This window comes from Cajanus cajan, chromosome 2, assembly GCF_000230855.2.
Source record: "Cajanus cajan strain Asha chromosome 2, NIPB_CcT2T_4, whole genome shotgun sequence".
NCBI lineage: Eukaryota > Viridiplantae > Streptophyta > Magnoliopsida > Fabales > Fabaceae > Cajanus > Cajanus cajan.
Window position 1 is genome coordinate 70,915,083 of NC_138518.1, and position 144,179 is coordinate 71,059,261.

The 144,179-nt window shown below is 33.7% G+C and overlaps 7 protein-coding genes and 6 long non-coding RNA genes across 27 annotated transcripts; 8 read left to right on the plus strand and 5 right to left on the minus strand.

Annotated features, from left to right (window-relative positions):
- Positions 1 to 2,842: 2,842 nt before the first annotated feature.
- CHR4 (chromatin remodeling 4) lies at positions 2,843 to 22,324 on the minus strand. Of its 2 annotated transcripts, none has more exons than XM_083068906.1 (11): positions 21,761 to 22,324; positions 19,312 to 19,564; positions 16,489 to 16,590; positions 15,611 to 16,375; positions 13,934 to 14,041; positions 11,036 to 13,813; positions 10,101 to 10,258; positions 7,306 to 7,420; positions 6,455 to 6,537; positions 5,139 to 5,793; positions 2,843 to 5,032 (listed from the first exon to the last, which is right to left on the minus strand). In XM_083068906.1, the coding sequence occupies exons 2-11, from the start codon at positions 19,549 to 19,551 to the stop codon at positions 3,020 to 3,022; spliced, it is 7,017 nt and encodes a 2,338-aa protein (XP_082925032.1). In that variant the 5' UTR covers positions 19,552 to 19,564; positions 21,761 to 22,324; the 3' UTR covers positions 2,843 to 3,019. The 2 variants fall into 2 exon arrangements, with proteins under 2 accessions (XP_082925032.1, XP_082925033.1); XM_083068907.1 differs by lacking the exon at positions 21,761 to 22,324 and adding an exon at positions 21,377 to 21,743.
- A 9,494-nt stretch (positions 22,325 to 31,818) lies between these two features.
- LOC145955333 (uncharacterized) lies at positions 31,819 to 32,509 on the minus strand. Its single transcript, XR_014431951.1, has 2 exons — positions 32,300 to 32,509; positions 31,819 to 32,221 (listed from the first exon to the last, which is right to left on the minus strand). It is a non-coding gene; the product is annotated as an uncharacterized LOC145955333 (long non-coding RNA).
- A 2,167-nt stretch (positions 32,510 to 34,676) lies between these two features.
- On the minus strand, positions 34,677 to 35,875 carry LOC109812806 (uncharacterized). Its single transcript, XM_020376862.3, has one exon. It carries the CDS (start codon positions 35,753 to 35,755, stop codon positions 34,793 to 34,795), a length of 963 nt encoding a protein of 320 aa, XP_020232451.1. The 5' UTR covers positions 35,756 to 35,875; the 3' UTR covers positions 34,677 to 34,792.
- Positions 35,876 to 38,069: 2,194 nt separating this feature from the next.
- Positions 38,070 to 41,825, plus strand: MSI1 (Transducin/WD40 repeat-like superfamily protein). Of its 2 annotated transcripts, none has more exons than XM_083068908.1 (7): positions 38,070 to 38,218; positions 38,319 to 38,456; positions 38,974 to 39,785; positions 39,866 to 40,018; positions 40,529 to 40,653; positions 40,745 to 40,840; positions 41,373 to 41,825. In XM_083068908.1, the coding sequence occupies exons 3-7, from the start codon at positions 39,114 to 39,116 to the stop codon at positions 41,596 to 41,598; spliced, it is 1,272 nt and encodes a 423-aa protein (XP_082925034.1). In that variant the 5' UTR covers positions 38,070 to 38,218; positions 38,319 to 38,456; positions 38,974 to 39,113; the 3' UTR covers positions 41,599 to 41,825. The 2 variants fall into 2 exon arrangements, with proteins under 2 accessions (XP_082925034.1, XP_020232460.1); XM_020376871.3 differs by having other exon boundaries at positions 38,319 to 38,365.
- Positions 41,826 to 44,551: 2,726 nt separating this feature from the next.
- Positions 44,552 to 52,007, minus strand: LOC109812816 (glycerol-3-phosphate acyltransferase 9). 2 transcript variants are annotated; one of them, XM_020376878.3, is made up of 14 exons: positions 51,777 to 52,006; positions 51,583 to 51,690; positions 51,306 to 51,485; positions 51,018 to 51,075; positions 49,826 to 49,944; positions 48,321 to 48,420; positions 47,608 to 47,703; positions 47,413 to 47,509; positions 46,335 to 46,422; positions 46,167 to 46,263; positions 45,912 to 45,997; positions 45,689 to 45,808; positions 45,478 to 45,576; positions 44,552 to 44,826 (listed from the first exon to the last, which is right to left on the minus strand). In XM_020376878.3, exons 3-14 carry the CDS (start codon positions 51,425 to 51,427, stop codon positions 44,778 to 44,780), a joined length of 1,131 nt encoding a protein of 376 aa, XP_020232467.1. In that variant the 5' UTR covers positions 51,428 to 51,485; positions 51,583 to 51,690; positions 51,777 to 52,006; the 3' UTR covers positions 44,552 to 44,777. The 2 variants fall into 2 exon arrangements, with proteins under 2 accessions (XP_020232467.1, XP_082925035.1); XM_083068909.1 differs by lacking the exon at positions 51,583 to 51,690 and having other exon boundaries at positions 51,777 to 52,007.
- A 1,960-nt stretch (positions 52,008 to 53,967) lies between these two features.
- Positions 53,968 to 55,147, plus strand: LOC145954514 (uncharacterized). The gene is made up of 2 exons (XR_014431753.1): positions 53,968 to 54,840; positions 54,929 to 55,147. It is a non-coding gene; the product is annotated as an uncharacterized LOC145954514 (long non-coding RNA).
- Positions 55,148 to 56,100: 953 nt separating this feature from the next.
- Positions 56,101 to 62,670, minus strand: LOC109812820 (uncharacterized). Of its 2 annotated transcripts, XR_002240948.3 has the most exons (3): positions 62,365 to 62,649; positions 61,911 to 62,271; positions 56,101 to 56,115 (listed from the first exon to the last, which is right to left on the minus strand). It is a non-coding gene; the product is annotated as an uncharacterized LOC109812820 (long non-coding RNA). The 2 variants fall into 2 exon arrangements; XR_014431752.1 differs by lacking the exon at positions 56,101 to 56,115 and having other exon boundaries at positions 62,032 to 62,271; positions 62,365 to 62,670.
- A 3,362-nt stretch (positions 62,671 to 66,032) lies between these two features.
- On the plus strand, positions 66,033 to 67,389 carry LOC109812828 (uncharacterized). The gene is made up of 2 exons (XR_002240949.3): positions 66,033 to 66,965; positions 67,061 to 67,389. It is a non-coding gene; the product is annotated as an uncharacterized LOC109812828 (long non-coding RNA).
- A 23,597-nt stretch (positions 67,390 to 90,986) lies between these two features.
- On the plus strand, positions 90,987 to 107,564 carry LOC109793794 (uncharacterized). 11 transcript variants are annotated; one of them, XM_083068915.1, is made up of 14 exons: positions 91,013 to 91,275; positions 92,101 to 92,189; positions 92,345 to 92,467; positions 92,631 to 92,727; positions 92,984 to 93,203; positions 100,048 to 100,087; positions 101,051 to 101,133; positions 103,875 to 104,042; positions 104,130 to 104,214; positions 105,159 to 105,558; positions 105,650 to 105,776; positions 106,350 to 106,628; positions 106,712 to 106,816; positions 106,900 to 107,564. In XM_083068915.1, the coding sequence occupies exons 9-14, from the start codon at positions 104,199 to 104,201 to the stop codon at positions 107,422 to 107,424; spliced, it is 1,452 nt and encodes a 483-aa protein (XP_082925041.1). In that variant the 5' UTR covers positions 91,013 to 91,275; positions 92,101 to 92,189; positions 92,345 to 92,467; positions 92,631 to 92,727; positions 92,984 to 93,203; positions 100,048 to 100,087; positions 101,051 to 101,133; positions 103,875 to 104,042; positions 104,130 to 104,198; the 3' UTR covers positions 107,425 to 107,564. The 11 variants fall into 11 exon arrangements, with proteins under 11 accessions (XP_082925039.1, XP_082925040.1, XP_082925037.1 ...); XM_083068916.1 differs by lacking the exons at positions 103,875 to 104,042; positions 104,130 to 104,214 and having other exon boundaries at positions 91,014 to 91,275; XM_083068918.1 differs by lacking the exons at positions 103,875 to 104,042; positions 104,130 to 104,214 and having other exon boundaries at positions 91,014 to 91,275; positions 92,984 to 93,198.
- A 21,403-nt stretch (positions 107,565 to 128,967) lies between these two features.
- LOC114915012 (uncharacterized) lies at positions 128,968 to 129,714 on the plus strand. Its single transcript, XR_003802853.2, has 2 exons — positions 128,968 to 129,282; positions 129,396 to 129,714. It is a non-coding gene; the product is annotated as an uncharacterized LOC114915012 (long non-coding RNA).
- Positions 129,715 to 130,800: 1,086 nt separating this feature from the next.
- On the plus strand, positions 130,801 to 131,622 carry LOC109818934 (uncharacterized). The gene has a single exon (XM_020384486.1). The coding sequence runs from the start codon at positions 130,801 to 130,803 to the stop codon at positions 131,620 to 131,622; it is 822 nt and encodes a 273-aa protein (XP_020240075.1).
- Positions 131,623 to 132,377: 755 nt separating this feature from the next.
- LOC109818932 (uncharacterized) lies at positions 132,378 to 133,379 on the plus strand. The gene has a single exon (XM_020384482.2). The coding sequence runs from the start codon at positions 132,378 to 132,380 to the stop codon at positions 133,377 to 133,379; it is 1,002 nt and encodes a 333-aa protein (XP_020240071.2).
- A 7,800-nt stretch (positions 133,380 to 141,179) lies between these two features.
- Positions 141,180 to 141,776, plus strand: LOC114915010 (uncharacterized). Its single transcript, XR_003802851.2, has 2 exons — positions 141,180 to 141,377; positions 141,478 to 141,776. It is a non-coding gene; the product is annotated as an uncharacterized LOC114915010 (long non-coding RNA).
- The last annotated feature ends 2,403 nt before the right edge of the window (positions 141,777 to 144,179 follow it).

Sequence of the window (144,179 nt, forward strand, 5' to 3'; positions counted from 1 at the left end):
TACTTTGAACCGTTTGCATGTGAATTTTTGGTTGATTCTTACAGGTTTTGTGAAATTTTCGAACTTGGGGAAGCTGCTGTTGAGCATCACGCTGAGCGCGGTTCTTCGCGCCGGGCGCGAAACCACCTGGAGGCTCCTCTTTGACAAGCCCGCCGGGCACAAAGATGTGTGCGCCGGGCGAGCTTGAGAAGGTGAGCCTCTGGTTAGCCCACGCCGGGCGGGTCAGGGATCGCGCCAAGCGCGCAGGCAATATTTTGGGGGTGGTGCTGCACTAAGCGCGACCCTAGTCGCGCTGGGCGCGAGACTCCTTGGGAGTCTCTGCCAGGAGGGCGCTGGGCGCAATTCAATCTGCGTTGGGCGCGAGACCAGGGGAAAGTCTCTGCCTTTCCCACGCTGGACGCGGGCCTAGGTGCGTTGGGCATGTGAGACTCATGGAGTCTCTGCCTAGCAAGCGCTGGGCGCAATTCTAAATTGCGCCAGGCGGTGAGGGGCCACGCCGGGCGCGAACCGTCTTGCGCTGGGCGTGTTGGCCCCTGGTGCTCTCTGGTTGAGCCACGCTGGGCGCGACCATGGGTGCGCCGGACGCGTATTAGGATGTGGACTTGATGAGTTATTAGCCGTTTAACTTTGCCGAATTTGCTAAGAGAGGTTGTTTTATGATAATCTAAGCTGAATTTGATGTTATGTTGTGCTGACTAGATGTATAATGTTGTGCTGAGCCGGGCTGTTAATGATGATTTTAGATGTTGTATTCTATGATATTGCTATGCACTAGAATTATGAGCTGAGTTGTGAGTAGTAGGTTGTGTTGAATACTACTTAGCTGAGTTGTATGCTGATTAGCTGTACTGTATGTTGAACTGCTGGTTGTGCTGTGAGCTATTTTGTTGTGCTGTTTATTGTTGAGTTGTATGTTGTGTTTGGCCACATTTGTAGTGCTGTTATAACCGCTATGTCGGTGTCGTTATAGCCACTAGTGTGGTGCTGTTATAGCCGCTTTGCCGCTGCTGTTAGTCACTATTGTGGTGTTGTTATAGCCGCTATGTCGGTGTTGTTAGCCACTATTGTGGTGCTGTTATAGCCGCTGAGCGGTGCTGTTATTGCTAAATTGTTGTGGTGTAGTATAAGCTATGCGGGTGTGCTGGTAGCTGTAGATGTTTCTATTCATATAGTTATATATGTATGTTGATTTTCTTTACACTAGCTTACCCTTTGTTATCTCCATGATGTCTGGACTGCAATGATCATACTATGTATTGGAGCAGAGCAGGGATAGGTCGGTGGCTGGTAGTTGGGCTGTAGCTGGCAATCGGAGCTGAACCTCTGGGGATGTTTTGTTTTTGTTGTTTAGCTACTTGGTGTAGCAGTTGATGATGTATCTTTTTGTACACTCTAACTCTAGTCAGACTGGGACTTTGTATATCTATATATTCTAGATCCTATATTTATATACTTGTTCTATCCATCTGGTGTTTCCAGTGTGTTGTGCCGCGTGTAGTGACCAGTTGGGTCGTTACAAAATTTAATATCAAAAAAATTTCAACACACAATATTCAACCAATTAAGCTATATCTCTTAGCTCTTTCTTATTTATAAATCAAAATAACATTTTAAATTTTAATTTTAATAATTATTATTTTATCACTTGAATATAGGTAGTAACCCTGGTCAGAATATTTAGTTGTACGAGAACTAATAACAATCATTATATTAATATAAAATTATATTTTTATGATTAAAGTTTTATTATAAACACTTTTTAAGAGACCAAAAATATTGTTATGTCATTGTCACTACTATTATCATTATTGTTGTCATCACTCTAATCAACATTGTCATGTGATGACAATAACAATAATCATAATAATGATAACAATAATAATGATGATAGTAGTAATGGTAACCATGGTTATTATCATTACAATCATGGGTCTCAACATCATTAACCCAACTAGTATCCCATCATTGCCACATAGCAATTATGAAGATGGAAGTGGTGATGATAATTCTGATGGTATGGAAAGTAAGGGTGAATGTGTTGGTGGCAATAATGACATTGATTGTATCATGAAAATTATTGAAATGATACCAATATAATTTTTATCAATTATTATATTGTTCAATAATTTTATATTTAATATAAATTTTATCGATTCAATCATTGGATTATAACTTCATATTCCCGTATATGCTTATATCAAATTTTATTAAAATTCAACAATTTAAGTTTGATTCAAAGAAGGAACTTTGTAAATAAGTTGTGTATGTTCTAAAAATCCTCTTTACTAAATTAAAAACTACATTTTGGTTTTCAGAATTTGTTGTAGAAACTTTTTACGAAACCTTTCTTTTGAGTATTTGGCCTTACTTCTCTTTTGATTTAGTTTAATTGTTTTAAATAGTCTTTTTTTTTTTAACTTTTAGAAAGCTTTCGGATAAGAGAAAACAATTATTTCATAAAAATAAAACATCCTAATCGTGAGCTATGTATGTCTTTTGGACATCAGTCAAAACATTTGCGGTTCGGAAAGCCTCTTAGAGACCCATTCAATTCAATTAGATATGTCAAAACAAAATATAAGTTTTCCTATATCATTAAATACAAAGTAAATTATTTTAAAATTCTCATGAACACATGGAACTGAATTCTCGGTCGAAGATGGCTTGACCTCTAAATTCCTGTTGTTGAATACAAGAACATTTACTATGCCAATGCCACTGCATTACTAATGTTGCTTCCATCATGCTTCAGTCCATACTAATACATGTACTATGCTTTGTAATGAATTACTAGTCCAATTGCAAAGAATGCCATGCCAGACAAAGAGGGCAACAAACAATATCCAGCAAGCAACACTATATTTCATTTCAATTGGAGAAAAAAAAACTTTACATGTTCTCAACAATCCTATATTTGCTAGTTCACTCACTGTCATCTACAAAAATTCTAGCGCACTGGTGAAAAGGCTTGAGCAGCAACAAAGAATATGGTTTTCAGTTTTTATCCAAAACGCTACAGTTATGTTTCCTGATCTCTCACAGCATGATCAGATACAGTTCCCTCAGATGAGACCTCCACTTCATCCGGCCGTTCAGCCCGAGAGGGATCTGACTGAGTCTTGCTGGAATCTCCACTGTCAAGGTCTAGTACTTTTTGGTCCTGAGGTGAACACCAAATTTTTGGTGAAACCTGCCTAGGATTCTTGTTTCTGAAGGCACCTTCTGAGTCTTTGAATTTGGCTCTGCCAACAGGCCTTGGCAATGGAAGCTTGCTCTCAAGAAATTTTGAAGCACCAGGGATTGATGGAAGATGGGTGCCAGGAGCAACACAGGATGCAACCAGCTGGAGAACTTCAGGAGAAGGTGACAGTCCTGAATTAGCCTTTCTTGAAGAGTTTGAAGGGTTTGACACTTTCAAATTTAGAGGAGGCAAGTTAAGGTCAGATTCAATCTGCTGAGGTCCAGTCTGAGAAAGTAGTGGTGGACCCAAAGGAATTGAGCTCGAAGCCCCATTATCAACATGGTGACGGCTAAGCAAGTCCCTGCTGTTTCCAGCAAAATCTGGAAGGCCCCGATTGAATTTGTGTGATCTTCTCTTCTTTTTCTTCTTGACACTACTCCTGGGATCCTTAGGTAGGGAGGGAGGTGGTCCAGGAACCACAAATGGAGGAATTGTAGGCTTGTCTTCCCCGTATAACAGGCGAACTGATTGAGCAATGGCTGATACTGTGGGTGGTAGTTCAGGATCAGGAAGTTTGGCTGGGGAGCTCACCGCTTCACGTAACCAGTGAGGAAGCTTGTCTTTTGAAGTGCTGCTTCCACCCACTTCCTCTGCTTTTGAGTGCAAAATATCAGGTCTAATGGGGTTAGATAACAATCCAGAGCTAGAAGATTCACCATTTCCAATATTAATGCGATTATCACGTATATCATTGGGTGATCCATCCAGAAGTATGGGCAACTTTCCACGCTTGGAGTGTCCTTGGTCATCCTCCTTCTGCTGTGTATCAATGCTGCCTGAGCAATTCAAACCTAAAGAACCCAAGGTGGTACTGGTTCCAAAAGAATTGAGCAGAAATGGTCTTTCAGTTGGTACACTGGAAGAAGTACCTGGTCTATCAGATGTTTCAGCAGAAGCATCTTCAGAAAATTTTGCTCTATTTTTATCATAACTCCAAGATGGAAGAGGTGCAAAGTGATCATTTTGCAGACTAGGTCGATCCAATGTTCTAAAATGCGGCAGACTAGAAGCAGAATCTCCTATCCCTAATTTCATGTCAGTCAGATGGTTTTGAAATTTTGGTGGCAAAAGAAATTTGCTCCCCTGCAAGGCCCTTTCCATCATTCCATCAGAGATTGGAAAATGTGCCGATTTGGTAGACTTTGTCGTCTTGGATGATCTTTGTGCAGGAAAAGGTGGCCCCTGAAATACCTTTACTTGTTCCTCTTCCCACCTCACTGATAAATCCTCAGATGTTTTATACTTCGAAAACTTTAACTTGGGATCTCTGAGCATAGCATCCCAATTACCCCTTCCATGCCTACGAACACCAATCCAGAGGGAATCAAGTTCATCTTCAGACCACCCATCTGATTTTGACTTCTTTTTCAATAAATTACCTGATCCAGACCCAGTTCTCATCATTATGTTTTCAAGCACCTTCCTATGATTTTCTGGGAAAGATGAGAATGTGGTTGGCCTATGTCCCAAACCCAAAGGAGGGGGCATATCCCTGTCCTGCTGATTATATCTGAATAAATCCTCGGGGGGTATTTTGAAAGTAGGCAATGCTGGCATTGTTGGAAGGTCTTGCATAGATGCATTCAAAGATTCAAGTCTTCCTCCTATAGACAAATTGGGCAAGAGGTCCAGATGTGAATTTGGCATGCTCTTGGATGTAAGTGGAAATCTGGCCAGCAACCTTTCATCAAATGGCATGTTTGGCAAGGCCATCTTCTCCTGAAAATGAGAGAATCTACCACCTGAATTTTCAAATGCATCAGATTCCTTTCCTTGCATAGAGGGTGGAAACTGCATGAAAAAAAAAAGGAGAGGAAAGGATACAAATCATAAGGACAAATGCATAAAGCCAACTAAAATTGACAGTGAAATCCACATATGTATTTACAGAGCATACCGGAACAAATGGGAGACAGTTATCAGGGATGCTATTTTTGAAACTTGGTTGTAAATTTTCTGTTGATGCATCTGTCCGCTTGGCATTTGCTGCCACTTCCTTACCTCTGACCTCAGTATCCAAGGATCTCCCAGAGCAAGGGGCGAGACTGAATGGAAACTCTTGTCTGGATCCATGTCTATTTTGTCTCCAATTTAACTTTGAAATATTACTTTCTGACGATTCTATTTGGTTGGCATTAGGAGCACAAAGTCCAAGAACAGGCAACAAATTGTTGGTGGGCATAGAATTCGTCATGCTCAGCCCCCCCTTGGGATGACTTGGAAGGAAAATATCAGGGAGAGAACGGCCTGGATTACTGGCAGAAGCATCAAAGTGACTATTCATTTTATGTTTTGAAAGCTTGTCAATCCTTGATAAGAGTTCAGTGTTGCTATTACGAGCTTCTGAAAGTTGTGTGTATTTGCTATCCTCTAAGTTGATAGGAGGCCCCTCTTGAACTGAATGCATCGATCCAGCCCCTAGATCCCTACCCTTGGTAATGGCCGGAGAATGAGAGAGTAACTCATTACCTGGAAGTCCCTCGGCAGGATGTGATTCTTCAATCTGTTTCCTCCAGGCAATTCTTACCTTTTGTCGAGCACGGAGTTTAGCACTGTTAAGCAATAGCAAGTGTAAATATTCAGCATTGAGGGCCCAATTAATCATTAAGGAATACCATTGGTATACAGAATCTACCACTACCAGAGGACATGATATCTTGGTCCATGAGTTCGAAAACTACCAATTAAAACATTTGAACCACGAATAATCTTATCAATACAGATAGTACTAAAGAGGGAATACCAATATACTATGCATAGCTTAAATGTTCAAACTGCCATAACTAATTTATCAACAGCAAGTAGGACTTGCTAAGAGCTCTAGGTAAATCGTTTCCTGAAGTTAATTAATGTATCAGAGGTTTATATTTACATATGCATTAAAAAACTACTTCATAGGAAAAAGAAGGAAAATAAAAGAGGAACTCCTTGACAATTTACTAGAACACAACAAACTTTTCAATACAATAATGCACTCCAACCCCCCACATTGTCAAAAGAAACACCCTTGAAAGAAGCGCAAGTATAACACCAAAAAGAAATCATTAAGTCAAACCGACAGTACTAATGATAGATACGACCATTTTGAAAGTGCATAAGAGGAGGGGAAAGAGGAATGATGAGAAGAGATTGGAAGATGAACACCTATACATCTCCCTTAACCATATTTAATAACTGCGAAGTAATTCAGAAAGTTTGAAAAATAGATCATACAATTTTTCTTTCATGGCCCGTCCTGCTGGTGTATATTCATGCTCAGGCTCTGGTTCTGGCTCTTTTTCCTCTTCACCACCACTCTGGTTGAACAAGCACACCAATAGAAAGCATTAACAACAAATGGACCAACAGAATTGCTACAGGCATTAAAATGAAGTTAAACATGAAATACAGTAGCTGAAGTGGTAAAACAGATGAACAAATATGAAAACTTCACATAGTCAATAATAAGCAAGTGACCCTAAATTGTGAACGGAAGCCTATCCACAGTCCTCCACTCAAACCAATAACTAAACTCATACTAAGCTGGAAATAAACTGGGAAGGGAATAGCTCTATGCAAATAAAGAAGTCGTCCTAATTTATAAGATTAAAATCTCCATGTTAAACATCGCACAACCATTCAATAATGATGCATGGAGTCATATGACCACGCTATAGAAACCAATTCCACCCTACCCTAGCTAAACAATTGAGGGTGCCAGACATGCTTGAGAAAGTTGTGACAGAGCTTTTTAACTTGGAAAGCGTAAATATAGAGAAGTGTTACAGGTCCACAACTAATCTCTGATTAAAAAAATGTGATTTTATTTTACAGAGCCCAATATTTTTCCAAAGGAATTTGGTAGATGACAAAGCGGGAAATCCAAAATCCAACTAAATCAATCTTTAAATTTGATTAGCAGATTAGCTTATATATCTGATAAAAGCACATGGGAGGATATGAGAAACAAAACTGTCTTTTGTCATCGTCTCCCACCAGGAATATTCAGAACCAAATACATAACTAAAATATTTCGAGTAGATTACTAATAAGTTTTACTTATGAGCAGAGATGAAGCAAATTACCTCACTCATTGTTTCACTTGGATGTGGAGCATATACTTCCCTATAAGAAACAGCTTTCCTCTGCCGCTTCCCTCGACCAAGAGCTGCCTCCTCCTCACTTTGATATTTCTCCCACCTACAAACCAGGTAACATTAGAAATTCAAGGCAAGACATATTAGTCAGGCCACTTGATAGCTAACTATGCTGTCAAATGCATGGCCAATTTTTTTGTGCTATTATCATAAGTAGAGATAAAATTTATTACACAGGTTTTACTTAAAATGTTAAAATTTTCAAATAAGTAGTTTCTAATAACATAACTCCTTTACCATACTAAAGAGTTCATTGCTTGCTGCTTCAGTTTTCATAGATAATAATTGTGTTAATATGTTAGGATTGTAGCTAGGATTTACATGGGTGTCTAAATTTTGCAGTTAGGATCTACAATGGTATGCCATTTTTGTGTGCATGAGTGCTCTGCCACTTCACATAATCAAGACCCGAGTCTAACCACTTCATGCAAAAAAAAAATAAAAATTTAAGAGCATATAAAAAAGTGATTTAGTTAAGAGATTTTATAAAAAGCGGAAGCTATTTTTTGTTTGGTTACAATTATAAAAGGCACTTCTTATTTTAAAAAGTAGCTATACTTATAGCAAGAAGCTACTCAAACCACCTTTTTAAAAATATCAGAAATCTGATTTTTGTCAAGATTCTGTTTTTTTTCCTTTTTCTTTCAAAAGCTTAAGCAACAGAAGTGTTATCTCATTAGGTGAGGTCAACTACATGAATCACAGAATGCTATTCAGCTAGGTTAAAGGCCAAATCTGTAGAGATATTATTTACCACAAGATTCCTCTTAACAACATCCTCCAATGTCCTTCTTGGTCTCTCACCCTTTTCATAGGACTGAAAACCAAACAATATACCCTCCTATTTGGTGCTTCTAGTGGTCTTGTTTGTTGTGTCCAAACCACCGATACCAATTTTATCTCTTTTCCTCAATCGGTGTCACATCTATATTTACTCATACAATCATTTCGTATACATCCATCTAATATTCTTATTTCTGCAGCTCCCACCTTTTCTCCTACTGTCCCTTTAAAGCTCAACATTCACTACCATAGAGTATAATCATTAACGAGACATATATCAGTACAATAAAAGTTCCCTTAAACAATTTTAAAAAATTAGAAGTGATTTTTTTTTTTTCAAAATAAGTGGGTTTTTCCATGAAAAGAGCTGAAACAAATGGGCTCTAAGTAAGTCTCATCCAGCCGTCAGTCATGACAGTTACCTTGTGCCAGTTAGTCAGAAAGTTGGTTAGTGTACCAACAGTAACTCTGTGGTCAGACTGTGTAAGAGAGCAAGTTAATCTCTCAGGTGTATAAATAAATAGCTACATTTTTACTGAAATTATTCAGATCAATTATATCAAAAACACTTTAAGCTCTAAAACTCTAATATTTACCCCTTTCTTGCATTTTTCTATGTTTCTATCTAGTTTAACACTTGTATGATATTAGTGTTTTTTTTTTCTGGGCCTGATGTTGCTTCTCAATCCATTCCATTCCACTTCTAATCCACCATCACCAGGTCAATCCAGAGATTCCACGGCAAGTTGAATCGGATGGAGATCAAGAATTAGGATGAGTTAGTGAAGCATACATGCAATGATAACACCAACACCAAATGCTGTTCTCATGGTTGCCATCCTCCTCTTTCCAAATCAATGCTTACCAGAGTGGTCAGCTGAGTTTGTTCTTGGCAGGTATGGGAAGAAATCCACACCCATGTTACCATTCTTATATTTGCATCAAAGTGTGTCAACTCCAAGCCGAACTCCACAACAAAGAAGGCCACACATAGTATATAGAGTATGTCCTTCGAATCAAAGTCATCATTGATCACTAGTTTCAATCAGTGGTCTAGTGACACTGCATGATCACATAGATATTGTCCTCTAGGTATTACCTTTTGTCAACTCAGTCAACCATTTTGGAATCTTACAATGATCACGACTCTGAAGCTTTGCTTCTTGCTCATGAAGCAAAATTTGAAAAGCACAGGCAAACTGCTATACCAGATGCTCTCGCCCTCTGTGAATCTAGATCAAGACAATCCTAAGGAATCTGTTTCAAATCAACATAACCAGCACTCTGTGCACAGGACCAACGTAGTAGTCAGCTAGCATTTTGACAATTGACTTTAGACAAAAGGGATTTCGTGCGAAGGGAATCTTAAAATATAACCAATTCCTAGGTCTTCTGCCTTCATTTAAGCAGTTACAGATTCAGCAATAGCAGCTAACTGACTCCATCAGATTCTGCTAAAGTCCTAACAGACTAGAGCAGTTAGCCAGTTACAACTTACAACAGTGAATAACAGAATCTAATCAAACAGCAACTAATAGTTCTGCAACTACTTACAAACACCTCAGAAATGTACCCAGTTTCTTGGCATATCTGATGTATAAAACTCCTTAAAAAAAAAACTATCAAGTCAACACATACCAACACAACATTTAAGCCTTATCCCACTATGAGAGTTGGCTGGATTAACAGAAACAAGTAAAACATAGTTATATCATAAAATTTTTGTTTGTACTTCAGGTCATTTCAGACAAGGAGGAAGTTCTCTTCAGCAACAAAAGGAAGCTCTCACCATTGATTCAAAGTTCTTAAATGGCTCTTGAAATGATATTTTATTCTTATTAAATAAGTACTTTATACAGCCAACAATCATTCACACAAAACTTGGGCGTTTAAGTAATATATGACAAAAATGGAGAAGACAACAACCAGAAGCTGCTTACCTCACACGCAGTAGTCTGTCCCATTCATTTTCTTCATTGCCATTCACTGCATTATCCTCTTTTTTCTCAGGATTTTGTGTACACATATCATCAGTCCCTTGAGGAGGAGATTCACCCACAACATGTTCTTCAATTGGTTCGTCATTCCACTCAAGGGCCTAAGTAAGAAAATTTCAATCAAAATAAGGGGCAGAGCACATAATATCTAACCATGTGACAGAGCACAAAGATACAACTTACAAAAAATTAAAGGGGAAACCTAATCATTCAATTAACAGGATAGAACCAAAGTTAATGGGAGAAAGAAACTTGCAGTAAAAGGGCAACCCGGTGCATGAACCTCCCCCACTAGCAGAGTTTAGAGAGGGGAGGAGTATACAGCCTTACCCCCCTACCCCCAACAAGTGGTGAGACTGTTTACAGGATTTGAACATGTGACAGGTCACAAGGCAGCAACCATACCATTTCACCAAGGCTCACCCTTAGAGAAAGAAACTTGCATCATATTAAAAATAAATGAAACATTTCCAGAGAATTAAGCACAATGGGAAAAGGTCAACAAATTTTTGTTCTTTAGATTGTGTCATGTTAGTCATAGATGCAACTTCAAAGAACTACATACAGAGTCAAGTACAACCATTAATGACAGAACAGGAAAAAATCATCATATAAGCACACAACTACAAAGATGGTTTCACAAAGCAAAAACACCAAAGAAAGGGAAAAGAATAAGCTACCAAAGAGAGAAAAAGATGGGGACACAGGGATTTTGTCTATGTCTAAATGAAAACAAGCAAAACAAGATTCATGTATGTCAGAAAAACATACCATATGACTAAGTTTATTGTCTTATCAGTAATATTCTAGCTTCTAGCAAAAGTTTAAACTTTAAAGTAGTGATACTGTATCAACTATAGGTTAATCAATTACTTCACCTTCACTGAGCCCAACATATCATTCTCAGAATCCCCTTCAGCAATATCTGTTGAACCGTCTTGAAGGTTTGAGCGATCAAGCAATTTTAAAATAGCATTTTCATCCCACAGAATCTTGCTGCTGCTCTCAGTACACTTATCCTTGTATACATCTCCAAGGCCACCAGTCCTCTTCCGATGCTTATGTTCTATATCTGCTACTGCCTCATCTTTGCTACTATTGTTATTTTCATTCATGTCTTTCCCATTAAGCCCAGGGGAATCATTGAAGAGTTCCTCAGTTCCCCATTTTAAAATATCTTCTACTTCTTTTTGAGATCCAGATTTATTTACAAAAAGCTGATCAAGCATCAGTTTCTTCTTAGCAAGCTGCAAGATGCGCTCTTCAACACTAGCACGAACCACAAGCCGGTATACCAAAAGTCTATTTGATTGTCCAATTCTGTGTGCACGATTCATTGCTTGGATATCTGCATGGGGGTTGAAATCAGAATCATAGATGATGACAGTGTCAGCAGTTGCCAAATTTATCCCAAGTCCACAAGAACGAGTGGATAACAAGAAAACAAAACGACTTTTGTCTTGGTTAAAGCGTGCAATCGCTGACTGGCGATCAGTTACAGAAACAGATCCATCCACTCTCTCATATGTTTTAGGCCCAAATTCTATAGTCAAATAGTCCTCCAGGATGTCAAGAAGCTTGGTCATTTGTGAGAAAATAAGAACTCTGTGACCTTCCTTATATAGAATCTTTAGCATAGAATGAAGAAGAGTCAACTTAGCTGATGCCTTTATTCTCATTTCATGAAGGAACTCAACAGATCCAGAATCAGGCTCAGTTCCTGGTATGAGGTATGGATGATTACAGACCTTCCTCAGTTGCATCACAATGTTCAGCATAGATTGCTGGGCAACCCCTTTCCCAATATTCCGCAATATTTGATAATTCTTTGTAAGCATTGCACGATAATATTCAGCTTGGATGGATGACAACTCAACAGGAACCATTCTTTCTGTCTTAGGGGGGATATTTTGCATGGCATCCTTTTTAAGTCTACGAAGCATGTGAGGAGCAACAAGTTTTTTCAATTCATCAACTTTCTCTGCAGTCGTAAGATCATTAAATTTCTCCTCAAATGAAGATAGAGAAGGAAACGAAGCTGGCTGCAAGAAATTAAGCAAGTTGTACATCTCACCAAGGTTGTTCTGGAGAGGGGTACCTGTCAATAGTACACGGTGTTGAAAGGAGAATGTATTTAGCAAACTGAAAAGCTTACTTTCAGAATTCTTTAGTCGATGGCCTTCATCAACAACAAGAACTTCCCAAGGAACTCCACGCAAATGAGAAGAATCAGCAAGAACCATTTCATATGTAGTTAAAAGCACATTAAACTTATAGGCTTCTGTTTTCTTATTCAATCCACTTGGATCATTTGCATGCCATTCATACTGGCGAATTATGGCTCTTGCTTTAGCACAGCCATGATATTCTACAACATTCACATCTGGGGCCCATAGTGCAAATTCAGCAAGCCAATTAGGCATTGTAGAAAGCGGTACCAAGACCAAGCAAGGAAGTGAAACTTTGAATTCAAAATACAATGATGAAAGAAAAGCACAAGCAGATACTGTTTTCCCAAGCCCCATCTCATCAGCAAGTATCACATTTTTTGACTTATACCAACATTTTCGCAACCAGTTCAAAGCCTCGAGCTGATGGGGAAACAAAGAACCACCTTTTAGATCCTTAGGTTGCTCGGTAAGATTAAATATATCAATTTGATGATCATTGCTTTTTCTAGTTGAATTTTCCTTTGATGAATCCCTTTCCAGCGTGAGGGTTTCAAGCTTATTGAAAACTGTAATCAAATGAGAAGAATCTTGAAGCACTGGTTCATCTAAACTTTCCCAAGTACATTCATCATAAGGCAGTCCAGTCCATTTTACAAATGCTTCAGATGTTCCATGGTTGGAAGTTCGAAGGGCAAGCACCCGCTGAGGCTGCTTCCAACGCTCCTCACAAATATTAATTATCGCCATCCCATACTTTGCCTTGTAATTTTCTAGTTTTCTCTTTGCAAGAACTTTTAACTGGGACTCAGAAATCCAACTATTATGAATATGAGACTTTCCTACCCATTTAACTAAAAATTCATAGAAAACTTTCTCTCCATTTGGACCTGTGCATTCAATTATGTTACCATCTTGAGCTTTATTATCAATACTGTCACCCATTCCCTTCTCTGCATTCATTTCTTTTTGTTTTGTTTCAGGAGAGACATGTATTTCACAATTTTTTTGAAGCTCACTGTTATCCTCACTTCTTAAAGCAACATTAATGCTCTCTTCTGTCTCCATCTTGTCATTTGATTTTTCCAACTGTTCAGCAGATACAGCAGAATCATCCTGATCTTTACCTTCCCTGGCACAGGAACCCAAATCATCAGTGTCTTTACTTAATGAATCTACAGGATTTCCTTTCTTACTTTCTTTAGCTATAGATCTTCTGTATACATGAATCCTTTCCACTCTATTAGTGTTATCCAATGTTCTTTCTTCATCAGAACTCTTGACAACATTTTGATGATCATCAACAAGATTTTCAGTTGACTCAATATCCAGATCATTAGCAAAAGCAGAATTATCCTCTAGTACTCTGGTCTGGTTTTCTGATGTTAACAGATCACCAGAAGTTGAGTCATCTGCAGCATTCAAAGACAAGGGACGCAATGAATTTGCATTTTCATCTTGAATTCGACACCCTAGAACCCGATCAACCTGTGAGATGAATATCCAAGTACAGTAAGTCATGATAATCACATAAAAGATACCAGAGAAGGCATTTTCTAAAACAAAGAAATGTAAATCATCAGACAGAAGCTCTTTCTAGATGGTTACCTGCAGAGACTCGGCAATAGCACTGTCTTCATGCATTAATGTTTCATCCACAAGACTTCGTGCTTTATCAGGTTCATTTGATGTGTCTTTCATTACCTTAGGGAACTTCTGCATCCAGGCAAAACAAACCATGATTACATTGTAACAAAAATGCAGTAGCCTCTCAACAACAATAGTAAATATATTCTAGATCATATAGCAAAATAAATCAAGGATCAGATAGTAGGATTAATACATTCAAAAGGCAGGCTTAATATACTTTACCACACTACACTGATATGGTACCTATAAACCACACACCCAAGATTGTCAATCTCGAGAGTTTATGTAATCTCGTTGAGACTCCATAAACTTGAATCATAAACTAGAATCCTAAACTCGTGAGTTTATTTAATATAAAAAATATGTTATAATACTTATAAATAACATAATAAATCAAAATTTCAATTCCATATTAAAGTAAAATAGCAAATTACAATATTAAAGTAGCAATGTTTAGTAGAAAGTTATGCAAAATTTCACACAAGACGTAGTTCTTAAAATAAAAAATAAAAAACTAAAAAGACCAATTTTTGCTTTTAGCAATAGAGGGAGTGAGATTGCACGAGATTGCTCAAAAACGAGTTTACTACCGAGTTGTACAGGTGGGACTGAACAATCTCGTAAACTCTGTACTTATTACGAGTTATCACTCGAGATTGATAACCATGCACATAGCTACTGATCTTCCTAAATCTAACCCAATGTAGCAAAGCTTGCACACTTTGAGAAATGCTTATACCTCATTTTTCATCCTTTTTCTTCATTCTGTAATACATCTAAACTGTTCTTGTAGAACAAGTGTCTACACACAATAATATTCAAAACCTCTCTCCTAGCTAATAAAGGATATTTACACAAATCATCTAATTCAATAGCTCTTTTCTGTATCCTTAGTATTTGGCCAACAGCTAGATCACTGTAAGCCTGCACTTTATTACTTATTTTTTAATATTCATGTTTTACTTTCTCCCAACTAAAGATTACAGCAGCCTAGGAGATGGGGACAATATATAGAAATGAAATGTAGGCTGTGAATAAGCAAATGAAAGTGAATTTGAGGATTTAAGGCAAGTTATGCCATTTAAGGACATTACAATTGCAAAAGGCCACGCATAAAAGACCTCTACTGTGGATCTGAATCACTGTAATGTAGGGCTACAATAATAAGCCACTTTATCATTTAGACCTAATAAATGAATTTGCAAGAGATATATGAACTGTAAAGTTCCACTAAACCACTCTGACAATTTAAATTAGCCATGCTTTAATAAATAACAACTGCATTATTTTACATAGAATACCATGGTTCAGAATTGATGCCCACAGAGAGAAAAAAGGACAATGCCTAAACTCAACAATTTATAAGATACAGTGGAATTTTGAAATTTTAATATCAATTAAATCAAATATGATAAATTAGCAATGAATATACAAACATTTTGACTACATAAATAAAAATGTCAATATTATCATGACAGAACTAGGTCATTGTAAATATTACTAAAATATATATACATTTAAACTAACAAGTAAAATGAAGTATCTATAAGAGAATGCAATAACTACTGATCCAAAAGTAACAGGTTAAAGAAATAAGTAAAGATCAACAAAGATATTAGAGAGTAGAACAAGTACCTCATCTTTCTGCTGGGCATAAGAATTCTTGTTTCCAACATCCTTTTTTGATACAGATGCAGAAACACTATGGGTTATAGATTTCTGCTTGTGTACTTTATTATTCCCTGACTTGGACTTTATAGAAGGATTGACAATTTTTTTCCCCTTTTCAGTCCTTTGCTTCTTTTGACTAGTATTATCATTAACAACTTTATTCTTCCTTTTTCTCACTTCCTCTCCGCTAGCAGCAATAGCAAGAACAAGCGTTTTTCTTGAAGGAATTTTATTGCAAGATAAATCAGACTTCCCCTCCAGGTCTTCATTTTCTTCTAAGTTAGTAATTTTAGAGAGTGACAAAACTTCTTTAGCAGGTGAAGTTGACTTCATGTCCATAGGGGAGACTGTTGGGGACAAGCTCAATTTCTTTTCATCAGCATCTGCACATGATGAAGTTCCTTCCATAGGACTCTCAAGAGATGGGTCAATAGGTTTGTTGCTACAAGTTTCATCTACTGGAGAAGATGACAGTTTCTTCCCAAAGAAATTCATCCCCATTGCTGAAATAGATTTTCCTTTGCTTGAGGACCTTTTCTTTGAAATAAGTTTACTTCCAAAAAGTCCAGGTACTTTTTCAAGGTTAAGCGAGTTAACTTGACCTTTGGATTTTGCAGTGACAACTTTTGTCCTAGCTCGTTTAGAAATTGGATCCAGGTGGTTTATGGGCTTTAGTTGGTCATTTCCTTCAAAGCATCTTGGGCATTGCCACTTCCCATTAGGGATGCGCTTCCAGAGATAAAATCACAAATGGTTGAAAGCAAAATCAGATAAAAAAAATCCCAAGAATCAAGAGTTTGTAATTGATAGAAAGCACAGTATGTAACCAGATTTGGACATACCTTAAGAGGGGGATCAAGACATTGTAAATGATAAGTGCGAGGACAGCTATCACAGCACAATAAGTTGCCACCAACATCACAGATCACACATTCGTAGTAATACTGGATCAGAAGTTTCATTATATCGTGTTAGAGCAGCCAAATGGAAATATTAAACATATCCTAAACAGGAAGCATCCCAAAATATTCTTCTTAAGAATAAATAAATTATTACTGAAGAAAATAAGTATGAAGACAGGATAAGAAATGCAGCTAGGAAATAAAATAGAAGACAAACAAAAAAAAAAGGATCTTATAATATTGAGATGACAATGACATCCTAATCCAATTCCATTGCATATATCCCAAAAGATAATTCACTAGATGAGATTATGTTAGAATAACAGTAGAAAGACTGAAAAGAAAAAACATCCTCTAAAAGGTAACATGAAAGACTAGACAAATAAAATAACATCAGGCAAGCAAGCCCATTACAGCACTACATATTAGACAGAGACCCCTTTAAAGTAGCCATAAGCTCAACTCAACAAGAAACAAAGACAATTTTTCCCAAGATAAGAAGCAGCCGTATGTACTTATCCTTCAAATACTTTTGCATTACATTCCTAACATAAATACCAAGTAAATGCATGCATTGCATATTAACACATACTTCTTATGCCAAATCTGCCAAGCTACCAGAGAACTCAAAAAGCAGCGGCTATTTGTATCAGGACATTTGAGGAACATGATACAATCCTATACAAATTAGAGAGTAGCTGAATTCTGCATATCTAGGTTGCACGTTGATCTCAAATTTATAATATTACTAAAATCAATTAAGAAGCAATCAAGCAGATTTTTAGAATCTATTTAATAATTAATTGACAGCAATGATCACAACTACAGTTGACTATATATATACCACGCTAAATACCTAGATTAGTAAGTCTAACATTCCTTTTCAAGCTAGAGCATACATATCGTATGTGCTAATCTTGTTATGAGAAAAAATCAACCAAGGCCTGTGACTTGGTAAAGAAGTCTACTAGTTGGTTTCAGGCAGTGGCACTATTATATCCAGATCTATTTTTCTGACGTGAGACTTGACAATGGTTGGTAGTAGCTCCAGTGATCTCGTTAAATCCAATCAAAGAACATAAAAATACTCACGTCAAATGGAGACAGATAATACAGTTGCAGAGCATATGCTTGGGATGTTAATGTTGACATTGAAAGTGTTTCATCCAATGTAGAGGTAATCCAAGATCTGGGTATTGTACCACAGTGCTTACAAGGCTAGAAATGAATTTGGCATGTTTCTAAAAAAAATTGTCAACTTCAGCATTTTTGTGATGCATGATGCATCCAACCAACTTCAGAGAGTGATCTCAGCAGTGGGAAAATGGTATAGTGCGCACACTTTAAGCTAGGATCATAGCACACCCACTTTAAAAGCTGCTTGCATGGCAATGCAAGGCAAGTTGCATGATTCTTGACAAGTTTCGTAGCAGTGTGAAGAGCAGTTCTGAATTCAGCATCCCAGGTCTTTATAAGCTCTTTGATGCCTTTCAAAGTCATTATCAGAGGGGGCAGCAGTTTAAATGTGCTTCTTGCAGTACTCAGTGACCTAAAAGATGGTACTGGCCGTCATTTAGCAAGGGAATCACTATTCACGCTTGGACTGCCACTGCCTCCTGAAACTCAAAGATATCATTGCCAACAAACAAATAGAAGACAAAGTGTAGGCCAGACTGAGGTAGATCGTGTAGAGAACTAGCTGGAACAATGATTTCGGACAAGCATAAGGAGGAACCAGCTGGAAAAGAAGCCTCACATTCCCAAATACACCACTGAAGCATGATTGGTCAGATTTCAATAACTCAGCATGTGGCAACACGTCAGAGGTCCATCAAAAGCAATCTTCCAGAAGTTGATTAATTTCGGGCAAGCAAACAAAATAGTTGGGTCATTCGGAGTGAAAAAAAAACACTCGTGTGTGGGTGCAGACCTCAATTCATGAGGATAGGAGAATGTAGCCAAATACTCATGGAAGGAGAGAGATACAAGCTTAGCTACTTATGAACTGAGGAAACAGAAATTCCAAACAGCTGCATGTAGGGGTAAAATTAAGGTCTCAGTGTAGAATTAACGCACAGCTGATGGGAAACTAACAACTCAGCAGTGGAATAGTGCAAAGTAAGTCACAGAGGATGGTATGGCTTCATACCAAATAAAAATTATAGTATGCGGAATTATGTGTATCTAGGCTGAAAGCTGATCTCTTATTTAGTATAATTGCAATCAATGAATGAGCAATTTAATAGCTGTTTTGCATCCTATAAATTTGCATGGTTTTAGACATGCTAAATCTAATACATCTTTTTTCTAATTACAAGCAGCAATCATTTTCACATTGCTTACCCACTTTGGACATCCGAAAGCTCTTCGATGGCAAAGTTGACACAGCAAAAGTAAGAACAAATGTAGTAACAAATGTCTAGATTCAGACAAAATAGCAAGCACATACGGAAAAAGAAATGCTAGGAAATATTCAAATTCTCAAAATCAACACTCTATAATTAGCCCAAGGCTTATAGCCACTATTTATAGTAAAAAAGCATTTGAAACCAAATGGAAACTATAAATGAAAGGCTAACATAATCCTATGAAATCCTAAATTATAATAAAATCTAGCTCCTTAAAGGACAGAATAAAAAGCCCCCAAACATGGAAATCTAAAAGAATCTCATCCCATTTTTATTTCCCCTCTTTTTATTAAAGGGCTAATGTAAACTTGCCTTATATAATAATAATAAATTGGGCTCATAAAAGGCAACTCACCCCATCATTTCCTTTCTTCTTAGATGACATTTGATCAGTAGCTACTTCAGTCTTCAGCACACGTTTAGCTGAAGCATTTCTAGAAGATTCAGAAGTTGAATTTTCTTCTTTACCATTGGATTGCTCTTTTTTAGAGGACTGATCTAGTCCTAATCCTAAAGGAAGCTTTCTCCGCTTACGCTTTGAAAGCCAGTTCCTGTTAAGCATTTTAGGTGTTGATGATTTGTTTTCCTTCATCATTCATATATGCATCCTGCATAAGCAATCAACACTTTGACCATCAGCATGCCATGAAAACAAAAAAAAAAATTCAAAGCATCATAGGTTTTATAACAGCATTAAATATTTTGCTCATGTGTGTTCATTAACACAGCACACACAAAACAATTACGGGAAGGTAGCACAAGCAAATAATATGAAAGTAACACAGAAAATAGTATTTAACTAAATATTGAAATAGCCCTGGTAATCAACAGTATTTTCATAATATCTGAAAGCAGAGTTCAAACATTAGCAAAAAAAATATTTTAGATGTATGCCCAACTAGGAAAGCATTCTTTTAATCTATTTATTCAAAGTATAAATCATTCTTATATTTACTTTTTTTGGATAAACAAAGAATATATTGAGCAAGAAAGCATAGATACAAATGCAAGGTAAGAAATCCTCAAAAACTGAAAACTACACCCAGAAAGGGGGGGAAAAAAAAAAAAAAAACAACAACAACAAGAAGAGGCTAAGAACATGAAACATGTAGCACAATACACCAATCTCTCTAATGATCATTCAGATACATCCCCTTAAAAACCTTTTGCATAACATACAAAAAAGCTAACATGCATTCAATATTTTAAAAAGATTTATTTAGTGCTCATTATCTATTCACTACACCACAGACATTATTTTGATCAGCCTAATATAGCTCAACATGAGAAGCAGGCAGATAGGATTCAAGCGAAAATACGAAGAGGACACCACATTTCCCAATAAATCTCAGCCAGATTCAAAATATCAAATTTTCATTTCATTCTATTCTTCTTTCCACAACTGCAATCACCAAAGATTGTCTCTGATTATCCATAAGTTGGTTGGACAAAGTTCATCCTCTTTGGAAACCAAACCAGCATAAAAAGAGTTTTTTGTGTCAAAAGGGAAGGTCAATGATAGCTAAAAGGCAATCAATCCAATAGGTTAGTCTTGGGTTGAAGCTTCAGAACTCATGGTGATTCATTTGAGTTGTGACCTATTCCCAGATCTAATGTATTTGGAAAATCCATCCTACTTAAGTCTTGAGATAATTCTTAGGTAAAACTGAAGCCCAGTGCTTGAAGTGAATGACATGGTTGTTGTCAACAGAAAAGTAGTTTCTAACCAGCTACTTGTTACGTTAATGAGTCGATGGAATGCAAAATCAATTGCCTCATACAAAAAAATCGCGAGTCTGACAGGAAATCATGTTAAAATTAGTCAGCAAGGCTTGTAAAAGAATGTGGCAATCAAGAAATTCAACCAGCAGTTTCATGATGTATTAAAGCAAATGAGATATTTGCTTAAGAATGAAAATTTACAACAACAACCACACCTTTGTGCTTAAGAATGAACATTTCATGTATCAGGACCTAACAAAAACTCTCCCTCCAAAAAACAGATAAAACAAATGACATTCAACACTCAGAAATATTTCCATTTCACGCCACATCTTTGAGGATAGATTAACATGAATAACAGCACAGAAATTTAGAATCAATAGCCTAAACACGGTAGTTCCCCATTCGCAAGCATTATTCATAATAAGTGAAAAAATATTCAAGAATATTAGTCAGGTCTAAGACATGCCATTTCCCCCAAAAAATAAACATAAAAAACTACACGATGGTAATTTCCCTGAGATACTGTAGGATTCACAACGTTGCAGGTATCCACATTTATTCCTCAATCAAAGCAGGATCAGATTATTCACACAGCACAGACAGACTACTAAGAAACACTTCCACATAAAAGACACCAAACAGGCTGAATCTAAACAAGCATACACAATCTCCATCAAAAAGACAAAGCAACATACACAATGAACAGGCAATCAGTGTATGTCCTGCTCCTGCACACCCCAAGCAGAAACAACAACAAAACCCAGCAATCCACACCCAACAACCGGTGAAGCATTCTGCACAACACCACCCAACTCACACAAAAACCCTTATCCCCCTCTAGTCAGAAAGAGCTGAAAATCCAAGTCACCATCCTGCTCATTGAAACAACAAAATCTGCAAGCAGGAATCACAATCACGGGGCAAGTAGCTTGAGAATCAAGGGACTCTCTCTCTCTCACACACACACACACAAACACAAACACAAACACAAGACCCAGCTGAAATTGAAAAGAAACAACGGACAAACACAAAACCCCAGAAGCGAAATTGGAGCAAAGGTGAGAAATTGAGAAGCATACCAAAGTGGGGGGTGGATCAAACAGCAGCAGGGAGAGGGATTGCATGAGAGGGAAAGGGAAAAGGGGAAAGGGTGGTATTAGGGCATGGATGCAGGGAGATGAGAGATACGAGGAGAGAGAGAGAGAAAGAGAGAAAAAGGGCAGACAAATGAATAAATAGAGAGAGAAAAAAAAAAAAAAAAAAAAAAAAAAGGAGATAGCTGTTGATGTTGTTGTTGTTGTTGTTTGTTGATGTTGTCTTTGTAGAGAGAGAAAGAGTGGTAGATAGAGAGAGAAAGACACACACAAATACGGATTCGCCGGGGTCATAGGACGGGGTTACGCTCTGACATGGCAGGAAAGACTCTCTCTCTCTCTTGCTCTTCTTGAACCCTCAAACCACTCTTCCACTCCAACCCTGCCACGTGGCATCACCACGAGCCTTTGCCTCGTTCCTTCTCCTCTCTTTCTCAATTCCTCGCTCCCAATCAACAACTTACCATCCTTTCTCCAAACATTCACAAAACAATACCCACTCTCTCTATGCTTCCTTCTTCTCCTCATCACACCCGCCATATATTTTCCTTCATGCATGTGTCTTTCATGCCCTCTCTCCTTTTTTTTTTTTTAAATTATTAAATTCATACCCTTTTTTTTCTCCACTATGGAAAATATCCTTTACAAAGATAATTTTATTTGGATTTAATGACATTATAAAAGGTATTAAAGTTTATTTTTTATAAATAATTAATGTACTTATGTATTTAATACTTAAACTCGAAATTATTAATTATAATATTTAATGATTATGCTCTCAATAAAATCAAATTTAAACACAAGTTTGTCACTTAGTGAATGTACCTTATTTTTATAGAGACAGATTAAAAAAGTTTTACTTTTTAGATAAGTTAAAATATATTATTAATTAATATAATTTTAAAATAATATTATGAAAATCAACAAATTTATTATTTACGATAATAATTTATAACTGCCATTTAGTGTAAAACTTAGCTGATAATTTTTTTCTTCATTAAATTAGAACAAATTTGTATTGGCACATTACGTGTAAATTTATAAACCATGTGCGTGAAAACGTTGTCATAATAGGAGTTCGATGAGGAGAATAATCTATTTCAAAAACAGTGAATTAAAAGCTCAATTAAGTTACACAATCCAACCATTCGTGTTTAAATTTTTCAACATGATTTTTTGTCTCAATCCTTGTGCAGTAGCTACTATTATATTGTTGAATACTCCTATAAATCACGTTGTTACAAGTTTCCTTTTCCCGGGCTAAATTTAATATTCTAAGATAAATTTCACAAAATATAATATAATTTCTTATTCATGATGAAATACTTTAATTGATTCAAGAAAAGTTTTTAAAAAAAAATGGTACAGGTTACTAAAAGTAGCACACACAAAATCCTACAAATATAATAACTAATTTTGCCAACTAACTATATATGGGCAGAATAATGTAAGTATTTTCATTGATTGCGTTTATATTCTTCATAAAACCAATAAGCATATTTTCTTTAGGAAAAAAAAAATACTGTGAAAAGATATCATCTAATAACGAAATATAGAATTTAATCTATTAGAAATATGTTAACTATAGAATTTACAAAAATACATTCGAAATATTTTTAAGCCTTCTGAAAGATATATCTTCTTCCTTAAAAGATAAAACTAATAATTGTCAAAATTATTCGATGAAGAGTGAACAATGATGAAAACAAATTTTAAAATAGTAAAAAATTAATGATTAATTGTAATTTCCCTTAGTATCTTGATTTACTTCCTAAATGATTTAGAATATTAGATCAATAATAAGTAATGAAATTAATTATTAATTATATTTTCCATTTAATATTTATTATCAGTTCAAAAGAAATTTAGGAAAAATTAAAATAAAAATAAAAACATAAACAAATTATTATATTAAATACTTTTATTTTTATTTAGTGGATTATTTATGATAATGCCAAACAAAACAAAACCCCTTGTGAAATCGTATATATAAAATTCACAAAATATATTAGAAATGTGTTATATCTTTTCAAAAGATCCGCCTTCTCCCAAAAAGATTAAGCAAATAATTTTCAAAAGTATTTGTTGAAAAATGAATAATTGTGAAAGCAAAAATTTAAAAGTGGTAAAAATATTGAATTCATGCCTTATTACTTTATTTTCCCTACTAAATAATTTTGAATATTATTACATCAATAACAAGTAAGGAAATTAATGCTTTATTCAACAAATATATTACAAATATGTTAAATTTTTTCAAAAGTTCATGTTCCTTTTAAAAGATTAATCTAATAAATATAAAAAAAAAAAAAAAAAAAAAGTTATTGAATGAATAATAATGAAAGCAAAAATTTGAAAGTAGTACAACTATATAATTCATGTGCCTTACTAATTATCTTCATTTCCTTTCTAAATAATTTAGAATATTATTAAATCAAACTTAAGTAATGAAATTAATAATGAATTATGTTTTCATTTAATTTTTATCAACAATTAATGCAAAATAAATTAAGGAAAAGTTTTAAAAAAATAAGAAAATAATTAAATTATAACTTTTAAACTTGTGTGTTTAGGCATAATTGGAAAAATTTGTGTGGTGATACATAGTTTAAAATGACATCGAGACAATTTTTAACAATATCCAATACATATCTCTAGTAAATTTTTTAAATTATAAAATCCACATAAAACATTTTAAAACAATCACAACCACTTGAAATTCAAGGAAAGTATGTATGTTTTTATTTTTAGAAATAAAAATAAAATAAAATACAAAGTCTCAGACTTTTAATAAATCACTAGGATTAACTTAGTAGTTGAGTGAAGAAGGGTTGTGATAGTTAGAAGTATGAGGACCTAGGTTCAATTTTTATTGTGAGAATTTTCATCATATAAACTAAATTGTCACCATCTTTGAACCAAAAACAAAGTTTAAACTTGTCAAAAAAAAATCCAATAAACCATAAAAACAATAGATTTGACAATTTAAGAGAATATAAAAAAAATGGAGGATAAAAGTTAGTTCTCACTTCTCTCGCCCATGAAGATCTCAAAGTTGGTAGCTAAAAAAAGATTGAAATTTTGAAACTTTTGAACTAGCTTCTTCCAAATGCAATATATATATATATATATATATATATATATATATATATATATATATATATATATATATATCAACACAATCACTTAATTCAATAATAAGTACATATATATTTTCTTACTTAGAAAACAAAAAAAAAAACACAAAATTTAAGTCCCTAAAGGAGAGTTTTCATCATAAACTTAAACCACCAATATTTTCAAGCCAAATAACAAGGACCAAATTTGTCAAGAACACAAAATAAATCGTAAAAAAAATTGACATTTTAAAAGGATTTTAATGGATGAAAAGTGAAGAATAAAGGTAAGTTCCTTACTCTTGAAGATCTCAAAGTTAGAATTTCTAAGAGATTGGAAAATTGTGAAAAATATAAGCTTTTAGGATAGCTTCTACCATATCTAAAAATGATATCAATGAAACATATTTTAAAACACCCACATAGTTGGTTAATATTCAAGGGTAAAAGCATTTTTTTCATACTTATGAATACAAAATAGAACACATAATCACAAACTTTTAAGAAGGACTTCCATTATAAACTCAAACTACCATCATTTTCAAGGACCAAACTTGTTAAAAAAAACAAAATAAACTATATAAAAAAAATAGATCTAACATTTAGAGAGGATTTATATGGATGAAAAAATGAAGGATAGGGTAATCTTCCTTACCTTTGAAGATCTCAAAGTTGGAGTCTTGAAAAGGTTGAAAAATGGTAGAAAGTTAAAACTTTAGGGCTATTTTCTACCAAATATGAAAATCATATCAACCAGAGGAGTTTCAATGAAACATAAACAAAGAAGAAAGTTAGGATAGTGAGTAGAAAAACTGTTAGACAAAAAGGACAAGAAATTAGAATAAAACTCACCAAAGTGTTTTGAACTAAATAGGAGTGAAAAGATGAAGACTTAATTGGATGAAACACCTTATATGTTATTTATGGATGCTTTAGATGAGTAGAAGATAATAAAAAAATTAGAGAGGAGGGAGATACAACTCACAATTTTGTGCAAAGAATAAGACAAAATGACAGTTGACTTCTTTGTCACACATATGTAAGATACTTAATGTAAATTGGGTTTGGAGGGTTAGTTTTGTCATTAAAAAAAATACCTTTCCCCTAGATTTTCCAAAGATAAGTTTAATCATATAAGAGGTAAAGGTCTCTTACTTTTGAATTTTTAAACCAAATTAGGCAAAAATTGTTAATTCAAACTCATGTTGATCAAGAGAGTCTAACTTAGTTGGTTGAGCAAAGTCTGAGTTGTATTAAACTTTTTTGGTAATAAATTCAATTTTCGCAAATTTTAAAAAAAAACTTATTTTAATAATAACAAACATATTTGTAAGACAAAATTTAAGTATAATGAAATTTTGTATTATATGATGAATTTGCATTAGTATTTTAAAAGGTGCACAAAAATCTAAAAGGTAAAAATCAACTAAAAGGATTCACATTAAAAAGGTGATATAAAAAAAGTGCATATGATCAAATGGGTACATAAAAGAAGTGTACAATATCATAAAGAAGTACTTCTTATAGACTCAATTTTAAGCAAATTTAATGAATTTACACACCAATTAAGAAAAAATTTTAAATCATTTAATAAGACTAATTTTAATTAAAAAATAATATATTTTTCAAAATTTTCATTCATATTTATTGCACAAGACAAAATAAAAGTTGGTCATTCAATTAAAATTCTTAACATTAAATATTTTGGCTCAAAACTTATTGCTTTCAGTGTTTCACTAAAATCTCCAAGTATTATAAGTATAAATGAGTTTAAAAAAAAAAAATTTCATTGGCGTATCTCCTTTTCTATTATTTTTTTTTTCATTCCATTAATTTACATTAGTATTTTGATATTCAATGCCTCATTTTTTTTATATTAAATCTCTTAGTGTCATTGGCATACAATAAGCTAAACTTCTCTCTCTCTCTCTTCATTGAAGTATGAATGTATTCAATTTTTTTTCAAATGATTTACCTGCTGAACGTACGAGTATTTGATATCTCCCTTGAAATTGTCAAGTACGCCTCTCGAAGTTAATTTAAACATTTTTACGATGATTTCAATCCATTTCACATAATAGCACTAGTGATGGATTGCAACAAAACAATTCAAATTGATGAAATCCAACATGATCCAAATTATGGAGGTGATGAAAAAGGCAATGACACATTAATTGAAGGTGTTGTAACTTTAAATATGTTTTTTCTAATTAGTTTTTTTTTTCCTATCAATGTGTCACACTGAAAAAAAGCATATGCATACATTGCCACTTTTTGAATATCTCTCTTTTTTACTGTTCTGTGTTGCAAATTTTTCAAACATGCCTAAGGATATCAATTTGAATGTCACATGCAATGAGTACAATCTTGTTAAAGCATCACTGAAGGACTTCAACAAATAAACTCCAATTGTTTCTAATTTTAGTAGTATAAAAAATATGTTACCCTCTGTTGACTTAGATTCTTCTTCAAGCATCAATAATCTATTACCTATAAGCTTAAATATGTCCATCGTATGAAGATGTCTTTATAAATAAGTTTTGAACATGTTATTTTTGATGATAATGTAGATAGTAACATCGTTGATCTCTATTTAGATGAAGTTGATGCCATGTTTAAAGGTGTGCTAGTTTCACATGGTTTGAACAATTTGTAGAGGAAAAATGAGATTGGCACCTAAATTAAACTATTATATTTTAAAAGTTTTAGGAACCCAACATGATCCAAACAATGGAGATGATGGTACATTGTTTAAAGTTACTATAACTTTAAAATTTTGTTTAGATTTTTTTCGTATGAATATACCATGTTTGGAAACTACCTCATTAAAACTTAAGACACCATGATATTATGGATTTACCAAATTATTTTCATTTTTTTCTCAATGAATTGGTTTATTTATTTCTTAATATAGTAGGAACTAGGAAACATCATGCAAGATGAGACACAATACCAGATAAAGCATGTTTTCTTGGACAACAACGAATGCAAATCAATTGTTGATACATTCAAGTTTTAATGAAAAAAAAATAACCATGACACCACTAAATAGGTGGTTATTTATAGTTCAATCTCTATAGTTGTCATTTATGAAATATGGAGGCAAGTGAAACAAATAGGTCACGCTTGCCATAAGAAAGCAAAATATTACAGCAAAAAAAGAGTTCGTGATAAAATTTAAGAAAGTGCACGATGAGGTCTAACAAGTTTTTTGGGCATTAGTAGCAAACAACATTGGTAAAATATTTTAGAAAAAAAAGGTTTGCATCGACATTCAAATGGACTAAAGCCATATACAGAAGATGATAATATGAAAGCTTACCATTGATATTGATTGTTTATGTTTTAGGAAAGTAGCCATTCTCATGGGAGTGCTTCTAACACGAAGTACTTTGGTACATGCCTCATCCATGAGGTATAAAATTTATTGGCAATAACAAGTTTTCTAACTTGTTTATATTTACAAAATAGTCTTTATATTATATGCGGAGGCATGGCGGAGGCGTGGTGGTGGCGGAGATGTCGTGACAACGGAGGAGTGACCTCTTTCACGTGGTGACATAAAAGGCGCGGGCTCTTTCGAGTGGTGACAGCGAAAGCGCGACCTCGTTTGCGCGGTGACAACAGAAGCAGAACTTCGTTCACGCGGTGGCAGCGGAGGTGTCGTCTCCTTCCACAGTGGTGGCACCGGAGGCGTGACCTTCTTCGCGCTTGGCTCGCCCTCGATGGCCTCGTCGTCGTACTCGTCATTGTCGTCTTCCTCGTCCTCACCACCGGCGCCGTCTTCACTCCTCTCTACAACATCGCCATCGGCCTCCTCTTCGGCCTCCCCATGCCCGTCCAATCCATGAAGTCCATCGCCGCCGTCGCCATCTCCGCCTCCCCGCCCTTCACCATCCCCCAAATCTCCATCGCAGGCCTCTCCGTCGTCGCCGTCCTCCTCCTCCTCGGCGCCACCGACCTCACCTCTACCTCCCCCTCCTTGTCGTTTGCGGCGTTCAACTCTCCTAGGGCCTCTCCTTCGCCTTCTCCACCGTCAACTACATCCGCTACGACCAAAACCTCGCCACCTCCAAATCTGACCCTCCCCGCCCTTGGCTCGCCCTCGACGGCCTCGCCTCGCACTCGCCGCCATTGTCTTCCTCGTTCTCACCATCGGCGCCGACGACCACCCCCCACCTTCACCACCACAAGAAAACCAAAACAACAACCCTCTCAAATTCTATATTTTTACACATGTACCACATTTTTTGCTACTTCATGTTAGAATTTTCCTTCTCATGGTCCAAAGTTTAAGTCCATGTATAAAGTTGTGCACAGCGATGAAGAATTATTTTAAATGTCCAAAAGAACCATGAACTATTACCTTAATACAAATAAATAGGAGTAATATTGTAACATGCTAATTTTTTATAATTATTTATCTACATAATTTTTTGTAAATTATTATATTTTATTATAATAAATATTATCTAAGTTTATAATGAATGAAATATTATCTTAGTAACGTACATTTTATTATTAAATTTGACTATTTTTTAGACAACTTCATAAACACACTATAAAATATGAGAAATTTTATTTAAGAAAATTTAAACAATATATAACCTAAATGGTAGTTTATTTATAATAGATTAAGAATGTACATAGTTAGGCAGAAAAATCTCTAAAATAAATTTTATAAAAATTTTCTAAGGATTAATTTAAGAAATTTATTATGCTAATATATTAAGTTAGAAAATTATAGAAAAATGTTCAATAGGACATATAGGATTTTTTGTTCATTATAGTATATTTAAGATAACTAATAAAATTGTCTAACTAAAAAAAGTAAAATATAGGTTTCAACCAATCAAAATGTGACATGAGTAATTATCAAATAATTAAATTAAAATTAATTAAAATAATTTGGAGATTATTAAGGTGTCTAATTATATGTTTTTGAGGGTGAGAAATTCAATGGTGAATTTAATTTCTCTGAATCTTGTTTGGATTGTGATACATAAAAAGGATTGTATAATGTTGGGACACATCTGGAGGCTATTTGGTCGGATTCTCAATCACAAAGTGAGTAAAGAAGAAGAAGAATAAGAGAAATTAAGAAAAATTGGAAGAAAACTAGCAAAATATTGGAGAATTATGCATGTGTTTGATATTTAATTTCATTCATGCTTTTGTGTTTTGGATAGTTGTAGAGAAAATTTTGATTATTATTTTTAAGTTTAGTTGCTTGAAGCCATCCATAGATTGGAAGACTTGGATTATGCGATGAATTTGTTGTTTTTAAAGTGATTTTAGTATGTTGTTGTTGGATTGATAACTACACTTGGATTTGATGATTTAGTGTTAGAATTTTGAAGAATGAATGGTGTGTATGATGGTGGAGGATTCAGCCCTAAGGTTGAAAAAAGGGACAAAATGAAAATTTTCAAAAAAGTCCAAGGGCAAAATGGTTATTTTCATTCCTCAGGGGCATAATATAATTTTTTTTAAAAGATTAAGGAGATAATATAATGAAAATTTTTCAAAAAAGTCCAAGGGAAAAATGGTTATTTTCATTCCTCAGGGACATAATATAAATTTTTTTAAAGATTAAGGATATAATGATAATTTAATAATGTTTAGGGACATAAATGGAATAATAGGAAATGTTAGGAGTATAATTGGAATTTTAAAAAATAAATAGAGGTATAATTCAAAATTTTGAAAATAAGTAGGGATAAAACTAGAAATTTAAGAAAAATTTTAAGGTAAATTTAGAATATTAATTAATGAGAGTCATAAAATGTTAGGAAATGATCAATGACAAAAATGGAATATTAGAAATTAATCAAAGGTAATATTGGAAATAGTAATTAAAATTACAAGTATAATTAAATTTTTAGAAATAAAATCACATATCTAACTAAAAATTTGGGATAACATTAGAAGTATATTAGGAAATAAATTTAAAATAAAAGTAGTTTTATTTAACTAATTAGTTGAAAGTAAGTTATTTAATTTGCTAAATGTAGGTAAAGTTTATTGATTTGATTTATTATTGAAATGATGAATTGATATAAATACATATGACATACTACATGGATATGGTGCATAGTGTGATCTTTTAATAATAAAAAGTTGGAGGAAAAAGAAAATAACTTGTGAACAAATTTAATAATATTTATATTTTATTGTCAATAACGGTTGATGGTAAAATAAGTGAGAAATAAGGTTTTGATAAAAGTCTCTAATAAAATTATTTTCTTTAAATTTATTATCGAGACATTTGATAGTATGAGGTAACAGTGACATTGATGAATGATAATGAAAAATAGAACGAGCTATTATGTGAAATATGGAATCATAATTTGAGCTATCGATTTAGTCACAATAAATGTGGTTAAGTATAATATGTAAGACATGACCTAAACTTAGGAGATTGGATATTTGGTATAGGAAGTGTTTGGACATGAGCAATCCCACAAACAATCAATTTTTATTTGATTTTGAGTTAAAAAAAAATATAAATTTCAACAATACACATAAACATTTATTAATTATAACAAGTTTGCATTTAAATTTAAAATAAAAACTGACAATTACTTTAAGATATTATGCATTTTCCAAGAATAAATAAAAAGGATGTTGAATTTAGAACTTTTCATTGACCGATTGTGCACCATTTTTCTAATGCCAAATTTATTGTTTTTTTAGTCAATTTTTCTCTAGATCAGTTATGTAATTTATCTAAACCAATCATTTGACTGATTCACCAATTTTCCAGTTCAACCATGGATTCAATTCAATTTTCAAAACATTACTTTTTACCCACCCGTTTAACCGATGGGTTCGATTCAACTCTCAAAACATTACTTTATATACCCGAGATACGTAAGAGTATTATAACAACAAAATTATCTTTTCAATATTTATTACAATTGTATATCCTTTGAACTCAAAAATATTAATTAATATAAATCATTCCCTTATAAATTAATTCGCATTTGGTCAATTGGTTTAGGGTAATACAGTCCCAAATTGGTTGACTTGCTCATTTTTATGATACAGGATGGTCCATAATCAATCATATTGTCTTGCTAGTTGGGGTCTTGCATCCACTTGAGGCCAGGCCAAGTATGGCTGTAACTGGGCCGAGCTCTAGCCATGGATGAGCCCAACATATATAGGCTCAAGGACATGTCACTGCGACATTTTCCGAAAAGGATTAATAACCGTCACAATGACCAACAACAGTTAGACAAGGGGGCAAGGAGTAAAGATGGAAGCATATCACCCTTTTGTATCCTCTGGCACGAATGAGACCTCCATCACAAGACAGGCACACTTCCTAATAAGAACACATGACATAGATTGAACATCTTTTATTGAGAAGGATTCAAAAGACACCAAACATGTAATGGCTTACCAAGCATTTAGAGGTGAACTTCAGTACATATCCTAAATGGCTTACCAAGCATTTAGAGGTGTGATGACGGATTCACGTGGATGAGTCAATCAAGTCTGAATCGGACTGGGTCAGGAAAAAAAAAAAAAAAACACCATTTAAACTAAATTTTAATCCAATTCACTTAACTCGTGAATCAAATAAATTCAAACCAAAATAAATCAAATTGACTTGTTTAATCTACTACAATTAATATATATATATATATATATATATATATATATATATATATTTATATATGTAGTTTATATAATTATTATTTAAAATTTTGATTAATATTCTTTTTATGTATTTACATTTGAATCAATAATAGACTTTATTGTTAATAAAAAAAATTATAACTTTATTTTATTTATTAAAAATAAAAACATGTAATTTTTTTAATTATTTATTGAATTAACTTGTTTAAATAAACAAATCGTGTTATGCCAATCCGTGTGAGCAGAGTGAATCACTTTGGCACCTCTAAAAGCATCGCAAGATCGCTTGTAGATACATTTCTTGACTATTAATTAAGCTAAATAAAAAGTTCATCAACTTTAATCGAAGATTAATTAATAGTTAAGCAATCATGTCTAAAACTCTACTGAACTAGTTGTGACTTGAGAGGGAGAAATTTAATCAGGAGAACACTGATAACCCTGGAACTTTCTTAAATTCTTGCATATTTTTGCCTTACCGAGCTAAATTATATGTTCTGATATATCTCTTAAGATAAATAATTCAGGTTTATTTTATATAACCACTTATCACAATATAATCTTGCACATTGTACATAAAGTATGAAGTTATCACAAAATAATTTTCATATTGTACATAAAATATGAAGTTATTGACATACAATGAGAGGAAAATGCGAGACGAGTGATAGCAAAGAGTGGTTTAACTTAACTTCAGATACAGAACTAACAAAAACATTAAAATCTGTGATTAGTGAGTGAACCTTGAAAAGGCCATTAAATCAAAATCAATAAAGCAGCACAGCAGGGACTATGCCAGTGTGAAATTCCCAGTGACAGTCCGCAAAATGTTTGAAACATATCTAATCTGTCAAACATGGAAGAACCTACTACTACTACCATCTATATCATTCCCAAAAAATGGTGCAATTTTCTTGCTAGAGTTCTTCACTGAGAAGAGAACACAATTTAGGAAACGACAACAGTTTCATTCATCTAATGTCATGTCTAGATACAGCTTCCATCATAAATCTCATTCCCGGCTATGTGCTAAATACTTCAATATTCACACTTTATAACTCATTCAGCAGAGACCAGACAGATAAAATCATGTTTTGTCTTCACTCTTCATTACTTACCAATAGCCCAACCGAAATGCTCCAAACTCCTATGCAAATTGTTGTGCTTTGAAACCACAATTGTATTATTTAGAAATAACACGGGTCGGCTAATAAGTATCAATGTTACGTCACACTCCCAGACATTCAAGTACTAATCGCACTATGGTAGTTACCCAGTGATGTAGCTCGAGGCATAAAAAGTCAGTATAACCCACAATCAACATCAACAGTTTTGACGAGTTTCCATTTACACTTATGTGATAATGGTGGGCTAAGAATTAAGATTGTAGAGTAGCACAAGCAGGCAATCAAAATTAAAATGACTTTGCAGTTTATTAAGGAAGATCAAAGACATTATAAAAAAGTGAAGATAGAAAAATGGGAAACCAAGGACCAGTAGTTTTATCTGAATTCTAACGACAGCTTCTCCCCTACCTCTCCTAATAGAGTTGCCTTTCAACAAAGTCAAGAAATAGCACCTCATTTAAGAATCTTTGCTTTAAATAAAGGCTAGATAAACTCTTGCGTGCCTCCTCCCCATTAAGGATGTCAGTGAACTAGTTGACTTTCAAAGCATCACACAAACCGAAATTTTAATTATAAACGTCTTCTAGTGACCAATCCCACCACTTAAACTGCTACTCCATTATACAATCAATCGGCTTGATACACAACTCAAAGAACAAACATTAAAACATAGATTCAAACTCTATTCAGGTAAACTTGTCCATAAGTACTTTTAAAAGAGAAAAATAGAAAGAAATAATGAATCAAGCTTCTCCATAAGTTAATGGATAAACTAATTTGTAGAATAAATTTCTTCTCCAAAATCTTACTTTTTAACTATTATGGAGAAACTTATTTCCACTTTTCTTCTAGAAGTTTACCCAAACGGAGCCTCAATCAGAATCATTATAAAAAAGTAAAGAGGCTACAAAGGCAAATCGTGTTTTTTTTTTTTTTTTTTAATTGAATTGAATACTACCCTAAACATGCAAAGGAGCTAGTGAAATGAGGTACTATGAAACAAGGACTAGATTGATTAAACTTGAGATATGAAAGCAATCTATGATTAATTAGTCTCCGTGTTTTACAGAATAGAGCATAGAAAGAAAAAAAAAAAAAAAAAAGCATAGAAAGAAACGTGAAAAGTGTCATACATCCAAATTCTCCATCTGAATGCTGCTCTTGAGCGGGACGTACTCGCCAAGGTAGCCACCAAGATGGTCATGCAACGCAGTCTTATCAATCCCCTGGTGATGGAAACTCTTACAAACATAATAAAAGACGCTCTGCACCAACAACCCAACGAGGTTGACAATGACCAAAAGCCCCACGAGGAAGCCGCCAACGACAATCCTGGTGAAGACCCCGTAGGAGTCCCCACCGTGCACGACGACGACGCTGAAGAGAGCGGAGATGAGGGCGCAGACGAGGAGGTAGGCGGCGACGAGGGCGGCGGCGTACTTGGTCCTCCCCTTGAGAAGGTGGTAGCTCTTCTTCATGGCGGCGAGGCCGTAGATGGGCTCGAGGACGGAGACGACGCTGGCGAGGTGCCAGAGCGCGGTGATGTAGACGTGGGCGAGGAGGAAGAGGGAGAGGAGGGTGAGGAGGGCGAGGAGGAGGAGGAGGGAGTTGTTGGTGTCGAGGGCGAGGAGGAGGAGGAGGAGGGAGAGGAAGATGAGGGAGTTGTAGAGGAGCATGAGGAGCGTGACCCAGAGGAAGGTGAGGAAGAGGCGGTTGAAGACGCGGGGGATGGCGGAGAGCGTGGCGGAGAAGGAGACGGGCTTGGCGGTGTAGAGGGAGGCGACGGTGAAGACGACGGCGGCCGTGGAGAGGAGGGAGAAGGCGAAGAGGAAGATGAGGTACGAGAATTGGATGAGGAGGAGGAGGGTCCACTCGTGGGAGGCTTGCGAGGGGGCTATGAAAGGGGACTGCAGCTGGGAAATCAGAGGGTGCGTGAAGAGCGTGTGTGCCAGGATTGCGAAGGAGAGAGGGAAGACCAGGGTTAGGGTTATGAGGTAGAATGTCTTTGGTGAACGCTTCGGGATTGAGATCGATTCCCTCACGATCTCTGGGATCGTTAGGAATTGCAGCTCCTCCGCTGCCAGATCCATTTTCGCTTCTTCTTTCTTCCTAATTGCCTCCGATCATCTTCATCTCTTCTTTTCTTTCTTTTCACTCCACACCTTTTATGTTTCGCACCCTCGCCCCACCGCCTATATACTATCTAAAATTCATAAACCAACTTTGCTTCTCTATCTTATCTTATTATTTCTTTTTTATTCAACCGACATCTCTTTTTTATTTATAAATAAGATAAAATTGTTTACTTATCTTATATTTTCATTTTTTCTTTATTAAATACGTTTATTTTAGGCTAACTACGTTATTGTACCCCTATTTTTACGCAATACGTATGTTCTTGTTCGTAAATAATTTATTTATGACAGATTTTATGGTGGAAGGTTCAATGTGTGTCTGTTTTAATATCAACACACTTTTTAAAGTCCGTTCAACTTAATCTATGAGTCTTGTCTATTTGAATTTAATGAATATTTGAAGTTTGTGAACTATAAAACAAACACGCTCTTAACAATATTTCTCGGTGTGCAATTTTATTTTGGTTTTCTTTAATTGTTACATCTATTATTTTTAAATTATTAGTTGATATATTACCAATAGACCCATAATCCATTGGACCGTGGTCATTTTTGGGCCACCAACAATCTTGACCTCACCTCGAGAAAAATCCTAATTTATATTAATATACAAGGTACGTGCGTTATAAATAAGAGACTCACATACCTACAAGAAATAACTTAAGCATTAAAGTCTCTTTTACAAATACCTTTCTCATTTTGGACTCACGTATGAAGTAGAAGAAGTTTACTGATCTTATCAAAAAAGTCGTCCCTAAACCGATTTCAGGTAAGAACAGTTTAGATTTTTTTTCTTATTTTTTCTTAATTTGTTCGTTGGACAATATCTTCTTCTGAGACACCACCAATCTCTCTTTGATGTTGTTAGAGAAAGAGGCAAAAAAAAATTTTTCCATCTCATAAAATTGTGTATATAAAACAAAATTACAAATCAAATTTATAATTTAGATCTAAAAAGGAAAAGTCAAGATAATTACATGTCAAGATGATAAAGTATAGTTTACACCTTGCACAAAGACACAAAATACATATTTGTATTTAATTCCTTTCCATTGTGAATATTATTATCAATTTAATTATATAAAGTCAACTTAATTATCATATTTGATGGTATTGTCAAATTACTATATAAAAAAATAAATTTCTTCTAAATTTTGAAATATAAGGATAAACCTTTTGAAAATAAATAAGTTCATTGAACTTAAAATTTATCACACAATTAAAAAAGCGATTTTAATCACAAAATTAACAATTAAAACAAAATACAACAATAATTAATTAAAAAAAATTAATTAAAAAAAGTATCAATTCAAGATTCTAATTATTGTATTAGAATTATCATTGTTATCGAATAAATAAAATTATTATGACGAATCAGTAATGGGAGGTTGAAATAGTATATTTAAAATCCCATTGTAATTTTGATAAATTAAAATAAATAAATAAATAATTTAATAAAAAGTATATAATTTTTTTATTAACTTTTAAGATAGATACATCCATTAGCTAAAGGTCAAAAACTAAAATTTGTTAATTTTAAATATTACTACTGTATTAATTTTTTAGTGTGTAAAATGCATAGGATGATGATTATTTTATATAATTAAAATTACAATTAAAATTTATAATCAATAACTATTTCAATATATAAATTATATTCCATGTTAATATACAAAATTATTTTAACTATTAGTATATTTTAACAACATTTTCATTAAAATAATCCCCAATAAATATTATTTTAAAATTAGAAAACTCACAAAAATATAAAATTCTAAAAATTCTATTATTAGAAAATAAAAATTAGATAAAAATTACATGTACTATTTTTTTTATTCATAAAAGTTACAATTACAATATTAAAATTTGAGTTTAAAATTATATATATATATATATATATATATATATATATATATATATATTACCTAAACTCTTACTTATACATGTTAGTATAAATATAATATACCCATATTTACATGTAATACTATAAATTTTATCAATGTTGTTCTTGGATCATAATTAAAACTTCACTTCAATAAATGTTAACTCATATTTTAAAAATCTAATTATGATTAGAGAAGAATATAAATAATACTTATAAATTATAAAATCATATCAAACCACTAAAGTCGACATAAACATAATAATGGAGGGGATGTATAATGTAGACACGATTTTAGGTTTAAAATTTTTAATTGTTGAATAATAAGAAAAAAATTGAAAAATTAATATTACGCGAAATAAATTATGTTAAATGTGGGTTGTAATAAAGAGGGAGAGGATTAAGTTCGAGTATTATAGTTTATATTATTATTTATATATAGAGGCCTTACTGGTTCGACTAGTGAGAGAGTGAGAGAGGCGGGCACAGGCAGCGGTAGCACTTGGTTTTGTTGTTATCATCTTTCATTTCTTAGGGTTCACATTTTCCCTCCTTTCTCTCTCTTTCTCACACTCTTTCCCTTTCAATTTCATTTTGCTTTAACCTAACCGCGTTTTTTCCTCCTCTTTTTCTCAGAACTCAAACCTTAATTCCCAAAGCGACCAAAAGGATTTGGTTTTAAGGTTTGTTTGTTACGTCAAATTCTTCAATTGGAAGCCCTCTTATTAGGAATTGCACTGTGTATCTCATTGAATAAACTGATTATGTGATCTGGTACAGGCGTCGTGTCATATATGTAGTGTTCTGTCTTTAACTCTGCTTTGTATTTTGCATAGGTTTTATGTTACGAAGGCTACATTGCACATGATTATGTGCTTCTTATCTACTGAATTCTCTGCAACATTGTTTTGTATTCGATTCGATGATAATGATGATTTTTCTCACGTTTATGGGTTAGTTAAGATTTTGTACAAATATTGTTGTCTGTAAAAGAGAAATATGTCAAGTTCTTTTTATTTTTCAATGACATGGATAGAAAAAGATACGTCTCTTCAATAATTTACTAGTTTTCTGAAGATACCTCTACCTGTAGAGTCAGTCGGCAATTGGATCCACTGAAGCATAATCCAACCCCTATATTAATTGGCAAATATATTGCTTTGAGATGCAGCTAATTATTTTATTAATTATCATTTTTAAGGATGTATGTCGTTTTTCAATTCATGAACTTCTTTACTGCATATGAATTTAAGGTGCTAATTGGGCTTCATTTGTGTTTGATGTGCTGCAGTGGGTGCAAGGGGAGTAGACAAGCAGGGGAACCAACCCAAGCCCACTAGTGGAACGGATTATAAGTTGCAATTGCAAACAATTGCGAGTGTTTGCATTGTAGAGAGCAGGGTGGTTAGGGTTAGAATAAATTGAGTGTGGATGGGGAAAGAGGAGGAAGAGATGCGGGGTGAGATAGAGGAACGACTGATAAATGAAGAGTACAAGATATGGAAGAAGAACAGTCCTTTCCTGTATGATCTGGTCATTACGCATGCCCTCGAATGGCCTTCTCTCACTGTGGAGTGGCTTCCTGACCGCCATGAACCCCCTGGCAAAGATTACTCTCTCCAGAAGGTCATCTTGGGCACCCACACTTCTGAGAATGAGCCCAATTACCTCATGCTGGCCCAGGTCCAACTCCCCCTTGATGATGCTGAGAACGATGCTCGCCACTATGATGATGACCGCCCTGACATTGGTGGCTTTGGCTGTGCCAATGGAAAGGTTCAGATCATCCAGCAGATCAACCACGAGGGTGAGGTTAACAGGGCTCGCTATATGCCCCAGAACCCCTTCATCATTGCGACAAAGACTGTTAGTGCTGAGGTTTATGTCTTTGATTATAGCAAGCATCCCTCTAAGCCCCCTCTTGATGGGGCCTGTAACCCTGATTTGAGGCTTAGGGGTCATAATACTGAAGGTTATGGCTTGTCCTGGAGTAAGTTCAAGCAGGGCCACTTGCTTAGCGGTTCTGATGATGCTCAGATTTGCTTGTGGGACATTAATGGCACTCCCAAGAATAAGTCCCTCGATGCAATGCAAATTTTTAAGGTTTGTAACTGCATCTTGCTTCTTGGCAGTTAGGTTAATAAGTGGTTGCAAACTGTAGATGATTTTATTGTTGTGACTAGGTACACGAAGGTGTTGTGGAAGACGTGGCTTGGCATTTGAGGCACGAGTACTTATTTGGTTCTGTTGGTGATGATCAATACTTGCTGATATGGGACCTTCGAACGCCAGCTGCCAGCAAGCCTGTCCAATCTGTTGTTGCTCATCAAAGTGAGGTGTGTTGTTATTGGAGAAGGAATTAAATATCATCATTACTTTTGTTTGAAATCTATAAATTTATGAGAAAGTTTGGCCTGACTCACTAATCACAGATGTTGAATCTATAAAGGGCATTGCTGGTTTAACATTGGTGACAAATTGAAATTAAAGACTTAATTATGGGTAATTAAAGGAAAATCAATAAGCTAAAACACATAAGTTTGCAACTGTGGCGAAGATTTAAGAACGGGACATTACTCCTCCCTCCAGTTGTATGTTGATACTATTTCACTTCTATGGCCTTTTCGTTTTTTGTTTGCTCAGACTTTTTGAGCTTTTTCTAATTTTCAGTCTGTCTGCTTCTGTAATGTTCTCCATTATGCTTTAGTTGCTTGTATCTTTTTAACTCTGCTATGTTCACCATATTTTGGCGGGTTTTCAATGTTTTTAAAATGCTAGTACTCTTCTATTCAATAACGTTCACTGTTATTATTTATTCATTTATTTTATCTTGGATATCTTGTTAGGTTAACTGTTTGGCTTTCAATCCCTTTAACGAATGGGTTGTTGCTACTGGATCTACGGATAAAACTGTGAAGTTGTTTGATCTGCGGAAGATCAGTAGTCCACTGCACATCTTTGATTCTCACAAGTAACATTCTCGTCAGATGTTTTTGTAATAACTCTATTTGTACTTGTAATTACCAGTTATTAATCTGGATTATTTTTTTTGGGTCCAACAGGGAAGAGGTTTTCCAGGTTGGCTGGAATCCAAAGAATGAGACTATCTTGGCTTCTTGTTGTCTGGGTAGGAGACTCATGGTGTGGGATCTTAGCAGGTATTGCTTAATAAAAGCATTATCATCTCTGTACTTTTTAGTGGATTTATTACTATTTATGGGTTTTACAGTTTTGGTTTGGACCTCAGTTTGATGCCCAGCCCTAGTGTCTACATCATGATCAGTGTTAAATCCTTAACAAGCAGTCCAATAGGTTCATGTTTCTTTAGGGGGGAACATGTTTACTTAGAGTTTTGGTTGCTTTTACATGAGTGTTAAAAATTCATGCTAAATTTTTTACCAAACAGATGATAGCTCCTCCTTCAAGAAAATTATTTGGATAACAACTTCTCTATTTGCACCCTTGGACTTAGTTTTAGTACGGTTTTATTATATATCAAGCAATCTGCATGGCTCCATTCCTACCACTACTTGTAGCGTGTAGCTCCAGTGTTTCAGCTGTCAATTGTTTAATCATTGAGGATTCATTTTCTGGTGAAAATAAATTATTAAAGAAAAAACCCTATAGTTATAAATCATATATGTTCTAAATGTTTGCCTTAATAGCATGGTTCACTCATTTGTTGTGCAGGATTGATGAAGAGCAGTCACCAGAAGATGCCGAAGATGGTCCACCAGAATTGCTGTTCATTCATGGTGGTCATACAAGCAAAATATCTGACTTTTCCTGGAATCCATGTGAAGATTGGGTTGTTGCTAGTGTCGCTGAAGACAACATTCTTCAAATATGGCAGATGGCAGAGAACATATACCATGACGAAGATGATCTGCCAGAAGAGTCGACGAAGCCATCCTAATGTAATTGTTCTCATGATATTAGCCTTAGTCTAGTGTGGAATATAGGTTCATTGTCGTGGACTATGGGAGCTTTTCCATGTTCTACTCGTGCTGTTACTTCGTTTTTCACCTTAGTTGTTGCTGTGTTTTTGTAAGGTGTGAACCATGATTGCCTGCTGAACAACCGAGACCTAGGTGTAACTTTCGATGGTAAAGGTTTCCCATTTATGTTTTACCAATTACCAAATACCATGTCCAATGTTATAGTGATCATAATCCATCGTAGTTGGAGTTGTGTATTGTCCAAAAAAAATATCCATTTACAGTTTCCAAAATTGCATTGCAAAAGAATCAGAAGAAAGTTTTGCAGCCAAATTAGAGCGATTAAAATTTACAACGTTAAGGTTTTATAAGTGAGATTTTTTCTTTTTTAAATGCATTTTGTAATACTTGTCCGGGCCTCTTCCAAACGATTTTAATTAAGATTTATTTTTAAAATTTACAAGTTTTCAGGCATTAAAAATCTGTTTTTAATTAAAATATGTTTTTTTTGGAAGATACTCAGATCCCAGCTTATTCGTAGTCCAGCCAAGTTAAAACCTTTCTAGCAAATAGTTCTTCTATTTATAAGCCCCGTATTTGAAAGTTTATTTTGGTAAAATTAAACTCTCGGGAGGCGATTGAGGTATAATATTGTATTTTCAAAAAAATTATCTTTAGGAATGTTATTCTTGAAAACATGTTTGATTGACGTTATTGATTTAAAAAAACATTTTTTATTTAATAAATGAAAAATTGTGGAATAGTAAGTAAAAAAAGGTAGTTATTTAAAAAAATAATTTTCATTTCCTTGGAAATATAAGATAATATCAAATGAGAATCATGTCAAATGTGAATGTTTTAAATTCTTAAATAAAATATACCGAAAAATATCTTTTTATAATCTTCTAATAAATATTAGAATTTGTAAACAAAAAAATATTGGAATAGATATTTTCACCTTCACATTCTCGAAAATAGAAAAACTTTGAAACAAACACCTCCTTGTTTACGTGATGAATTTATAAATACTTACTAATTTATTTTTTATTGAGTAGAGTCAGCAATGAGGCGAATCTCCTCACGTACATCACATTAAATCGTAAATATATGCGTGATTGTCAGCCTTAGTGTCAAATCTCCTTGATTTCCTTACTTTACAATATTTGGGAAAAGAGGAGGGCTATATCGTCCGAAAAGGATTCGAAATAACGTCCGAAAATTTAAAATATTAATATTTTATAATAATTTTACTATTAAATAATTATTTAATTTAATATTTTATAATTTAAATTAATTTTTTAAAGATTCGGAACGTATTTCGGAACACGTTTTCGGAGTTTGTAGAATTTTTCTTGAGAAAAAGGTATAAGCAGATGATGTCATTTTGAATTTTTTTACACTATTTTGTCACAAGACAAGTTTTCTATAATACTCGCTGTGTTGATATCTTTCCAATGTTCGAATTCGAGCACACTACAAAAAAACCTTGATTTATTTGCCACGGTTAATGCAAATATTTATTAACTTATGCTTTCGCCATTTTAATCTTAGTTTTCGTTATAACCTTTTTTTGGGTAGTAGTTTTCGTTATAAACTTGTTACTCAATCCTTATTATTTTCTAAAAAGAATGAACAATAACAATTCAAACCTCATCAATCCTTATTATTTTCTTGCTAATTGAAAAATTAAATTTAAAAATTATATATGTATCAAATTATTTTATTATACATAATTCATAATAGCTGAGGTGATTGCGATTTTGGTTGTTGATTAACACAAATAGATAGGTGCTTTCGTGATAATACTATCTGGTGACATAAATTACTGCCATAATCAACCTAATTTTTAACTTTAAATGGAATATTACATAAGATTTAAATCTACTAAATTAAACTACTCTGATCAATAACTCGCCCTGTTATATCTTTTATCATAACTTACGAATATACTTTTTTGCGAGAAGATTTTATGCATATAAAACTGCTTGCTTAGAATTAAAAAAACAGCGCCTTATATTTAAATTCATTTCAATTAGGCATGAGAATCTAATCCGTCCCGGAAGTAAATACCCGAACTCGCCCCGATTTGAACGGGAAAAACCCGTGTTTATCAGATTTGAATTTGAGTTCAGATTTTTCTCGATTAATAAAATTGGGGACGGGAACGGGAACAGGAATGTTAATACCCACCTCGCCCTCGCTCCAATCCCCGCTTAATAGTATAATTAAAAAATTATTTTTATATATATATAAATCAAAATTAGAAATATTTATATATAAAAAATTATATTATTTCTTTTATTTTATCTTTTTTAAATTTGTTTATATTTATTTTTTTTAAAAAAATAAGAGCGAGGACGGGGACAGGACAGGGAAACCCAAACCCTACTGGAGGTGGGAATGGATACTCAAATTTTACCCCTAGCGAGTGTCGGAGACAAGGGCAGGAGCAATTTAAATTTGCAAGGACAGAGACGGGAAACGTAAAACCCGCCCTTGCCCTGCCCTTGCCCCGGTGCCATGCCTAATTTTAACATAGATATAAAAGGGAAGATTTGTGCAGGTGCACGGGTCAACTAACTAGGTATTTTCTTAAATGAATGAACAATAACAATTAATACTCATTAATTCATATTATTTTCTCGCCGATTGAAATTTTAAATGTAAATATTTATGTATGCATCAACTTACCTGTTTTCACTGTTTCACACCCCACCACAAGTATCTTGGTTCTTTTTTCATTGGATTCCTCCTAATCATGTTTTTTATGGTTATGAAAATACTCTCCACCGACGGAAGCACAAACAAAAACTAATCTCATGATAAAAAGAAAATTGAAAAGAATAATGAAGAATCGCAAAGGGGGTCTTATTTTGATTGTAAGGTGATTATGTTAATCTATTTTATAATAATTTATTATTACAGAGCATATAATAAAAACATAGCGTATTGTATAAAAATTAAAGCATGCGTTGTAATTAAACACAGCAAAATGTTTTCATACGTAAAATATATAGCTACTGTCAGTTTTTCCGAAACAGCGAAACTAGTCATAGGAAATTTTATCAGGTGACTTCATTTAAGATCGACATGTATATCAAAAGTTAGCAAAAAAAAAAAAAAAAAAAAAAAAAAAGAAAAGAAAAACATGCATACATTAGTTTTCCTCAAAGCGCCGTAGCACAGACTCAGCAAAGCTTTTTTGCCTACAAATGATTATGATAATCAATGAGGAAAGTAATATTATTTAAGTTTCTCAAAAATGAAAAATGTATTAAGAAATCTAGCATGAAATGACTGGTTTGTACAAGCAAATTCTAGCAGACAGAACTAATTACAAAATATGATAAATTTTAATATAATATTTAACAAATCCTATATGGAAGGTAGATACATGAAATGCTGCCTACGCTAAATTTCACGTACAATATTCTGTTGACGCGTAGCAATATTCTGTTGTTTCCATTTTTTTGTTTTTAATAATAATTACACAAATGTCACTTAGTTTTCACTTTTCAGATATATTAGGTAAATTATGCTCCCTACTACCCTCCCTTCTATTTTAAAAGATTACATCCCTTCTCTAGTTCTCTCCTTGAGAATAAAGTGCCCTTTAGTCAATTTTTGAAGTAAGCGAACTTCTTAAGGGCATTTTCTCTCTCTCTCTCTCTCTCTATATATATATATATGACATGCATAATTCTAACTATAACATCTCTTCTCGCCTTGAAAATAATGTGTTATCCTTTAGTCTATTTATCTATCTATCTCTCTGACATGCATAAATATGATTCTAATTATAATACCCAGATCACAAATACAATATCATAGTCGAGAGATTGGGAAATTGAACATACTTTCCTTCTCTGTGCTTTGGGCTAGGGCGAGAATACTTCAGATATCCATCCCAAGGAACCTTTTTAAGCCCAGCACGAATTGAGATTATGTCTCTCACCCTACACCATTGAAATAATACATAACATTTCAATGCCTTGAAAAATGTAGACATTTACGCACATGCTACCACATACTGCATATTCCATAAAATCTGAAACTAAGATCTTTTACCTTTCTGCAAATTCAATGGGTGTCTCTCCTGGCTTCAGATTTTGTGGCTCCAAGTACCAAACATCGCAAACTACAGCCCAAGATGTCATTAATTGCAATAGATGAGTAGTGAATGATTGCCTGCAAAAATATAAGATGCAGCAACTCTTATACAGCAATACAAGAAAAAAGTAAATGAATAAAAACATAAATAATTAATAACATGTAACAAGCCTCTTCTTACTTTCGACTATTCCAAAAAGCATCGACGAAAATTTTATTGTACTTGATTGCAACTGGGCAAACTGTGCAGCCAAGTTCAAATGCACCCTAAACATCATTAAAATTACAAGAGGCTTCAATTAAAACTTTCAGACGACAGAAATTAGAATACAAGTAAACAGGGGGAAAATTAAAGAGGAAAAGGAAAGCATAATGTATGAGCAAAAGTGTAAAACTCGGCATTTCCCATTTAATGCAATTGCAAATGATCCAATACCTTCTTGAACATGACAGTGTAGTGATTATTTACACAAGTTCCTTCAGGAAATATAAGAAGAGGGTTATTGTTGGCTCCCTGAACATGATTCCTTAATCTGAAATATGAAAAGTCATGTAAGAATAAGATTTGAGGTATATACTTCCCAACATTTTCAATTATACTTACTTCCTTGCCACAATTTCTCGATCCTTTGCCTCTGAACGATTGAACCAGATACACCCTACACTCTCCAAAATGGTGCTCTGCAATAATCCTGTGAATGAAATGAAGAAATGCATCAGCTATCAGGCATAGTATGTGATTGTAAAGTGCCCCTCAAACTTTAAGGAAAATAGAGCTGGATGAGAGTAGACATGCAAGAAAAAAATAGTTTAGGAACAAATGTACTATAATAGAAAGATCAAAGATGTAGTAGCGCCTATTGAGGAGAGGTGACAAAAACTGCTCTAGCATAATTAATTTGGCTGTGATGAGAAGATCAAAGGATGCCCTAGTGTGAAAAGTAGATGGAATGGAAGATAATCTGGTTATAAGTGGATCCATCATCCATGTACATATAGCTGACCCCACCTAGGGCCTGTTTGTTCAAACTTGTAAAAGAAAATGATTTTAAGATTTTGTGTTGATAAGTGCAGGACCAAAAAGAAAAAAAGATTGTGTAAAAAGATGATTTATTATTTAGAGATTTTATATAAAGCAGATTTTTTTTTTGTTTGGCTATATTATAAAAACCACTTTTAATTCAAAAGGTAGTACAATTTCAGTTTTTCTAGAAATTACTCAAAATAATGAAAAATATTTTTCTTTTCAGTGTGACTTAAATATACTAAAAAAATTTGATTTTTTTTTTCAAAATAAAAGTATGTTTTCATTAAAAAGTTGCAACAAACAGACTCCTAGTATAACAAGGCTTGGTTATACTAATTCTTGAAAACCAAATTACCCAGATATGGCAAGCCACATGCAAATAAACAATTATACATTAAAAACAAACTTTCTTGTATATTATGCACATTATTCACATTCTCCGCTTTGAAAACAAATTTTCATTACAACAGGAGTTTTAAAATATACAGGAGATATCTCAGAAGAAGTGTGGAATTGTGTCAGCACAATTATTCTCAAAAATTTATTCACCCAGATATGCTATGTCACAAGAAAATATAGATTAAAAAATTTTGTTGATGATATAGACAAGGTTTGTTGTGTATTTAAAGCAAACACAACAGCCCTATACACTTACCAACCCATCCAGGATGCTTCTGCATAATAACAGCAAATGCAGTCATCTGTTCTAAGATAATGAAATCAATCATGGAAGTATGATTGGCCACAAAAACCTGTTCAATAAAGGGAAATCCAGATTTAATAAATACATTCACATTTTTTATGAAAATGTGAATAAGAACATGGAAACATCAATATACATCAGACAAACCTGTCGTGGTCGCATACAAGGCCTTGGCCCATGGTAATTGACAACCCCGGTCCAGGATGCAACAAAGAAACTGCAAATCATCTCCACCAAACACCTCTGAAAGAAATGAAAATTGAGCAATTTAGAGGACATTGATTTGATACGCAGCAAGTCAGTACATTGGAGTTGCTATCCATCCAACGGAATGAAAATAAAGAGTAAATTAGAAGTTGTATACATCGTATGCCATGCACTAAGCTGCATACAGCATGTCAATCAAGTAAGTAGATATTTAAAAAATGAAGGGAAAAACAAATTATGTCCTCCTGTGAATTGGCCAAAATCTGTTGCATTCACGTAAAATAACAGCTTTTATCCACATGTATTTTTATTTTTCAACAACTACAGAATCTTCAGTTGTCTAAATTAGCCATTCAAAAAAGCTGGTATTTTTATTAGTACTCTTATAAATTATTTTCCACTCAGTACCAGTAAGACAACTGAGAACCAGGAGTTCATTTTGCATTTTAAGATAATATAACTCAGAAAGTTGACGCTTTTCTCTTTTACTTTTTAAGGACTTAGTAAGTTTGAACTTCCAAGATGTCTTAAAATTTCAAGCTATCAGACATTAAATGCTACTTTCCTAGTGCGCAAAACCGAGAAACATAACTCTATGTTGAAATTGTTTAAATGGGACAAAATGGAAAACCAAGAATAAGCTGAATAGATACCTCAATCTTTCGCCTCATATCATCATTTCCTTTCAGGAGGAAGTTCACAGGAATGAAGGATGAAAGAAATATAATCCAACCTAATGTCAATACTAGTACCCTGCAGAGTCAGATAAGACACATTTCATGTCCAGAAAAAGATTACAGTAAAGTAAGACATTAACATGAGAAGCATAAAAGATAGACTAATAGGCCAAACACAAACTTTACATCTGAAATTGCAAAATTTGAAAAAAATTCATTTGATTTATTAATGAATACGTTGCATGGATATAAGTACCATACCAAGTATAGGTACAGGTACGGGATGAGATTTTTCAAAAATCTAAGGTACAGGTATGTTAATGTAAATCTTAAAAAATGTACATAAATTAAAAGAATTATATATAAACACGATTAAATTGTATAAATAATAAAGAAACACAAATAAGCCTAATTTACAACATAAAAGGAGTTAAATTCTTCAAAACGGCAAAAAAAACTCATAAGAAAAAACTACAACATGTAAATGTTCATCAATCAATATTATAGGCCCTAAATATGACCATGATATCACACTTTAACAATTTCAATCTCATAATTTTTTTTATCAACCAATATTATGAAAAGAATCATCTCTAAATTTTGTTCATCAAGAGAAAGAGTAACAACTTCAAGAAAGCCAATCTTTAAAATGAATGTCATTCATCTTCAAATGATTCACAATGATTGATTTGGAATGAGTTATACATGGTACTCAATATGATTTTAAGTGGTCAAGAACAAAGAGTCTCTTATGCCATACACAAGTAAGGACACACATACACAACAATAACATGAATGATAGCAAGTAAATCAAAGGAATTTTTTTTTCATTCACTAATGGACAATGCTTTATTTATTAGACTAGGGGTTCGAGCTTGATATGTACCCATAAGTACCCAACTTTTATTGTTGGAAAATGCTTTTGGTAAGTATCCAAAGTGTACCAGGCACAGCAGGTATGAGTATGTACCTGGTATGTGTACGACATGATTTTAGGAGTACCCATGCTTCAATTATGAAATTCTTTGTTCAAAGGGAATTCCTTTGATTTTGAAATCTGTCATTTATGTTGAGCATATACAATGTAAAAATTTGCTCAAATTTGGTGGGATGTGATTTATTTTAGTTTTAATTATTTAAATTGACAAAATTGCCCTTATTATACTTTGAGAGAGAAATCATATAATTTAAGGCTAAAAAAGTAAAATTACCAAAACAAAATTCAAGAAAAAGGAAATCAAATTCGTTCAATTTTTTATTGATTCCAAATGCAAGAAAAAGGAAATTAAATTTAATTAAAATTAAAGTTCAAATTATATACTAACAACATTTTTCTAAAATGCTGTCAATCTTGATGCATATGTCTAACAGAAAATGTAGTATTGAAAATTAGCTAGGCAAACTTTATGACTGAATGATTTCAGAACTACTATTGCATCATGAATTATATGCAAGTATATATAGAAAAGGAATAAGCTAACCTAAAAGGGAACAAAATCAAATATCGAATTACAACTCCACAGCACCACAAAGGAAGCAAATAAACATTCCAGTTCCAAGGTTCAGGAGGATTTGACTTGAAGCATCTTGTGAATGAATCCTATCCAACATAAAATTCAGAGTCAGTGAACAAAATCGGAGAAATATTTAAAGAAAAAGATGATTTGTCTAATAGCTCCAGGTTTGCATGTAGAATCTGAGATAGAGATTTTAAATATATTCTATTCATAGGGAAATCATCATGAGAACTCCACAGAAATATTGAAGAGATAAAGACAGAACAGTTCCTCTCTGCTGCATTGGCTAGGGATTGAATATTAAGGGTTTGGTGTGAAATCACTGATCATACTCAAAGGATTGTGGGATCTGCAGTTTTTAGTGTTCTAAATCTGTTTGATGCAGCTGAGTTCGTGGGATGGTTTTGTGACGTAGGCTGAGAGGGCTGCAAAAAAAAAAAAAAAAAAAACCTTATCTTCGCATTCCCTCACTTGTGCACTACCCTCTTCCTATTCTCATTCTTTGCACTCTCTATGCTATCCTGCTCTCTCATTTTCTGTTTTCTCTGGCATCTGCATTCTGCCATCTGCCTTCATTGACCAACATCTGTGTTCTGGTCTCTATTTCTCTGTTCTCTGTATTCTGCCTTCAGTGGTTGAGCAAAAAAATGTCTTCAAGTACTAGTGCTTGTGGGGCTGGTGGAAACTGACTATAGTAATGAGACTTTTGCTAGTGGAATGTTCTCTCTTCCAATTTTATTTTGTGTTATAGAAAACATAAGTGACTTATGAGTTGTATGAGACCTTACAATTATGAATTTCCAATTTTAGTTGAAGGTTGTGATTGTTATTTTTGTTACTATATTATTTTCTATGCGTATGTACATGAAGTAAACTTTTACATTTTCAGTATGATCTTACTATCATGTTATGATCTTTTGTTTTATGATCTTCCATCCCCTTCCCGATCCTAGGTATGATTTCAATTTTAACATTAAAAGACAGTCTATCATGGCAAGTTAATATTTAGTTTTAGAAAAGGCTGAATTCTTCGATGTTTGACGTTGAATTCTCTCTGTAACAATTTCTTCACCAGTGTTTTCCTAAAATATAGTTGTTCATACAGTGAAACCATAAAGCAGAATAACTGCAAATAAATGCAAGGTCAAAATCTCACATCTACAATGGCACCTGCTGCCTCAAATAGACTAGGAGAAATGTCGAGCAAATCACACCTGAAATATAGAAGTTGTAAATCTGGAAATTGCACTGCCAGGAGATTTTGGAAAAAAAGCGGGGGGGTGGGGGGAACATTTATAAGGACAACTTCTTTTAATCTCCATTCCATTCCTCAATTAGATAACGCAAATAAAAAACTACTCCCTCTTTAATGCACCCTATTTTTCAGCATCTAAACAACAGTAAAATCAAGACATGGAAATGTAAATAGAGGAGGCACATATACAGGCGGAGCTTGCCAAGCCGTTCTTGCTGAACACTGGATCCAGAAGGAAGGTAATCTTCAATGTTGGGCCGATCAAGGTCCAATTCAGAACTTGACAATTTGAGTTTCCCAGTGTTATTCATCTCTGCTACGCTTCCACCACAACCAGAAAACAAGTGGCTAAGCTAGACTTTCCTGATCCTGAAACATGCACGAGCCTCCATTCAATGCAATAAATAAAGCCAGTGAAAAATGAACCGCTTCAATTATATCTTTATAAAGAGATAACAAATATCACCATTTGTTGCAGCAATTAATTGTAATATCTAATCTCCTCAGATTTGCTTCCATGCAATGAGAGAAAAATAGAAAACCCTAATGCTCCTTTGCCTAACAAGCGAATAATCTACAAAGCATAAATGAAAGAAAGTAAGAGATCGCATTGGGAGGAAAGCCCGAGAAGGAGAAAAGCGATGAAGAGGAGGAGCTCACCAACGAGGAATAGAAAGGGGACTGAGGTAACGATGAGCGATTGATTGCATGGGAGGTTGCAGAAACCAACTCTAACCAGAAGAAAGAGCGGAATGAGGCAACGAAGGTGTCACCACTGTAATTTCTTAAATCGGTGGAGGGTAGTTTTGTCTTAATCAAACACGAATTCGTCAGAGTCGTTGGGAACATGCCTACCGCGCGCGCGAAATGTTTCTTGAGTGGTTCACTGGTTCCTCCCTTTTTCACCGGTCAAGTAAAACAAAAGGAAAATATTTTATCAACTATTCCATCTATATTTACTTAATTTAACATTTTACTTTTTATAATTTAAATATATATTTTTTAGTTCTTATATTTATACATATATTTTTTAATTCTATTTAGTCTGTATAAGTATTTTTTTATAATTTTATTTTTGTGTAAATAACAAGAATTTATTAAATTCACGTGATAATGATGTATTTAATTTTTTAGATGACAATTTATTATTTATTGATTTATTGTGTAATTATCTATCATTTTATTGCTCATATGGACCACATATTAATTATAATAAATATTGGTTATTCACGACTTTTCATTTTTTTTCCATCGTTAAGTGACATATTATTATCTAAAAATCAAAATACATGACTTACAGGTAATTTTGAAAGTCTACATCATGTGAGAAAAATCTTTAGAAATTAATAGGATTAAAAAAATGTAACTATAGGAATTAAAAGGTCTATTTTAAAATGTAAAATAACTATAAAAATTAAAAAAAATATTTTGATCACAAATAAATATTTCCTTGAAACACCTCTAAATAATATTATATCTTTATTTTTATATCTTTATATTTTTTAAGTTATTAAATATTCTAAGGAACTCTTTGCTTCATCCATGTCTAATGCCATTTAGTTTGTTCTTGGAAAATATGAGGTAAAAAAACCCTTAGACTCTTACACTTGGCATGGTAAAGCTCATGTTTGACCCATTTCAGGCATAATGTCTCTACTTGCCTCACGTCTGACATCACTCTATTGGTGTTCGATGTCAACCAAGGCAGAAATAATTCTTACTCTTCACAATTTATGCTACCAATCTTGTACTCAAAGCGAGTGAGATAAATGGCCCCTAACTTGAGTCACGTTCAACATGATAGTGAAATCTGCACATAGCAGATTCATGGATTGACTCTCCCTTTACTTGAAAATCAAGAAATCCAAGATGCATTACAACAATCCATACATATACAACATCAACAACTTGAATCCACTTAGAATAACAATATGCAACAATGAATGAAATTAAATCATGCATTTCATCTCAACCATACCACAAGAATACCAAAGCTTCCAAAAACAACTATACACAATCTCCAACTTCAAATTCATCAACACAACCATGAATCTAAAGAATTCAAAACAAATACAGCTCAATGAATGAACAACAAATCAATTCTAACTTCCCTTATCTCAAAATTTCAAGAGGAAGAGAAAAGAAAAAAGATGAAGAACTTTGAGCTATCATCGAAAAAACTCTACACTAACTTTGATTCTCAGCTTTAACAACTTTGAATCACCAACCAAACACTCGATTGCGATTTTCTATGCACTTAAGAAGGCTAGAAAAAAAAAAGGAAAATTTAGAGTTTAAAAACCTCTCTCTTTAATTTTATGTCTCTAAAATTCTTAAGAATGAATTATAAAACTCAATTCTTAAAAAAAATCTTATATATCTCTTTCTTAGGGTCAAATTATACCTAGAGAAACCATTTAATCACCTAAAACTCCTCAAAAATTCTTTAACTTCTAATTTATAAAGTTCTTCAATATGAAAGACAAATCACCTCAACCATTAATTATTACAATAAACAACAATAATTAAGAAAATGTACACTACTTACAATTGTATAACTTTTATTTATTTTTTAAATAAATAGCATAGATGATCTCTTTTCTCATTTCTCATAGTATATAATAAGATTATTAATTTTTAATAGTTATTTTGGTATGAGTGGATCTATCTCCCACGAAGCTCCAGAAAGACTTGATCACAATTCTTGTAAATCTCTCCATTCAAAGTGACAACGTGAGAGCGCTTGTAGGCGATGAAAAGATGAGTCCTCACTTCCCTGCTTATTGATGCATTGAAATCAGGAACCATACGAACGAGAAGCAACTTTGTTGTTTCCTTGTCATTTCCCGATGTCATACTCTTGTTAAATTGGCAACGCGTTTTCCACATATAACCAAGAATGTCTTTTATCAATGCTTTTTTAATTTGACCATCCAGATCGATCGAGGTTTTCGGTACACGACTGCACGCCACGGTTGATCAGTCATGTAAAAAGTTGACCAAAAATAGCTCATTTATTTTTATGAATCAAACTTCAAATTTGATTATCGTAAATAAATAATGATTACACAATAAAATATAAATAAAAAAAAACAGTGATCTTAGCCTATTGATAAAATTGTAGCCCATTTTGTTACGAGTTATTATTTATTAACCTCTACGCTGATCATTTGAAATTCCTGATCATCTATAAAATATAAAACTCACAAGTGATTGATTGTGTATTTTTTTTTTATAATTTAAAATGTTTTCCTTTTCCAATTTAACTCTTTAAATCCCATTTTATGTTTCTAAGAGAAGAAATGAAAATGCAAATAGGAAGAGGGATATAATAGGACAAGGGTAGGCAGCAATGACTAATTAAGAATGGTATTTTGCACGTATTCTACGAAACACCCTCTCACGTTATTGAATAACGAGGGCAGTTTTCCCTATAAATGAACACATTACAGTCACAGATAATAAAAGAATCGACAGCAAAGTGAAGAAGTGTTAGTTAGCAAGTTGGCACAATGGCTTTCAATTTGGACAGCTACATTACCATGAAGAAGGAACTTCAAAAAGCTTCATGCTGGTGGACACCGTCACCCCCACGGAAATCCAAAGCCACTGGGACGCGATCTATTAGGGCCCCTAAAGCTGATATTGTTAAACCCCAATCTAATACCATTGCCTCTGGGACTAACCCCAAATGATTTCATACATCATTATTTCATGATCACAGGTGATTATATATAATTGCTACCTTAATTTATAATTATATATATATATATATACATGCTTGCTTATTGTATTAAATTCCTATCTTGCAGATGCTTTATCTAAAGTTGTGCAAGGAAGCAAGTACGTGTACATTGTACTACAGGGATGTCAGGAGTTTGGGAGTTTTTCTTTTTCTTGTTTGGCTCTTTCAATTGTATCTTTTGTTTAAGGTTCGGATGAGGCACAACCGGTGCTGCTTCCCCTTTGTTGAGAATATGTTTAAATATTTTTAAAAGAATAAATTAATTTTAATAAAAATCTTTTATTTATATCGTTATGTTTCATTCTGAATATTATATGTATACTTTATGCGGTTTCAGATATCTACAGTTTTCTTTTGCATGAGTTTGAATCAACCATATAAAATAACCAATTTACAGAAAAGTTAAATCTGCGGTCCTGAGTCTTCTTAATTCTCAATTGAGCAGGTAAAAGAATTCATTCTTTTAAAACTCTGTTTTTCTTGCATTTACAGCTTAAGTTTTTGTTAAGTAGTTCATAAATTTCATGTTTGAATCTGTCTTTTCTTTTTATTGCTCCATTACACAACAAGTGCATTATAAAGTGGAAATGAGAAGTGGGTATGGTCCATTATGAGTATGACCAATTGACCATTATGAGGGCTTTGGACTATGATGAGTTTTGTAAAACACTAACAAACAAAAAAGAAACTAATAAAAAATAAATAAATAAGAGTAGCCACATATTGCCAGCTCATGGAAATTGACCATTCCCTGGTCCACACACACATGCATTTGGAGCATATGTCTTATGCCATGAATATGATGAGCCAAAGTGTACATGCCCTTGCCCTTGGCATGTCATGAGAGTCTCGAAATAAAACTACCCTAATCATGTTTACCAATTTTTCAATGTTAGTGAGTTAAATATTATAATGTATTTTGAATTAAGTATAAATACGTATACTTTATCATCTTTTTTAATGAAAAAACAACTTTATAATAATGTCATCTATCCTCTTAGCTGGTAAATTTTACATATGTTTTTTTTAAGAAAAAAAACAAATATTTTTTTTTTCATTCATTAAATAGTAAGTTCAGTTTTGTATTGAACTCCAAGCGTATGGTTCAGCGGTAAGGATTGCTTAATCAAGGTCAGGGGTTCGAATCCTGTCTTGTGTATGCAGCCGCGTTAAATTTTTGGGCCAGTTATCCCACCCTTTGAGGTGCCTCCAACGTAGCGAGGAGATTAGTCACTATTATCGGCAGTGGATATTCTAGAAACAAAAAAAAAAGTTATTTTTATATTTTGCGTTCATTTTATACATTGGTTTTAAAAATTTATAAAATTTTTAAAAAATTTAAAAATAAATTAATAAAACTTAATATAAAATATAAATTATTAGATAAAATAAATCTAAATAAGCTTAATATTAAAATAAATACATCATTTCTCATAAATAATTATATAACTAAGAAAATGTTTATTAGTCTTTAATTTTGACCAGGTTGAGGTTTTTGGTACACGGTGCATCAATCATTTAAAAAGTTGTAGCTCATTTATTTCAAAAGTCATTTACATAATGATGGCACAATAAAACATAAAAATATTATGACCTTGACTGTAAACTAAACACTTATAATTGAGTCTCATATTAAGAATTTAACTCACCTAATAAGTATTATAAACTCTTTTAATATTTTTTAATTTTTACAAATAAAAGAATAATTATATTTCATACCTTGTATTAAAGACGAGAGAGTTTATTCGACATGAATTTTGTATGTACAACTAAGAAAATTATATATATAGAGAGAGGAGAGAGTATTTAAATTTATCTATATTTACTTTATTTAATAATTAATATTTTATAACAAATTTTAATAATTTAATTATTAAATTTAAATTTTTTAACGTAAATCAAAACTTGCAAGTTTTTAAAAGAATTTAAAATTATTTAATATTTTATTTTATTAATTCAAATTATTGCATAAAATATCTTTATAATTATTTATTAATTTGAATTAATAAATTAGAACATCAAATAATTTTTAAATCTATTAAAAATTTACAGACATAATCAATATATGAAAAACTCTTAATTCAATAGTTAAATTATTTAAATTCAGTATAAGATATTAAGTAAAAATAAGTTTAAGTAGATAAATTACTTCATATATATATAAATATTATCCTATTTCCTTCATATATATATATATATATATATATATATATATATATATAATTACACAGGAACCTTTAACGATCATGTTTGTCCATAAGGAATTCAATTAATAAACACAATTTTTATTTTCCACTTACACATTTTGTCACCAAGAGAAAACCATTTTGAGTAGGAAATGATAAAAGAATACAGGAAAGAAGAAGCAGCTTCATACTTGAAATTTATTAACAAATTAAAAATATTAAGCTGAAAATGCAAGAAAATTAAAATAGAACTTAAAAAAATGAATATTTTGCCTCAGATCGAAAAAGACTCATCATACTGCAGATTAGTTTGTATGAATTGGTTATTTTATGGGTAAATTCAAACATAATCGGATCCAAAGCACAGTCTAAGTCACAGTAGAAAGAAATCTCAAAATGCTGTAAATCTCACCCTTTAAAATTTAAACCAAGTTCTGAAACAGCATATATATAAATAAAGTATTAAAATTAAAAAGCATAACAATATATGATGAAAATCTGGGTTACAGCAAGATGAAAAACATGATAGTCAGACAAAGCAAAATACTAAAAAAACTAACAAAGAACACGTCCTTGCTTATTATTTAATTATTTTTAATCAAGGACGTGGTACTTAGGGTTTATTTAATAGTTCCGGTGCTTAATAATGAGGGCATGTTTGTTACCAAATTATAAATAGAAAAAACATATAATAAAGTGTGATTTGATTTGTTCATACGGTAATCTGAAGCTAGCTCGATCGGTGGCACAATGAGTTCGAAACCACCACCCACAAATGATCATAAATCCAAAGCTACTGCTTCAAACAAACCTGATCTCAGTGGTAACTCCAAAGGCTCTGGGTCCGGGGTCTGTATGGTTGTTAAAGATTCATAACTGTTATATTTTTTTTATTCTGTAACTCTGTTGTACAGACCCAATTTATGTTGGGTAAGCTCTATCATATTACAGGCAACTTATGAAATCAAATTATTTTTAAAATAAAGAGGTTAAGAGTCTCTCATTTTCAATAATAATATATACATACATACATTTATAAATATTATAAATACGATACAGGTTTTACTAACTCTGTTATTTATTTTTTTAATTTTTTTTATCATTAAACTCTTATTATCTTTTAAACCGATTACTGTCACTCTTTATTGACATATACTTAGTTTCTTCCTCTTTACTTTGTATAAGACTGCATTTTTTAAATAAGGATTTGACTCTTTATTGACATATACTTAGTTTCTTCCACTTTACTTTGTATAAGAGTGCATATTTTTAAATAAGGATTTGACTCCTCTTAAATTAGAGAATTGTATTTTTTTTTTCATCCCTGGAGTATCTACCGTCGACAGCAGTGACTAATCTCCTCGCTACGTTAGAGACACCTCAAAGGGAGGGATAGTTGGCCCCAAGATTTAACGCGGCTGCATACACAAGGCAGGATTCGAACCCCTGACCTTGCTTAAGCGTGGATCAACCCCCTACCGCTGAACCACACGCTTGAGGTTAAAGAATTGTATTTTAAAAAATAAACTGCAATGACAATTATTAATTAAAAAATTAATAATTATTATTATTATAATTACTTTTATATTTTTTAATCAAATTTTTCGTTGTAATTGTTGAACATTAATTTTCTAATCAATAATTAGTTATACATTATTTGTTAAATTTATTTTCTCACTTTAAAAAGTTTAAATCCTTTAAATAAATATAAAAAAAACTAACTATTTTTCACTATCTATAAAAAGGATAATTTTTTAATAATCACTTTAATCTCTATCTATAAAAAGGATAATTTTTTAATAATCACTTTAATCTCTATATTTAGTAGATTAGGATACCTTTTTACTATTAAAAATTTAAAAATTATTTTTATTAAATCTAAAACTTGAACTTAAAATTTTGAAATTTAAAAATAAATTCTAACACTAATTAAATTAATACAATTTTATTATTTTATTTTATTTTATTTATAGAGATATAAAATATTTCGATTTCACTTGTTAATAATAATCATAGTGATATAAAGAGAATTGATATTTTCTTCGAATCAAATAAACCGAATCATCTTCCGGCCAAAGATAAAAGTTTAAAAAATTTAAAATCAATTAATTTATAATCAAATGTAAGGACAAGTGTAAGTTTTTAAATGAATCCACTGTTTTCTGGGCTCAAGTTTGGACGAATTAGAATTTTTCTAATATAAAACAGCTGGCGTCTTTAGCTCAAGATTCTAGTCAACTTTTTTTAGTAGTAATATTTAACTGTGTATGAATTGATAGACAAGATGTTTTCTTTCAAATTTATCATATGCATATACAGTCATAGAGGACGCTCTCTTATTAAATTTGCAACTCGTTTTCCAAATATAATTAGAGCCATGAAATGTTTTAGGCTTAAATATATTTAAGTTATCTCTAATTAAATTGATTTTTAGATTATTATTTATTAAATTTTTTAATTTTAAATATTTAATTTTCTTTTTAATTTAGTTCTTGACATTAGTTTCTCTTTGTTAAGTGATGGCGTGGTTGATAGACTGTCATGTCATCATCTAACAGTGTCTATCACGTCATATAAATAAATGTTACATAAACATTTAGATGACGTGATCGGTCACGTCATTACTTAATAGAGGGAGACAAATGTCAAGTACTAAATTATGAAAAAAAATAGTCAGATACTTAAAATAAAAAAAAATTAATAGGTAATAATCTGAAAACTGACCTAATTGGAGGTAATTTGAACATATTTAAGCCATACTTAGAAATTTTTTCAAAAAGTATCTTAATTCATGGTACAATATAAAACATTTCTTGCTTTTACTTCTAGTTCCAAGTGCTTCATATCTTCTCCATCATATTCATCTTCACTTTTCTCCACTTCTCCATTGTGTGCTATTTTTGTTGAAATTTTTTGTCCATTTTTTTATGATAAACCAAAGTTTAAAGTCGACAAATTGTATAAATATTCGCATAAGTTCCTTCCACTCAGTGTAATTTATGCTATTTAAATATGGTGGCCTCAACATAGATTACCCTTCGATGACAATTTTACTCATCAAATTTGCAACTGTTAAACCTATGTAAAAGGATATTTTTCTTCTACTATTATGCCCAGGAATGTTAAATAGGTGAGTTGGGTTTGAGTGCATCAAGTGCACTTCCCATATGGTCCCAAAACACTTTTTCAATCCTTTAAAACATATATCTATATGAATATTTACTAATTTTAAAATAATATTAGAAATTATAAATTTACGATTTAAATATGTTTAAACTACCTTTAATTAGATTGGTTTTCAGACTACCAACTATTAAATTTTTTATTTCAATTTAGTACTCGACATTAGTTCCCATCTTTTAAGTGATGACGTTGCCGACAGATTGCCACATCATCACCCAACAGTGTCTGCCATGTAATCTAAATGTTTATATGACAGTCCTTTAGATGACATGACAAACACTCTTGAGTGATTAGGGATGGCAAAACGAGCTCTGACCTGCGAGCTGGCTCGCTAGCCCGCCAAAAATTGGTAGGTTGGACCCAATATTTCAACCCGCCAAACCCGCCAGCTCGCCGGGCCAAATAGCGGGCTGGCTCGTCACAACCCGCCAGCCCGCATACTTTAATTTTTTTTATATTTAATTTTTTTCTATGTTTAATTTATTTATCTTCCAAGGGAGCTTCCAATGTTCTTGAAATAGAAAGTTAAAGTTGATTAATTGTGTTTGGACTTGTTTTGTGGTCTATCAAAAATTTAGTTATTAGTAATTTGTAAGTTTATAATTTGGTTTTGATTTCAGTATAAGTGGACTAATTTCTATTTAATTTTATTATAAGTTTGTAATTTATTTTTCTTGAACATATATTATGTATAATATGTATGCATTTTTAATTTGATATGGTTATATTTATTTATTTATAGCAATTTTTTTTATGTGAACATAAAATGTTTTTTTTATATTTTACTTTTTTGTGGTATGCGGGTTGGCTCACCGACCCGCTAGCCCGTCCTTAGTCAGGCGGACCAACTATCCCAACCCGTTTTCTATTGGCAGGCCACCCGACCTGACCCTTTTTTTATGGGCCATTGGTGGGCCAAGCTAAAACGGGCTGGACTGGCCCATTTTTCCACCCCTATAGGTGATGGTGTGATAGTCCATCAACCACGTCATCATTTAACAGAGAGAAATTAACATCAGGTACTAAATTGAAAAAAAATTAAATATTTAAAATAATTAATTAATATTTTATTTTATTTAATAATTTTATAATAAATTTTAACAATCTAACAGTTAAATTTAAAATTCTTAACATAAATCAAAACTTGCAAGTTTTCAAAAGAATTTAAAATTATTTAATATTTTATTTTACTAATTTAAATCATTACATAAAATATCTTTATAATTATCTGTTAATTTGAATTAATAAATTAGAACATCAAAAAAAATTTAAATCTCTTAAAAATTTGCAGATATAATCAATATATGAAGAACTCTTAATTCAATAGTTAAATTGTTTAAATTTAATATAAAATATAAAATATTAAATAAAATAAATTTAAGTAGATAAATTTATATATATATATATATATATATATATATATATATATATATATATATATAATTACACAGGAACCTTTAACGATCATATTTGTCCATAAGGAATTCAATTAAAAAACACAATTTTTTACTTTTCACTTACACATTTTGTCACCAAGAGAAAATCATTTTGAGTAGGAAATGATAAAAGAATACAGGAAAGAAGAAGCAGCTTCATAATTGAAATTTATTAACAAATTAAAAATATTAAGCTGAAAATGCAAGAAAATTAAAACAGAACTTTAAAAAATGAATATTTTACCTCAGTTCGAAGAAGACTCATCATCAGACTGCAGATTAGTTTGTATGAATTGGTTATTTTATGGGTAAATTCAAACATAATCGGATCCAAAGCACAGTCTAAGTCACAGTAGAAAGAAATCTGAAAATACTGTAAATCTCACCCTTTAAAATTTAAACCAAGTTCTGAAACAGCATATATATAAATAAAAAGTATTAAAATTAAAAAGCACAACAATATATGATGAAAAGCTGGGTTACAGCAAGATGAAAAACATGATAGTCAGACAAAGAAAAATACTAAACAAACTAACAAAGAACACGTCCTTGCTTCTCCAGTAAAAGCTTGTAATCAATTCCAACTCAATGATGCATAGATGAATCTGCAAGATATATAGGAATTAAATGCAATAAGCAAGTATATATAATTAAGGAAGCAAATCATGTTTACTAATTTGACTTGGATAATAACTAACCTGTCCTTAGTAATACTTGGACCCATTCCCTTGTCCAGATTTGGATCCTCTCTTCCCATTCGAATCCGGTTTGCATGCGTTTCCGTTTCCGTTTCCTTTCCCAGATCCGATTTTTTTTCCGTCCCCAGGCCCAGAGTCTTTGGGTTTACCCAAAGAATTTGAACCCGTAGCATGGGCTTTATAATCAAAAAGCAGTGCTTCTAAAGCTTTCTCACTCATTCTGCGATCTGGCTCACTAAATGCTTCAGATTTGTGTATTACTCTTCAATGAATGCAATTTATTTATAATTATAGGAAAACAAACAAGCTTACCCTCATTATTCAATTACTGAGACACCCTTCGGTAGAATACGCGCAAATAACTAGTCAACAGGGGCGGCGCTGGTGGAGCAAGAGCATCATGGTCCCCCATTTTATATAAAATGTATTCAAATTATTTTTAAAATATTTTTTTATCACCTCAAAAATATATTATAGGTTGATAGATCAAAATTATAATATTATTTTATGTTAAAAAAACATATATATGTAAAATTGATATATAATGTATTAAAAATAGATATAAAATATTATAAAAATAAAGTTGACCAGCTTGAGCTCCGCAGGTACTTTGTTTATTTTAGGGTTTTAGCACTGTCATTTTTTCTTTCTAAAGAAAAGTTTAGCACACCGTTCATTATTATTATTAACCTGCATTTTACCGAATAAATATTTATTATATGTGATTAAAATTTATAATAAATTATATATAAATAAATATTATATTTTAAAAAATATATAAATAAATATTTTTAAATATATAAATGATATTTATATTTATGATAAATATTTTGTATTTTGATATGAAATTATTTTTATTTATTGATAATTTATTTTAAAATATTAAATTTTAATTTATAAATAAATATTAAATTAGACACAATTAATGGTAAAAGAATACCTAAAAATCATTCATTAAAGAAAAATGTCAATAAACACTCTTATTAAGAAAAATAGTTAAAAAGACTCTCATAAGAGATAACTAATCATATTTAATTTATAGAGGTGAATTACTAAGAGAAGTTACTTTGTCTCTTTGTATATCAATTTCCAACACAAGTCAACTTAACAATATATCAATATGTGTCATCACACGTTTCAACTAACAAATCTCTTATAACACAGGTGAGTAGTCTAAGTGACTTGACCTTACTGAACCAACTTAATAACACAATCTTTTTTTTCTTGCTATATCAACAATAAATTTGGATATCAATCCACAATATAACATGATTTATTGGATTTTGCTACTTAAACTATGAAAGTCTAAAATTTTTGTAAAAGATAAAACGACCTGGGTGTGAGTCTACTATAACCTTAACATGCATAACTAAGCCTATATTGAATTAGCTTATCAACCACCCTCCAAATGTCGTGCCCCTTCTAGTACTTAGTTAAAGATTTTAGCCTTTAGCCTTGTGCCTTAGGCAGTTAATCACTTCATACATGTGAGAGTCGATCTTATTCGTATACGATTCTGTGTTAGTCACTTTTAATCAAAATGACTCGACTTAACCCCGTATTATATCAACCGTATGATGATGGAATACTTGATTTCTCTAAATAAATATCACACTCAAAATTTTTTGGTATTGATAGTTGTTGTACTCTCAAATTCTTCAAATTTCTATAAAATAAAAAACTAACTTAGCTAATTAATATAATAATAATAATAATAATAATAATAATAATAATAATAATAATAATAATAAAAAAAAATATTAATTGTATAGAAAATTATAAAATTAACTTTCTTCATAAAGTTAAATGATGTCGCGCATTTCCTTTTCTTTCTCTAAATGAACATTTGTTCTTGTTGTGATCGACTCACATTTAAATGATTATTATTCTTGACAAACTTCTCCCTCTTAAACCGTTAGTCTTTCTCATTTGTTTCGAAAGTTAAGTATTGTTTCAGTTGAAGAGAGTTGTATTTTATTTTCTTTGGGTTAGTCATTTTCTGTTATTTTGTAAAAAACTTTGTTTCTGCTAATGTTGGTATTGCTTGTGGCTTTTATTAGCTGGCTTAATATAATTATTATAGCACTTTTGCTATAAAAAAAAATCATACTTACGTTTAATGTATATCTAATTAAAATATTAAATATAAATACATAGTATGAAAGTGAAATTATGATTTTATTATAAAAATATATATTTATATTTAATGTAGATCTAATTGATTCAATGTATTAAATATAAATATATAATTAAAATATTAAATATAAATACATAAAAGTGAAACTCTAATTTTACTATTAAAAAAGTATTTATATTTAATATAAATTAAATTGGTTCAATGCATTAAATATAAATATATATTATCAAAATGAAAAATTATAATTCTAATTAAAAATTCGTATTAAATTAAAGGACATATAAGTACTGGAATTAATTAAGTTTTATCCTATTTTAATCGGGTATAAATAAGAATTCCAATACATGATCTTTTCTTTAAATTTATCAAATGCAAAGAGGGTGTTCTCTTATTAAATTGGCAACTTGTTTTCCAAATATAATTATACAACCAAGACCACTATTTTATTAATGTTGACCAGGTTGAGTTTTTTTGGTATACAGTGCATCAATCATTTAATTGATAAAAAAATAGCTCTTTTTTTTTTTTTTAATTCATGACACTAACTTCAAATTTGTTTGATCGTATATAAATACATAACGATTACATAATAAAATATAAAAAGTTGTGTCCTTGACCTCTGATAAAATTGGAGTCCATTTTAATACAGGTTATTATACCTCTTAAAATTGGAGTCCATTGTAATCTAAATGTGCATGTGATAGTCTTTTAGATGACATGGTAAACATTGTTAAGTGATTAGGGATGAAAAAATGGGCTCTGACCTGCAGGCTGACCCGTTGGCCCGCCAAAAATTGACAGGTCGGGCCCAATATTTTAACCTGTCAACCCGCCAAACCCGCCAGCTCGCCAGGCCAAATAGCGGGCTGATCTGTCACAACCCGCCAACCCGTATACTTTAATTTTTTTTATATTTAATTTTTTTTCTATGTTTAATTTATTTATCTTCCAAGGGAGCTTCTAATGTTCTTGAAATAGACAGTTAAAGTTGATTAATTGTATTTGGACTTGTTTTGTGGTCTATCAAAAATTTAGTTTATTAGTAATTTGTAAGTTTATAATTTGGTTTTGATTTTAGTGTAAGTGAACTATTTTCTATTTGATTTTATTATAAGTTTGTAATTTGTTTTTGTTGAACATATATTATCTATAATATGTATGCATTTTTAATTTCATATATATGGTTATATTTATTTATATATAGCAATTTTTTTATGTGAACATAAAATGTTTTTTATTTTATTTTAATTTTTTGTGGTATGCGGGTTGGCCTACCGACCTGCTAGCCCGTCCTTAGGCGGGCGGGCTAGCTATCCCAACCCGTTTTCTATTGGCGGGCCACCCGACTTGACCCCTTTTTTGCGGGCAATTGGTGGGCAGGGCCAAAACGGGCCGAACTGGCCCGTTTTTCTACCCCTATGTGTGATGGTCTATCAATTACATCATCATTTAATAGAGAGAAACTAACTTTAAGTACTAAATTGAAGAAAAAAATCAAATATTTAAAATAAAAAAAATTAATAAGTAATAATTTGAAAACTAGTTTAATTAAAGATAGTTTAAACATATTTAAATTAATATTTTAATTTTGACCAGATTTTTAGTACACATGTACAATGCATCGATCATTTTAAAAGTTGATAAAAAAATTTAGCTCATTTATTTATTTTAGCTTAAGTCATTAACTTCAAATTTGTTTCGTCATAAATACTTGCGTAATAGTTACTTAATAAAATATACTTCCTCAAATTTTATAATAAGTGTGATCTTAAATTATTTTATATGAATAAAAATTAATAAATAGATAAAAAAAATAATTTTACAAAATTAATTTTAATAAATATATTTTTATTATTAGTAATATAACATAATAACTAACTTTTTATAATGTATTAAAAAAATAGATTATTAATAATATATTGAAAAGCTAATATAATAATTATTTTGAGTTTTATTTTTTCTTTAAACATAATATAGGTATAGTATAGGAGTAAAAAGTCGTGACCTTGACCCAAAGATAATATATTTTGACAACAATATATTTTGACGTCAATTCTGTGTGAAACGTGAAAATTAATCCTACTTACTTCCGATTTGACGTGAAAAACCACAAACACGCTATCAAACGCAATCACTTGCATGGATGAATTGAATAACGTGGACAGGTAGGATTGGTTCCCTATAAATAGATATAATATAAGTAAGTGTAATTTGCTCATACACTAAACCAACACCAATCTGTAGCAGTTAGCCAGCGAGCTCGCACAATGAGTTCCAAAAACGACAATTCCTTTGAGAAGACTAATGGTCCGGCTAAGGCTAGAGGTACAGTAAAACCTAAACCTCCTGGTTATGCCGATAAGGCCAAACGTTCTGGTACAGACAAACCTAAATCTCCACCTCCACCTCCACCGACTTCGAATTAATGATTTCATATCATATTTGTTACATGGCATAACAACAGGTTATTATTTATAAGCTTCTCATCATGATCAACATGATTTGCTTCCTTAATTATATATACTTGCTTATTGCATTTAATTCCTATATATCTTGCAGATTCATCTATGCATCATTAAGTTGGAATTATTGAAGAAGGCGCATGAAAGGAAGCAAGTACGTGTTACTATAGGGATCGAGGGTGCTTCGTTTAGTTTTTGGGCCTTGTCTGGTTCCTTCCTTTTAGTTGTTTCTTTTTTTGGGGTTATGGTTAGGCATAACTTATGCTGCAACCATATATGTAGCTTGATCTATTCTATTTTCTGTATAAGAAAAGAAGGTTTTTAAGTCCACGTATCATATCCATTCTCATGTTTTTCATTTCCCACTCACCTTTCTCTCGCTGTAACCCAACTTTTCATCATATATCCTTATGCTTTTTTTCTGAATATTATATGTATACTTTATGCGGTTTTAGAACTTGGTTTAGCCGGTAAGATCTACTTCTGTGCTTTCTTTCTGCTGTGATTTACACCTAGCTACTTGCTTTGGTTCTGATCGAGTGTGTTTTAATCACTCATAAAATAACCAATTCATTCTACAAATCTGAAGTCTTGTCCCGAGTCCTCTTCTCAACTGAGGTCAAAGATTCATTTTTTAAAGATCTGTTTGCATTTCCAACTTAAATTTTTTAACTCGTTCATAAATTTCATGTTAAAGTATTTAAAAGTCATATATATAATTTGTATCCATTAAACGCAACGTTTAATTAAGCATATTGAATTTTGTTTCACTATAGGGTCCTTTCTGGGATGGTACGTAGTCACAGGGAATTAAATCATTCAACTTAGCTTTAATTTATCGAAAATATTTTTCGATACCTGTAACGAGACAAAAACACTCTAAAAAAATGTTTTCTTATTTTAATTAATTAAAAATAAAATATTTACTTGATTCAATATTTTTTGTTCTGTGAACATGGTGAACTGGGTATCCAAGAAACTGAACCGTATTTTATATAATAAAGAAAAGTGAATTTGTCGTATCTAATTATTACTCTATGCATTATTTTTTGTGTACGACCAGACACACTTTGCTAATTGTCGAATATTAAATTAGTGCCACTCATGTCATGTCATATTTATACATGTATCAACAACTTTTAATAATTATTAGTTGGAAAACTAATTTTTTTAAATCCGATCCTGACTGGATGCGGTGTAAAACAAATTTTGAAAGAGACGTTTTAACTTTAAAAAAGATAGTTATATATTAAATATTTGGTCAATATATGTGGTCTTTTTTCTTCAAAAAAATAGTAGATCCCCTCCCCATACACCAAAATTTTGAAAGAAATTTTATTAATTTCCTTTCATAGACTTTGGTGTAGTTCCCATACACTTTATATTATTTTATATTTTTATTTTATATATTTGGACATATTACAAATGAATAATAGGTTTTAAAGTGTTAATGTTGTTGAGATGTCTCTGTCTTACAAATTATAGTAATGTTGTGCACATTTAACTTTAACTAAAAGAAATTGATAAAAATAATTTAAATTATTAATAAATTTAGTATTATTAACTAAATTGATTGAAAGTATATTAAATATGATTACAATGACGTGGTTGTAAAGATAAACATATTTTTTTTCTCTCAATTTCTTAGTTTTTCATTTTTATTTGAGTTCTTTGTATATTTTCATCATCTTTATTTATTTTTAAAATTAGGACATTTTAGTTGATTGGTCCTTGATCTACGGTAAAATTAAATATATATTAACATAAATTAACATTTTATAGTTTTTTTTGGTAAAGAATTAACATTTTATAGTTATGCATTAGTGTTTTTTTTTACAATATCAATCAATAAAAAATCTATTATTTGAATGATTTTGAAAGTAATTATTTTAAAGTCAACAAATTCATTGTAACAATGGTTTATGTTTGGATGATAGTCTAAAACTATTTTACTATTGATGCATAATTTTTTTCTCTCTAAAAGGATTAATCAATTAAACTATATACAATGGTTATAATTATTTTTATTGTGCACTTCTTGAATTAAAAAAATTATATTGAAAAAAGAATATGTAAAGTGTTGTGACATGATGATAAAAATCTTCTTTTCTGTGTTAATGAAATAACTTTTAATTTTGACTGCATCGATATAAAATTGTATGGTCCAATTTTATAACTCATGTTTTTATATGTTAACGTGCAAATAATAAACTTTTGGTTTAAAATTTTGAAATGTCCGTTTATAACATAAATGTGAAAAGAGTGAAACCAAATGATTTAATCTGTTGCAAAACTGATTATAAAATTTACTACTAAAAATTATTTTATTACATGCAGATTGTCCCACGAAAAATTTATAAGAAATATGTTTTTTTGTAATAAATTTTTATGTGAGTTTTAATTCACAAGTAATAGTACTCTCATAGATAATATATATATATATATATATATATATATATATATATATATTGCAATTTTTAATTTTACAGGAGATTTCTTGGATATTTTCTTGCAGTTTTTTTCATAGAAAATCTACGAATTCTTTTTGTAAGAAATTTTTTAGCAAATTAAAAATTTGTAAAAAATATTGTAAATAAATTTTCTGTGGATTTTAAATTTGCAGGAAAGTCCCCAAGTAATTGTCTTGTTATTGAATAATTTGTAGGTAAGTTTCCTGAGTTTTAAAACTGGTAGGTAAGTTTATTGGGGATTTTTGTAGGTAAGTTTAAAATTGGAAATGGCGTGCGTCTCGTCTGCCTAAAATTAAAGATATATTTCACCCGAAAACATCTATAAAAGAGAAATAACAACATTTTACGGCAAGTTTATCGGTCACAGGTAGCTTTATATCTATAATATTATTAAAGATCAATCTATACGTTAACACGGATCACATTTGATATTCGTATTTATAATTTTTAGACTATTTTATTTTTATAATTACGTGCCATCTCTGTTTTATTTTTCCTATTTTCTAGGTCATTTTAACTAAACATTTCACACTTTTTAAGTAAATACTAGACATATATTTTTTTTTCTTTTTCTCCTTTTTATTAATTTTTTTTACATAGAGACTTCTTTTACTTTAATATATATAAACAATTCTTTTTCTTTTTAAGCCTATACATGGACTAAAAAAATTATAAATAATAAACCATTTTAAAAATTAATAAAAACAATTTTATAATAAAAACAAATGAATAAAATAATGATGATATAAATATTTTTTTTTATTAATTTTAAAAAATTAACTTCAACTTATTTCCTTTTTATTTCTTCTTTACTAAATAATATTTATTTTCACTATATTCTTTAGTTATTTACTTTTACACAAATTTCTTTCTTTCTATTTTCCTTCATTTTTTCTCACTGAACACAATATAAGTCGAAATGATTTCATACCATATTTGTTACGATGACAGGTTATTTATAATTTTCACAAGCTCCTTTATTAATCAGAATTATATATAACTGCTCATGACAATTGTTCCGGCTAAAGGGTGGACTAGGGTTTTTTCCTAGATCGTGCCTTAGAACCAGAGCATTCAAAAGTGTAATCTCCCTGCCTAGACTTAGGGTTTTAGGTTTTATACTTCATCGCCCATAGGCCTCATGGGCCCCGAGAACGTAGGGATTTCCTCAACCGTTCTTGCTAAGTGTCCGCGCAATGCGTGAGGATTAATCTAGTCGGTCTTTAACCGACTAGGCCTGTGCCCTGGGTCCACTCGGGTAAACGCCGAGTGCCTCCTTATAAGCGAGTGGATCCGAGTTAGGGCCGAGTCGGCTTGCACACCAAGGATCTAGTCGGGTACGCGCCGAGTGACCCCCTTATAAGCGAGTGGATCCGAGTTAGGGCCGAGTCGGCTTGTACACCAAGGATCTAGTCGGGTACGCGCTGAGTGACCCTCTTATAAGCGAGTGGAGTCGATGTAGGAGTAAATCGGTCATGGTATAAACTCTTCCAGTTGTAGGAGGTCTTGGTTTGGGTCCAGAGGTATTTGCGTGTACCTTTGGTTGTCCACACTCAGAAAATACATGACCAGGCTTTCCACACTTGAAACAAACAGGTCCTTTGAGATGACAGTCCTTAGTATAATGACCCTGTCCACACTTAAGACACTTAGCTTGATTATTCATGGGTCTACTGGAATTTCCTGCAAATTGAGAAGATTGAGGTTTCCATTGTGGTCGATCATAAGGTTTTCCTTCATTATTCTTTTTCTTATTAAACTGAGGGCCAAAGGATTTTGGTCTATTATCCTTATTATGATCAAAACCTTCCAGAAATCGACACTTGTGTATTAATGTGGGAAAATCAGAGATTTCCAATATTCCTACTGCCTTTCTTAATTCTGGTCTGAGTCCATCTTCAAATTTAATACACTTCATTCTCTCATCAGGGTGATAAAAGAAAGTAGAGTATTTTCCCAATTCCTCAAACTTAGAAGCATATTCTCCCACTGTCATGTTTCCTTGTTTTAACTGCATATATTCTATTTCTTTAGCCCTCCTAACATCATTAGGAAAATATTTTTCAAAAAAATTGGCTCTAAATACTTCCCATGTAATGATTATTCCTCCTCCTTCTAATAATCTCCTGGTACTATCCCACCAATATTCTGCTTCTCCTACTAACATAAATACTGCATAGTTTACTTTTTGGTTATCGGGACAGTTCATAGCTCGAAATATTTTTTCTATTTCTTTAATCCATAATTCAGCTTTTTCAGGATTATATCCTCCATCGAATTGGGAAGGTTTATTGTTTCTAAATTCTATTAGTCCCTGTGACTCCCCCATTCTTTCCGGTTGTTGATTTCTTAACAAGGCGGCAGCCATGTCTCTAATAGCCTGCACAGCCTCAGTCAGTTCTGTATTTCTCCTTCCTGCCATCTGAAATTTATAGATTAGTTATTATACTAGAAACATGGTTAGCGCATTTCCCCATGTTACACATGGAACGTTGCTCTGATACCACTAAAATGTAACGTCTAAAATATATATATATAAAAAAAAAATTTAACCTTAATTTTATTTATTTATATATTGTTTTGGATTGAAACCACAAGTAAGTAAGTAAAAGAAAAGTATTAAACTTTCATCCACTTATCCTAAGATTTTTGTAAAAATATATACAGAAATCTAAACTACTCAAATTTTACATTATTATTTTCAATATTCCCATACATCTCATTTTAGTATTATGAGAGTACTTACCTTACATATAGCTTTTTATATTTGCATCATATCAAAAAAATATTTACAATAACGTACATTCTTATAATCTACCTATTACCTATACTATATATACTATATTTACATATCCGGTTGATATAAGTTTACTATAGGGTTGACATGGTTGGTTGGAGGAAGATAAAAAGTAACAACTATCTAGCCATCTATAACTACGGGATGTTGCTGTGTTGGTGAAAAATAAAAAGACGACAATCCTATTCCTTGAAATGTCACCGCGTTGGCAGTTGCGTCCACAACCCAACTAGTGTCTGGGAAGACTGCAGTGATAACGGTAGTAAAAGGGCCAGGAAGGATTGGCAAGTCCATCTATTATAATATATTAAATTTTTCACAAACAAGAAATAAGGAGTGAGAACACTTATTAAATAAATATATTTAATTAAATAAAGAACAAGATTATATATAATAAGATAAAAATTAAATAATAAAATTTGAATCATTTTAATAGTGACTAGTCAGGATAAATGAGCATTATTGTAATATCAACCAAATGTCAACAAAATATTTTACCATGAATAATTACTCATTTAAATCCCCAAGGTCAAACCTCCAACTACAAATAATTCAAACTTTATCTTCTATGGCCATAGAACAATATTTATCTTTATAAATCCATGAAAAATAATAACAAGACAAGTCCAAGATATCACAATTATATCATAGTTGATTATAAATATATTTATAATATATTTACGTAACAAGAATATATTAATAGTACCAATAACATAAATAAAAATGACGATCATTATAAAATAATAAAACAATATAAAATATGAATACCTTAATAATTATTATAGACAAAAATAATCAAAGGTTAAGCAAATAAATGAGGTTAGGGACACCCCACTAAATAAATGTATCAAGAAAATAACATAAATAAATAACAAGAATATATTAATAGTACCAATAACATAAATAAAAATGACGATCATTATAAAATAATAAAACAATATAAAATATGAACACCTTAATAATTATTATAGACAAAAATAATCAAAGGTTAAGCAAATAAATGAGGTTAGGGACACCCCACTAAATAAATGTATCAAGAAAATAACATAAATAAATAACATAGTAGTATATAAAATTTTAAAGAGATAAGGTTATCCTCCCCCTTACCTTAAAATTGTAGATTTATCACTCGTATGCTGTGTTTTTTTTTTCTTCGTTTCTGTTATTGGATGTGGATTTGGTACATGCCAAATTTTAATTGATTTATAAAAATATGAGACTATATAGGATTCGAACCCAGTACCAAACATTTAAAGTCCTTAAGCACAAGGAGTGAAACTACTGAACCATTTTATTTTATGTGTTTATAACATCAGGTAAATTTATAATAAGTTATTTCTCATGGACAATATTTATAATGTATTTAGTTAGCACACACACACACATATATATATATATATATTTATTTATTAATCTTACTGAACATAAAATTTTATAGAATAAAACACTATTTATTTATACTAATTAATTCAATTATTTATTTAATATATATGTAATTATATTAAATAGTTTGTTATGTAATTATAATATTATAATTATCTATAATATCATTGGATATACATGTATTTATATATATTTAAAATATTATTAAAAATATGAATTATAACTAATTCTAAAAATAATAATACAACCATTTTATTTATTTTAAATAAGGTAATTGAAATTTAAAAGAAGTATTATTTTAAGAATATATATATATATATATATATAATATTAATAATGTTGTATTACAAATTTAGAATATTACATCAATCGGGTTTTAACCTGGACGGTACACTAGCCTTCCAGCCCTGAGCCGATAAGGCGAGAGGGCTTGTGGCCCTTCGAATGATATCGGGAGATGGCCGAGTCCTTCTTCGGATGAGAACTGTTACGGTATGCATGTCGTCCCGGGAAGTGAGGATCTCTCGGGTCTTGGCAAGACGTGTGTTTTCCCCTGGTCCAGGAAGGGACACGCATTTATTGCAAGGACGGCGTTGTAGGGGTGTAATTAATGATGGAGCCACGTGGCGGCGCCCGGTACCAGGGTTAATGAAGTGGGCCCCCTTGGGTTAAGGGTTGCAGCGCCCCACGCGCGTTGTGGCTTTTGGGTTTTCCCCCCTCACGCGCGGCCCTTCGCCTCTATAAATAAAGGTGGCCACCCATTTTTTCAAGTTATTTTCTTTTCCCTCTTCGCGTGTCTTCTTCTCCGTTCTGGGTCTACGGCGGTCTACGGTGGTTGTCCCTGTTTTTAGTGGGTGAAGTGGTGTGAGAGACCCTTAGGTACGCGTATTTATTATGCTATTGTAGTGGTTTTCTTGCAAACCTTTGGGTTGTAGGTTAGTCTAAGCTTATATTTGCCATGGCTGTCGTGAGTTATGGGGAGTTATATAGATGGGTTAAAGATGATGCATTAAAATTTGAGTCTATGATAAATTCTTGGGAGGCTATGGATAGCTTTTGTAGGGACCATGTGGTTTGTCGTGATGGGGACGACATAGTTATCTGTGAACCTTGCATTGATAAAGAACCGGTGTGTATTAGTTCACCTTCAACGGAAAAGTTTACGTTTTGTTATACGACCCTCATTTCCAAAATTAGGGTGAGATGGCCCCTTACTGACTGTGAAAAGGGGGTACTCCAGGCCTTGGGTGTTGCCCCGACCCAATTGCACCCCAATAGTTGGGCCTTCGTACGTGGTTTTGAGGTGTTGTGTGCTGGGCTCGGTATTACCCCGACTGTAGATAAGTTCTTCTACTTCTTTGAGAGTAGGATTAGCAAGCGCACTAGCTGGGTGTCCGTTAGCGGGGTTTCAGGTCGGGGAGTGTTATCATTATTCCAGTCGTCCTATAAGGATTTAAAAAAATCATTTTTCCGAGTTCGTAGCATGCCGGGTCATGAAAATGTGTTAGAGGGGTTCCCTTTGTACTGGAATCAGAGGGTGATAGCATTTGGTGGTCTAGATTCCGAGAAGCTTTGCGAGAGTGATCGGGGTGATGTTAAGAAAATTGAAGAGTTGAGAACCCTATTCAATACTGGGAAACTCCTAGATTTAGAGAGTAGGCCCCAAGAGTTGAGAATATACATAGGTATATCGTTGTTTTGAATGTTGCGAATTTCCTTTTCCGTTTAGCCGTATACTTTTATCATAACTTGTTCATGTATTTCTTGCAGAGAGAATGGCGAGTATGAGCAACCGGGAAATGATGAAACTCTGGAAACAACAAAAGGTTTCCCAAGCTGCTGTGGTGGACGAGTCGGCTACCGAGAAGGTTGTGGAGACCGGTAGTCCAGTGGTGAAGTCGAGAACCATTGGTGAGACCCTGCAGAAGCACCGTCGTGAGACCGGTAAGTCTATATCGGTGGTTAACTTGGAGACTGTCGTGGCCGCCGAGGTGGACAAAGGCGACACGGAAATTCAATCTGCCGAGAGGACCCTGAGTGCCTGTCTCGGTGAGAACTGGGAGCCGGTGAACCACGGAGCCGACCGTAGCAATGTGGCTTCTTTTTGGGACGAGGAGTTTAGCCATAGTGCTCACATTCGAAGCACCGACTTGCTAGAGGGTGACCGAGACGATTTGGAGAAGATGAGTGCTTTCACTATCGCCAAGGGCGTCGAATCACTTACCAATCGCCTCTCGGCTCTTTCATTGATCAATGAAGACAAGATTCGCGGCTCAGGTGGGTGTCTACCGAGCGAGATAAACTGCTAGAAGGTCGTCGTGTTTTCGAGGACGAGAAACAGGCCTGGGCTGCCGAGAGGTCAACCCTCGAGAAGGAGCTTGAGGAAATGAAGTTAGCCCGAGACAAAAATGTTGATGCGGCACAAGTGTTCGAGATCGATTTAGCTTCAGCGAAATCAGAGGTTGATAAATTGCAAGCTGATCTGCATGCGGCTAAAATGGACTCGTTGAAAAAGTTTGTGGAGGGTTTCGATGCGGCTACGAGTCAGGTGAAGTTTCTGCATGCCGACATTGATCTCGGGAGCCTTGGCTACTTCAAGGAGATCGTGGACGGCCAGCTCGTGGATCCCCCGGAAGACGATTGAATTCTCCCTTAGAAACTATGAATTTCTTTTTGCTTTTTAATATGTTGTGGTGCCTTATGGATTTTGTCGTACTATTTTGAGACATGTATGAAGTTGATGTTTTGTTTTATCTGTGTCTTGACTTGTTGTAAATTTCCAAATTCCGATCAAAAGGAAGTGTTAAGGATTTGCTAAACTTAACTCAACAAATTTCGTGGATACAGTCGGTCGAATTCCGACTGGTACAACACATTGAAAAAAAATTCCAAGTTAAAAATGGAATTTTGTAAAAATCTGACTAACTTGATAATAAGGAAATATTCTAAGTTAAAGTGAATTCATGCATCAAGTCGGTAAAAATCCGATTAACTTGATAAGAAAATATTCCAAGTTAAAGTGAATTCATGAATCAAGTCGGTAAAAATACGACTACTTGATAACAAGGAAATATTCCAAGTTAAAGTGAATTCATGAATCAAGTCGGTCAAAATCCGACTACTTGATAAGAAAATATTCTAAGTCAAAAGAATTCATGAATCAAGGCGGTAAAAATCCGAATAACTTGATAAGAAAATATTCTAAGTTAACGTGAATTCATGCATCAATAACTTGATAAGAAAATATTCTAAGTGAATTTATGCATCAAGTCGATAAAAATCCGATTAACTTGATAAGAAAATATTCTAAGTTAAAGTGCACTCATGAATCAAGTCGGTAAAAATCCGACTACTTGATAATAAGGAAATATTCCAAGTCAAAAAGGGTTTATTCGTTGTTGCACCTTCCTTAATTCTGGCTAGAACAAAGATAAGATTCCCTAAGTTGAAATTTGAAAATCAATGTAACTAGTCGTTCAAATACCGACTAGAAAAATAACTAATTTTTCTAAGTTAAAATTTGAAAATCAATGCAACTAGTCGTTCAAATACCGACTAGAAAGAACAAATTTAACAAGTTGAAATTTGAAAAATCAATGTATCTAATCGCCCAAATACTGACTCAATTTAAAGGTGAAATCTCATGGAGCCAGTCGGCCAAATCCCGATGACTATAACCAGTGGAATTCTTTCTAAGTTAAATCAAATCTGATGGAGCCGATCGGCCAAATACCGATGATGAATATCGTCGGTAAAATTCCGACCATAACAATGAGTTAAAATAATCAAACGGTGAAAGTAGTCAGCCAAATCTCGACAAACATAATTGACAATTATGAGTTTGTCTTCGAGGTTTTTTTTTTTATACTCGCCCAGTCAGACTTTGGCCGATAATCACGAGTTTGTCTTCAAATTTTTTATACTTGCCCAATCGGACTTTGGCCGACAATCACGAGTTTGTCTTCGAGTTTTTTATACTCGCCCAGTCGGACTTTGGCCGACAATCACGAGTTTGTATTCGAGTTTTTTATACTCGCCCAGTCGGACTGTGACCGACAATCACGAGTTTGTCTTCGAGTTTTTTATACTCACCCAGTCGGACTTTGGCCGACAATCACGAGTTTGTCTTCGAGTTTTTTATACTCGCCCAGTCGGACTTTGGCCGACAATCACGAGTTTGTCTTCGAGTTTTTTGTACTCGCCCAGTCGGACTTTGGCCGACAATCACGAGTTTGCTTTCGAGTTTTTTATACTCGCCCAGTCGGACTTTGGCCGACAATCACGAGTTTGTGCCTTTAAAATAACACATGTTAGGAGTCATAAAAAAAAACAATGAGATAACATTTATTAGAATTGAAAAGGTGGTGCCTCGTTAAAAACCTTCTCAGCAAAAACCCCTCATATTTTTACGGGGACAAAATACTGAGTTAGGAAAAGAGTGCACCTAATACAAATGGGCAAAGAGACTAGCTATAGTAAAAGCGCAAATTTGCAGCGTTCCATGTCCTCGGTATCATCCCTCCATCCAAGGTCCTCAGTCAGTAAGCTCCTTTGCCGACCACATCATCAATTTTGTAGGGGCCGACCCACTTAGGTGACAACTTGTTTCTCATCTGAGTTAGCTGAGCACGCTTCAACACGAGGTCTCCTACAACGAAATCTCTTGGGACGACTTTTGTATTGTACTTGAAAGCCGCTCGTCTCTGGGCTGCTACTTGATTTATCCTTGCTCTCTCTCTTGTTTCTGTGATCAAGTCCAAGTCCACTCGTCTTCCCTGGTCGGATTCCTCCTCCGAAAAAGCTGTAGTACGTACTGACGGCTCTGCAATTTCAATCGGGATCATGGCATCTGTTCCGTACACTAGATTGAAAGGAGTGTCCTGGGTCAACGAATGAACTGTTGTGTGATATGACCATAGCACTCGGGGAAGCTCCTCCACCCATGAAGTGCCTGAGTCTTGGACACGCTTCTTCAAACCTTAAAGAATTACCTTGTTGGCCGACTCCGCCTGGCCGTTAGATTGTGGGTGTTCAACGGAAGTGAATGCCATTCGGATGCTGACCTCTTTACAAAAGTCACGGACTCTCGCACTTGCAAACTGTGTCCCGTTATCGGAAACGAGCATTTGAGGAACTCCATACCTACACACCACGTTCTTCCAAAGAAACACTCTAACCTTCTCTGCTGAGATGGTTGCAACTGGCTCCGCCTCTATCCATTTGCTGAAGTAGTCAACAACTACTATCAAGAACTTCATTTGCCTTACTGCGATCGGAAATGGACCGAGAATATCAATCCCCCACTTGTGGAAAGGCCAGGGGGATAATATTGAATGTAGCCGTTCAGCTGGGGAATTGTGTAGGGTTGCGTGTCTCTGGCATCCGTCACACTTTTGGACCCAATTGACGCAGTCGTTCCTCAAGGATGGCCAAAAGTAACCTGCTCGGGCAACTTTATACACCAGAGCTCGGCCTCCGATGTGACTTTCGCACATTCCACTATGTACCTCATCCATCACTCTCTGTGCTTGCGACATGGTCAAACACCTTAAGAGAGGGGAGCTAAAGCCCCTTCGATACAGTCTTTCGTTGATGACTACGAACCTGGCCAACTCCCTTTGCACCAACGATGCCTCCCTTTTGTCTTCTGGTAATTCCCCCCGAGTTATATATGCGATGTACGGTCCCATCCACGAATTAAGCTCTTCCTGGATGAATAGGACGTTCCCTTGCGCCTCGTTTATACTTGGTTGTGCTAGCGTCTCTTGGATAACTGACCGAGTAGCTCCTGGCTTCTTCGTGCTTGCAAGCTTAGAGAGCAAGTCGGCCCTCAAATTTTTCTCTCGTGGTACATGGTTAAGTGTGAACTCTCGGAAATTTTCCGATAAGAGCTTAACCTTTTCCAGGTACTTAGCCAGTTGAGGGTCCATCGCCTGGAAGGTGCCGGCTACCTGCCCCGTGATCAGCTGGGAGTCACTTCGTGCTGATAAACTCGTCGCCCCCATTTCCTTCGCCAATGTCATACCGACCAACAACGCTTCGTACTCGGCCTGGTTATTGCTGGCTCGAAACTTAAATCGCAATGATCGTTCCAGCAGAATTCCTCCCAGTCCTTCCAAGACGATCCCCGCTCCACTTCCTCCAAGGTTCGAGGCTCCATCCACCGATAGGATCCACTGTGTCTCTTCAATATTGCCTTCCTCGGCCGGTGAGGTTAGTTCCATCACGAAGTCAGCTAGCATTTGAGCTTTGATTGCTCCTCTCGGCTTATACTTGATGGAATACTTTGATAGCTCTACAGACCACTTCATCATCCTTCCTGCCAGGTCGGGCTTCTGTAGTACTTGCCTAATCGGATGATCTGTTCGGACTACCACCTCATAACTCTGGAAATAATGTCTCAGCTTCCGCGCTATAACCAGTATTGCAAGAGCTAATTTCTCGATCTTCTGATAACGAACCTCTGCTCCTTGTAACACCCTGTTAACAAAATAAATGGGCGATTGGGAGTTACCTTTTTCCTGTACTAAGACTGCACTGATGGCGCTATCGGATGCCGACAAATACATCAGCAAAGGGAGATCGGCCTGCGGTTTGGAGAGGATTGGCGGTGAGGTGAGAGCCTGCTTGAGTTCGCCGAATGCTCTTTCACATTCATCTGTCCACGCAAACCGGTCGTTCTTCCTTAAACATTGGAACAAGGGGAGCGACTTGTCCGCTGCCTTTGAAAGGAACCGAGAGAGGGAGGCCATCCTCCCTGTCAACTGCTGGACCTCTTTTACCGTCGCGGGACTTCTCATACTGATTATAGCGGAGCACTTATCAGGATTTGCCTCAATGCCACGATGAGTCAGCAAGAAACCGAGGAACTTTCCTGCTTGGACGCTGAAAGAGAACTTTGCGGGGTTCAATTTGAGCTGGTAGCGTGATAAGGTGTCGAACGACTCTTGCAAGTCGGAAAAATGCCGACATACGCTAGGCGACTTGACAACCATGTCGTCCACGTATGCCTCCACATTCCTTCCTAGTTTATCGGCCAGCACCTTGTCCATAAGCCTCTGGTACGTCGCTCCTGCGTTCTTCAAACCAAAAGGCATCACCTTGTAGCAGTAGGTGGCTTGGTCGGCCATGAATGCTGTTTTATCCTCGTCGACAAGGTGCATCCTGATCTGATTATACCCCGAGTACGCATCCATGAAACTCAATAATTCGTACCCCGATGCATTGTCGACTAGACAATCTATGTTGGGCAGCGGGTATGAATCTTTTGGACAGGCTTTGTTCAAATCGGTGAAGTCCGTGCACATCCTCCAGTTTTCGTTGCTCTTCCGTACCATTACCACATTCGCTAGCCAAGTCGGGTATTGGATTTCCCGAATGTGACTAGCTGTCAATAATTTCTTCGTCTCCTCGGCTATGGCCCTTTTTTTATCCTCCCCAAACTTTCGTCGTTTTTGAATCACTGGCTTCGCCTTGGGGTCAACCATGAGACGGTGACATAGGAAGTCGGGATCAATGCCTGGCATGTCGCCAGCACCCCATGCAAAAGCTGACACGTTGCTCTTCAATACGGTCAGCAATCCTTCCTCATCTTCTTTAGCCAAAGACACACTGATGAGCCTAAATTATACTTGTTTTTATACAAGATTTAATGATCAAATTCTTCCATTCTTTGTATCATTGCATTTTAATTGTTCTCATTTTGGTTTCTTTTGTATATGCAGGTATTCAAGTAGAGAATTGAGGATAAAAAGGCCAAAGGAGTGGAAATCAAAAGAATTAAGGAGCAGAGCAGGCAACCGCGCCGGGCGCCGTGTTAATCTCGCCGGGCGGGCATAAAATAGAGTACTCTCAGCCTTTGGAAACCTCGCGCCGGGCGCAATTCTAAATTGCGCCCGGCGTAATTCAAGGCCGCGAGCACATTGAGCATCAGGGGAAGCCCGCGCCGGGCGCGAAGTGTAACGCGCCGGGCGCAATAACCCTAATTTGTCTCCTCAGGCTGCATAAAAGGAAAATTTCGAGGGTTTTCTCCCTCATTCACGCAGGGGCGCCTCCAGGAGCTGCGGAAGGGATTCCCAGAGCTTGGGAACGACCATGGTGGATCATTCCTTCGGTTCTTCCTTTCCTCTTCCATCTCTATTTTAGTTTTCCCCTATTTGTTTTGAGAGGTTCTATCCGTTGTATTGGGGTTTTGATGTAACCAACAAACTCTATTGTAATCCCTTTGTGTTTAATGTTATATATGTGTTGTTTCATTCCTTGTTGTGTATGATTCTATGCTTAATGCTTGCTTTGGCTTGATCACCCTTTGCATGATTTAAGGTTTCATTGAGTATTGGGAAATATCCTTGAAACTAGTTCTGAATATATGCCTAGTGGGAATTGTACCTAGGGATAGGGCTTGACCCATTAGTAGTCTTAAAACCCTAACCGGTAATGCAGGTGGAGGTATTGAGTACTCAAGGGATTGATATTCAATATTTTGCACCTAGGCTCTTTCTCTAAGGAATTAGGTCTGAGTAAATTTATGGTTGACTGAACAATGAATGTAACAAGAGACATAGGATTCACTAGTGTTTCTTTGGTGAAATCAAACCCCCACAACTTCAAGTGTCCATTTTACCATTTCTCACCCCATTTCATTTCTAATTCATTCATTTGTGTTTTAACAATTCCAGTAATTTTGTTCTTAAATTCATATTCATATTTATTGGGATTGTTCTTAAGTCACAAGTAGCCAATGAATGCTTAGTTTACCTTCTAATCCCTGTGGATACGATATTTTTACTACTTGTACGGCCGGTACACTTGCCGTGTTTGAGTCCGTTGAGGGAAGTAACCTAATCTATAATTATAATAAAAAGTACTTCAACGGAAATCTCAACAAGTTTTTGGCGCCGTTGCCGGGGATTAGAATGGCAAATTGAGTATTTATAGCTATTTGTGACTTGTTTGTTTATATGTAAATATGTTTTGTGTTATATGTTGTTTGTGTTATGTATTGTTTGTGTTATTTGTTAAGTGTGTGAATCATGTTTGAAATGAGTAAATATAGGTTATACTTTGTTTGGAGTGTGAGAAATGAGGTAATTCTGGTTCTGGTTGGTTACAAGGCTCCTTTCAAAGCAAATTTAGGCAAAATGTGACCATTTCAGAGTACCACGCCCGGCGCGAGTTTGTGCTGCGCCCGGCGCGGTATCAGAATTTGAACCTCGTTGGCCTTTTACTGATATGGCGCCCGGCGCGAGTTTGTGCTGCGCCCGGCGCAAGCACTCTCCTGAACCTATATTTCTCTGTTTTCAAGCATGTTTCTTTGTGGTTAATTTTGGTCTAAGGTTGTTCTTCATTTTTGATATAATTGTATGGTCATCATTGTATACAATGCTCACCATGTTCTTCATGATTATACTCTTTCACAACTTCTGGTTACTAGGACTTGCAGGCATATACTGGTTGGCCTGGGGACCAGGCTTCTAAATGTGGGGGAGTGGAGCTGCTGATGCAGATGCGGTTGAGCACTTACTGAGGAAGATGACCAAATTTGATGGAAATAGATGAAGCTCACCTTAGTTCACCTCTGTTTGCAATTTATTCTTCTGTTGTTATTTTCAGTATTTTAATTGTTTTTGGATTACTCTGGTTGGTACATCTTTTTGAATATCCTGCTAGAGCATGGTTTTTAATCTTGTTGAATACTTGTTTTGTATGTGATCAATTTTGGATTGAGGTTTGCTTAATGTTGATGGTGTGTGTACTTTAGACATTTTCAAGTCATATTAGAGCTTTAGTTCATGATTAGTTGCATACGGGTTTCAATGTTGATCATAGACTGAGCTGAGTGTGATAATCTGTGGATGCCAACCGAGTGAGGTCTGAGCCTAAATACTGATGAGAGAAACTACACTTATGTTGCATGATAGACTTTGCTTGAGTTTCCCGGGTGGTTTGCTAGTGTAGTGCAATTACATGATCAAGGCATTTCTATATTTTGATAACCATCTAAGCCAAAAAGCCATATTTATTTTTCTTTTGACCCATATCTTCCTAAGCTTAAACACTCAACCTTCCACTTATCCCAACTTTGAAAAATTAACCATAAACCTTTGTTTTGGTTAAGAGAGTATATTGATGACATCAAATAAGTTTGGGGGAGTTGAAGAATGAAGAAATTTGAGAAAGAAGAAGTATGTGGTCAGAAAAAAAAAAAAAATGAAATAAGATGCAAAAGTGTACAGATGCATCATATAAAGGCTAATGGCTGGAATTGGTTGAGGGCCTGTGCTAAAATGATACATTGGGGTATGGAGAAAGAAATTATTGAAGAAATTTCAAGTACTCTCTTAAGCTATAGCACCCTTATTCCTTGAAAAACCATGAAACCGCTATGCTTGACCCTAATTACCTTAAATTGCCCTAATAAAGCCCTTGTGATAAGTGCCTGCATGTGTATTACCATTGGTTTCATTTGGAAACGAAGAGCAAAGTTGAATCCTGTGGCGTGAGTAGTAGATATGAGAGAAACACTCACCCCTATACACTAGTGTGCATAGAGAGAAACACTTTCCTAGTGAGGATGCATTCATAGATAGTCATTAGCTTTTCTCAGTTCTTTGATCTCTTTTGAAACTTTTGTTTGCACATTGTCATGTTCCATTGCAATAATTGTGGCTGAAAATTCGTTTAAGGTTCATGCTTGTGAAATGAAATTGTAAGTGAACCAAGAATAAGGAATTTGACACACATGCATTGCTTGTTATCTGCTTGATTAATTACCTTTTGCTTGAGGACAAGCAAGGTTCTAAGTTTGGGGGAATTTGATGAGCCTAAATTATACTTGTTTTTATACAAGATTTAATGATCAAATTCTTCCATTCTTTGTATCATTGCATTTTAATTGTTCTCATTTTGGTTTCTTTTGTATATGCAGGTATTCAAGTAGAGAATTGAGGATAAAAAGGCCAAAGGAGTGGAAATCAAAAGAATTAAGGAGCAGAGCAGGCAACCGCGCCGGGCGCCGTGTTAATCTCGCCGGGCGGGCATAAAATAGAGTACTCTCAGCCTTTGGAAACCTCGCGCCGGGCGCAATTTAGAATTGCGCCGGGCGCAATTCAAGGCCGCGAGCACATTGAGCATCAGGGGAAGCCCGCGCCGGGCGCGAAGTGTAACGCGCCGGGCGCAATAACCCTAATTTGTCTCCTCAGGCTGCATAAAAGGAAAATTTCGAGGGTTTTCTCCCTCATTCACGCAGGGGCGCCTCCAGGAGCTGCGGAAGGGATTCCCAGAGCTTGGGAACGGCCATGGTGGATCATTCCTTCGGTTCTTCCTTTCCTCTTCCATCTCTATTTTAGTTTTCCCCTATTTGTTTTGAGAGGTTCTATCCGTTGTATTGGGGTTTTGATGTAACCAACAAACTCTATTGTAATCCCTTTGTGTTTAATGTTATATATGTGTTGTTTCATTCCTTGTTGTGTATGATTCTATGCTTAATGCTTGCTTTGGCTTGATCACCCTTTGCATGATTTAAGGTTTCATTGAGTATTGGGAAATATCCTTGAAACTAGTTCTGAATATATGCCTAGTGGGAATTGTACCTAGGGATAGGGCTTGACCCATTAGTAGTCTTAAAACCCTAACCGGTAATGCAGGTGGAGGTATTGAGTACTCAAGGGATTGATATTCAATATTTTGCACCTAGGCTCTTTCTCTAAGGAATTAGGTCTGAGTAAATTTATGGTTGACTGAACAATGAATGTAACAAGAGACATAGGATTCACTAGTGTTTCTTTGGTGAAATCAAACCCCCACAACTTCAAGTGTCCATTTTACCATTTCTCACCCCATTTCATTTCTAATTCATTCATTTGTGTTTTAACAATTCCAGTAGTTTTGTTCTTAAATTCATATTCATATTTATTGGGATTGTTCTCAAGTCACAAGTAGCCAATGAATGCTTAGTTTACCTTCTAATCCCTGTGGATACGATATTTTTACTACTTGTACGGCCGGTACACTTGCCGTGTTTGAGTCCGTTGAGGGAAGTAACCTAATCTATAATTATAATAAAAAGTACTTCAACGGAAATCTCAACACACACCAATCTTGACCGTTTTTCCCTCGGCCAAGCTAACCTCCTTCACATCTTCTGCTGGGGCTGGTCGGGAATCGAAGTGTCTCATCCTCGGATCTAACTCGATTGACTGGACCCCCCGATCAACCTGTGTCACATATAACTGTCTCCTCGCCCTCAGGCTGTCCTCGTAGCACTTCCTTGCGACTTCCTGATCAACACGGAGGACCCCAACTTTTTTCGTTGGGTAAAGGGTACTCCAGCTTCAAGTGGGGTGTGGAGACAACTGCTCCCAACTTATTCAATGTCGATCGTCCGACTAGCATGCCGTAGGACGACTGAGCATTGACCACCAGGTATCGGACAGTGATAGTCTTCATGTGGTCTCCCTGGCCGAAAGTTGTCTCCAAGTCGGCGTATCCCCTAGCTGTTACCTGATCACCTGCAAAACCAACTAATGTACCTGCATATGGCATGAGACAGTCAGTCGGAATTTTCATCCCGACGAAGGCTTCCCAAAACATTATGTCCGCCGAGCTACCTTGGTCCACCAGTACACGTTTCACGTTGTAGCCCATGACTATCGCCGAGACGACTATCGGGTCATCCTCATGTGGGGACACACCTTCGAAGTCGGCGTCCGAGAACGTGATAGGTGGCCGAGACGGCCTCACCCAGTCCGAGACCGATAACACCGACCGAGAGTATCTCTTTCGTGCAACTGACGTCGGGCCCCCTCCAGCGAATCCCCCCGCTATAGTGTTAAAGTCGCCATGGACGGCTTGCTGGTGAGTCTCTGTACTTTTTTCTGGAGGATCTCTCGGGGGAGACCTCCCTTCACGCCTTCCTCTTCAGGTGTCTTCTCCTTCACACCTACGTCGCCTGTCGGACGGGCCCTCCTCCCGCTTCCCTGCAATGAATTTTTTTAAACGTCCCTCCTTAATAAGGCGCTCAATTTGCCTCCCGAGAACGAAGCAATTCTCCGTAGTGTGTCCATGAGTCCGATGAAATTCACACCAGTCGATTTTGTAAGGTCCCAACTGGCGGTCGATTGCCGCTGGGAATTCGAAAAGTGACGCGCTGTTGACGTCATGCAGTATGTGCCGCCTGGGAACGTTGAGTGGAGTAAACTTCTCTTCTTCCTTGTTACGTGCCCACTCGCCTCTTGGCCGACCAATGTGATCGGCCTGCTGGTAGTTGCCTTTCTTCGTGTTATAACGATCGCATTGCTTACTTCAATCCGATCGCGGTCGGAGATGCTTGTTAACCTCCTTGTTGCTCCCCCGTGCTTCTCGGTTCTCCGCTGCCCTTTTAATAATCTGGTTCTCCTCCGTCTTGATGTGACTCAAGGCGAAAGCCCGCACCTCCGACATCGTTTGACAATTTGCTTTTTCAAGCGCGATATCGAAAGCCCCAGACCTTAAACCCTTCTGGAATGCGATGACCGCCATCCTTTCATCCAGCGATGCTATCCTCAAGGCGACCTCATTAAACCTTTGCAGAAAATCTTTTAGCGACTCCTCATGTTGTTGCTTGAGGTCAAACAAGTCCGACGTGATCGACGACTTCTTTTGTTAGCGGCGAACTGTGCCATGAAGAGTCGGCTAAAAACATCGAAGTCGGTGATCGATCGATCAGGAAGACCACTGAACCATTCAAGCGCCGCCTTCTTGAGTGTGCCCATAAACAATTTGCAGCGGACCTCCATGCTCCCACCACAGATCAACATTTGAGCTCGGAAGTCCGTCAAATGCTGACTGGGGTCCTGCGTTCCATCAAAAGGCTCAACCTGTGGTATCCGATGATCCCTAGGGATCATCTCGGCCTCTATGGCTTCCGAGAATGGTCGAAAGTCTCTAGGGACCTCCAGCATGATATCCTCCTCCACAATCCTGGTACTGGCCGCTATTCTGGCTTGCATCTCGTCCGCTCTCCTCCTGATCTCTTCATTCTCGCGCTGAATGGCCTCCTCTCTCTCCCTGGACCGCGCATTTTCCTCCCTTAAGCCATTGATCATGGACATCATCTCCTCCATGGTAGGGGGTTGTGAGTTATTGTTGTTATTTCTGCCTCTCGCCATGGTAAAGTCTAGGTCTTTCTGTATGACTTGGGGCGTAGGAAAAGTTTCATCGTAGCCCCACGGTGGGCGCCAAAATGTTCCGGCCAAAGGGTGGACTAGGGTTTTTTCCTAGATCGTGCCTTAGAACCAGAGCATTCAAAAGTGTAATCTCCCTGCCTAGACTTAGGGTTTTAGGTTTTATACTTCGTCGCCCATGGGCCTCATGGGCCCCGAGAACGTAGGGATTTCCTCAACTGTTCTTGCTAAGTGTCCGCATAATGCGTGAGGATTAATCTAGTCTGTCTTTAACCGACTAGGCCTGTGCCCTGGGTCCACTCGGGTAAACGCCGAGTACCTCCTTATAAGCGAGTGGATCCGAATTAGGGCCGAGTCGGCTTGCACACCAAGGATCTAGTCGGGTACGCGCCGAGTGACCCCCTTATAAGCGAGTGGATCCGAGTTAGGGCCGAGTCGGCTTGTACACCAAGGATCTAGTCGGGTACGCGCCGAGTGACCCTCTTATAAGCGAGTGGAGTCGATGTAGGAGTAAATCGGCTCGCATAGAGATGTTAACTCGGTTGTAGGCCGAGTGGTTCTCAGTCAAGACGAGGGTCAAGTCGGATTCTGACTGGGACGGTACAACAATATTTAATTTGTATCTTGCAGATTCATGTATGGTTGAGTTGGAATTAATTAGAAGCACTATTGATCGAAGAAAGAGAAAGGAAGCAAGTAGGTGTTACTATAGGGATCAGGGTGCTTGGTTTAGTTTTTGGGCGTTGTCTGGCTCCTTCCATTTAAGTATTGTATCTTCTGTTTGGGGTTAGGGTTAGGCACAACTCACTACAAGAAAAATACTCATTACCCACGGACTTTTTCCCACGGAAAAATATCCGTGGGAAAAATGACATTACCGACGGATATTACCCACGGATTTTTTCAGTCTGAAATTTCAGATAACATTACCGACAGATTTGGTCCGTGGGAAAATTAGGATGTTTCAGACAGATATTTCCCACGGATATTTTCCGTCTGAAATTTCAGATGCTGTTACCCACGGATTTTGTCCGTGGGAAAATTAGGATGTATATTTCAGACGGTCTTACCCACGGATTATTTCCGTGGGAAAATTATGATATTTTTGGCAAATATTTCCTACAGATTATCCGTCTAAAATGTCATTCGTCAAAAATTAAAAAATGTTCGTTAGTAACTTTAAAAAATATGATGATAAAAGATTAATAAATTAAATTATTAAATATTAATAAATTTTAGAATACTAATTAATTTTTCATACCAACTATTATATATATATAATTTATAATTAAATGATAGCATAAAATAATAATTTACTATATATATATAAATATATATATATATATATATAATATTATATATAGTTAATTTTATTTAAATGGTGAGATTACATACTTTATTATTAAAATTAAATAATTTAAAATATCTAACAAGAATTAATAAAAAAATGAATTAATTGTACAAAATTTTTTAATTAATTAGATAATTATTTAATCAAACAAGACTTCTCTTCTAAATAATTGATTCTAAATAATTTATGTCAATTATATTTATTAATGTAAGAAATTAAGTTCTTTAAATAATTTTTTTATGAATATAATATATTTTTATTTTAAAGTTGAAGTTTTACAATATGATTATAATATTTCATTAATTCAAAATTTTTACTATAAAGATAAAATTATTATTTTTGAATTGTTAATTTTTTTTTTATTAATTTAAGTTCCTAAAATTCATCTGTATAGATAAAAGTTGTATATTAAAATATATTTTAGGTGTTTAAGTCAATTGTAACTTTTCTTTAAAAATTTAATGTTAAAATTCAATTAGTAGATTGAAATGTAATATTAATATTATAAATAATAAATTATATCATTCATAATATATTAGAAATTAAAATAAATTTTTTTAAAAATTGTATATCTATTCTAACATATAAAGGGGATACCCTTTTCAGTAATTATGTTAGTCTCCATTTTTTTTAGCATTATATCTTTTATTTTAAAAATTTATACTAATATATAAAGTAAAGGGGATACCCTTTTCAGTAACTACCTTTGTCTCCACTTTTTTTTTTACCATTATACCCTTTTATTTTAAAAAATTAGTTACAATATTTTTTAATCAAATTTAAGAGCTTGAAACTAATAAATTAATCATAATACCAGTAGATCAATATACTTTTAATATTTAATTTTTAATTTTAATTTATTTTTAACAGAGGCACGAAGTGTCTTGATTCCACTAGATAGCTGGAATTATTTGTACTAGATTGGCTAGAATTATCATCCTGAATGAATTGAACAAATTAGGGCTTCTCTCCCCCTCTTCTCATTTGTCGTAGCTCTTTCTCTCCCACTCGTCCCCGACCCATTGTCTCGGCCAATTTGTGTCTGCTGTGGCTGTGGGCGCTAAACCCCTCCGCTTGGGTTGAGTTTAGAACAGAGCGCCAGTGGTAGTGGCTTCGTTCGTTTTCAGCCTCAAACGCTCCACCACGCCCTCATTATTGTTTGGTAGGTTCCTCCCAATTCAACTAAATTAGCTAAACATTTGGTTGTTTCTGTTGCTTTCTCTTCCATTTTACCAACTTATTATCTTTTGTGAACAACAAAATAAGTATATTTTATTTTTAAAAATTCAATAAATGTGAATTATAAAAAATGGAATGAAGAGCTTTAAGTAGTTGTAGTAGGATGAATAGTTTTAGATTTTTTTCTTCATAGATTCAAACACACGAGATAAATTATCAGGTAGTTCTAAATCTTGGTCCTCATTTAACATTTGTATGATATAATTAAGTGATATTTTTTTTATAAATTAAAAATTTATACACATCTTATAAAGATTAGTTGAATTTATATATAAATATTTGATAGTTTTTTACCACCAAATTATTTTTCAAACATGCAGAGAAACTAATTTCACTTTTTCATGCAATATACACTACAAAAAAATTAGGATTTAACGAGAATTATTTAGTTGGAGTTATCATAACCTCTAGAAATATATGAAATTATCAAGGATTTTATTAACCTTAGTTAAGTTTAAGTGGTTTATAATAAAACCCCAAGTAAATAGATGGATTTATTATGAACCCCATAACATTTAAATATTTTTTATTTAATTTAATTTATTCATTAAAAATTATGAATCCCAACTTTTTATTTTTAATTATTTTTTATTTTCCCCCCCTTTTTTTTTTTATCAATTCAATCATTTTTCCCTGACCCTCTTCGAAATCGCGCGTAACCCTATTTTTTCCTTTCTCCCTTTCGTTCTCTTCTCCACTTTCTCCACTCTCTTCTCCCTAACCTATATTTTTGCCTCTCCTCCTTCCCCCCGGCCCCCTCGCCCTCCTCGGCTTTGGCACCGGCAGCGCCGCCCACCTCCTCGTCAATCTCCACCCCGTCGTCGTCCTCCGCGCCTGGGAGCTCGACCCCGCCGTCCTCCAGGTCGCCCTCGAGTATTTCAACTACTAGGAAGCCTCCTTGTGGTGAAGGTATTTTCACTATTTCCTCACTTTTTATGTTTGTTGTGTGATTAACTTTTCCCCTTTTTTTCTCTGCTTATCTTGTTGGTTTGATTCATGTTTATTTTGCAATTATACACTGCGCACATGCTTGTTTGGTGTGCCTCAATATGGTTGTTCTAGAGTTGTGGTGAATGTCTGTGTTCTAGATTTGTTTGGACGGAAGGTTCTGAATGAAAAGGGAAGTTTTTTTTTTTATAACTGAGTTATATTGTTTGCACAAAAATGAACAGGATGGTTAGAAGGTTTCATTAATAATCTATTTTTTTTTTTCATTCCAAAAAATTAAGTGTGAGATGAATAGTATGGTTTGTTTCAACTTTCATTCTTTTAGTTGAAGACGGGGAAATTGTTCAAGTTATATCTATTTTTTAATTCATTTTTATTGAATGATATTTGGTATTTAAATCAGTTCTTCAACTGTGGTGGTCATTATATGAAACAAATTGATTATCCTATGCGCATGACATGTGGGATTGGCTCTTTTGTCATTTGATATCATGCAATTGATGATATATTCATGAGCATTCTCACCACCCGAAACATGGAAGGCCTGTAGTTGGGGCTAAAAGCTTAAAAAGTGTTGTGCTTTCTAGTCTTATTGAGTCTGAATTCCGTCCTGTTCTTATGAAACACTAATACTGTTGTGTTACATAGCTTACTGATTTAGTTTTTGAAGTATTGTGTTCAATGTGTAGACTTTCTAAATGTTGTTTTTTATTGAATGCATGATATTTTATTTTTCCATGTGTTCATGAAATTTTGTTTTGTTTTACGTACCAACACATGGGACAGATTTGAAGTCCGTGTGCACAAGAGAGTCATTGACCTCTACAGTTCCCCAGATGTAGTCAAGCAGATTACTTCTATCACAATTGAACCAGGTGCGGAAGTTGAGGTGACCATTGCAGATGCTTGATCTTGATCCAAATTTTAACTGTCATGCTTCCTAGTTTTGCCCTTAGTGGTCCTTAGTCGCATGATATTATATACACGTTGTTACTCCATTTGTGTTTTTAACATTTTTGGACCATTGTAGGTTTAAATTTCTTATCTGTGATAGTCTTGTGCTGTGCATCATTTGATTGAGGCAGCAGCAACATAGAGGGCTTTGAAACCTAAGTTCAATTCCTCAATCAATTGGCCCATTGATCCCACTGAAGTAAGCTTTATTTATTGAATTATTTTTCTGATTATATCTCCACGTGTTAAACTGTTAATCATGTTTACTGAAGCTTATCAACTCTTTGAAATTTGAGCAACTACTTGGTGTGTAACTGTGAATCAATTATTATGCTTGCTTACTAGTGTTTTATGTGATGCAGCACCGGCCATCCAGTGCCTTCAATTCTCCCTTCTGGACTACCAATTCTGGTGCTCCTGTTTGGAACAACAACAACTCTTTAACCGTTGGAGCTAGAGGTATCAATCCTACCCCAAGTTCTTGCATAATTACGCATTTTAATGACTTCTTATTTGCTGTAACTATTCAACTTTCTCTTTGTTTCATGCCAGTGAAGAAGAATCTCGCTAAATAATATAATTTCACGGGTTTTATTGTTGTGGACTGAAATTGATGTGTGTTTGGTTGAATAGATTAGTTTTATAATGATGAGAAGTATTTAACCATATACTTACCAAAAATCTCTTTTCTACTAACGTGTATATCGTCCTCCAGGTCGCCGTCCATAAGGAGCGTCTCTTCATCTACATCGGGAGCGTCTCTTTAGGATCCCCTGCATCAGTAATTGCTTCTATAAACACCGGTGGAAAGAAATCCAGAGAAAACGCCATCAATAGCCCAAAACAATGCAAAGCACTTAGAGACTCAAAGCTGTTAAACCTCTTATTCCAATCTGAAGTTTGAGTCACCAAGGCTGTTCACAGAAAATAGTAAGGTCAGAATTTTGGATTGGTTATAATTATCACTGTATAATATGCTGTCCGGCACAAAATCATACCAAAGATACCAAAGCTAAAAGGAAAAAAAAGTTCATAAGTTCATAAATAAAAGTAATTTATTTTATTTTATTTTTATATAAATAATAATTTATTTGCATATGAGTATAATTCCCTTCTAAATAGCTGCTGTTCCACAATTCCCTGCATCCAATATCTGAATTCAGTTGATTGAAAAATAAGAATGCTCACAACATTTGTCTTGCTTCCTCTATATGTTAAAACCTTATTAAGATAATTAAATACACCGAAAATGACTGAGGAGAAAATGAAGCAAGATGCAAAATCTGCCTATCAAGATAAGCATAAATCCATTAGCACATAAATTTAATTATCTGTTTTATACTAGTAACAAAGAAAAGTCCATGGGCTGGTCAATCACATGATGTATAACTTCAAACAAATAAAAATTACAGTCCTTGTTTACCCAAAATAAGCAGGTGGTCAATAACAGTGAGTGTAAAATCATCTCTGGTCAAATAATTGCTGCATAATTTTCTTAAAGTATTTTCATGCTGTTTATTAATAAATTCATAACAAATAAAAAAAAGGATATGTAACATGAAACAAACGACGTGATGAAAGGAAATGTTGTTATTATATAAAAATAAATTAATAGATTAGATTACTAGACAAGATGTTGTGTGAACAACATAATAGATATTTATTTATATATAGTATTTAATTTAGTTGTTTATTTCTTTAACGTGTTTGTTGGTCTAAGCAAGAGAGACTCAGGTGTGCAAGTGGCATGGGCTCAAAATTCTGAAATTGATCACTATTATAATGAAGAACAAATATATTTTAAAATGAAAATTGAAAATTATATGATTCTTCGATTCTCTGCATAGGACAACAAAACACGCTTTGGATATACGGCGCCGGTGGAAGAGTATTAGAGAAGAGATTATATTACTAAATATCTTTATTAGTTCTGTTTTAATATTGCATATCTTTTCTATATCTTTTCTGTATCTTTTCTGTTTTTCTGTTTACTGTTACCAACTCAGTTGGCTAGATTGTTAGGTCTATATATGTAAGTGATATCCCACAGATATCATTATCCTATTTTCTAATCATAATACAGTCTATTGATTTTCTCTCAACTCTCTCTCAACTCTCTCTCTCATATGGTATCATCGTGAGCACGGTGAGATCCGGGTTTTCTTCCCTCCCAGTTTGTGTGGCTTTGCCTTTCGCGCCCTCTTTGCGCGCTGCCTCTGTATCTCGCGCCTCCTTCGCGCGTTCTGATCGCGCAATTCCCTGTTTGCTCGCGACCTCTCTGTTCGACTTCGCAGCGCTGCTTCGTTTGTTTTCTGCTCGCACTGGTCTTGCGCGTCTTCTTTTGTGATCTTTCTCTCTGATTTGCTCCAATGGCCTCCGTTTCCGCAACCTCCAACAATTCTGTCTCGCACACCTTCTCGCAATCTGTCACATGCAAACTGGATGACAGGAATTTTTTAACTTGGCAGCAACAGGTTAACGCGGTAATTCGCGCACACGATCTGGAACGATTTGTTGTCAATCCCAAAATCCCGCTGAAGTTTCTTACTGCTGAGGATCGTGATGCCAATGCCATCAATCCCGAATACACTGTCTGGGATCGCAAGGATTCTCTGCTGTTTTCCTGGCTTCTCACAACACTCTCCGAACCAATTCAGGCTCGTGTTGTCTCATGTCGTCATTCATATCAGATTTGGGACATGGTGTTTCAGCATTTTCAGTCACTCACCAAAATCAAAGCCACACAGTTACGTTTAGAGCTTCGCACCATTAAGAAAGGCACAAGATCGTGTTCAGATTATCTCCTTCGCATTAGTACTATTGTTGAGACTCTTGCTTCAATTGGCAGTCCCGTTTCACCTAGAGAACATGCTGAGTGCATTCTTGGTGGTCTCCCACCTGAATATGACTCTCTGATTTCAACTGTCACTGCATTCATCAGCCGTGATGACATCCTTTCTCCTACTGAAATTGAAAACATGATTCTTGCTCAGGAAGCAAGACTTGAACAAGCAAAAGCTGCTGTCGTCCAAGAACCCCTATCCATCAATCTTGCTCAAGCCACTCCTGTCCCAACTGGTGTGCCTAACGTCAATTTGGCTTTCCAGCAACCCCAGATGTCAAACCCTTCACCTAATACTGGTCAGAATTTTTCACCTCAGCCCCAAGCTGGCTTCAATAATCATGGAGGACGTGGTCGTGGATCTCGTGGAGGACGAAATCGTGGGTCCACTGTTCAATGCCAAATTTGTCACAAACGTGGACATGAAGCACGTGCTATCAGCTTTCCCATAGTCTATCCATGGGTGGTTTTCGGTTGCCTTTTCATTCTTTGTTTACTCCTTACCCCACTTATGGTCCCAATTCTCAATCTGGGTATGTGCCTCAGCACCCTGGTCCTAGTGCTGCTCCATACTATGGAACTGTTAATATGCTTGGACAGCCTGGTCCTGTCCCATGGCCCTCTTATCCTTTGGGTGGCTCCTTTTCTGGTCCTGGTATTCCACCTCCTGGATTCACCTTTCCTGCAGTAACCTCCAATCAGTCTAGCCATTCACGCACTGCTCCTCCTGCTCAACATGTTCATGCTCCTCCAACTCTTAACACTGCCACCGCATGGATCCCAGATTCTGGTGCTTCTCACCATGCAACCCCAGACCCTCAATACCTTCTACAAAGCGCTCAATTCACTGGTGCAGAACACATTGCTATGGCCAATGGCCAAGGTACATCTATTGCCTCAATAGGTTCTAATATGTTTCAGTCCCCTATGCATCCCTCCAAAATTTTGTCCCTCAAAGACCTTTTACTTGTTCCCAGTTTAACCAAAAATCTAATAAGTGTTTCAAAATTTGCTAAAGACAACAATGTCTACTTCGTTTTCTATCCTCATTCCTGTTTTGTCAAATCACAGGATTTGAACGAGACTCTTCTTGAAGGGAAACTTGGTGAAGATGGTCTCTATCATTTTCACCCGCATCTAGCAAAGAAGAAATCCTTCACTGTTGACATTGAGCAGAACTCAGCCTTTCCAAATTCTGATCCTTGTATTTTTCTTTCTGCAAAATGTAATCATGGTGTTTCAAATACCTATAAACAGTGGCACTTACGGTTAGGGCATCCTCATCATGATTCCCTAACTAAAGCTTTACAAACTTGTAATATTCATCTTCCAACTATTAATAAAATTTCTGATTTTTGTGACTCATGCTGTATTGCCAAGTCTCATAGACTTCCTTCTCAACTATCTACTACTGTTTATTCCAATCCACTTGAACTTGTTTTTCTAGATGTTTGGGGACCTGCATCATTAGAATCTAGTTGTGGTTATTTGTATTTTCTAACGTGTGTAGACGCCTGCACCAAATACATGTGGATTTATCTCCTTCGTAGAAAATCAGATGTGTACTCCAATTTTCAAAATTTTAAGGCCCTGGCTGAGAAACAATTCCAAACACCTCTCAAATCTGTTCAAACGGATGGTGGAGGTGAATTTCGCACTCTAATTCCATTTCTTCAACAAGAAGGCATTATTCACAGACTCACTTGTCCCTATGCTCATCATCAAAACGGCACTGTTGAACGAAGACACAGACATGTCGTTGAACTTGGATTGGCAATGCTTCATCATTCGGCCTTGCCACTAAAATTTTGGGATCATGCCTTTTTAACTGCTACCTACTTAATCAACAGACTACCTTCCTCCTCTATTGAATTTCAATCACCCTATAAATTGATTCATAACAAGGATCCAGACTATAAGTTTCTCAAGGTTTTTGGCTGTTCCTGTTTTCCATTACTCAGACCCTATAATCAACACAAAATTCAACCCCGGTCCGAAGAGTGTCTATTCTTAGGATACTCACCTAGTCATAAAGGTTACAAGTGTCTAAGCAGATCTGGCCGAATCTATATCAGCAAAGATGTGATCTTCAATGAAGACAGATTTCCCTATACTGATCTCTTTATTTCAAAAAATCAAACCTCTACCCCTGCTACCTCTGTCTCTATTCTTCCCTCTCTTGTTTGTTCACACAACCCACCTTCCTCTCCTGTGATATCACCTGCCATCTCTGCCAGTTTTAGTTCCTCTGAGTCTAATTCCTTTCCCTCTTCAACACCTGACAGCACTACTTCCCTTACTGTTTCATCCTCTTCAAATTCACCTCCAGCCACAACTCTTAATGTTCACCCTATGACTACTCGCTCAAAAAATGGGATTGTTCAACCCAGAATTAACCCTACACTTTTGCTGTCCAATGTTGCACCAAAAACTGTCAAAACTGCTCTTATTGATCCCAATTGGCTTGCTGCCATGCAAGCTGAAATCACTGCTCTGCATGCCAACCGTACATGGACCTTAGTTGAGTTACCTCCTGGCCGAAAACCCATAGGCTGCAGATGGGTCTTTCGTATTAAAGAGAATCCTGATGGCTCCATTAACAAGTACAAGGCCAGACTTGTGGCCAAGGGCTTTCATCAGCAACCTGGTGTTGATTTTTCTGAAACCTTCTCTCCTGTGGTTAAGCCTGTCACCATCCGGATTGTTCTCTCCCTTGCTGTAACCTTTCAGTGGCCACTTCGACAACTTGATATTAATAATGCATTCCTCAATGGAATGCTTGAAGAAGACATTTACATGTCTCAGCCTCCCGGCTTCATTGAACCAAGTAGTAAGCATCTTGTTTGCAAACTACAAAAGTCTCTCTATGGTCTCAAACAGGCCCCCCGTGCCTGGTTTGACAGATTAACTTCTGTCTTGCTAAAGCTTGGTTTCCACAAGAGTAAGTGTGATCCTAGCTTGTTCATTTTTTCTACTCCATCTGCCACTATTTACATGCTTGTTTACGTGGATGACATTATCCTCACTGGCAATTCCCCCTCCTTGTTGCAAAAGTTCATTGATCATCTCAATGAAACTTTCTCTCTCAAAGATCTTGGTAGTTTAGACTACTTCTTGGGTATTGAAGTTAAAACACTCTCTACTGGGCAGTTACTACTATCTCAACACAAATACATTTCAGATCTTCTTACCAGAGTTAAAATGGAAGACTCTAAGGGAATCTCCACTCCTATGATTGGTGGTCAGCAACTTGCTAAAACAGGAATCTCGTTTGATGATCCTACCTTGTATAGATCTGTAGTTGGTGCATTGCAATATGCAACAATTACACGACCTGAAATTGCCTTTAGTGTCAATAAGGTAAGTCAGTTCATGTGCTCTCCAATGGAGGAGCATTGGAAAGTGGTCAAAAGAATCCTTAGGTATCTCAAAGGGACTCTTAAATATGGTCTTGTTCTTACTCCTGCTCGGTCATCCTCCTTCTTCAATCTTACTGCCTTCACTGATGCTGATTGGGCATCTGATCCTAATGACAGGAGATCTACCTCGGCTGCCTGCATTTATCTTGGCCCTAATCTGGTGTCTTGGTGGTCTAAGAAACAACTGCTTGTTGCAAGGTCAAGCACTGAAGCTGAATATCGTGCTTTAGCTCAAGCCGTCACTGAGGTCTTGTGGATCCAATCCCTTCTAAAGGAACTGAAAGTTCATCTAAACACTCCTACAGTGCTCTGTGATAATCAAAGCACAGTAGCACTGTCTCACAATCCTGTTCTACACGCAAGATCTAAGCATATGGAACTTGACATCTTCTTTGTTCGAGAAAAAGTCATCAGTAAAGCTCTGGTTGTCTCACATATTCCTGCTCAGCATCAATATGCAGATCTTTTAACCAAGGCACTGTCTCCCAAGCGTTTTCTGTCGCTGCGTTCCAAGCTCAATGTTGCTGATCCATCAGATCTGTCTCATCCTCCTTGAGCTTGTGGGGGGTGTATTAGAGAAGAGATTATATTACTAAATATCTTTATTAGTTCTGTTTTAATATTGCATATCTTTTCTATATCTTTTCTGTATCTTTTCTGTTTTTCTGTTTACTGTTACCAACTCAGTTGGCTAGATTGTTAGGTCTATATATGTAAGTGATATCCCACAGATATCATTATCCTATTTTCTAATCATAATACAGTCTATTGATTTTCTCTCAACTCTCTCTCAACTCTCTCTCTCATAAAGAGGAGTTCAAATTTTCAACATTTTTGTCCTAACTTTTGATCTCAAATCAATGTGTTGTATTTTATATTTTATGTTATTTTTGTCACAACCTTGTCATTGTTGTCAAAATTGACTTTTATTGAAACTATTAGATTAGATGGCCAAAAAAATGAAGAAAATTAGTATGCAGAATGCAGTGTAATATGAAAAAGTTATTTGATATAATTCTTGTTTTTAATGGGAAGGCTTAAATGTTAAATGTTTAAAGAGAATAATTGCTAAAATAAGAAAGTATGACCATGATAAAAACAAAAACAAAAACAAAAACAAAAACGTAGTCAAATAAATATATTATAATAATGAAGATAAAAATAACCATCACAGTTAAGCAATTCAAATGTGCATGTTGAAAGTATCAATTGCTGAAAAAAGTTGGCTGGGAATTTTATGTTTTTCTATTGCAATGACTAGCTAGTAATTAATTTAGAATATTGGTGGCCTCTTGTTTGATGGCATATATCCTTCAAGTGAAATAGATTTCGTAAACATTGTTACTCATCCTTATATTAAAATGTCAATACTGCAAAATTGAAATTGAAATTCATATCAAATGGCAAACATTTTTTTTTCTTTGTTGCAATATTTTACTGGTCATTTTCTTTTTTCTTTACGGGTCTCTGAATCCTAACTAGCTTTTTACTGTTTTCATTGTGCCTTCTATTTTGCAGCTGGTGAAAGGACCCAATAGAAGGCTTTTGTCAATTGTGGGTATGATTTCTATTTGCTTTTCTCACTCAGTTTTCACATTTTTTTTTATTTCTAAAATATCTTTTGTCTTGTTAGTTGATAATAATATTTATGATAAAAATGTTACGGTAGTTTTAATTCTTACTAATAAAAAAATTAGTAATGTTTATTACAGCAATTTTAATGAAACATAATTTTATTTTCTTTAAGCAATTTCTTTAATCTTGTGATCTCAATTAAAAAAGTGTCACTTAAAAAAAAGCATCATCAATCAGAATTATTTTATTATTGCTCTAGTGAATTGTTATAGTGATATATGGTAAGAGAGAGAAAAACAACATTAAGATGCAATATGTAGGAGCACTCAGAGCAGTAACAGGGTTAATAGATTTCTATGGGTGCTTATTACATGCAATACATTAATTAGCTTAATAATATAGTAAACACGGGGCAACATAAAGCGTGCTTTTGATTTATATGATTACTAAACCCACATAAATCTAAAACTTTTGATACAGTTGTTTTTGGGGCCAAATGAGAAACTAACATTAATATATATGATTCTGTTCTTGTACCCCTTATTATTATTCAGTTATTAAATTCCAGTTAGTGGACAAAAAGGTAGAACCAAAAGACAAGTGTATGCACATTGTAGGTCCTCCTAAATACAAATCAGGGGAAATTTCTTTGCTTTGATCAAATCCAAGTCACTGTCGTGGTAAAATTTGTATTTGAATACGTAATTGATTACAATAAAAAAATACACATGAAAAGCGTGGTTAAGATGTAAAGCCTAACCCCGCTAGCCAGAGGTTTTAGCTATAACAAAAATAGTTCCCTTACGTCTTGTTTTATATTCATTATTTTTTATACAAAAAATTAAAAATAGAATTATTATTTAAATTCTTTGAAATTTTTTTATCCTGATTTATAGTATACTCCTTATCTTTTATATAAATTATAGTTCATTTTTTTTATTAACAGATCGAGATTCTTTTTATTAAATTGTTCTAGTGGACGTTGTACTCTAACTTAGAGGAAACAAATTGTTTCACCGTACTTGTAAGGTATGCTAGTTAATTTTCTTTTTTGTATTAATAGATCGAGGTGTTTATGATTAAAGTTTACTATTTTGTAATATGACTATATTGTGCTTTACATAGAACTATTGTACTGCTTTTCAAGTTATATAATGTAGAGGTCCACGTAATTAAATTAGTTGACAATTATATAATATGTGATAATTAATTAGGTAAATTTTTTGAATCTACAGAATATGGATTATTTTGTTTGAAATCGTGCTTGGGTGTACGATAGGTGTTATAGTGGTAGAAGAGGTTTGAAAGAGTCTTTTGTACAAGGGGTAGATGAGTTTGTAAGCAAGGCTCGTCAACAAGATCGTTTTCATAGTGATGGTGGGATTAGATGTCCATGTGTTAAATGTGATTGCACATGGATTTTGGAGGATAGAGTTGTGAAAGTTCACCTTTATAAACATGGGTTCAAGCCTAATTATTGGATTTGGACAGATCATGGTGAAGAGATGCCAAATTTTGATTTAGATATTGATGAAAATTGCATCAATGCATCAAGTAGTGGTGTAAATGTGGCACAAGGTGATCAGTTTATGTCAATGCAAGAGATGGTGTGTGATGCTTTTAGGCAACAAGAGACATTTGAACCGAGAGATACACATGACATGGAAGAGCCTCCAAATGAAGAAACTAAAAATTTTTATAACTTGTTGCTAGAGGCAAATAAGCCATTGTATGAAGGGGCATTAGAGTCTAAATTATCTATGTGTGTGAGGTTGTTAGCTTGCAAATCCAATTGGAAGGTTCCTGATCAATGCTTAGATTTTATTTGCCAAATGTTATTGGATGTCACACCCATTAAAAGGGGTTTGCCCAAAAATTATTATGATGCGAAAAAACTAGTATCAAAGTTGGGATTGGAGACTAAGAGGATTGATTGTTGTGTCGATGGTTGCATGTTATTTTATGATAATGAATATGGAAAAAATGGAGAGTTAACTGAATGCAGATTTTGCCATAAGCCTAGGTATCAGAACCATAACACTGGAACAACTAATAAAAAACCAGTTCCAGTTAAGGCCATGTTCTATTTGCCTATAATTCCAAGATTACAAAGGATGATTGCATCAATGCAAACTGCTGGACAAATGACATGGCACTATGAGAATAGAAGAAGTTCGGGCATATTACGTCATCCATCTGACGGTGAAGCCTGGAAGCATTTTGATCGCATCCATCCAGATTTTGCCATTGATCCACGTAACGTGCGACTTGGTTTATGCTCTGATGGATTTACACCATATATTCAAGCATCAACTGTACCTTATTCTTGTTGGCCAATAATTGTTACTCCATACAATCTTCCTCCAGAAATGTGCATGTCCAAACCTTACATGTTTCTAAGTTGTGTCATACCAGGCCCATCTAATCCAAAGGCTGGTATTGATGTTTATTTACAACCCTTAATTGATGATTTGAAAAGGTTATGGAATGGTGTTCTAACATATGATATTTCAAGGAAGCAAAATTTCATGATGAGGGCAGCTTTGATGTGGACTATCAATGACTTCGTTGCTTATGGCATGTTATCTGGTTGGAGTACTCATGGTAGATTTGCATGTCCTCATTGCATGGAGCATACAAAGGCATTTACTTTAAAAACTGCAATAAAGCCTTCATGGTTTGACTCACATCGTAGATTTTTATCTAGTGATCATGCATTTAGGAGGAACAGGAATGCATTTAAGAAGGGTGAAGTTGAAATGGATGGGCCACCCCCTATGTTGACTCCCGAACAAGTTTGGCATAGAGTCATGAATTTACCAAAAGTCATAGAAGATGGTGTGCTTAGACTAGATGGACATGGACAACAACATAACTGGACAAAAAGAAGTATCTTTTGGGATCTTCCTTACTGGAAAGACAATTTATTAAGACACAACCTTGATGTTATGCACATAGAAAAAAACTTCTTTGACAACATATTCAACACTGTGATGAATGTACCTAATAAGACTAAAGACAATGAAAAGGCAAGGAAGGACTTAGCTTTGTATTGTAGGCGAAAAGACTTGGAGCTAAAGCCACAAAATAATGGGAAGATGTTAAAGCCAAAAGCAAACTACATATTAACTGTAGAGCAAGCAAAACTAGTTTATCAGTGGATAAAAGAACTTAGGATGCCTGATGGTTATTCTTCTAATTTGGCAAGATGCGTTGATGTTGAAAAGAGAAAAATGATTCGAATGAAAAGTCATGATTGTCATGTATTCATGGAGTGTCTGCTTCCAATTGCCTTTAGTTCATTACCAGTTCATGTTTTAAATCCACTTATTGAAGTCAGTAATTTCTTTAAAGATTTGTGCTCTACAACATTGAGGGAGGATGATTTGAGTAAGATGGAAAAAAACATTCCAATTATTCTCTGCAAGTTGGACAGAATATTCCCTCCAGGATTCTTTGATTCAATGGAACATCTCCCTATTCATTTAGCCTATGAAGCTAAACTTGGTGGACCAGTCCAATATAGGTGGATGTATCCGTTTGAAAGGTAATACAATTATGACTGAAATTTAATAAAATTACTTTTGTTTAATTCTTATCAATTATTAATAAGTTATTACATTTAATAGATTCATGGGTGATGCTAAACTATCTATAAAGAATAAAGTTAGGGTTGAAGGCTCAATTTGTTATTCTTACTTGCACCGTTAAACAACTCATTTTTGCTCTCATTATTTCAACAACTTCATGTTGTCACCACGAAATGGTAGAAACGAAATGGAAGTCGAAAGTCAAGGGTGCTCGTATATGTTATCAGTCTTTAACCAACCTAGTCGTCATTCTGGGAAAGAGTTGACTCATTGGTTAACCGATGCAGAGCTAAACTCAGTTCATGTTCATGTGTTGATCAATTGTATTGAAGTTAAACCATATCTTGAGTAAGTAATTTACAAAATTTCCAATATTTATTATATTAGGACTTGAATATCCTTATCATTTACAATTTGAATGATATAATTGGACAGTTCATTCCTACAATCCCAACAAATAAGTGAATCAAATGCTTCTACTCGTATACATGCAGAATTTCCTACATGGTTCAAGAATCAAGTATGTATATATCTAAACACTTATTTTAGTTTTTCTTTACCAAAATTCATAACCCTAAACCTTTCACAAACCTTACATTTGTAGGTTAACAGTGAGCCTTTATCTGTGAGAAACCAACACTTACGAGATTTATCATATGGTCCTCTGACTTGTGTTAAAGAATGGCACACATTCTTTGTCAATGGGTACAAATTTCACACCCATGCATGGAGTGAGGGTAAAAAAACAATAAATTGTGGTGTTTATGTTAAAGGACTTATAGAAGGGGGAGAAGATGATTTCTATGGAGTTATTAAACACATGTATGAGCTAGAGTACAACACCTCAACATATCCTAAAAAAGTTGTGGTATTTTATTGTGATTGGTTTGATCCATCGAGTAGAGGTACAAGAATTGATCCCAAATATAATATAGTTGATATTAAAATGGATAGAAGATATCAACTATTTGATCCGTTTATCATTGCACACAATGTAAGACAAGTGTATTATGTCCCTTATCCTGCAACACGAAGGGACAAACGTGGTTGGTGTGTTGCAATCAAAACAAAGCCAAGGGGTAGGATAGAATCTAATGATATAGAACATGATGTACCTTATCAAGTAGATGAAATGTTACATGCCAATGAAGTCATTGAAGTTGAAGGAATTACGGGATTACAAGATTTAGAAGCTGATCTTGAAGAAGTTAATGAGCTAATCAATGAAGAAAATGATTTGGCAGAAAACAATGAAGACAATGAATTTGATGATGATTTTGAAGATGAGTTTGAAGACTATATTTCGGAATAGGATTAGAAAAATTGGATTTGAAGTGTATGATTTTGATATCAAAGTGTATAAACATAATTATGCAACTAGTATAATAAATTTGATTTGTTGTCTATTTTTATATTATAGTTTCATTTTGGGTATTATTTTGTAACTTTATTTTCAATGAATAGATATGTCATCAGGAGGTTGTGACCCTCCCCGTCCACCGTCGCCTAGCGGGAATAAGGGGAAACAGGTAATGAAGGGGACGAAGCGATATGAGATTAAAGTATTGTCACGTAGAGACAACTTCACATCATCTATCACATCCCCAGTTGTGGCATCTAGACCATCCCCATTCCCAGTCATTGGTTGTATGTCATCCTCATCCATAGCTATTCGTTCTACACCATCTCCATCCTCAGGTGCGACATCCACACCATCTCCATCCCCGGGTGCGACATCCACACCATCTCCATCCCCAAATGCTATAGGAACACCTAATGTTAATCCACCACCTACTAGTGAAGACTTAAATGAGGAAGACCCGCCACTTGATGATCTTCCTTTAATTAAACCTACTCGTAATGGGTAAGAATAAATTAACATTTACGTAATTTCTTAATTATAAGTAAATTTAAGTTTATTAAGGTTTAAAATTTTATGTCTTTATCTTGTTTAGGTTTCTCCCATCAAAGACTGCATCAACTGCTATCACACGGACCATTAAGCAGCAATATCATTCACCCTGGGTCACATGGGGAGAAATTCCCCAGGCTGATAAAGATATTTTCTTTCAACGTTTCAAGGTAAATTAAAGATTTATGAAATATAAATTTATATGTCTATTTAAATCTAAGGTATTAGTTTGTTGATATGGATGTGGGTTTGTTTGTTGATTTAGGTGTTGATATTCCAATTCTTTATATTTAAAGATAACAATTAACTTCTAGTTATAATATAAAGTTATGATATTAATATCTTCAATAAAAACTAAAACTGCATTGTATATGTATTACTATTACATTAAAACAAAAAGTTATATATGTTGTTAGTTTATTAATAGATAATTTAATAAAGATAAATATTATCATAAGAAATTTAATTTAATAAAAAAAATGTAACTTCTAGTGTTCTTTTTACAAAAATAAGCTATTATAAATTCTATAGGAGTTTGTTAATTAATTGTATTGGATTGTTGCAATGACTGATTGATTTGTATTGAATTGTATTGTATTGAATTGTATTAAACCATATAAGAGTATTTTTCATAGATTGATTTGGTCATTGAAAATATATATTATTGTTAAATACTTGCTTGTTCTCATAGACTTTCTGAGATGTTTCTTTGGTTATTAATTAATATATATGGTTGTTAATAGAGGATGGTGAAATGGAGTCCTGAGCATGAAAGTAATATCAAAAAAAATTTCAATGCAAAAGCTTCTCATAGATTTTCTGAGATGTTTATGGATGCCCGAAAGAAAAATAAGAAACCAGATTGGATTGGAGATCGTGTGTGGAACTCTTTATTAGAACATTGGAATGTACCTACATATCGTACAAAGTGTACACAAGCACAAAAAAATAGAGCATCTGAAAAGGGTGGAAGTATGCACACATGTGGCTTCATTAGCATGAATGAACATGCCATTCACATGGTATGTTTATATTTTAGTCTTCATTCTTCTAATGCTTAATTTTATATGTTAAATTTTGATTTATATAATGTTTTTATTTGTAGGAAAAGGAGCTTGGTAGACCTGTACACCATGATGAACTCTTTCAGCAAACTCATATACGAAAAGACACTGGTCAGTTTGTTGATGATAGATCTAGGCGGACACATGTGAGTCTATGTTACTTATTTTATTGGTCTTTAATTTTATTAATGTTTACACTATTTTTACGTACTGTTTATGATGATAATAGGAAGATTTTGAAGCTAGATTTTCTCAAGCTATATCTGAGGTTGGATCCACTGCTGGCACCTCAGAATGCACCCCTTTAGACCCTGTTGAGGAGGATAGACTTAGGAGTCAATGTTGGAATGCAGCTATCGGTAAAAAATACAAGGGACGTCGTTATGGTACGGGAGATCTTTATGAGAATGAACATAGTAGCTTTGTGGGGACATCTTCAAGTCAGTCTCAGAATACACAAGAGATTTCTCAGTTGACACAACGAGTTTTAGCTAATGAGGAAGAGATGCGTCGGATGCGCTCCCAATATCAGACTGAGATTCAATCCTTGACCTCCCAGTATCAGACTCAGTTCAACACATTTCTCAATGCTGTACTCCCATTCCTACCACCTACTATGCAGACTACTCTTCAACAGCAACAACAACATCAACAACCAAACAGACACCAACAACAAGACAATCGGCAACCAACAGAGGATGAACAAGCTAATGACCAACATCAACAACATTCACCTGGATATTCAAATTATTAGATATATTGTTATGTTATAATTCTATTGGTTGTACTGTATTTTGTTTTTAAATTTGAACCCTAAACTTTATTTATGTATGACATTTTATTTTGTTTGAATGATTAAACTTGTTTTAATTCACATAATTATGATTCATTTAATATCTTTAAACAGGATTATTATTAATATGATTTTTAATTTATTTAAATTTTTTTTAACAATACACAAAGAATTTCCCACGGATTAAATCTGTGAGTAATCTATCATGGAATCCAGGGGTAATTTCCAACGGATTTAATCCGTGGGTAATTTCCCACGGACTGAATCCGTGGGTAATTTCCTACGGACTGAATCCGTGGGTAATTCCCACAGATCAAAATCCGTTGGTAAATATTTTAGGCGAGCAATTTACCGATGGATTTTTGCCCGTCTGTAATCCGTCGGAAATTGAGTGTTTCCCACGGATTTTTTTGATTACCCATGAATTTTGGTCATCTGTAATCTTGAAATTTCTTGTAGTGAACTTGTGTTTTGCAACGCTGGCTCTGTCTATTCTATTTTTTTAAGTATTCTTCTATCATTTCCTACTCCAAACGGTTCTCTTGGTGACAAAATGTGTAAGTGAAAAGTAAAAACTGTGTTTATCATTTGAATGATCCTTATCAAAAACATGGCTTAAGGGTTGGTAATCGTCACTGGTACAAAGGAAGTATTCCACATTGGTTATTTTAAGCTTTTTACGTCGGAAAAAATGCTGACGTTAATGCAAGAGATGTAAATTTACGTTGGCTTTGTAAACCAATATAAATTTACGTTGGACATTACTAAGGTCCGACGTAAAAAAATAGTAAAAAAACAAAAAAAAAATATACGAGTGCAAGCAGAACGACCCGTTCTGCTTCATAGAACAACTCAAAAGAAAAGGCCAACAACCTAGACAAATAGAACAACCAAAAAATCGAATAGAACAGATAGTCATCAAGCAATGCAAAACAAAAAGGTGTTAACGAAATCCTGATTCATACCTGATGAGTTGCAATAGTGTGCGAATGAGTAACAAAGAGTTCACCCCACTCTACAGAAGACAAAAAAACGATTCAGAGAAAAAAAAATGAAAAGTGATGAAGAGTGAATGCGCGCGGTGTGCCTCACACTCTCTTATTCAGTTTTGCGTCCTTTTTTTATGTCGGACTTGGTAGGGTTCAACGTAAAATGTCAAATCTACGTCGAACACAACATACATCTGACATAGATTTGACATTTTACGCCAGTCCCTACCAGGTCCGACATAAAAAAGTTCACGAAAATTATAAAAATGCCACCGCGTCTTTTTTATATCGGATTTTAGTCTGTTCGATGTTAAAGAGGTGACGTAATATACTAATTTTTCACTAGTACGTAAAAAAATGTACGTTTTTCTTTATTTTGTAATTTTGTTTGTTGCACAGATTCAATGTATTAGGTATTAGATACATAGATCAACACCTTTAATTAACTATAATATGTTATACCAACTAATTTTGTTTTTATTCGGGACTTATATATATATAAACACCTCCCACGCGCGTCCGAAATCATGTCGACCTAAGGTGGGGACAATTTGTTTGATAAATTTAATTTTGTTCACACTTATAGATCTTCTTATATTATATATTTAATTTTGATGAAATTATAGATTAATTTATAGGAGTTTGTTTGGTGGGACATTTTACTGTCTTTTATTTGATCAATTTTATTTTATTATTTTTTTTTGTAACAATTGTGATCTTCCTTCTTTTACATTTTATTAATTTTCTTTCATAGACTTTGGTGTATCCTCATACACTTTGTATTATTTTCTATTTTTATTTTATATATTTGGACATGTTACAAATGAATAATAAGTTTTAAAGTGCTAATGTTGTTGGGATGTCTCTGTCTTATAAACTATAGTAATGTTATGCATATCTAACTTTAATTAAAAGAAATTGATAAAAATAATTTAAATTATTAATAAATTTAGTATTATTAACTAAATTGATTGAAAGTATATTAAATATGTTTGCAATGACGTGGTTGTAAAGATAAACATATTTTTTTCTCTCAATTTCTTAGTTTTTCATTTTTATTTGAGTTCTTTGTATATTTTCATCATCTTTATTTATTTTTTAAATTAGGACATTTTAGTTGATTGATCCTTGATCTACGGTAAAATTAAATATATATCAACATAAATGAACATTTTGTAGTTTTTTTTTGGTAAAGAATTAACATTTTATAGTTATGCATTATTAGTGTTTTTTTTTACAATATCAATCAATAAAAAAAACTATTATTTGAATGATTTTGAAAGTAATTATTTTAAAGTCAACAAATTCATTGTAACAATGGTTTATGTTTGGATGATAGTCTAAAACTATTTTACAATTGATGCATAATTTTTTTCTCTCTAAAAGGATTAATCAATTAAACTATATACAATGGTTATAATTATTTTTATTGTGCACTTCTTGAATTAAAAAAATTATATCGAAAAAAGAATATGTAAAGTGTTGTGACATGATGATAAAAATCTTCTTTTGTGTGTTAATGAAATAACTTTTAATTTTGACTGTATCGATATAAAATTGTATGGTCCAATTTTATAACTCATGTTTTTATATGTTAACGTGCATATAATAAACTTTTGGTTTAAAATTTTGAAATGTCCGTTTATAACATAAATGTGAAAAGAGTGAAACCAAATGATTTAATCTGTTGCAAAACTGATTATAAAATTTACTACTAAAAATTCTTTTATTACATGCAGATTGTCCCACGAAAAATTTATAAGAAATATGCTTTTTGTAATGAATTTTTATGTGAGTTTTAATTCACAAGTAATAGTACTCTCATAGATAATATATATATATATATATATATATATATATATATATATATATATATGTATATATATGTATATATATATTTTGCAAATTTTAATTTTACAGGAGATTTCTTGGATATTTTCTTGCAGTTTTTTTCATAGAAAATCTACGAATTCTTTTTGTAAGAAATTTTTTAGAAAATTAAAAATTTGTAAAAAATATTGTAAATAAATTTTCTGTGGATTTTAAATTTGCAGGAAAGTCCCCAAGTAATAATTTTCTTGTTATTGAATAATTTGTAGGTAAGTTTCCTGAGTTTTAAAACTGGTAGGTAAGTTTATTGGGGATTTTGGTAGGTAAGTTTAAAATTGGAAATGGAGGACAAACTAGATTTTAGTTATAAATGGATAGGAAAAAATTGTCTAGCAAATACTTATCCTAGGCTATTCCAAAATTCTGAACAACAACACAATAAAGTATCTGAGATGGGAAAATGGTGTGATGGTATTTGGAAATGGGAATTTATATGGCCTAGGCCATGGTTTGAGTGGGAAAGGAGTCAATGGGAAACAATGCAAAACCAACTGGGAAATGTAACAATTCAAAAACGTACAGGTACAAGACTCTTGGATTTAGTTGGCTGACAAATCTGAAAGTTACATAGTCAAGTCAGCTTATATATCACTCCAGGCAACTAGCAAAGATAGGCAAGTGGAGGAAGAATTTAATCAAATCTAAAGTATAAAAGCTTCTCCAAAGGCACAACTATTTGTGTGAAGAGTGTTTCATGGAGTAATTGCAACAACTGATAATTTATCATATAGAAATATTTGCCTGGAAAACCAACAAAAAATGTGCTCGTTCTGTAAATCAGCATTGGAATCAATACCACATATATTTTCTACCTGCAGCAAGGTAGACAAGTTGTGGAATAAATGGTTGGAAACTTGGAATGGTTAAGTAGTCATACGGGATTACCACAACTACCAATGAATCATTTCAATTGTATACCAGCCAACATCATATCAACAATAGGAAGGGGAGATGTGGCAAACTATTTGGACAACAACTATGTGGACTATTTGGAGGCATAGAAACCGATGTGTGTTTAGAGGTGACAACTTTGATGAAGAGGTAATAATGAAGGACATTTTACAAACTTCTTGGTTTTGGTTACACACTCTACAAAAGGTCTTTAAATACTCTTTTCTACAATGATCTTTAAATCCAGCATTGTGTTTGTTAAATGGGATGGAGGATCAGGTGTAAACAAGGAGAGTATACAGTAGAGGAAAAGCAAGGGGTTTAATGCAAAGTGTAGAACAAAATAGTCAGACGGTGGAAACGAATCTAAGTGTGGCTTAAATGTTTAGAAGGTAAACACAAGTGGGGTACTCTCATTTTTCAAATACTTTGTAATATAACAATTCGATCAGATAGTAATTTGTTTTAAGATATGCAAATTATATCTACCCGTTTCTTCTGTTAACTTTAGTTAATATCTTGTACATGGGTTTGTTAGCCCTTGTACCTTTTAATACAATATTTCTTGGCTGTTCAAAAAAAAGTTTATTGGGGATTTAAAATCCCTAGGAAATTCCACATGTACTTTTCTTACAAATTTTTAAAAAAAGTTATCAAAACAATTATTTAAATTCACAATTTATTGACTAATATTGTAATAATATTTTTATTTAATTATGAAATATAAAATATAATTAGAATATTGCAAAATGGAGTATTAGAAACTGAACGAGAAACAAATCCAATGACAATAATTATTTGGTGAATAAAGGCCTCGCTGAAATTAAATTCTTTTTTATTTCGTTAGGCAACTCTTCACCACTGCGCAGCAATAATAATATTAACAACATGTAAACGTGAAAAATTAATGAAATTAAAGGTAGTATGAAATATAAATCATCGAGAAGCACTATTCAATTAATATGTAAACATGAAAAATTAATGAAATTAAAGGTAGTACCGAATTAAAGTTAAAAGAATAGGTGAAAGAGAAAAAAAATCAAAAGAATTTGGATAAGGATCGATGACAGTCAGAAATTAGCGTTCAGAGAGATTTTGGCTTTTAACTAAATTTGGATTTAAACATTTTCTTTCTTTATATACCTATAAATGGTTCGAGAGAAATTTGTTAAGCTGTGCAAACAAACTATAAAGTGAGGGAGGGGTCGAGATAATTAGAAATATGAGGACTAAATTCAATTTTCATTGCAGTCATCTTTGTAATATTTCCTATTTAAAAAAAAAAAAAACTATAAAGTGAAGAAGTTAGAGAGGAAAGAAGTTATTTAATTTATTTAATTTTTAAATTAAATAAATTAAAATTAAAGTTAGCAAATTAGATATATTTTCATATAAACTTTTTAGAGATCACATAGACTTGATTAATTGACAATTTATTAGATAGTCTTATTTTTAAAATTATCATTAAATTAAACTTATTATTATTAATTTACCTATATTTATAAAATTTATATATTTCATTAAAATAAATATTTATTTTACCAAAATTTTAAATTAAAATTAATTATATTGAGATATTTATAAATATTCTAGTAAATAATATTTTGTTAAGTACACAAACTTTAAAGGTTTTTAAACTTATAAATGTTTTCTTGTAGATTAAAATTGACAGAAAAATTTACGGGAAGAGTTATCGATGATATTTTTCTACCATTTATTAAAATATAATTAAATATTATTTAAAAATTTATTTTTCAAGAAAATCTCAAAAAAAAACAAAAGAAAATTTCTACAATATTTTCTATGAATTTTAATCCTGAAAAAAAAAAATCCTATGATCCATACATCCATGACAAAATTTACAAATATTTCTTGAAAATAATTTTTCATAAAAAATGTATAAATTTTTTTTGCAAACTTTTTTTTTTATAAAAAAATTACAAAAACTTCCTGCAAATTTATCATTGCAAGTAAAATTTACAGCAAATTTGTGTGAATATTTTTTTATAAAAAATTTACAAAAAAATAACAATTTTTTAAAATTAATTGTTGAAATGGTAAGAATGAACTTTTAAAATTGATTTTTCACCGAATTAAAAAATTGACTTTTAAAATCAGTAATTTTTAATATACAAACTGAAAATTGGGAGTTTTTAACAAATTCTTTGACATGTCACACCTCTTATTAGAAGAAACCGTTGAAAATGGTTGAGAAGCATGGCTTGGTGGAAGCTCTCCCAACAGGTTCCTTAACCACGTCAACCAAACCCTAAACCATAAACCATGCAATCAATGGAACTGGTCGACACCAACGCAGATCTACCCTCTTTACCTAAGTGATTTGCGAGATCTCAGTGGTTCTCACAATTGGAGCCATGAGAGCAGAAGGGTTTTGGATCGTTTTTGAAGAGAGTGATAGGGTGAAGGCGATATTGGCTATTGTTGCGCTTTAAAAGGTTTTAGTATAATCCATTTTAAAAGTTTGTTTCAGTACCTTATCTTTCTTTCTAGGTCATTTAGGTGAGAGATGCATTTTAATTAAGTTCCATAAAAAAGAACTGTTACGCTATTATGGAACACTTCAGGTACGTGAATTTGTCTTTTGAAGAAGATATTTGTAGGACTAAATTTCTACGTATGGTCCGATTAGTGCAACATCAATTAATAATATATCATTATAATAAATTCTAATTTTATCTTAAGAAAGTGATATTAAATTTAACTCAACTTTATATAATTAATTTATAAAATAAAAATTACATTTTATTTATAAATTATATTATATTTCACTAGTTAATATGAGATTTTTAATATTATTGTTATGAGTACGTTACAATTTATTTAATCGTCTTGAGTTTGAGACTTGAGTATACAAGTATACTAAATACTTGAAAGAAAAACTTTGTTATTCATAATAGTCTTACTCACATTAAAAAAATATTACCTTTAATAACTGATACATGCAATCTATATTAACAAAAATAAAATAGAATATGTTTCAGAATCATAATTCCTATAAATGAATAAAATTTCTTTGTTTGATTATAAATAATTTTAGAAATATAATAATATTAGGAATAAAATATTTTAATGTTTATTTTCACTATAAACTTTAATGATTTTCTAACTTAAATAAATTAAAGACAATAACATGATATTTTTACACTACAAAATTTGTAGGGATTTTTTTCTGGCGGTTTCAAAAAATTGCTAAAAAATATTGTAATTCCAGTGATTATTATAATTTTCACAAAATAAATATTTTTTTTGGCGGTTTAAAACTACCAATACTTACCTATTTATCAGCTCTTTCCGTTATCACGTGGCCAATTAATTAAAATATTTTTTTATTATTGTGAAAGGAATAAAATTAAAAATGTTACAAAATATAAAGTCGTAAGCTCGGGCTTCTCCTTCACTCAAAACTTTTCAATGTTACAAGTCACAGAGAGAGGTGGTTCAGCGGTTTTGCGTTCAAGCTTGAACAGATTTGGAGTCCAACATTGCGATTATTGCTTCGATTCTAACGGCGATTGTGTTAATTTGACGTTCAAATGCATCTACAGGTATTCTATGGTAAAAACTTTGATTTTGTTAGGGCGATGATTTTGGTGAATTCTTGTTTTCATTTTCAGCACATTGTCAGAGTCTGATAGCCATTGTTTTCCTTGTTAAAGTTTTCATTTATACAGTGCATTTCGTGTTATGAAATCTGCCCTTACTTTTGTGTTTCAGATTTTCCTGTTTATGAATTAGATTTATACAGTGCATTGGTAGGTAACCATCATGAAACCTTGTGTTGTAGTAGCTTGCAGTTAGTTCAGCTACATGTGACCTTGCCTTGTAGTGCCAATGAATTCTAGTTTTCATTTTTAATATGCCACTTTTTAAATTAATTTACTTATATAGTTTTCATTTTATATATGCCACTTTTTTTATATGGCATGGTGAAGCATATGAAACAATGGCATCAACAAACATTGAAGTAACAGACGAGCTGTTGGAAAATGAAAATCCAGTGTTAAATATGATAAATGATGTTAGAATAGTGGATTAAGCCTAACTCAACCCTACAAAACCGGCTTGTAAGGTGAGAGTTGTTTTCCACTTATATACTATTCAATTGCCTAATCTCTAGTCGATGTGGAACTTGGGTTTTTCCCAATACACCCCCTCACGTCCAACACTATTGGGCTTGGTACGTGGATAAATGGTGGGTGACCCTTTTTAATGATCTAGAATTGGCGGGACTTGGGTTTTTCCCAATACACCCCCTCATGCCTATGAGACATGCATCAATGGTGGGTGGCCCATTTTTAAAGTGGATCTAAATGGCTCTGATACCATGTTAGAATAGTGGATTAAGCCTAACTCAATCCTACAAAACCGGCTTGTAAGGTGAGGGTTGCTTTTCACTTATATACTATTTAATTGCCTAATCTCTAGTCGATACACCCCCTCACGTCCAGCACTATTGGGCTTGGTACGTGGATAAATGGTGAGTGACCCTTTTTAATGATCTAGGATTGGCGGGACTTGGGTTTTTCCCAATACACCCCCTTATGCCTATGAGGCATGCATCAATGGTGGGTGGCCCATTTTTAAAGTGGATCTAAATGGCTCTGATACCATGTTAGGCTTAATCCACTATTCTAACATGGTATCAGAGCCATTTAGATCCACTTTAAAAATGGGTCACTCACCATTGATGCATGCCTCATAGGTGTGAGGGGGTGTATTGGGAAAAACCCAAGTCCCGCCAATCCTAGATCATTAAAAAAAGGGTCACCCACCATTTATTCACGTACCAAGCCTGATAGTGCTGGACGTGAGGGGGTGTATTGGGAAAAACCCAAGTCTCACATCGACTAAAGATTAGGCAATTGAATAGTATATAAGTGGAAAGCAACCCTCATCTTACAAGCCGGTTTTGTAGGGTTGAGTTAGGCTTAATCCACTATTCTAACAATGATGCATTTGGGATCAATAGACACACTGAAGTGGAACATGATATGTATGAAGGACCATTTGAGTTTGTGGACACCACGATTGATGAAGGAAATGAGAAAGTTGATGATTTGCTTAGAGATTGTAACCAACAATTGTATCAAGGGTGTCAAAGGTATTGATCAAAATTATCTTTTCTATTAAGGCTATATCATATAAAATAATATAAAATATTTATGTGGTGTGACTGACAAGGCGATGACAATGATTTTAGAGTTATTGAAAGATGCATTTGAATATGCAAATATTCCTAATTCATTTTATTATGCAGCCAAATGGATTTGCGTGATTTGATTTTAAATGTATATCCAAACTAATTTCAACATATAATAATTAAAACTAATTTGAATAAAAATATTTTTTTCACTTATTTTGTCAATTTTGACAGTCTAAATATAAATTATGTTATGCAAATTATATTTGTTGGATATATTTGAATTTAAGTTAATCAATAAATATCAAGATATATTACAAATTTTCTACAAATTAACTCAATAGTTAAATTCAAATTAATCCACCTCAATTCATATTTATTTGTTTATTTCTATTTGATACTTCTTTATTAATAGTTCATTACTTTAATATGAATTCCAAATTCATGAATTAATTAACCAGTTCTAATAGTTTTATAAGACCTCTTATGTACATTAATTAATTGAGCTATTTGTGAAGATTGTTGTCCTTTAAGAGAGAGACTCGTGCTCTATTTAAAGAAAAACAAACAAAGAAATGCTCATTTTTAAAAAAAGAAAGATATATAAATGGAAATTATAAAAGAGAAATCGAAGAAAAAGTAAATTAACTTTATTTTAATAATATAATATATCTCATCTATATTAAACCCCTTTTATAAATCTTTGATACTATTTTAATATTTGGAAGTGGATGAAACCGTAAATAATGTTAAAAGAAATTTAATAACAAATATTATTAGACAATGTAAAAAGATTTAAAGTTAAATTCAGAAAATATATCTTTACCTTAAAGAAAGAATAAAAATATTGATGAATTTGTGTTTCTTACGTGTATTTATTTTTATTATCTATACTATTAATAAAAAGAATTACTTCATTTGGTGTCTATACTTTTTTTTAGACAATTTTGTCTTTAAAATTGCCTTTTAAACTACTTTCTTTTTCTACTATTTTTTTTTCAAAAATTACCTTTATAGTTACAACTACTGAAAATTCACACAATCTTTTTATTAACCAACTATTTTGTTTTATTTTATTTTAAATTTATTTTATTTTATTTTATTTGAAAATACATGAAAGTACATAATACGTTAGTAATCAAATAAAAGAAACAAAAAGTTATATTAATAATAGACTATTTTAGAAAGAAATGAAAAAAACAAAAACAAAAAATGTATATATAGATATTTAGTTTATAATTTAGTTAATCATGTAAGCTTTTAATTGTTTTATGATAATCAAAATATGTGTTTTTTTATTGATTTCTTGCCTTTTTATGATTTCATGCATTTTTTTATATGATCTTTTTTAAAAAAATAATTCACGATTTCATGCTTCTTTCTTCGTACATTCTTTCTTAATTTTTTTTGTATTCTTTCTTAAATTTTTGTTTCTTTTTAAATTTTTGTCATTCTTTCATGATTTTTTTCCTTCTTTCTTTTTTTTTTTTTTACATTCTTTTCTAATTTCTTATTTCTTTCTTGATTACTTTTTTTTAATGATTTCGTACATTCTACTCTAAATTTGAAATAAAAAATATATATTTGTATTATCAATTAATTTAAATAAAAAAATTTATTTTCATTTTAAATGCCAAGGAAAATAACCAAATTAAGCTTAGTGACACCAAAACTGCAAGTGGAAGTTAAGAGTTAAAAATGTTTAATCTCTTCACCATCCTTAGGTTGTCAAGTTGACGTTAAAATTGGGCACTAATTTTTTTTTTGTTAGTCCCTAGATTATCTACCGCCGATAGCAGTGACTAATCTCCTCGCTACGTTAGAGACACATCAAAGAGTGGGATAGCTGACCCCAAGATTTAACGCGACTGCATACACAAGGTATAATTCGAACTCCTAACCTTGCTTAAGCGTGGATCAACTCTTACAGCTGAATCACACACTTAAGATTTGGGCACTAATTTAATATTGAGAAATTTGCAAAGTGTATGGTCGAACACCAAAAATGGTGCATATAGAACAGAGTGAAATAAGATCACTTCACTTTTCTTTATAAAATAAAGTCAAACTAAATCATTTTTCCTACCCTATTTTTTAAGATACAAATACGACTACTACGTACTATTGCACGAAAATTGCCAAAAGAAACTTCAACGACACCATGATATGCTAGCTTAATTAAACATTTGGAGTAAACTAAACATGCACTTATAATTGAGTCTCATATCAAGAATTTAACTCACCTAATAAGTATTATAAACTCATTTAATATTAATTTTATTTTTTACAAATAAAAGAATAATTAGATTTCATACCTTGCATCGAAGATGAGAGAGTTTGTTCGACATGAATTTTGTATATACAACTAAGAAAATTGTATATATAGAGGACAAACTACTTAAAATCATATATTTACTTCATTTAATAACTAATATTTTATATTAAATTTTAATAATTTAATCGTTGAATTAAAAACTTTTAATATAGATTAAAACTTATAACTTTTACCTTTTTTTTAAAAAATTATTTAATATTTCACATTTTATTAATTTAAATTAATATATAAAATATTTTTATGATGATCCATCAATTTAAATTAATAAATTAGAAATCAAATAATTTTAAAATTTTTTAAAAATTTATAGACATAATCAATATATGAAAAATTCTTAATTCAATAGTTAAAATAAAATAAGTTTAAGTAGACCCCTTCTTATATATATATATATATATATATATATATATATATATATATATATATATATATATATATATAATTACACATGAATCTTTTATCGATCATGTTTGTGCATAAGGAATTCAACTAATAAACCTAATTTTTACTTTCCACTTACACATTTTGTCACCAAGAGAAAACCATTGAGTAGGAAATGATAAAAGAATACAGGAAAGAAGAAACAGCTTCATACTAGAAATTTACAAACAGATTAAAAATATTAAGCTGAAAATGCAAGAAAATTAAAACAGAACTTAAAAAAATGAATATTTTACCTTAGTTCGAAGAAGACTCATCAGGACTGCAGATTAGTTGTATGAATTGGTTATTTTATGAGTAATTCAAACATACTCAGATCCAAATTAAAGCACAGTCTAAATCACAGCAGAAAGAAATCTCAAAACACCGTAAATCTCACCCTTTAAAATTTTAACCAAGTTCTGAAACAACATATATATATATATATATATATATATATATATATATATATATAAAGTATTAAGAGTGTACTATCCGTACCGCTATGCCGAGCTTGAGCTCGGCATCACAGCGCAGAGTGACCTCGGACACGCGCTAGGCGACATCAGCTCGCTATCCAATTAGGTCATAAACTGATCTCGGGCCCAAGGCCCAACAAAACCCTAATACACACAAAGGTACGTGCATTTCTTATACGAGACTCGTACACCCACAAACACTAACTTGAGCATCGGAGTCTCTTTTGCAGGTACCACCCCTATCTTGGAGCATCAAGCGTACCAGCGAAGGAGGCTCACCAATCTTACTCGGAGGATCATCTCTACAGCAGATTTCCGGTAAGAACATTTGGCGCCCACCGTGGGGTCGATCAAGACAGCTCTTATCGGCCACTCTTATGGTTTCTACCAGAAGCCATAGCAGACGCGCAACAGACGACCTAGATCACGCAACTACCATGGACAACGAAGCAGCATTGAGAAGGCTAATCGAGCAGGTCGAGCAGATGCGGCAGCAACACACCGCCAATCTGCAAAACATGCGTGCCAAGCACGAAACTGACCTAGCCGCGATGCGAACCGCCAATGAAGCAGACCTAGCAGCGCTGCGCGTCGAGAATGAGCGTATCCGCGCTCAGCTACCACGGCGCACCTCTGATCAACCCCTCAACCGAGTCACCTAAACGAGGAAGAGGGGCACTCGGTTTCTCAACCGCTAATAGCGCATAGGACACCGACTCCAAAGCCTGCCACGCATCGATCTCATGCATCGACACAAAAATCGGCCCATGAGGTCAGCAATGCTCCTACTCATTTTGCGGGGGATCAACCAACCTTCCGCCGTCATCCTTTTGTGGATGGCATTATGGAGATGCCACTCCCTCTCGGATGGAAGCCTCTCCACCTCGACCGCTACGACGACACGATAGACCCAGACGAGCACATCAACCTGTACACCACACAGGTAAACCTCTACACCAATAACGATGCTATTCTGTGTAGGGTTTTTCCGACCTCGCTCAAAGGGGCCGCGCTCAACTAGTACACCCAGCTACCTGCCGAGTCAATTGACAGCTTCGGCACCCTAGTCAGACGGTTCACGGCGCAATACGCAACGAGCCGACCTCATCAGATCACATCCTCCGCCTTGGCCATCCTCAGACAGGGCGAGGACGAACCATTAGGACATTCATGGAGCGCTTCGCTAGCATCTCCGTCAAAATTCGCAACTTAAACCCCGAGGTCGCACTGCACTCCATGATCATGGCGTTGAAGCCAGGACCTTTCGTCGATAGCCTTTGCCGACGACCTCCTCCCTACATGGACGAGCTCCGAGCTCGCGCTGCTAGGTACATCTAGATGGAGGAGCATGCCGAGTTCCGCAAGGCAATTCGCGACAAACCACAAGGAAAGCAAGACCAAGGTCAGGCCACAAACATTTAAAGTTGGCGACCTTGTTTGGCGATTACAGGGAGAAGCAAGAACAGACCCCTCCAAAGGAAAATTTGGAACTTGGAATTCCACCCACCTTAAATTTTATTTCTCTTAATTTGTAAATTTAGGGGATGTACTCTTTTTCCTCCTTAGCCTTTTTTTCCACTAAAGAAAAAGGTTTTTGGCCAAGGAAGGTTTTAACGAGGCACCCCTCAGAAATAAATCAACAAAGCAACTCCATTCCCATACATTTTCGGTATTGGCACATTAACCATGACGACTAACCAAGGTCGAGTCTGAACCTTGATATGCCAAGGTCGAGTCCAAACCTTGAGATCACATTATCTTAACCAAGGTCGAGTTCGAACCTTGATATGTCAAGGTCGAGTTTGAACCTTGATATGCCAAGGTCGAGTCCGAACCTTGAGATCATATTTTCTTAACCAAGGTCGAGTTCGAACCTTGATATGCCAAGGTCGAGTTCGAACCTTGATATGCCAAGGTCGAGTCCGAACCTTGAGATCACATTTTCTTAACTAAGGTCGAGTTTGAGCCTTGATATGCCAAGGTTGAATCCGAACCTTGATGCCAAGGTCGAGTCCGAACCTTGAGATCACATTTTCTTAACCAAGGTCGAGTTCGAACCTTGATATGCCAAGGTCGAATCTGAACCTTGATGCCAAGGTCGAGTTCGAACCTTGAGATTACATTTTCTTAACCAAGGTCGAGTTCGAACCTTGATATGCCAAGGTCGAGTCTGAAAACGAAGTGTACTACGTCGGATATTTTAGGCTTTTTACGTCAGAAAACGTACCGACGTAGAAGAGGGAGACGTAAATTTTACGTCGGGGCTTCAAATCCGACGTAAGTTTACGTCGGAAATTACGAAACCCGACGTAAAAAAGTCGTAAAAAAACAAAAAAAAAACTTAAGAACGCAGGCAGAACGGCCCGTTCTGCTTGGAGAACGGCCCGTTCTCCAAGCAGAACAGCCGTTCTGCTTGCAGAACAGGCCGTTCTGCTTGCAGAACAGGCCGTTCTGCTTGCAGAACAAGCCATTCTGCTTTGTAGAATAACAACAACAAAAACGTCCACTACCTACACAAATAAAACAACCAAAAAATCGAATAAAATAGATAACCAGAGTAGCAATGCTAAGTAGAAAAGTGCTAACGAAACCTTGTTTCATACCTGAGGAGCAGCAACAATGTGCAAATGAGTAACAAAGAGTTCATCCCTCCGCAAAAAACAAGAAAACGATTCAGTAACAAAGAAGAGGGAGAGGGTTTACAGAGAAAAAAATGAAAAGTGATGAAAAGTGAATGCGCGCGGTGTGCCTCGCGCTCTCTTATTCAAATTTGCGTCTTTTTTACGTCGGACCTGGTAGGGTGCGACGTAAATTGGACTTTTTACGTCTGACCTTCCCAGGTGCGACGTAGATTGGACTTTTTACGTCGGACCTTACCAGGTGCGACGTAAAAAAGTTCGCAAAAATTACAAAAATGTCACCGCATTTTTTTTACGTCAGATTTTCGTATTTCCGACGTAAAAGGGGTGACGTAATACGCTTATTTTCTACTAGTGTTAACAAGGTCGAATTTAAACCTTCAAACAACAAATTTGGAAACTCCTCAAAAGTCCCTTTGCTCTTACATCACTCGGTGTTTGGGGGCTAGTGTACTGGCCAGCCGAGTTGCCAACTTGTCCCTCACCAATCTACTGACTTGGTCAAAGGTTTACCAGCCTAACCAAGCAGTAAGCTCATTATTGTCGAGCTCCTCAGCCCGACCATGAAACATGGACATCGGAACACCACATTGGCCCAAAGAGGTCACGTCATCAAACAAATAAAAATACAATCTTGTCACCGCGCTGCCCACGCGTTATGGGAATGAGGTGACGATTATGACACATGGCGTCATGACAAATAGGCGTACGCGAAAAGTCACGACCCCTTGTCAAGCTCGGTCTTAACTCCTCGACCTACGGTCTTCGGAGCTCGGGGGGCTAATGTACTATCCGTACCGCTATGCCGAGCTTGAGCTCGACATCACAACGCGGAGTGAGCTCGGACACGCGCTAGGCGACATAGGCTCGCTATCCAATTAGGTCATAAACTGATCTCGGGCCCAAGGTCCAACAAAACCCTAATACACACAAAGGTACGTGCATTACTTATACGAGACTCATACACCCACAAACACTAACTTGAGCATCGGAGTCTCTTTTGCAGGTACCACCCCCATCTTGGAGCATCAAGCGTACCAGCGAAGGAGGCTCACCAATCTTACTCGGAGGATCATCTCTACAGCAAATTTCCGGTAAGAACAAAAAGTAAAAAGCATAACAATATATGATGAAAAGCTGGGTTACAGCAAGATGAAAAACATGATAGTCAGACAAAGCAAAATACTAAACAAACCAACAAAGCACCCAGAACCCTAAATTAACAATTACTTGCTTCTCCAGTAAAAGCTTGTAATCAATTCCAACTTAATGATGCATAGATGAATCTACAAGATATATAGGAATTAAATGCAATAAGCAAGTATATATAATTAAGCAAGCAAATCATGTTTACTAATTTGACTTGGATAATTACTAACCTGTCGTCATGCTATGCGTTAGTCCCAGACGTGGACCTATTCCCATTCCCATTCCCAGACCCGTTTCCGTTTCCGTTCCCAGAGCCTTTGGGGTTACCGAAATTAGGTTTCTTTGAACCCGTAGCACTGGCTTTAGAATCAAGAGAAGGTGGTCGTGAAGTGTTGCCACTCATTCTGAGATCTGGCTCACTAAATGCTTCAGATTTGTGTATTACTCTCTTTGTTAGAATAGTGGATTAAGTTTAACTCAACCTTACAAAACCGGCCTGTAAGATGAAAATTGTTTTTTACTTATATACTATTCATTTGCCTAATTTCTAGTCGATGTGGGACTTGGGTTTTTCCCAATACACCCCCTCATATCCAGCACTATTGGGCTTGGTACGTGGATAAATGGTAGGTTGCCCTTTTTAATGATCTAGGATTGGCGGGACTTGGGTTTTTCTCAATATACCCCCCTCATGCCTATGAGGCATGCATCAATGGTGGGTGACCCATTTTTAAAGTAGATCTAAATGACTCTGATACCATGTTAGAATAGTGGATTAAGCCTACCTCAACCCTACAAAACCGGCTTGTAAGGTAAGGGTTGCTTTCCACTTATATACTATTCAATTGCCTAATCTCTAGTCGATGTGAGACTTGAGTTTTTCTCAATACACCCCCTCACATCCAACACTAATAGGCTTGATACATGGATAAATAGTAGGTGACCCTTTTTAATGATCTAGGATTAGCGGGACTTGGGTTTTTCCCGATACTCTTCAATGAATGCAATTTATTTATAATTATAGGAAAACAAACAAAGCTACCCTCATTATTCAATTACTGAGTTCGGTAGAATACGCGCAAAGAACATAGTCAACAGGTGCGGACGCTAGTGGACCTGGACACTCATGGTCACCCATTCTATATAAAATGTATTCAAATTATTTTTAAAATACTTTTTTATCATCTCAAAATTTATAAAAAAAAAAAGAAAGTATATTATAGATTGAGAGATCAAAATTATAATATTAGTTTATGTTTTAAAAAAAATATTTATATAAAATTGATATATAATGTATTAGAAATAGAGATAAAATATTACAAAAATAAAGTTGACCAGCATGAGCTCCACATGTATCTTGTTTATTTTAGGGTTTTAGCACTCTGTCAATTTTTTTTCCAAAGAAAAGTTTAGCACACCGTTCATTATTATTATTAGCCTGCATTTTTTCCGAATAAATATTTATTATATAATTAAAATTATAATAAATTATATATAAATAAATATTATACTTAAATATATAAATTATAGTTTAAAAAATATAAAAATAAATATTTTTAAACATATAAATGATATTTTAGATTTATGATAAATATTTTGTATTTTGTTATTAAATTATTTTTATATTGATAATTTATTTTAAAATATTGAAATTTAATTTATAAACAAATATTAAATTAGATACAAAATTAAAAGAATACCTAAAAATTATTCATTAAAGAAAAATGTCAATAAACACTCTTATTAAGAGAAATATTTAAAAAGACTCTCATACGAGATAACTAATCATGTTTAATTTATAGAGATGAATTAATTACTAAAAGAAGTACTTTGTCTCTCCGTATATTTTGCTTTAAAATTAAAAATAAAATAAAAACTCAAATATGTTTTAGTCCCTAAAAAATAAATGATTTTTCATTCTAGTCCTTGCATGTAATGAGTTGACAAGTCTCTATATTTTATAACTCAATAATCTAAACAGTAAAAAACAAAAATCTAATAATTTAAGGTTATCATGCAAGTAGTTCTTGAATATACACAACAATATACATGTATAGGAGATAATTTGCTGAAAACATAAATGTTCTTCAATAGAATTACACTACAATCTTGTATACAATACACACACATACAATAATCCAAAATGAAAAACATAGATCCTAATTGTTGATCAAGACACTACTTTACAAGCTACTTTAGTAGCCCAAACAACACTGCCAATCTCTATCATGACTCTTAAAAAGTGCTCATATCCCCTGACCTATTTCAACTTTGCTCTCATAGCAAGATTGATAATCATAGTCTAACTATACAAGAAAAATACACGGATAAACTTGAATTTGAAAAAAAACAACATAGTATAAAAGTAATGAATTAAGTATACAACAACTTTAGCAATGCAATTTAACATCTTAAACTCAACTTAATAATAACTATCGACAAGATTAGCATATGTGGACAATTTACAACAAGGTAGCTTCTTAACTTACTATAGTTTACCAACACAATTTCAACATCAAGTCAGCAACTAACATCTTCACAACATAACAACACAGATATCATAATATGACAAAAATATCCATTTCCAACACAAGTCAACTTAACAATATATCAATACAAAAACATGATGTGTCATTACACATTTCAACTAACAATTCTCTTATAACATAGGTGAGTAGTCTAAATGACTTGACTTTATTGAACCAACTAATTAACAACACAATCTTAATTTTTGGTCTTGTTAGATCAACAATAAATTTAGATATCAATCTAAAATATAACTTGATTTCTTGGATTTTGCTACTTAAACTATGAAAATCGAGAATTTTTGTGAAGGATAAAATGACTTAGGTGTGAGCCTACCACAACCTTAACATGCATAACTAAGCCTATATTGAATTAGCTTGTCAACCACCCTCCAAATGTCGTGCTCCTTCTAGTACTTAGTTAGAGATTTTAGCCTTTAACCTTGTGTCTTAGTCAGTTAGTCACTCCATACATGTGTGACTCGATCGACCTTGTCCTCATACGATTTTATATTGGTCACTTTTAATAATATGACTCGACTTGACCTATCAACTGTATGATGATGGAATACTTGACTCCTCTAAATAAATATTACACTCAAAATTTTTGGTATTGATAGTTGTTGTACTATCAAATTCTTCAAATTTCTATAAAATAAAAAATTAACTTAGCTAATTAATATATAATAATAATAATAACAATAATAAAATTAATTGTATAGAAAATTATAAAATCAACTTTCTTCGTAAAGTTCAATGATGTCGCGCATTTCCTTTTCTTTCTCCAAATGAATATGATTTTTGTTCTTAAGCCCATGGTATTGATAGTTGTTGTGACCGACTCGCATTTGAATGATTATCATTTTTAACAGACTTTTCAGTACTCTTAAACCCTCGGTCTTTCTCTTTTGTTTCGAAAGTTAAGTATTGTTTTAGTTGATGAGAGTTGTATTCTATATTTTCTTTGGGTTAGTCATTTTCTGTTATTTTGTAAAAGAACTTTTTTCCTACTAACGTTGGTATTGCTTGTGGCTTTTTATTAGCTGGCTTAATATAATTATTATAGCACTTTGCTATAAAAAAAATCATACTACGTTTAATGTATATCTAATTAAAATATTAAATATAAATACATATAGTATGAAAGTGAAATTCTAATTTTATTATAAAAAACATATTTATATTTAATGTAGATCTAATTGATTCAATGCATTAAATATAAATATATATAATTATTAAATATAAATACATAAAAAGAAAAACTCTAGTTTTACTATTAAAAAATGTATTTATATTTAATATAAATTTAATTGGTTCAATGCATTAAATATAAATATATATTATCAAAATGAAAAATTCTAATTTTAATTAAAAATTCGTAGTAAATTAAAGGACATATAAGTACTGGAATCAATTAAGTTTTATCCTATTTTAATCGGGTATGAATAAGAATTCCAATATATGATCTTTTCTTTAAATTTATCAAATGCAAAGAGGGCGTTCTCTTATTAAATTGCCAACTTGTTTTCCAAATATAATTATACAACCAAGACCATACTATTTTATTAATGTTGACCAGGTTGAGTTTTTTTGGTATACAGTGCATCAATCATTTAATTGATAAAAAATAGCTCATTTTTTTAAAAAAAATTCATGACACTAACTTCAAATTCGTTTGATCGTATATAAATACATAACGATTACATAATAAAATATAAAAAGTTGTGACCTTGACCTCTAGATAAAATTGGAGTCCATTTTATTACGGGTTATTAATATTATACCTCTTAATTATTTGCATTCCGTTAAAAAATTGTGCATGCCGATAATTTTAAATTCCTCTTCTTTAGAATTCAAAATTGATTATGTATATTTTCTTACAATCTTAAATATTTTCCTTGTTTAATACTAATGCAAGAAAATATTTCGTGCCTATGGGTATCCTTAAAATAAATAAATAAATGATAAAAATAATTAAAACTAAATAAATATGTGTGGGTAATTAGTGATGAGAAGATGTAAACGATTTTCAGTAGTTATTACAAAAAAAATAAAAAATTATAAGACAAAACAATATATATATAAAAATAACATCTTCAAATTCTATTTTACGATGGTTGTATATTGACATGGCAGACGCAATAAGAAGAAAAGAAAATGGAAATAGCGAGAGGGATATAAGACAATGACATTATGGCACAGGCAGCAATGCTAGCTTTTGGCTTTTGTGCGTATTCTATTCTACCAAACGCCCCTTTTTTAATCTCTCCACTAGGATGTTTTGTATATCGGATTTGAGTCTAATTTAATTTTATAAAATTGATTTATATTTAGGATAAGTTATCCTTTTTAAGAATTTAAAATAAATATGATATTATTTTATAATAATATATTTGAGTCTAATTCAATTTTATAAAATTAACTTGTAAGATAAAAGTTATTTTTTACTTATATATTATTTAATTATTTTTAATCAAGGACGTGTTATTTAGGACATTTTTAATGGAAGCAATTCATTTTAGTTGCTTCATGCATTGAAAAATGAAAAAAGTGGTTCTAGTGTTCCACATCAGCATTAAGTAACTCAAACACAAATTTACTCTAATGGTAAGAAACTTTAAAAAATTCAACTTTTAGAATTTTTTTCTAATCATTTATGAACTAAATTTAAATTTTTATTAAAAAAGATAATTGCACTACAATGAAAAAAATAAATTACGAGAAAAAATACACAATAAGTAGATATTAAAAATAAAATAAAGCAATAATAAATACATAAACATTATACGAAATTAATTTTCATCATTATTATTTCTAAAATGTTCGCAAATATGTTTAATAAGATCTGCTTGAAATTTGGTAAGGAACAGTTGTTTGAGGAAGCAACTCTCTCTCTTCTTCAAGCAACTCATGTTGCCACGTCAGAATCCTTCGATAACAAGAAACATGGCTTAAGTTACTTCATGGGACAAACAACTCCCATTAAAGTTGTTCTTGGGTTTTTTTAATAGTTCCAATGCTTAATAATGAGGGCATGTTTGTTACCAAATTATAAATAGAAAAAACATATAATAAAGTGTGATTTGATTTGTTGATACGGTAATCTGAAGGTAGCTCGGTGGCACAATGAGTTCCAAACCACCACCCACAAATGATCATAAATCCAAAGCTACTGCTTCAAACAAACCTGATCTCAGTGGTAACTCCAAAGGCTCTGGGAAAGGCTCTGGGAAAGGGTCTGGGTCTGGGTCCGGGTCTGGGAAAGGGTCCGGGTCTGGGAAAGGATCCGGTTCCAGTTCTGGGTCTGGCAATAAGAAGAAATGATCTCATATGATACCATGGTGACGGGTTATTTATAATCTTCACAGCACCCCCTTCATTTAAGCCTAATCAATTCTTGCATAATTATATAAATATATACACTTGCTTACTGCATCTAATTCTCATTTTGCAGATTCATGTGTGATTAAGTTGGAATTAGAAACTCCAATCAGTCGAAGAAGGTGAAAGAAAGCAAGTACGTACGTAGTACGTGTTACTATAGGGATCTGAGAGTCTGGTTTAGTTTTTGGACTTAATTTGTCTGGTTTACTATCTAGGGTTAAGCACAACTTGTGCTGAAACCTTGGCTTCTTCTATTCTATTTTCTGTCTAAGAAAACAAGGTTTTTAAGGCCACTTATCATGTTTTTCATTCCCCACTCATGTTTCTCTCGCTGTAACCCAACTTAATATATAATCATCATATATTCTTATGCTTTTTTTTTCTTTCAATATTATATGTGTGTATGCGGTTTCAGAACTTGGTTTAAGATCTACAGTCTTTTGTTATTTCTTTTTCTACTTGATTTAGACGGTGCTTTGGTTCTGAGTATGTTTGAGTTACCCATAAATAACCCATTCATATAACAAATCTGCAGTCTTGATGAGTCTTCCTCAACTCAACTGAGGTAAAATTAATATTCATTTCTTAAAGTTGTGTTTTAATTTTCTTGCATTTTCAACTTAATATTTTTAATTCGTTCATAAATTTCAAGTATGGAGTTGCTTCTTCGTTTTATTGTTTTTTTTATTTATTCTTTTATCAGTTCCTACTCAAATATATGGTTCACTAGGTGACAAAATGTTGAAGGGCAAAGTAAAAGCTGTACGTGTTTATTATTTGAATTCCTTAAGGAAATTAAAAACATGGTTGTTAAAGGTTCATAAATGTAATTTCATTTTTTATTCTGTAACTCTGTTGTACAGACCCAATTTATGTTGGATAAGTTCTCTCATATTACAGGCAAGGTATAATCAAATTATTTTTTTAATAAAAAAGAATGAAACTGCATAAGAGGGTTTACAAGAATCACTTATCCTATACTCAATCAATTAAGTTAAACTTTAATATAATAATAAGTTTAGGGTCCACTCCAAATGTTTAATTAAATATATTATATATGGTCTCGTATGGGTCCTTCTCGCAGCACTGGTCGTATTTTCCTATCTTAAAATAAGGTAGGGAAATGACTCGATTTGGCTTTATTTTATAATAATAAAAAAGAAGAAGTGACATAGTCCTATATTATTTATTTATTTAATCACCTATTTTTTTATTATTTTAAAATAAAAAGGCTAAGAGTGTCTCATTTTCAATAATAATAATAATAATAAATACATTTATACATATTATAAACACGCTACAGGTGATGGAGAGGATTTGGGGAATGCCTATGGGGAGCCAACCACCATTTGAATCGCCTGATGGTGGAGTTGGGGGCCTCCCGGTGAGCCAGGCAACGACCTTCAAGGAGAAGGTGATGGGTGCCCCGTCTAAGCGGCCGGTTGTTCGAGATCTTATCAAGGAGGGGGCTATATATGACGTTGGAGTTTGAGGGTGGAGATCGGTTGTTACCCAGGTTCAGCATCACTGCACCCACCTTTAAGCAGTTGTGTGAACCATGGGAGCAGTGTCTAGTGATCAAGTTGTTAGGAAGAGATGTGGGGTTCTTAACCTCGCGGGACAGGCTGCCTGCCTTGTGGAAGGTTCAAGGAGGGTTTGAGTTGCTGGACGTGTCGAATGGATACTTCATGGTGAAGTTTGATTTGGAGGCGGATAGAGAGTGGGTCATGCAAGGGGTCCCTTGGATGCTCTTTGACCACTACCTGATTGTTAGGCCCTGGTCCCCAGAGTTCGTAGCTTCAGCAACGAAGGTCGACAGTACCCTCGTTTGGATCAGGTTTCCAGGACTTGGAGTTATGTTCTATGATGAGAGTGTTCTACTAACAATTGCATCAGCCATAGGGAAACCAATCAAGGTGGACCTTAATACTCTGAACATGACATGGGGCAGGTTTGCACGAGTCTGTGTAGAGATAAATCTGAATGAACCACTTGTAGGAAGATTTTTCCTCAATGACATTTGGTACAACGTTGAGTACGAGGGCTTGCATCTGTTGTGCTCGTCGTGTGGCTGTTATGGGCATGTTATGAGGAATTGTCCAACTTCAGCTAGGCACGAGTCAACGGAGAAGGGTGTAGGAGAGAAGGAGGCTATGGAGACGCTGTCAGGGGAAACCAAGCATGGTGCAGATTCTGTTGCTCAAACAGGGGAGCAATCAGCTCTGCATGCTAGGGAGGAAATCACGCCAGATCTGCATGGGGAATGGCTGATCGTGAAGCGGAAAAATCAGAAATAGAATCTCGGGAGACCGTTGAGCAAGGGTCGCTCTTCCTTTCATAATGGGGCTGCGGAATTTAAGGAGAAGATTCATGCAAATCCGAGTTACCCTACGCGGGGGTTACACCCTGAGTCTGCATCACGTGAGGTCTTTAGGAACCCACGTGTAGTAGTAGTGAATTCACATGAACAGGGCCATGCAGTACGATCAAGCCCTATTGATGTGGGTCATGAGACTAATAAGAATCAAAAAACATAGGGCTCACTAAGGATAACAAGAAACGTGGTAGGGGGAGGATCTTGGTGCCCACCCACAGTCCACTCTAGCTAGCGATAACATGTTATCAGACTTGAATCATAATAAGATCCGAAGCTCCCAATCCATTCCTTCTCTTGGAGACCCACGAGTTATGCAAGAGGGAATGATGGGGGTCTTGAATAGGAGTGTGGCATCAGGTGTGCTCCCAGTTGTTCGCGAGACACATGTAATTCACGACTCAGATAATGGTGGTCAAGAGGTACCGGGGACGGAGGACGTAATGCAGTATGACCAGCCATTGGAAGATGAGGCTATGATGGCTTGAGTATATGTGTTTGTCTTGCCCATATTTAATGACTACAAACTTTAATATTTTGAGTTGGAATATTAGAGTGGCTGTCAATGCCAAAGGTAAAATGAGGGTTTCGAAGTTAGTAAGGCTCTATCACCCATCTATTTTTATTGTTTTGGAGACTCATTGCTAGTTTTCTTCGGTGGAATCCTTTTGGAGAAAGATGGACTATAAGTTATGTTATAACATCGAGGCTACGGGGCATTCCGGGGGTATTTGGGTCTTGATAGCGACGTCTTGCTCTGCTACGACCTCAGAGTTTGCCTCTCACCCTCATGCCATTTCATTTACGGTGGTTGAAGGGAGCAAGAACTGGGTTTGTACTGCATTTTATGCTAAACCTCGGGTGGAACTAAGACAATGGGTATGGGCTCATCTTCGGGAGTTGGGAGGACAGATTACGCTGCCATGGCTAGTGCTTGGTGACTTTAATGAAATTTTGTTGTCAACGGAAAGTAGAGGTGGTCGCTTTTCACTGGCAAGGGCTTCACAATTTCTGGAGGTATTGAATGATTGTAACTTTCTCGACATGGGGGCTAAGGGCCTTCGGTTTACGTGGTATAGGAATCAACCTGGGGTAATGCTTGCAAAGCGTTTAGATCGTGCGGTGTGTAATGTAGCATGGCAAGCTATGATTCCGGAAGCATATGTCGAAAATCTGTGTAGGGTCTATTCTGATCATTGTCCACTTCTATTACGTCTTGACGGCTCAAGGGAAAAGAATCAGGAACGACCCTTTCGGTTCCAAGCTGCATGGGCCACTCATAAAGGTTTTGAGCGAATTGTTAAGGAGGCTTGGTGTCGAAGCACGCCGACCCTTGCTAATGGATTACAAGCTATTAGAACAGATGCCATAAAGTTTAATAAAGAAGTGTTTGGGAATAACCTTACTAGGAAGAAGGCTCTCCAACGTCGCCTCAAAGGTGTACTACTGCAACTCGAGAGAGGTGAATCAGAGAGCTTGTCGAGATTAGAGAAAACCATACAAGTGGAGTTGGATGAAACTTGTCTTCAGGAGGAATATTTATGGTTTCAGAAATCTAGAGAGAAGTGGGTGCGGTTTGGGGACCGTAATACGTCCTTTTTTCCATGCTCAAACACTTGCGAGACGAAGGAGGAACAAAATCCAGGGGATGTTTTTACTAGATGGGTCTTGGCATACTGATTCTATGGTCATGAAAACTGAGGCAGTCAGGTTCTATAAGGAGCTTTTCTCGGTTGACAGTGGACAAGGGTCTCTAGACATGTATACTTGGGTTCCACCTGACTTGGGAGTTGAGGCCCAGTCTGCTTTAACTACCCCAGTCACGAAGGAGGAGGTTCGTCAGGCGGTGATGAGCATGAAGTCGTTTAAGGCACCAGGGCCGTATGGTTTTCAACCATTTTTTTTCAAGCAATATTGGCCTATTGTGGGTGATGAATTATGGCGTACAGTGAAGGATGCCTTTCGATTGGGATTCTCCGACATATCCCTCTTGGAGACACAAATGGTGTTAATTTCGAAGGTGGAGCATCCGGTTAGCCTCAAAGAATTTCGTCCTATAAGCTTATGTAACGTAGCCTGGAAGGTTATTTCTAAAGTGATTGTGGCTCGTCTTCGACCGTTCTTGCAGGACATCATCGGTCCTTTCCAGGGTAGCTTTATTCCTGGAAGGGGGACTCATAATCATAGTATTATTGCTCAGGAAGCCTTCCATTTTGTACGGAAAGAAGGCTCAGGTGTGGGCTCCTTGACCTTAAAAATTGACCTTGAAAAGGCCTATGATAGGGTCAGGTGGGAGTTTTTGGAATCTATGCTGGTGCAGTTTGGTTTTTCGATAGTCATAATTCAGCTTATCATGTGGGGGTTGAAGAATTCTTCGATTTCACTACTTTGGAATGGAAGCATATTACCGTCCTTTGTCCTGTATTGTGGCCTACGGCAAGGAGACCCGTTATCCCCGTACCTATTCGTGTTCTGCATGGAGCGACTAGCCCTTAGGATATCTGAGTTGCTCTAGGAGGGTCATTGGAAACCGATTCACTTATCTCCTGGGGGTTTACCGCTGTCACACCTTTTCTTCATTGATGATATATTTCTATTCGGTCAAGCTTCAGAAGACCAATAGCTCGTTTGGTGGCGTCAACCTTGGAGGAGTTTTCCCATTCCTCAGGGTTGAGAGTCGATTTGACTAAGTTTGTGAGCTCTAGAAGGGTCTCACAGAGGAGGATTGATACGTTGGAGGGTTGCTAGGGATTGCCCACACGGCTCGGATAGTGAATTATTTGGGTGTTCCCATGACCCATGGCCAACCGAGATGCGCAAACTTTTATGATGTGATAGAAAAGATCCATGGTCGACTTGCGGCTTGGAAACCCAAGCTTCTTAATAAGGCAAGCAAGTTATGTCTTGTGAAGTCTGCCATATCCTCTATTCCCGTATATAGCATGCAATCCTTGTGGCTTCTTCAAGCAATGTGTAATAGAATTAATCAGGCTTGTCGTCGTATGTTATGGACTAAGTCGGACAACACACGGTTTTGGTCTCCTGTGAATTGGGATGTTGTTACTCAACCCAAAGAACTGGGTGGCCTTAGGGTTAGGGAGGCGCGAAGAGTGAATGTATCACTTATTGGAAAGTTAGTTTGGGACCTACTATCCGCTCCGCAGAAGCCTTGGGTTCAACTTCTCAGCAGTCTATATCTACGTGGGGACTCTATCCTGTGTGCTCAAAAAAGGCGTGGTGCTTCTCCAACCTGGTCAAGTATTATTAAGGCCCTTCCTTCACTCCGTGAGGGATTCAAGCCTCAGTTAGATTTTGGTGCATCATCCCTTTGGTACACGGACTGGTCGGGTACTGGGCTTTGGTGCAGGAAAGTTCCATTTGTTCACATTGTGGACACCAACAAAACGGTAGCAGAGTGCTGGGTCAATGGAGAGTGGAATTTCAATGCCTTATATACTGCTCTCCCGGTAGAGCTGGTTCACTCGGCCCAACAGTTGAGTGTAGTCACTTCCTCCTTGGGGGTGGATCACTTCAAATGGATGGGTGATATATCGGGTTGCTATTCAGTTGCATCTGGGTATCGTTTCCTACTCCCGATTTTGTCAACTGAGGTGGATGAAGTTTGGAAGAAGCTCTGGAAGTTAATGATTCCATAGAAGGTTTAGTTCTTTCTGTGGCAATGCCTACACTCAGCTCTTCCAACGAATCAGCTACGGGTTGAAAGGAGATTGGCAGAGTCTGGTGGATGCTCGCGTTGCTCTTGTCCACAAGAAACCATCTTCATGCTCTTCGTGATTGCCCGCATTCGCGAGAGGTGCTGATGTCTGGCGGGTTCAGTGTAGGGTGGTCTCCTTCTGTAATGGATTGTTTTCAATGGCTGAAGGGTATTATTTTGAATAAGGATGCTATTAAGCTATCCATCACATTGTGGTGGGTTTGGAGGTTTAGGAATAACATAATTTTTAATAACGAGCGTTGGATGATTTCAGAGGTCCGTCGGAAGGTGGTACTGTCTATGGTGGAGAATAGTTTGTACAACGTTAAGAGGCGCTTATGGGTGGAGCAGACCCTATGGAGGCCCCCGGAGCACCCGTGGGTTAAGCTAAACACTAACAGGAGTTGGTTAAGTGGGACCTCCGCTATGGGGATGGGTGGAGCAATTCGAGATTGGACAGGTATGTGGCGGGGGGGTTTCTTGCGTGGAATTTTGCATGGTGATGCGTTACGTGTAGAACTTTTGGCCTTAGAGGGTGGCTTATCGCTTTGTTGGGAAGGTGGGTTTCGGAAGGTGAGTTGTGAATGTGATTGCCTTGGAGTTGTTAAGATATTCCAAAATAAGTTAACGGATAGGGATTTCTTGCATAAGCATTATGATATTATTCGTCGTATTAAGCGAATGCTAGATTGGGATTGGGTAGTCTACGTAAATCATATTCCTCGAGAGATAAATTTAGTAGCCCATACTCTTGCTAATTGAGGTGTGAGGAACTTGGATTCCAATGTATTTTGGAGGAGTCCTCCAAACTTTATCCTGATACCATTAGGGAGAGATTTAGTGTCTTGATTTATTTTGTTTTAACTTTAGTTTTCATACTCTACCAAAAAAAAAAACACGCTACAGGTTTTAGTAACTCTCTTTTATTTTAAAATTTTAAAATATTTTTCTCATTAAACTCATATTATCTTTTAAACCGATTGCTGTCACTCTTTAATGACATACACGTATTTTCTCCCGCTTTACTTTGTATAAGACTGCATGTTTTCAAATAAGGATTTGACTCCTATTAAATTAGAGAATTGTATTTCAAAAAATAAATTGCAATGACAATTATTAATTAAAAAATAAAAAATTATTAGTATAATTAATTTTATATTTTATTTTATAAATTTTTGTTATAATTGTTGATCATTAGTTTTCTGATCAACAATTATTATGCTTTATCTTTTAAAATCATCTTCTCACTTTAGAAAATTTAAATCTTTTAAATAAATAAAAAGAAAACACGAACTGTTTTTTCACTATTAATATTTTGTTAATATATTTTAGTTTTTCTTTGGTGATAATTTTTTAAATTTATAGCATAAATTATTTTTTCAATTATATTTTTTTTATTTTAATGTTTTTATAATATTATTATGATTTTTTTTAAATTTTTAATTTTATTATATATAAACAAAATTTATTATGAAAATTGACTTTTTAATTATTTTTTTTAATTAATCTTTTTTGATTGATTCATTTTATACAAATTTTTAATCTAAAATTTATGTTATTTTAAACTTATTTTAAAATTTATTTATTTACATAATTTAATGTATCAAAGCCTTTCAAGGGTACTATAACAATTATTTAATTATAATAGTATAAAGCAACGGGACGGCGCTACCTCAAGCTTCTGGTCAACTTTTTTAGTAGAAATATTTAACTGGGTATGAATTGAAAGCAGACATGATATTTTCTTTAAATCTATCATATACATAGAGTGATAGAGGAGTCTCTCTTATTAAATTCGCAACTCGTTTTCCAAATATAATTATAGAACCATGAAATATTTTATTAGTTTTAATTTTGACAAGGTTAGGGTTTTTGGTACACATGTACAGTGTATGGATCATTTAAAAGGTTGATAAAAAAATAGCTCACTTATTTATTTTAATTTATGACATTATCTTCAAATTTGTTTGGTCATAAATAACATGCACAATGGTTACTTAATAAAACATACGCCCTCAATTTGATAATAAGTGTTAAAAAAGTTAATAAATAAATAATAATTTTACAAAATTAATCTTATGATAAATATATGTAATATAACATGATAACTAATTTTTATAATATATTAAAAAATGTATAAACAAAAAATAGATAATTAATACTATATTGAAAACTTAACATAACAATTATTTTGAATTTTATTTTTTCTTTAAACATAATATAGGCATAGGAGTAAAAAGTCGTGACCTTGACCAATAGGTAAAATTTAGCTAGAGATGGAAAAATGGGTTGTGACCCGTGGGTTAGGCCCAATATTTCAACCTGCCAACTTGCCAAATCCGCCCTGCCAAAACCGTTAACTCGCTGGCCTGCCGGCTGGCCCGTCACAACCCGCCAACCCGTATACTTTAATTTTTTATATTTAATTTTTTTTTATGTCTAATTTATTTTGATGTAGAAGATGAGGATGAAGATGATCAATACAAAAAAGTAGAAACAAGTTCTTCCAAGGGAGCTTCTAATGTTTTTGAAATAGAAAGTTAAAGTTGATTAATTGTGTTTGGACTTGTTTCGTGGACTATAAAAAATTTAGTTTATTAGTAATTTGTAAGTTTATAATTTAGTTTTGATTTTGGTGTAAGTGGACTAATTTCTATTTGATTTTGTTATAAGTTTGTAATTTACTTTTGTTGAACATATATTATGTATAATATGTATGTATTTTTAATTTTATATAATTATATTTATTTATTTGTAGTATTTTTTTATTTGAACATAATTTTTTTTTATGGTATGCGGGCTGACCCGCCGACCTGCTAGCCCATTCTTAGACTGAGCGAGCCAGCTAAGCCTATTTTTAGCAGGCCATTAACGGGTCGGGCCAAAACGGGTTGGGCTGACCCCTTTTACCACCCGGAGTAAAATTGAAGTTCATTTTGATGCGAGTTATTAAATCTCTTAACTTACGCTCCGTTAAAGAATTATGCATCGTGATCATTTTAAATTCTCCTTCTTTAAAATTTAAATTGAATGTATGTTTTTTTACTTTTAAATATTTTCCTTATTTAATTTAACTCTTCAAATCCCATTTTATGTTAATTCTATATATTGATATGACATGGTCTTCTAAGTGAATAGTGAAAATGAAGAGAAAAGAAAATATAAATAAGGAGAGGGACATAAGACAAGGGCACAGTCATCAATGGCTAAAAATGGTATTTTGTCAAGTCCTTTTGCACCAATTCTACCAAACGCCTGCTTTTTTTATTCCCTCCACTTGCGGTTTGATTCCGAAGCACATCCATGTACCAGTTGGATAAAACAATAGAGTAATCTAAACTTGGCATGAAGAAGTAAATTATTGATAAAACTTAGGATGGAGTTTGTTACGCATGATTGATGATGTTTTTTAGTCATCATTAAAGTTTTATTTTAATAATATATATTTATATTTTATGAATATATATTATTAGCTTGTATATTAAATGTAAATATAATATTAATTATATTTAAAGAATTATATCTAAATTTTGTTCATAAATTATACCACAAAGAAAATACGTATATTATATCTATTTAGGGGGGTGTATTGGATTAGGATTTTAAAGGACTTTTTTAGTTAAAAAAAATCCTGCGGATTTTAAAAGACTTTGCAGGATTTTCATGACTTTTAAGATTTTGCAAGATTCTACAAGACTTAAAATCAGGATTTTAATGGATTCTGCAAGACTTTTAAATTAGGATTTTAATGGATTCTGTGGGATTTTGTGGAGTTTTGACATTTGATAAGATTTAAAAAAAATTATACATTCAAATTTAAAAAGAGTCAAAAATAAAAATAATAAATAAAAAAAATAATGTCTAGATAAATAATAATAATAATTCTCTATAATATTCTATCCTCTTTTTATAGCATCCACTATCAATTGTAACAATTCATCGGAATCATCCTTAATCCAAGCTTCATAGTTTTCTTTCTCTTTTCATTTTTCTTTATTATTTCCTTGTGAATCTCCCATTTGAATTACTAAAACAATATATGTTAAAAAATAGTTATATAAATAATTACGGATAATAGACAAAATCAATAAAATTATATTATTATTTTTAGAAGCACACCATCATACAAGATCGAATATATTTTTGCTATCCAAATGGATCAAATACCTCAGTTATTATAAAAAAAAATGTAAAAACGAAAATATAGAAACATAAGATAATTTTTTATATAAAAAAATTAGTATATTCGATACTGAAAAAATATTTAGATATATAATTTTTTTTATATAAATAGAAGTATTTAAATATAGAGAATATATATATATATATATATATATATATATATATATATATATATATATGATAATTTTTAACGATATTTATAAATATAAATTATTCTAACAAATATTTTAACAATATTTTCTTTTTTAAAAAATAAGTTAATGAAGACATAAATCCTAAACCCTAAAAAATTAGATATTGCAATGTCTTATGTTAATTTTCTTTTTTTAAAATATAAAAAATCTTAATTTCATAATATAAAAATAAAAAAGAAAAATTCATAGTAAAAAAAATAAAATAATTGTTGAGTCATAAAAGGAGGAGGGATAAGAGTAACAAATTCAAGGGAAAGAGAGAATTCGCAATTTTTATGCTAAGAGGGTTCTTCCCCCTACTAAGATCCATTTTTATCTCATTCTACTCACAAAAATCCTAACAAATTCATCTTTTATATATATATATATATATATATATATTGTTGAGATTATGATATCAATTTCATCTTTCACCTTTTTCTTTTCTTAACGTGTGTCATAAAAAAAATTACCACTTAAAAGTTAAAATTTCAAGTATTTTTTTGTGTTATATAAAGGAACAAATTCAACTACATAGAATAAAATAAAGTAAGTCAATTAAAGAGAACGAACAGAAAAATAAAACAAGTCAATGACACTATCATTTACATATTAGAGTTTCACAAAATAGGAGAATGGTATGAGAATAGTATTATATATGAGCAATGAACAATAGTGTAGTATTATTAGTAGAGAAAAAATGGAGAAGACAGGAGCATAGAAAAAAAAGATGAAAAACTCACTTGAAAATTCTTAAAACACTTGAAAAATCATTTCAAACAATCCTTCAAAATCCGATGGGTTTGGATGGGATTGTTTTATGAATCTGGTATTTATAGATAACACTAGAAAGTCTTTCAAAATCCCTCTCACACAACAATCCTTTAAAATCCTTAAATTTTTGAATACCAATGGATTGTTTTTAAGTTGTAAAAAATCTCAAATGAATACCAGTGAATTTTAATGGACTCTTTAAAAAATCCTAAAAATCCATATTGAATACCACTGGATTGTTTTTAAGTGACATAAAATCCTGATTGAATACCAATGGACTTTTTTACTCAAAAAAAGTCTTTTAAAATCCTACGAAATCCTAAACCAATACACCCCCCTTAGAGTCGCTAATAAAGATTAGTTATAATTAGAAAAATAAAATAAATTATATTCAAAGGATAATACTCTACTTGTGTGTATTTAAAATCTTCAATGAAAATAGTCTTTACTTTATGTAAATGATATTTTATATTTATATCATGATTAAAAAAATAAAAAATAAAAAATAAGTAATCTAAATAAAAAAGTCACACCAGATGAACCCTACTCAAACATAATAATTGGCATGCATTAATTGAATAAGGAGGGCAGGTAGGTTAATTTCCCTATAAATACATTACATATAAAGTCTAATTTGTTCATATAAACACTAAACCAACACCAAACTGAAGCAGATAGCCGGCGAGCTCGCACTATGAGTTCCAAAGATGACAAAACCATTAAGGCCCAAGCTTCTGGTACAAAAAACCCTAAACCTAAACCTCCACCTCCACGTCCAGGGTCTGGGACGTCGAAATGATTTCATATCATATTTGTTACATGCCATAACAACAGGTTATTATTTATAAGCTTCTCATGATCAACATGACTTGCTTGCCTAATTATATGTATGCTTGCTTCGTTATTGCATTTAATTCCTATATATATCTTGCAGGTTCATGTATGCACGATTAAGTTGGAATTATTGAAGAAGGTGCGTGAAAGGAAGCAAGTACGTACGTGTTACTACAGCCATAACTTATCCTGCAACCATATGTATAGCTTCTGCTATTCTATTTTCTGTATAAGAAAAGAAGGTTTTTAAGTCCACGTATCATATCCATTCTCATGTTTTTCATTTCCCACTCACCTTTCTCTCGCTGTAACCCAACTTTTCATCATATATCCTTATGCTTTTTTTCTGAATATTATATGTATACTTTATGCGGTTTTAGAACTTGGTTTAGCCGGTAAGATCTACTTCTGTGCTTTCTTTCTGCTGTGATTTACACCGTACTTGCTTTGGTTCTGATCGAGTGTGTTTTAATCACTCATAAAATAACCAATTCATACTACAAATCTGAACTCTTGCCCTGAGTCCTCTTCTCAACTGAGGTCAAAGATTCATTTTTTAAAGATCTGTTTGCATTTGCAACTTAATTATTTTTTTAACTCGTTCATAAATTTCAAGTTAACCTATTTAAAAGTCATATGCTATAATTTGTAATCCATTAAACACAACGTTTAATTAAGCATATTGAATTTTGTTTTAATACAGGGCTGATTCACTATAAAAATGTTTCATTTTATAGTCAGCTAAAAAGCTGACTCTAAATAATAAAAACTGACATAAAATATTGTCGGTCATTCGTCGACTTTTGGTTGACGTTAAATAAGTTGACATAATTTTTTTTTTGTCGACTAAGCTGTTAGTAATAATTTTTTATTTTAATTTTTTATTATTGATTAAGCTGAAACTACTTCAACACAAAATTTATTTTATTTTTTTCTTCATCTTCTTTTTCTAATTTATCATTTATTCGTTCGTAATTTAAGCATTACTGAGACTCAATCCTGGAACCTTAACGAGTTAACGTGTTAAGAGAACTTAATAACCAACTGCACCATCATACATTATGCGTGTATAAGATTCAAAAAATCATCTTTATCTCTTTCAAAGCACGTATAGTATTAAAAAAATTAACATTATTCTTTAAAAATAGTGTCGGCTTTTCTAACGCTAAATTTAAATTGAGTTTAGTGTCAGAAAAGTCGACGCTATTATTTAAATATAGCATCGACAAAGTCTACGCTATATTTAAAGAATAGTGTCAGCTTTTTCGACACTAAACTTAAATTAAGTTAGTGTTGACAAAGCCAACACTATATCTTAAAATAACGTCGACCTTTTCGACAATATTTGTGTCAGCTATTAGTCGATGCTTATTTTCCGTAGCTATTTCACTGTATTCTTATAATGATTTAACATATTTTGAGGTCTAAGCGAGTTTTGAAGTTGAATCTTTTTAAAAATGAGAGCATGATAAAAAAAATGAACAGTCACTAATAAAAAAAGAAACTTTTAACAAAAATCTACAATACTAAGATTAAACTTCAGTCATTATAATGTTAGACTTAAACAAACCAATAAATCAAAATTAATATTGATACAAATAATTTATTAAGTTTTATAAATAAAAAATATTTTGGGCCTAAAATTAAGACTTGAGCAGCTTTATGCTTAGCTTGACCCTGTTTCACTATAGGGTCCTGCTTGGGTCGACCCTGTTTCACTGTAGGGTCCTTCGTGGAATGGTACATAGTCACAAGAAAATCATTCAACTGAGCTTTATTTTATTGAAAATGTTTTTGGATACCAATAACACTAGCGCACACTTTTAAAAAATCTTTTCTTATTTTAATAAATTAAAAATAAAATATTTAATTTATTCAATATTTTTTGTTATGTAGACATGGTGTTCCATGGGTATTTCTAAGTAACTGGGTATCCAAGAAACTGAACCGTATTTTATATTATAAAGAAAAGTGAAATGGTGGTAATAATTTAGTGACAGATTCGTAAATTTTAAATAGTAGGGATAATATTTATTTATATATTTATAATATTAAAAATTTTATATATAATTTTTAAAAATATAAATATATATCATAATTATTTTTTACAAATTTTTATATCTATGATTATAATTAAATATGAAAATAAACTAGATTAAACTAGATTATATTATAATTTAGTAGATTTGTACTAACTTTCTTTAAAAATATATATAGTAAATATGACTTATTTATTTGTTATAGATATTTTTTAAAATATTTAGTTAAAAAAACTTACTTTATAATAATTTAGAACTAATAAAAACATAAAAATAAATATGTTAAATTTTATAAAAATTTAATTTATTTTATTAATGATGTAAACATATTTTTAATATGTAATATAAATTTTTAAATGATAATTTATTTTAAAATATATTTTATAATAAAAATTCTAAATAAAACATAAATATTTTAATATTTTTTATTTTAAATTTTTTAATCAGCTATATAATAAATAAAAAGAAAAAATAAATATTCATACTATAAATTTTATTTTATCAAAAATTAATTTTTTAATATATTATATTATATATATAAACATTAATATATATATATATATATATTATAATTAAATTTTTAAAAATTAATTTATTATTAAAAAATATTTTTCATCACATATGAGAATTAATTATTTTTTTTTAAAGTTACACAAACATCGTAAAAATCAACATCTTCCCATTTATATTTTATCTAACTACTCTGCATTATTTTTTGTGTACGGCCATACAATTTGATAATTTTTGAATATTAAATTAGTGC

Excerpts from the sequence above, each read along its gene's own strand:
- CHR4 (XM_083068906.1), bottom strand. The coding sequence starts at position 19,551 with ATGATGAAGGAAAACAAATCATCAACACCTAAAATGCTTAACAGGAAC. Across the intron at positions 14,042-15,610 it reads ATGCCCAGCAGAAAGATGAG|AAGTTCCCTAAGGTAATGAA; the intron begins GTACTTGTTCTA and ends GCCTGGATGCAG. Across the intron at positions 13,814-13,933 it reads CTATTGCCGAGTCTCTGCAG|GTTGATCGGGTTCTAGGGTG; the intron begins GTAACCATCTAG and ends TTCATCTCACAG.
- LOC109812806 (XM_020376862.3), bottom strand. The coding sequence starts at position 35,755 with ATGGATCTGGCAGCGGAGGAGCTGCAATTCCTAACGATCCCAGAGATC.
- MSI1 (XM_083068908.1), top strand. The coding sequence starts at position 39,114 with ATGGGGAAAGAGGAGGAAGAGATGCGGGGTGAGATAGAGGAACGACTG. Across the intron at positions 40,654-40,744 it reads CACATCTTTGATTCTCACAA|GGAAGAGGTTTTCCAGGTTG; the intron begins GTAACATTCTCG and ends TGGGTCCAACAG. Across the intron at positions 40,841-41,372 it reads ATGGTGTGGGATCTTAGCAG|GATTGATGAAGAGCAGTCAC; the intron begins GTATTGCTTAAT and ends TTTGTTGTGCAG.
- LOC109812816 (XM_083068909.1), bottom strand. The coding sequence starts at position 51,427 with ATGAATAACACTGGGAAACTCAAATTGTCAAGTTCTGAATTGGACCTT. Across the intron at positions 47,704-48,320 it reads ATATGAGGCGAAAGATTGAG|AGGTGTTTGGTGGAGATGAT; the intron begins GTATCTATTCAG and ends CATTTCTTTCAG. Across the intron at positions 47,510-47,607 it reads CTTGTATGCGACCACGACAG|GTTTTTGTGGCCAATCATAC; the intron begins GTTTGTCTGATG and ends TTTATTGAACAG.
- LOC109793794 (XM_083068913.1), top strand. The coding sequence starts at position 101,610 with ATGCCAAATTTTGATTTAGATATTGATGAAAATTGCATCAATGCATCA. Across the intron at positions 103,652-103,874 it reads TGGATGTATCCGTTTGAAAG|AAACGAAATGGAAGTCGAAA; the intron begins GTAATACAATTA and ends ACGAAATGGTAG. Across the intron at positions 104,215-104,298 it reads CTACATGGTTCAAGAATCAA|GTTAACAGTGAGCCTTTATC; the intron begins GTATGTATATAT and ends TTACATTTGTAG.
- LOC109818934 (XM_020384486.1), top strand. The coding sequence starts at position 130,801 with ATGACGTTGGAGTTTGAGGGTGGAGATCGGTTGTTACCCAGGTTCAGC.
- LOC109818932 (XM_020384482.2), top strand. The coding sequence starts at position 132,378 with ATGGACTATAAGTTATGTTATAACATCGAGGCTACGGGGCATTCCGGG.